The sequence below is a fragment of the Dipodomys merriami genome, unplaced genomic scaffold (genome assembly GCF_024711535.1).
Source record: "Dipodomys merriami isolate MVZ:Mamm:240054 unplaced genomic scaffold, mDipMer1.0.p SCAF_3, whole genome shotgun sequence".
NCBI lineage: Eukaryota > Metazoa > Chordata > Mammalia > Rodentia > Heteromyidae > Dipodomys > Dipodomys merriami.
Window position 1 is genome coordinate 85,911,859 of NW_027204492.1, and position 144,179 is coordinate 86,056,037.

Genomic DNA, 144,179 nt, shown 5'->3' on the forward strand with positions numbered 1-144,179 from the left:
CTCTGTTAATAAGCAAATTTTCTTTCTGCTTGAAAAAAAATACAAGACCTGAAAAATAACTGAAGCAAAAAGGGCTGGAGGTGTGGCTCAAGTGGTAGAACATCTGCTTAGCAAGCATGAGACTGAATTCAAACCCTAGTACTACCACAAAAAACCTAAAGTGATCAAGAATAGCTAAGTGTGTGTACGTCCTAGGGCTTGAACTCAGAGCCTGGGAGCTAGCCTTGAACCATAGCCCCACTTTCAGCTTTTTGCTGATTATTGGAGATGAGTCTCATTACTTTCCTGGACAGACTGGCTGCAAACCATGATCCCCTGAGACAGTGCCCAGGACCTGAGTTCAAGTCCCATGACTGACAGAAAATAAGTTTCATGAACTTTCCTGCTCAGGCTGGCTCTGAACCACATCCCCAGTTCTCAGCATCCTGAGTAGCTAGGATTAGAGGCATGAGCCACTGGCATCCAGCTATCAATAGAAATTTTGGAATATGAATAACTGATAAAAATTAAAAAGGCAGAATACCTAATCCTTAGAACTTGTGCATGTCATCTTATAGATTTTGCAGATGTGACTGAGTTAATGATCTTGGGATCGAGGAGTATCCTAGATGAGCTGGATAGACCAGAAGTATAATCACTAGAGTCCTTTTTTTTGCCAGTCCTAGGTCTTGAACTCAGGGCCTGAGCACTGTCCCTGAGCTTCTTTTGATCAAGGCTAGCATTCTATCACTTGAGCCACAGTGCCATTTCTGGCTTTTTCTGTTTATGTGGTACTGAGGAATCGAACCCAGGGCTTCATGCATGCTAGGCAAGCACTCTACCACTAAGCCCCATTCCCAGCCCACAAGAGTCCTTATAAGTGAAAGATAGAAGAGAAGAAAGTAATACAACCATGAGAACTAAGATTGTAGTGATGAGGTTAAAGAGTGTGTCAACAAGCACTAGGAGCTGGAAGATTCCAGAAATGGATTCTCCCCTAAAGCTTTTGAAGGGAGTATGGCACTGTAACATGTGATTTTAGCTTAGCAATACTGATTATAGCCTTCTGGCCTCCATAGGTGTGAGAAACAATTTTTTTTTTTTTTTTGGGTCCGGTCGTGGGGCCTGAACTCTGGGCCTGGGCGCTGTCCCTCAGCTCTTCAGCTCAAGGCTAGCACTCTACCACTTGAGCCACAGCACCACTTCTGGCTTTTTTCTTTTTGCTTATGTGGTGCTGAGGAATCGAACCCAGGGCCTGGAGCATGCAAGGCAAGCGCTCTACCACTGAGCCACCTTCCCAGCCCGAAACAATTTTTATATATGTTTTTATTGTAAAAATACTGTACAGAAGGGTCACAGTTACATGAGTAAGGTAATCAGTGCATTTCCCATCAAGCATTGCTACCTCCTCTTTTGTTTTTCCTCTACCACCCTCCCACACACACTGCCAAAGTTGCAAATTTCGTTTTCAACATAGTGTCTTGTATATCTCATTGTTACAATGGGTCAACCTGTATCCTTATTTCAGCATTTTATTATTTCCCTCCCCTCCCCAAATTAGAAAAATGTATATATAAGATGCAGGGCACTGGAATAAAATACAGTGAGAACAGGGATTATACCGTGGAGGAAGAACATACCAAAGAAACAAAAAAAAAATGACGTAGTACATTGTAAGTACATTAAAAACAACAGCAAGAAAGATAAAACCACTTGTGTCCCCATCTTGGGGTTCATTTCACTTAGCATCATCTTATATGGTCATATGCACATAGCTTTTGACCTTTTCTGCTTGTCCTAAACATATACTAGTTATTGCAAATAAGGGAAACCATGGGACCTATGTTTCTTTGGGTCTGGCTTGTTTCACTTAATATAATTTTTTCCAAGTCTTTCCATTTCCTAACAAATGGGCAATGGCATTCTTTCTGATGGAGGCATAGAATTCCATTATATACATATACATACATATATATATATGTGTGTATATATATATGTGTGTATATATATATGTGTGTGTATATATATATGTGTGTGTATATATATATGTGTGTGTATATATATATATATATATATATATATATATATATATATATATATATATATATATATATATATATATATACCGCATTTTCTTGATCCATTCATCTACTGAGGGGCATCTGGGTTGGTTCCATACCTTAGCTATGGTAAAAAAAATGCTGCAATAAACATAGTTGTGCTGGTATCTTTAGTAAATGCGCAAAAGTGGGATTGCTGGGTTATAGGGGAGCTCTATGTGGAGCCTTTTCAGGACTGCTTTCCAGAGTGATTGAACAAGTTTACACTCCCACCAACAATGCAGTAGGGTACCCTTCTGGCCACATCCCCTCCAGCATCTGTTGTTATTAGATTTCTTGATTATAGCCATTGTAACTGGGGTGAGGTGGTATCTCAATGTTGTTTTGATTTGCATTCCTTTTATGGTTAGAGAGGTTGAGCATTCTTCATGTGTCTATTGGCCATTCTTTTTTTTTTGTCGGTCATGGCCTGAACTCTGGGCCTGGGCGCTGTCCCTTGGCTCTTCAGCTCAAGGCTAGTGCTCTACCACTTGAGCCACAACGTCACTTCCGTTTTTTCTGCTTATGTGGTACTGAGGAATCGAACTCAGGGCCTCATGCATGCGAGGCAAGCACTTTACCACTGAACCACCTTTCCAGCCCCTATTTGGCCATTCTTATTTCCTCTTCAGAGGAGTTTCTCTTTAAGTCTTTAGTCCACTTATTTATTGGGCAGTTGTTTCTTTGAGGATTTGTTGTTGGGGGATTTAATTTTTTGAGTTCCAGGTATATTTTAGATATGAGACCCTTGTCCGTTGTATGGCTAGTGAAGATCTCCCAACCCGTGGGCTTTCTATTGATCTTGCTAGCTATGTCCTTTGCCATGCAGAAGCTCTGCAGTTTCATGTAATCCCATTTGTCCAACCTTTCTTTGATTTGTTGGAGAAACAATTTTTTGTGCCAGTCCTAAGGCTTGAATTCAGGACATGGGCACTGTCCCTGAGCTGTTTTGCTTAAGGCTAGAGCTCTACCACTTGAGGATGTTAGCTGTTTTGGGTAGTATGCTTGAAATAAGAGTCTCATGGACTTTCCTAGTTTTGAACTGTGATCCTTAGATGTCAGCCTCCTGAGTAGCTAGGATTTCAGGTACCATGCTACTTAATTTGTTTTTAAATTTAGAATCTAGTTTATGCCAATTTTTTGTAGGGAGTGCTGAGGATGGAACCCAGGGCTTCAAGCATACTAGGCAAGTACTGTAACACTGAGCTGTACTTTTAGCCCTGTTTTTTAGTATGTTGTATTCATTTTGTATGGCTGCTGTAAAAAACAAAAACAAAAACAAAAATCTAGAGAGTTAGCCAATGGTTCACATTTGTAATCCTAGCTCTTCAAGAGCTGAGATCTGAGGATCTTGACTCAAAGCCAGCCCAGGCAGAAGAATCTGTATGACAATTATCTTCAATCAACCAGCAACAAGCCAAAAGTGGAAGAGCACCAGCCTTGAGGGAAAAAGCTAAGCAAAATAGTGAGGCTCTGAGTTCAAGCTCCAGTTCCAGTGTGCATACACACATACACACAAACACCCTCTCCCCCCCACAAAAGAAAAAAGGAAAAAGAAAAGGAAAACATAAATACTGTTCAGGAAAATAGGTTCAGGAAAAATACAAAGCCTGGGATGGCATGCCAGCTCATACACTGCACTTCATCCTCCGGCCTGGGAGTGACCTCCTAGGTATAACCATGACTAAGACTCTGATTTAAGATGCAAAGAGTTGGGGGTGAGATCCATAACTAAATGAATGATAGAGCTGGAAGTCCTTCCTGTGGTCTGGCCAACCTGTGTTCAAGTGCTCACTGCCCTTGCTACTAGAATCATAGTCTTTTGACTTTAAAATTGATAGCAGATGGTTTTGATTGTCTTTTCTTGGAGGCAGTGAGACATGCACTGGTGACATTTCCTGAGCTGGCCTAGTCCTGTTGGTCAGGGAGCTGGGAAACTGTTTTGTATTAAGAATTTTTTTTTTCAGCCAGGCACTGGTGGCTCATTCCTGTAATCCTAGCTACTCAAGAGGCTGGGATCTGAGGATCATGGTTCAAAGCCAGCCTAGGCAGGAAAGTCCATGAGACTTTTATTCCTAATTAAGCACAAAGAAGGCAGGAACTGGAGCTGTGGCTCAAGTGATTGAGCACTAGCCTTGAGCAAGAAAGCTCAAGGACAGTGCCCAGGCTTTAAGTTCAAGCCCCAGGACCAGCACAAATTAAAAAAAATAATTCCTTTCCCTACAGAGACGCAGTGCAAAGTATTTTGATAGAATTCACCCTCCATTATTCTCTGTCCCCTTCCTTGCTCCTGATTCAGTCTCACAGTTACAATCACGTCCTATGTATATAAAGTATATGCATATATATGCATTTTTTAAAGTCTAGAGTCTGAAAATGAGTGAAAACATGAGTATCTGGCCTTTTTCAGCGTGGCTTAATAAGTTCGTTCAACATGATCTCCTGAGCTGGAGAATTGTTGCAGATGGCTCTCTGGGTGGCTCTCAGTCACTGCTTTGTGTCTGAAAGCTTTCTCTTTAATGACTGGAAACAAAAGGAGCCCAGTGTGGAGAATTGGAAGGCGGTGACAAGAAAGTTAGCTGACCCCCTCCCCCCAGTCTGTGGGGTGCTAGAAGATGACCTAATGCTGAGGGAGGGGGTGCCCTACTCATTGGAGAAGCTGAGATCAGAGATGTGCTTGGAGGGCATATTGATTGCTTTCAGGGAAGAGCTGACAGTAACTAGCATCAAGACCGAAGTGTCACATTCAGTACAGTAATCTCAAAAGCAGCTGGTGCGTGGGAAAGCAGCTTGGGTGACTCTGATAGCTAGAGAGTCTTGGGGTTTTGAAGCCAAGTGCAATTAGCATGGGTGTCATTCAGATCTTTGAACATGTTTTGCTGAAAAGTGCTTTGTGTCCAAGGGGAAGAAACTCCTGGATTTTCAGCATCTCTAACAGCAGGCTCCTATGTGCAGCTTCTTTGTTCTTTCCAGAGCTTTCATATCCTGGGGTGCAGGCTGCAGTAGTGAGGCAAAACATAGTAGGAGTGCAGCCTCCTCTGTGGTCACTAAGGGCTGGTGCTGGACAAACCCCTTTACTACATGGTCTGTCTTTGGAAGTAGAGGGGTGTGTGTGTGTGTGTGTGTGTGTGTGTGTGTGTGTGTGTGTGTGTGTGTGTGTGTGTATGTATGTGTTTGTGTGTGTGTGCATGTGTGTGTGTGTGTCTGTCTGTCTTTGGAAGTAGAGGGGTGTGTGTGTGTGTGTGTGTGTCTGTCTGTCTGTCTGTCTGTCTTTGGAAGTAGAGCGGTGTGTGTGTGTGTGTGTAGCCTGGGGCCACAACTGGTTATGGTCCTTGAGACTGGACTGTGATTTGCCTCAAGAAACCACAAGCGAGGGTGCTTTCTGAGCAGTTTGAACCATAGTCTTCCTCTGTCTATGGCTGTGATCTGCTGGCCAAACACAGATGAAAGGCTGGCAAAAAGTACTGCAAATTACTAAATGCCATGAAGCCACTTTGATTTTTTTTTTTTGTTGGTCGTGGGGCCTAAACTCTGGGCCTGGGCGCTGTCCCTCAGCTCTTCAGCTCAAGGCTAGTGCTCTTACCACCTGAGCTACAGCGCCACTTCCGGCTGTTTCTGCTTATGTGGTGCTGAGGAATTGAACCCAGGGCCTCATGCATGCAAGGCAAGTGATCTACCACTGAGCCACCTTCTCAGCCTGATGAAGCCACTTTGAAAGGATTCATTTTGACCTGTTGTAGTGACACATGTCTGTAATTCCAGCACTTGGAAGGCTGAGGCAGGGGGACTGTGGGTTCAAAGCTAGTGTGAAATACATAGCAAGACCCTATATTGAAAAAAAGATATTAATTTTATGCTATATAAATTTCACCTCAATGGGTATTTATTTATTTAGAAGGTCTAGAGTTTGAAGTCAAGGCCTTATACTTGCTTGGTTTGCTTGCTCAGCTGGCCCTCTATCACTTGGGCCACATCTCTAGCCTACCTTTCTGCTGGCTAAAATGTTGGAGATGGAATGCATAGGTTTTCTTCCTGCTTGGCATTTCCTCCTCATTCCTTTATTTTTTTATTTTTTGCTAGTCCTGGGGCTTAAACTCAGGGCACTGTCCCTGAACTTTTGCTCAAGGCTAGCACTCTACCACTTGACTCACAGTGCCACTTCCAGCTTTTTCTGTGACACTGAGGAATCAAACCCAGGGCTTCATGCATGCGAGGCGAGCACTCTACAACTAAGCCACATTCTCAGCCCCCTCCTCCTTCTTTTCTTTGCCTTCTTTTTCTCTTTTCTATGCTTAATATCCTCTTTCTGTTTTTTCTTTTTGTTTTTGTTTTTTTGCCAGTCCTGGGGCTTGAGTTAAGGGCCTGGGCTCTGTCCTTGAGCCTCTATATATTCAAAGCTAGCACTCTAGCACTTGAACCACAGTGCCACTTCCAGCCTTTTCTGTTTATGTGGTGCTGAGGAATCAAACCCAGGGTTTCATGCATGCTAGGCAAGCACTCTATCACTGAGCCACATTCCCAGCCACGGTCCTCTTTCTTAGAGGCTACATTTTGGCTCTATTTCTCCTTTTCGATTCTTATTCTTTTCTGTATTGACCTGTTCAGTTTCTGTTTCTGCTTTTCTTTTTTTTCTTTTTTTTTCTTTTTTGGTCAGTCATGGGGCCTGAACTCTGGGCCTGGGTGCTGTCCCTCAGCTCTTCAGCTCTAGGCTAGCGCTCTACCACTTGAGCCACAGCACCACTTCCGGCTTTTTCTGTTTATGTGTTGCTGAGGAATTGAGCCCAGGGCCTCATGCATGCGAGACAAGCACTCTACCACTGAGCCAACTCCCCAGCCTCTTCTTTTTTTTTTTAAACTGTACTTTTTTGTCTTTTCTTTTTTGATACTGGGGATTGAACCCAGGACATTGCACTTGCTAGGCAAGCACTTTGCCACTGAGCTACATCCCAGCCCTCTGCTTTTCTTTTCTTTCTTTTTGGATGCTCTTGTGTTTGTCTAAATCCATTTCCACAAAACTTTTTTTCTACTTATGCTTAGGCCTCTTGTCCTCTGGTTTTTCTCTGCCTTCCTCTGGGTGCCTTTTGCTGTTGTGATGCATCTGCTTATGATTGGATTGAGGGGCACTAGTACTGTGTCCTAAGGAGAGGTATTTGGGAACTCATGATTCTCTATTGTATAAACCATAATTATATTCTTTTTTTGCCAGTCCTGGGTCTTGAATTGGGCCTGGGCTCTGTCCCTAAGCTTCTTTTGCTCAATGCTAACACTCTACCACTTGAGCCACAGTGCCACTTCCGTTTTTTTGTGTTTATGTGGTACTGAGGAATTGAACCCAGGGCTTCTTACATGGAAAGCACTCTACCACAGAGCCACATTCCCAGTCCCTATAATTACATTTTAAGTTCCTGGGGTACTGGTTTTCTGAGAAACAGTCCCTGGTGAATTGACAGTAGTTCAGAGAATCTAGTCTCATACTGCTGTCATGAGCTGGTAATCACTGAGGTAACTGGTTTTCCACTCTTTTTGGGAAACATTACATGATCTTGGATAGGACTGCATAGTTTCAGATAGAAATCTTGGATCAAACATTCTATACCTGTACCTGGAATTGACCTCTTCTCCATAACCACAGGTTTCCAAATAGTCTTCTCTCATCTTTCTGAAACATGTCTTTGGCTCTAGGACTTTGGCTTTCTGTACTTTAATATAATCTTCCAGTTTATCTTGAAAAGGGTCAGAAGAAGGGTTAGGAATGTGGCTTAATGGTAGAGTGCTTGCCTAGCATGCATGAAACTCTGGGTTTGATTCCTTATTACCACATAAATAGAAAAAGCAGGAAGTGGCACTGTGGCTCAAATGGTAGAGTGCTAGCCTTGATCAAAAGAAGCTCAGGGACAGTGCCCAGGCCAAGTTCAAGCCCCAGGAGTGGCAAAAGAAAGAAAGAAAAAAGGAAAAAAGAAAGATATGAAATTAAAAGAGTAAGAATTTTTTTTAAAAAAAGTCAGAAGACTTTATTGAATGCTTCATTAGGTTGACAAAAAGAAATTCTCCTTATCAGTCCATGAACTTGGTTGAGAAATCTGTTCCTGTTCACTCATTAATTGCTTTGGTTTTTCTACATGAAATCTGTGGAAATAGTGAGCCTGTGCATTATGATACTGAGACTATGACATCTAACTTTTTTTTTTTGCGGTCCTGGGGCTTGAACTCAGGGCCTGGGTGCTGTCCCTGAGCTTCTTTTGTTCAAGGCTAGCCCTCTACCACTTAGCCACAGTGTCACTTCCAGCTTTTTCTGTTTATGTGGTATTGAAAAATCAAACCCAGGGCTTCATGCATGCTAGACAAGCACTCTACCACTAAGCCACATCCCCAGCCCTACATCTATTTTTGCCCAATCCTCAACTCATAATGTGATATCTTTATTATTCAAACTGTAGCATTATTCCACAGATGCCTTCAATACAAAGCTCAGTCTTTCTTTATTCAATATGGCATCCTGGCTGAGGCAAGAGTGGGAATTTACACACCCAGGAGGAGGTGGCCCTTCCACCCCAACTTCCTTAGGCCAGGGAAGTCTGTGGTAGAAGTGGTGGAGAGGAAGAGACTATCTATGCTGCTGTCTCCCTTGCTGCAGAGCAGGCATGGTGGAAGGAGGGGAGGAGACCCCTGCTCTTTTTCTAACTACACACTTAAAATGGTTAAGATGGTGGCCTGGGACCATGGTTCTTTGGGTAGAACTGCACCCACTATTGACTAGTAATTGTGAGGCTTTGAGTTTGAATCTAAATACTGCTAGAACAACATATGTTGTATGTATTTAATCACAATTAAAATATTTTGATGTTAGCCAGGCATCCGTGGCTCACGTCTGTAATCCTAGCTACTCAGGAGGCTGAGATCTGAGGACTGCGGTTCAAAGCCAGCCCAGGCAGGGCAGGAAAGTCCGTGAGACTCTTATTTCCAATAAACTGCTCAGAAATGGAAGTGGTACGAGGGCTCAAGTGGTAGAATGCTAGCCTTGAGCTGAAGAGCAGAGGGACAGTGCCCAGGCCAGAGTTTAAGCCCCATGACCGACAAAAAAAAATCTTTATGTTAATTCACTTTTTAAATATTTTTTATTGTAAAGATACTGTACAGAGGGATTACAGTTACATGAGTAAGATAATGAGTACATTTCCTATTGAGCATTGTTACCCCTCCTTTGCTTTTCCCCTACTATCCCTTTCCTCCCCACCTCCTCCCTCCCCCTCCAAGTTGTAAAGTTCGTTTTCAACATAGTGTCTTGTATGTCTCATTGTTACAATGGGTCAACCTGTATCCTTGTTTCAGCATTTTGTTATTTTCTTTCCCCTTCCCATTAGGAAAATGTATATACAAGATGCAGGGTACCAGAATCAAATACAGTGACAACAGGGGTTATACCATAGGGGTAAGTACACACAAAAGAAACAAAACAATCACATAGTACATTAAAAACAACAGCAACAAAGAAAAAAAACCTTTTGTGTCCCTATCTTGGGGTTCATTTGGCTTAGCATCATCTTATATGGTCTTATGCACATAGCTTTTGATTTTCTGCTTGTCTGGTAAGATTAACCTAGATATATACTAGTTATTGCAAATAAGGGAAAACATGGGACCTATGTTCCTTTGGGCCTGGCTTACTTCACTTAATAAAATTTTTTCCAAGTCTTTCCATTTCCTAACAAATGGGGCGGTGTCATTTTTTCTGATGGAGGCATAGAATTCCATTATATATATGTATATATATATATAGCACATTATATATATGTATATACACACTATATATGTATATATATATATATATATATATATATATATATATATATAAAATCACATTTTCTCGATCCATTCATCTACTGAGGGGCATCTGGGTTGGTTCCATATCTTAGCTATGGTGAATAATGTTGTGATATGATAAACATAGTTGTACTGATAGCTTTAGTATTTATCTTTTGTTTTGGTGTCTGGGCTTAAATTCAAAGCCTGGGCATTGACCCTTAAGTTTTCTTTTTGTCGGTTGAAGGGCTGGAACTCAGGGCCCAGGCACTGTCCCTGAGCTTTTTTCCTGAGCAAAATTCTTTCTTGACAATGTCACCCCTTCCTTTGCTATACACACACTTAATTTTTATTTCATTTTCCCATTCTTTGTAATTTTTTAATTATCTTTAGGCAGATATACAAGGGAGGTACCACTAAACAAAGCAGTTTATGAATACAATGCATTTTGATCAATGATACAATGTATTTCAACATTCTCACCCCCTTGATGCATATTTTCCCTTACTTTTCCAGAGGAGGGGTGAGGCCAAGGGGAGAGAGGAAGACAATGAAAGGAGGAGAATGAGCTGGGCACTGGTGGCTCACGCATGTAATCCTAGCTTCTCAGGAGGCTGAGATCTGAGGATTGCGGTTCAAAGCCAGACCGGGCAGGAACGTTCGTGAGACTCTTATCTCCAATAAGCTGCTAGAAAACTGGAAGTGGTACTGTGCTGTGGCTCAGGTGGTAGAGCGCTCACCTTGAGCTGAATTGCACAAAGACAGCACCCAAGCCAGAGTTCAAGCCCCACGACCGACAAAAAAAAGAAAAAAGAAAAAAAGAAAGGAGGAGAATGCAGTAAAAAAAAATTTTTTTTTGTTGGTTGTGGGGCTTGATCTCTGGGCCTGGGCATTGTCCCTCAGCTCTTCAGCTTAAGGTGAGTGCTCTACCACTTGAGCCACAGCACCACTTCCATTTTTCTGGTGGTTAATTGGAGATGAGTCTCATGGACTTTCGTGCCTGGGCTGGCTTTGAACAGCGATCTTCAGATCTCAGCCTGCTGAGCATCTAGGATTACAGGTGTAAGCCACTGATGCCTGGCAGTCAAGTTTTTTTTTGGTCGGTTATGGGACTTGAACTCTGGGCTTGGGGGGTTATCTCTGTGCTCTTCAGCTCAAGGTGAACACTCTACCACTTGTTTTCTAGTTGTTTATTGGAGATAAGAGTCTCATGGACTTTCCTGCCTGGGCCGGCTTTGAACTGAGATCCTCAGATCTCACCCTCCTGAGTAGCTAGGATTACAGGTGTGAGCCACTTGTGCCCGGCTTCAAATTTTCAAGATTTTTTTTTGTCAGTTGTGGGGCTTGAACTCTGGGCCTGAACGTTGTCCCTCAGCTCTTCAGCTCAAGGCTATCGCTCTACCACTTGAGCTACAGCACCACTTCCTCAAAATATTTTTAATGTTTAAAATTTTTAACTGGCAGCCAGGAACCAGTGGCTCATGCCTATAATTCTAGCTACTTAGGAGACAGATCTGAGAATCACGGTTTGAAGCCAACCTAAGCAGAAAGTCCATGAGACTTTTATTTCCAATTAAGCACCAAAAAATTCACAAATGGGGCTGTGGCTCAAGTGGTAGAGTGCTAGCTTGAGCAAAAATGTTCAAGGAAAGTTCCCAGGCCTTGAGTTCAAGCCCCAGAACCAGCACAAAAACATTTTTAATTTAACTGTGTGTGTGTTATTGTACTAGAACAATGGACTATATAACAATTCAGTAAGAATCAACTGTTGATCTCAGTCATGGTGAAATTCTGGAAATGTCCTGAAATTCTGAGTATAAAATTAGTGACATTTTCACTTCCAGTTCTCTTTTTTTTTTTTTTTTTCTTGTCGAATGGGATGTTGAACCCAAGGCTTGACACATGCTAAGCAAGCACTCTACTACTTCAGCAATGATCCCATTCCCCAGTTCCTTTTCAGCAGGAGAATATAATGAAGCTATATCCTTTTAACTTATTTTTTAAAGATTAAGTGTGAAAATCTTTTTTTTTTTTTTTTTGTCGATCGTGGGACTTGAACTCTGGGCCTGAACATTGTTCCTCAGCTATTCAGCGCAAGGCTAGCCCTCTACCACTTGAGCCACAGCACCACTTCCTCAAAATATTTTTAATGCTTAAAATTTTTAACTGGCAGCCAGGAACCAGTGGCTCATGCCTATAATTCTAGCTGCTTAGGAGACAGGTCTGAGAATCACGGTTTGAAGCCAACCCAAGAAGAAAGTCCATGAGACTTTTATTTCCAATTAAGCACCAAAAAATCCACAAATGGGGCTGTGGCTCAAGTGGTAGAGTGCTAGCCTTGAGCAAAAATGTTCAAGGAAAGTTCCCAGGCCCTGAGTTCAAGCTCCAGAACCAGCACAAAAACATTTTTAATTTAACTGTGTGTGTGTTATTGTACTATAACAATGGACTATATAACAATTCAGTAAGAATCAACTGTTGATCTCAGTCATGGTGAAATTCTGGAAATGTCCTGAAATTCTGAGTAAAATTAGTGACATTTTCACTTCCAGATCTCCTTTTTTTTTTCTTGCCAAATGGGATGTTGAACCCAAGGCTTGACACATGCTAAGCAAGCACTCTACTACTTGAGCAATGATCCCATTCCTCAGTTCCTTTTCAGGCAGGAGAATATAATGAAGCTATATCCTTTTAACTTATCTTTTAAAGATTAAGTGTAAAAATCCTTTTTTTTTTTTTTTTGTCGGTTGTGGGGCCTGAACTCTGGGCCTGGGCACTGTCCCTCAGCTCTTCAGCTCAAGGCTAGCGCTCTACCACCTGAGCCACAGAGCCACATCTGGCTTTTTCTGCTTATGTGGTGCTGAGGAATTGAACCCAGGGCCTCATGCATGCAAGGCAAGCGCTCTACCACTGAGCCACCTTCCCAGCCCCTAAAAATTCTTTTTTTTTGTCAATGCAAAGGAGGAGGAGGAGGAAGAGGAAAAGGAGGAGAGGAGGAAGAGGTTATTCCCAAGCAGGGTACTGGTGGTACACACTTGGAATCCTAGCTACTCAGGAGTCTGAGATCTGAGGATCTAGGTTCAAAGTCATCCTGGGCAAGGATAGTCCTTGAGATTCTTATCTCCAATTAAATATTAAAAAGGATCCAGGCACTGGTAGCTCACACCTGTTATCCTAGCTACTCAGGACGTTGAGATCTGAGGATGATAGCTCATAGGCAGCCTAGGCAGGAAAGTCCATGAAACTCTTAACTCCAATTTACTACCAGAAAAGTGGAAGTGGAGTTGTGGATCAAAGAGGTAGAGTGCTAGCCTTGAGCAAAAGAGCTCAGAGACAGCGTTCAGGACCTGAGTTTAAGCCCCATAACTGACCCCTGCCTCCCCAAAAGATGGAAATGATGCTGTGTATCAAAGTAGTAGAACACTAGCCTTGAGTAGAAAAGCTCAGGGACAGTACTCAGGCCCTGAGTTCAAACCCCAGGACTGGCACCAAAAAAACAAACCACACACACACACACACACACACACACACACACACACACACACACACACACACACACACACACACACACACACACACACACACACACACACACACACACACACACACACACACACACACACACACACACAAAGAAACAATTTAGCTGGGCGTTGGTGGCTCACACCTGTAATCCTAGCTACTCAGGAGTCTGAGATCTGAGGATCATGGTTCAAACCCAGCCCAGGCAGAAAAGTCTGTGAGACTCTTATCTCCAATAAACCAGTAGAAAACCGGAAGTGGCGCTGTGGCTCAATCAGTAGAGCGCTCTCCTTGAGCTGAAGAGCACAGGGACAGTGCCCAAGCCTAGAGTTCAAGCCCCAGGACCGACCAAAAAAAAAAAAAAAAAAAAAAGAAAGAAAGAATTTATTCCCAATGTTCCAAACTTGAGGCAACTATTCAGTTCTGTAATATTAGAACAGAATCTTAAAGGAGGAAAACATAATGAGCAATGGTTCTTGCAACATATGCATAAAATTTCAATATATATATATATGATGACTGGGCATTTAATTATTTTCTACCATAAGGGAAAAATAATAATAGCTCAGGGCTTTAATGTCTTTATTACACATATCTGGCATCTAGGTGCCAATGGCACATACTTGTAATCCTAGCTACTCAAGAAAACTGAGACCTAGCCAGGAGCCAGTGGCTCACACCTCTAATCCTAGCTACTCAGGAGGCTGAGACCTGAGGATTGTGGTTCAAAGCCAGCCCGGGCAGAAAAAGCTGTGTAACTCTTGTCTCCAATAAACCACCAGAAAACCAGAAGTGGTGCTGTGATTTAAGTGGTAGAGGGCTAGCCTTGAGCTGAAGAGCTGAGGGACAGTGCTCAGGCCCAGAGTTCAAGCCCCATGACTGACCAAAAAAAAAAAAAAAGAAAGAGAGAAAGAGAGAGAGAGAGAGAGAGAGAGAGAGAGAGAGAGAGAGAGAGAGAGAGAGAGAGAGAGAGAGAGAGAGAGAGAGAGAGAGAGAGAGAGAGAGAGAAAGAGAAGAAGAAGAAGAAAGAAATAAAACTGAGATCTGAGGATTATGGTTTGAAGCCAGCCCATGAGACTCATTTGCAGTTAACCATCAGAAAGCCAGAAATAGAGCTATGGCTCCAGGGGTAGAGTGCTAGCCTTAAGCAAAAAGCCAAGCAAGAGTTCAAGACCCTGAGTTCAAGCCCCAGTACTGACACACACAAAAAAGCTTATTATTTTTTGTCAGTTGTGGGGCCTAAACTCTGGGCCTGGGCACTGTCCCTCAGCTCTTCAGCTCAAGGCTAGTGCTCTACCACTTGAGCCACAGCACCACTTCTGGCTTTTTCTACTTATGTGGTACTGAGTAATCAAACCCAGGGACTCATGCATGCAAGGCAAGCACTCTACTACTGAGCCACCTTCCCAGCCAAGGTTATTTTTGTTTGTTTGTTTTTGTTTTTCTTTGTCAGTCGTGGGGCTTGAATTCTGAGCCTGGGCACTTTCCCTCAGCTCTTTAGCTCATGGTAAGGGCTCTACCACTTGAACCATAGTGCTACTTCTGGTTTTCTAGTGGTTTTATTGGAGATAAGAGTCTCAAGGACTTTCCTGCTGGGGCTGGCTTTGAACAGCAACCCTCAGATTCAGCCTCCTAAGTAGCTAGGATTACAGGCATGAGCCACCAGTGCCCAGCCTAGGATTATAGTTGTAAACTACCAACACTCAACTCTGATTACCTTCTTGAAATCTAAATTTTCTTCCAGCAGCCAGTGAAGGGACTCCAGGAATGGGCTTCCATGTCCTTTTAGCAATATCTTATCAGGCTTCACCACTTCCCTCTTTATCTGGTATTATAACAAGATTCCAGGATCAGCTTGTATATATCCAAATGCAGATCTGGAATTAGCTGTTATTTCAAGAAACACTGACTTCTTAGAAATAGAGGTTTGGCTCAAGTAGTAGAGCAAAAGCCTTGAGCAGAAAAAGCCAAGAGAATGTGAGGATAATCCTCAAGGCTGACTCTGCTTAGTGCTTATCATAATTCCAAGCTGATGGTCAGCATAAACCACTGTTAACAGAAAGCTTAACATACTGAACTACCCTTATCAGTTAAAGGATGCTCCCAACTACCAGCAAGCTTTCAAAAGACAGCAATCTTGAGAGCACTGTGTCCACCCTTTGGCTAAGGTATCTTTTGGGGGATGGTTTCTGGCTATGGTGGCCAGGCTAGTCCCAAACTCCAAACCCTTTGGCTCAAGAGATCCTCCTGCCTTGCTCAGTCTCCTGAGTAACTGTGACAATAGGACCACACATCACTATGTCCAGAAGCCACAGCATCTTTATCTCTCTGTCTCTGTCTCCCTCTCTTTCTCCCCCCACCTCCAATATTGGGGAATGAACTCAGGGCCTTGGACATTAAGCTAGACAAGCATTTTACCACTTCAGCCATACCTCTAGGGTCTGAAGATTTTGCCCAGGCCAGCTTTCCGCCACAATCTTCCTGCTTTTCCCTCCGAGTAGCCACCAGGCTCAGCTCCTCAAAGCATCTGTAACCATCATCCTCAGATCCTGAGAAAAAATGCTAGCAGCAACATTCAATTAACATGTAGTATTGATCTTGGTTATTACTTCATAGACTCCTGGATTTATCCAGTTTAAGCAAATCCCACTAACCACAGAAGTCTATCAGAGAAAGCCAGGTAGGGGGCTTCTTACACTTGGGTTTATGGGCTCAATACTGGTGACCTTGGCAGGGAATGTGGCTTAGTGTAGAGTGCTTGCCTAGCATGCATGAAGCTCTTGGTTTGATTCCTGAGCACCACACAAACAGAAAAAGCCAGAAGTGGTGCTGTACTCAAGCAGTAGAATGCTTGCCTTGAGCAGAAAAGAAGCTCAGGAACAGTGCCCAGACCCTGAGTTCAAGTCCTATGATTGGAAAAAAAAAAAGACTGGCAACATACCACTTGAGCTACACATCTACTTTCAGCTTTTTCCTGGTTAACTGGAGATTAGGCTGGTTTTTAACCTCATTCCTCAGTTCTCAGCCTCCTAAGTAGCTAGGATTGCAAGTGTGAGCCACTGCACCTAATTTACTAATCCCTTTTATGCCTGGCCAGCAGCATTTAATAGAGGCTCAGTAAACCTTAGCCAGTTAGGTGAAGATGACCTGAATGGTTTTCAGGGCTGGGGCAGGACCAGTAGAGACAGAAGAGCATGCAAGCACAATCTCAGAGTGTTCCCATGACACCCCTGGAAATGCATTTACAGTTGTCAGAGTACCTCTAGTACAAAATTATGGATTAATAGGAAGACCTAACAGAGCCTTCCATTCAGTCCAATCCAAATATTTCAATTCAGTGCTTGGTCCCAGAAAGACCTGAAGATGATCAAGTTCCATCAGGTGGCTTTTCCATGACCTCAGTTCATCCCTTCCATGGCTGTGAGTGGCATTGGGTGATGTCTGTGTGCCAACTAGAGCAGTGTGTGTCATAGTTTGCATTGGCAGGAGTGATGAGAGGCAAAGTACTCACAGCAGATTGGAAATGAAGCCTGGGTTATTCTTCTACCAGAAGAAGGAAGGGCTTCCAGAAGAAGTTCTGAAAGAATAGCTCATCACTAACCATTCCATTCTAGGCACCTCCCCGGGTTTTCCTTTTTTCTCCATTATTGCAAAAGCAGCATGTCTCATATAGGTCATCACAACCTCATGTTTCCCAATTATTTTACTTGTATCCACCTTGACCTAGAAGGGTTACAGGCAAGAAGGCAAGAATTCTTATGCAACTTAATACATCATATTCAGTAACTGGTCAATAAGAATCTCAAACTTCTGAATTTTTTCAAAATAAGTTTACATGACTACCCATTCCTTTGGTCTTGATCATTTATCCAGTAAACAGCCTAGGAGGAAAAAACCCAAAACATTCAAAACATGCAGTAGCGTGCCGGTGGCTCATGCATGTAATCCTAGCTACTTGGGAGCCTAAGATCTAAGAACTGAAGTTTGAAACTAGCCAAGACAGGAATGCCCATTAGACTCTTATCTCCAACAAACCTCCCCCAAAAATAGGAAGTGGAGCAGTGGCTTAGCTGATAAAGCACTAGCCTGGAGCAAAATGCTCAGGGATGGCACCCAGAACTTGACTTTAAGCCCCAGAACTATGCGCGTGCACACTCACATTTAGCCCTTTGTTGGGCATGATCAATTTGCCTTAGTAAGATTTATGCATAAGGGGGCTGGGAAGGTGGCTCAGTGGTAGAGCGAGCGCTTGCCTTGCATGCATGAGGCCCTGGGTTTGATTCCTCAGCACCACATAAGCAAAAACAAAAAAGGCGGAAGTGGCACTGTGGCTCAAGTGGTAGAGCGTTAGCCTTGAGCTGAAGAGCTGAGGGACAGCGCCCAGGCCCAGAGTTCAGGCCCCACGACCGGACCCCCCTCCAATAAAAAAGATTTATGCATAAGGAGGGAGATGAGAGGGTAATCAGACTAACAGCCCTTAGTACAAACTGCAAAGAATCAATCAGTAAACCTGTTAGCTAAAGGACATCTCCAACAGGGAAGCCCTGAGTCAGATATGTGGGGAGTATACAGAAGTGGGCACCCTCCTTGTGTCGTGGCCCCTTTCTCAACCCGCAGCTTTCCCAGGGTATCACAGATTTGGAATGCAATTCATCTCTGTAGCAGGAATATAGTCACTGAACTGCGCAATTTTCAGATGGTCTCTGGGGAACACGCCCTTCCTTTCCAGTTGGCATCTGTGACCCAGACAGTCCTGTCAGCATCCATATTTCGTCGTTTATGGCCCCATAGAGTCTGTCTAAGGCTGAGTGCTGTTCTTTGAGATGACCTTTCACTTCCCAGTCTACAGCTGGCAGGAAATCAGGCAGGAAACCAGGCAGCTCAGGTTGCAGCTGCAGGGCTGCAATTTTTTTTAAAGCTAGTGGCTTTTTTGGGGGGAGGGGGTCCGGTCGTGGGGCCTGAACTCTGGGCCTGCGTGCTGTCCCTCAGCTCTTCAGCTCAAGGCTAGCGCTCTACCACTTGAGCCACAGCCCCACTTCCAGCTTTTTTCTTTTTTGCTTATGTGGTGCTGAGGAATCAAACCCAGGGCCTCATCATGCAAGGCAAGCGCTGAGCCACCTTCCCAGCCCGCTAGTGGCTTCCCCCCCCCCCCATTTAGCAGGAAAGCAGAGAAAAAAAAAGCGCCAGACAGCTATGTTCCAAATCCAAGAGATAAACTAGGCTTTTCTCTGTGTGTGTGTGTTTGTGTGTGTGCGCGCACGTGCCACTGATGTGTATGCTGGTACTAGGGCTTGAACTCAGGGCCAGGGCACTGGCCTTTAGCTTTTTCATTCAAGGCTACCATTCTACCACTGAGCCATATCTCTACTTCCAGCTTTTTGCTGGTTAATTGGAAATAAGAGTCTCACAGACTTTCCAGCCCAAGAAGCCTTCAAACCTTGATCCTCAGATATCAGCTCCTTAGTAGCTAAGATTACAGGAGTGAGCCATTAGCACCCAGTTTAAACTAGGCTTTTCTAAAAGTCTTTTCTTTCCTTTTGCCAGTCCTGGGGCTTGAACTCAAGGCCTGGGCCCTGTTCTTGAGCTTCTTTTGCTCAAGGCTAATACTCTACCACTTGAGCCACAGTGCCACCTCCGGCTTTCTGTGTATGTGGTACTGAGGAATCAAACCCAGGGTTTCATGCATGCTACTAGGCAAGCACTCTATCACTAAGCCACCTTTCCAGCCCCAAAAAGTCTTTTCTTGTCATTTTGAAGGTCCAAACAGATCCACTCAAAATAGATGCACCACCAGGTTAGAAGCCCAAGCACCAGGTACTTAAAACTATTGGTGAAGATTCCAAAAGTATTATTTTGACCTGGAGATTGTCTCATCTTGCCATCCTTTTTCTAGATGCTTCCAGAGACAAAAAAAAATCATTAGTCAAAGAGACTTGGTGTGTTTTCTAATCTCAAAGAATTCATATTGCAATTCTCCCATGAATAGTAAAAAGCAAGGGTACTTTCTGACTTACTGATGTAGCTGTTTTTTCTTTATAGCTTTTCCTGAAAGAATGATCCATCTTATATTGATGAAATGATGCATATTATATCATACAATTTATTTTTTGCCAGTCTTGGGTATGAACTCTGGGCCTGGGCGCTGTCCCTCAGCTCTTCAGCTCAAGGCTAGCACTCTACCATTTGAGCCACAGTGCCACTTTTGGGTTTTTCTGTTTATGTGGTGCTGAGGAATCGAACCCAGGGCCTCATGCATGCAAGGTGAGCACTCTACCACTAAGCCACCTTCCCAGCCCCACAACAAATTTTTTAAGTGTATCTTGCCAGGTGCCAGTGGCTCACACCTGTAATCCTAGCTACTACAGAGGCTGAGATCTGAGGAATGAAATTTGAAGTCAACCAGGGCAGGGAAGTTTGTTAGACCCTTATCTCCAGACTCTGGAGTGGTAGAGTACTAGCCTTGAGCACAAAAAGCACTGACTGAGCTAGTGCCCAGGCCTTGAGTTCAAGCTACAGGATTGGTACTTAAACACACACACACACACACACAAATGTGGGCTGATCTGGAACTCATGATCTTCCTGTTTCACACTCTATTGCCTCATAGATTATCAACATGTACTACCCCACTATGGCTGGTTTTATGCCCATTTTTTGTGCTAGTGCTGGGGCTTGAATTCAGGGTCTGGGTGCTGTCCTTCAGTTGTTTTGCTGAAGGCTAACACTTTACCACTTGAGCCACAGCACCACTTTTGTCCTTTAAAAGTAGTTTATTAGCGATTAGAGTCTCCTGGACTTTCCTGCCTGGACTGGCTTTGAACTATGATCCTCAGATCTCAGTCTCCTGAGCAGCTAGGATTACAGGTATGAGTCACCAGCACCCAGCTTTATTTATTTATTTTTAATTAAGTAGTATAAATGGGTTACAATTCTATAAGTTGGGATATGAGTATATTATTTCATGGTCAATGTCACCATGCCATCAATCTTCCTTAGGACATATTTATATTCACAGCTAAGACTTATGGTAGCTAAAAGGTACATAACAGTATTAGCAAAAACGAAGGCACAGGCCAACTCTGGAGGAATCCCTCTGCAACTTCCTTATCCTGTCAGTCACACAGAGAATCCCTTCCTGTCCCAACAAAATGAAGCTACATGGTGTTTTCATTTTGCCAATAGAAGCCTACTAGATGTCCAAGGTTTGACAGTTAGTTGCTAAACAGCCTCTGCCTAGTACAAATCAATAATCTACACCTCACTTACTGCCAGTGGTTCAAGTCTGTAATCCTAGCTAATCAGGTGGCTGAAATCTGAGGATTAAGGTTTAAAGCCAGTTGGGGCAGTCAAATCCAAGAGACTTTTCTCTTCAATTAACCAGCAAAAAGCCAGAAGTAGAGGTGTGGTTCAAATGGTAAAGCTCTAGAGTTAAAGAGAATAAGCTAGGGCTGGGAAGGTGGCTCAGTGGTAGAGTGCTTGCCTTACATGCATGAGGCCCTGGGTTCTATTCCTCAGTATCACATAAACAGAAAAGGGTGAAAGTGGCACTGTGGCTCAAATGGTAGAGCGCTAGCCTTGAGCTCAAGAGCTGAGGGACAGTGCCCAGGCCCAGAGTTCAGGCCCCACGACCGCACCCCCCCCCCCCAAAAAAAGAATCTCACGCTCTTTCCTGTCCAGGCTGGCTTTGAACCAGGATCCTCAGATCTCAGCCTCCTGAGTAACTAAGATTACAGGTGTGAGCCATCAGCGCCCGGCCAGGTCTCTCTTTGAACAGGTATTATTGTAGCTCAGTGCCCACCACCAAGTCCTGATGTCATTAACTCTCCAGTTATATATATGTGTGTGTGTGTGTGTGTGTGTGTGTGTGTGTGTGTGTGTGTGTGTGTGTGTGTGTGTGTGTGTGTGTGTGTGTGTGTGTGTGTGTGTGTGTGTGTGTGTGTGTGTGTGTGTGTGTGTGTGTGTGTGTGTGTGTATGTATATATATATTGGTCCAGTTGTGGGGCCTGAACTTGGCCTGGGCGCTGTCCCTCAGTTCTTCAGCTCAAGGCTAGCACTCTACCACTTGAGCCACAGCGCCACTTTCGGCTTTTTTTCTTTGTGCTTATGTGGTGCTGAGGAATCGAACCCAGGGCCTTAGGCATGCAAGGCAAGCACTCTACCACTGAGCCACCTTTCCAGCCCTCCAGTTATATTTATTAACTGAATTTTTTTCTTTAATAGATTCCTCAAGGGGTGTTTATAAGGACAACAGTCTTTGAGTTTTTACATGTTGAGAACAGTTGTTCCAGTCCTTTAAATATGAAAGGCAGTTTCATCTGATATAAATTCTTTGGCTCAATTTTATTTCCTGGAATATCCTATTACTCCACTTTTTTCTAGCTACTATTTATTCTAGGATTACTATCAAATCTGATGATGCTCTATTTTTTTTTTCTAATAACTGGTGAGAAAGCTGGGCCCCAGTGGTTCATGCCTATAATCCCAGCTGCTCAGGAGGTTAAGATCTGAGAATCTCAGTTCAAAGCCAGACTTGGCAGATGAATTCAAGAGCCTCTTATCTCCAATTAACCAGCAAAAAGCCAAAAGTGGAGATGTGGCTCAAGTGGCAGAGGAACAGTCTTAAGTAAAAAAGTAAACCAGCCATGTGCTGGTGGCTCATGCCTGTAATCCTAGCTACTCAGGAGGCTGAGATCTGAGAATCACAGTTCAAAGCCAGCCATGGCAGGAAAGTCTGTGAGTCTCTTATCTCCAATAAACCACTAGAAAACCAGAAGTGGTGCTGTGGCTCAAGCGGTAGAGTGCTTGCCTTGAACTGAATAGCACAAGGACGGAACCCAAGCCCAGAGTTCAAGCCCCGCGACCGACCAAAAAAAAAAAAAAAAAAAAAAGTAAATCAGAGTGCCAGGGTGTTAAGCTACCACATTGGCACCCACACCTTAAAATTGATGAGAATATAAATTCTTTTTTTTTGTTTTGTTTTAAATACGTTTTTATTGTAAAAATACTGTACAGAGGGGTTACAGTTACACGAGCAAAATAATGTGTACATTTCCTATCAAGCATTGTTGCCTCCTCCTTTGCTTTTCCCCTACCATCCCTTCTCTCCCACCTCCACAACTACACTACCCACCTCTCCCCCATCTAAACGTAAAGTTTGTTTTCAACACAGTGTCTTGTGCATCCCATTGTTGCAATGGGTCAACCTGCATCCCTGTTTAAACATTTTGTTTTTCCCTTCCCCTCCTCAAATTAGAGAAGTGTATATACAAAATTCTTGTGGTTGCACTTGGTGGATATTCTCAGATACAAAGTATACTCTAATGCATTTTCTTGTATGATAAAGGGGTATGAATTCAAAGCCTTGTACTTGCTAGGCAAGCTCTCTATAGTTTGCACCACATACTTACTTTTGTTATTTCTCAAATAGGGCCTTGTTATTGGGGTCTGGTTGGCGTGGACCATGATTGTCCTATTTATACTTCCTTATTAGCTGAGATAACGGACAAGCATGAACCACTGTGATCAACTTTTTAATTAGTTGAGATAGGGGTTTGAGAACTGTGCCCAGGTTTACCTCAAACCACGATCCTCCCTATCTCAGCCTCCTAAGTAACATAAACCACTGTGACCAACTTTTTAATTAGTTGAGATAGAGGTTTGAGAACTGTGCCAGGTTTACCTCAAACCATGATCCTCCTTTTCTCAGCCTCCTAAGTAACTAGGATCATAGGCATGAGCCACCATGTGAGCTTTCACATATTTTAAACTTCTTCCCAGAGATATCAACAACACATATGTTTCCAAGTTCACTAATCTTTTCATTTGCAATATCTAATCTGTTTTTTCATCTCTACAAAAGTTCCATTCGAGCCTTTTTTGTTTGTTTGGTGCCAGTATTTGGACTTGTACTACTCAGGGCTTTGCACTCTCACCAGACATTTTCACACAAGGCTGGCACTCTACCTATTGAACCATACTTGCATATTGGGCTTTGTGCTGATCAAGTAGAGATGAGTCTCATGAATTTTCCTGCCTCAGGTGGCCTGGAACTTCAATCTTCAGAACTCAGCCTCTTTATTAGGTAGTATTATAGGAGTGAGCCACTGGCGCTTGGCATATTACTAATATTTATTTTATTTTTTTGGTCAGTTGTGGGGGCTGAACTCTGGGCCTGGGCGCTGTTCCTCAGCTCTTCAGCTGAAGGCTAGTGCCCTACCACTTGAGCCACAGTGCTACTTCTGGCTTTTTTCTGCTTATGTGGAGCCGAGGAATTGAACCCAGGGCCTCATGCATGTGAAGCAAGCACTCTATCACTGAGCCAACTTCCCAGCCCATTACTAATATTTTTAACATTCAGTCCTTACATGTTTTCTTAGTTATGTCTTAAGGAAAGATTCCCAGAAGTTAGGATGTTCCTTTTGGCTCAGGTCTGAGAATTTTGGTGAGTACTGAATGTGTACAGATCCCTGGGATGGGTTTAGAAACAGATATGATTCATTGTTCTCTCACAGTTGCACTCAAAAGGCCTTCTGTGGCTGTTATGACAAGTGACCACAAACATAGTAAATTAAAACAGCAGAGATCTATCAGAGGGCAGAAATTCAGAACTAATGGATTGGCAGAACCACCCTCTTGCTGAGGGCAGTAATGGGGACTCTGTCCCTTCTGTTTTTCATCTCCTGATGTTACCAGGCATTCCTTGGCTTGTGGTTTATATCACTTTAGGCTCTACCTCTGTTTTTACATGGCTTCCTCATTTTCCTTTATGAAAACATTGTCTTGGATTTAGGCTCCCTGGGTAATCCAGAATGATCTCAGCTCAATATCTTTAACTCAATTAAATTTGTAAAGACTTTTTCCAAATAAGGTCACATCACTAGTTCTAGGGGGTAAGGCAAAGGCATAATTTGTTCCAGGGATTCAGCAGCCATTGACATTACTCAGAAAGGCTCGGAGTATCAATGTTCAAGACTGTTTCTAAAAGGGTGGCTGAAAAAGGCCAAAAGATATCAATACGTTTATCTAGCCAGGGTTCTTTTTTTTTTCTTTTTTTTTTTGGTCATAGGGATTGAATTCATGGCCTAGGCACTGTCTCTGAGTTTTTGTGCTCAAGGCTAGTGCTCTACCACTTGAGCCACAGCTCCACTTCTGACTTACACTGTTTAATTGAAGATAATAGTCTCACAGAGTTTCCTGTCCAGGTTGGCTTTGAACTGTGATCCCACGATCTCAGCTTTCTGAGTAGCTAGGTTTACATACGTGAGCCACCAGCACCCCATTTCTAACAGTTTTGGGAGGTGGGTCTACCTTTACCACTGCCAGCTGACCCATGAATGGGAAGGGATCCTAGTATATTAGTTATATTAGTTACTGGGGGCTGCTGTTACACAGTACACCAACTGAGTGGCTTCAAACAACAAGACTGTCTTCTCATCATTCTGGAGGCTGAAGTCCAAAGTCAAAGTGTCAGCAGGCTTTTGCTCTCTCTTCAGGTCAGCAATTCATGGCATTCCTTGGCTGGCAGCTGCATAACTCTGGTCTCTACCACCAACAGAGGCTACATAGCTACTTCCCTTGGTACCTTCATAACTTCACATAGACCTCTTCTGGTTATTTATTTTTGGCAGTACTAGGTATTGAACTTAGGGTCTCATACTTGCAAGGGTCTATCACCTGAGCCACACTGCCAGTCGCCTTTATTTGTATGTGTTTTCTGGTCCTAGATTTGAATTCAGGGCCTGGATGCTGACACTTTTTTCTCTAGGATAGTGCTCTACTACATGAGCCACAACTCCACTTATTGCTTTTTTGGTGGTTAGTTGGTAATAAGAGTCTCACAGACTCACATTGTACCCAGCCATTGTGCTTCCATTAAAACTGGGAGCCATCGCACCGATGCACTGGCTGAGATGGAGTCTCAGAAACTTCTTTTTGCCTAGGCTGGCCTCTAACCTTAATACACCAATCACTACCTCCTAAGTAGTTGGGGGCTTGGAATATGACTTAGTGGTAGAGTGCTTGCCTATCATGCACAAAGCCCTGGGTTCGATTTCTCAGTACCACATACACAGAAAAAGCCAGAAGTTGTGCTGTAGCTCAATTGGTAGAGTACTAGCCTTGAGCAAAAGAAACTCAGGGGCAGTGTTTAGGCCCTGAGTTCAAGCCCCAGGACTGGCAAAAAAAAAAAAAAACCCACAAAAATAACTAAGTAGTTGGGATTGTAGGCTTAGCTACCATGTCTGGTGTCTCCTAAGTTTTTTTTTTTTTTTTTTTTTTTTTTTAAACTTTGGATACTCTAGAGAACTCAAAGCCTTGTGCATACTTGGCAAGCACTCTACCACTGAGTTACATCTCCAGCCCTATATATGCTTATTTTCAATTGGATGTGAGCCATTGTGAATTTTACCCTACTTGGGGCTGGATGTTTATGTGCTGCTATAAATGTTCTGTTGTATTCCGAGACAAAGTTAATTTATCTGAAAGCAGTTTGATCCTTTCAGATATTGCTTTTAAATCTAATTAGGCAGAGCCAGAGTAGCTTTTAGTCTGGAACTAAGTTTAGCCGTCCTGTTCAGGTAAATAACCTTTTAAGTACTCATTTCAATTCCTTGTCAGTTATGAGGCTTTGCATTCTAGCTGTTAGAAACAGAAACTATTTTCAACCTTCTAAACTCTAAGGATTATTCAGTTCACTCTGGTGGTTCTTTGTGTAGCTTTGTGTCCTTACTTGCATGAGCTGAGCTAGGACTCAGCTAAAGGCTCAAGCTGAATATTGCATAGCTCTGAGCTTTTTCCCTTCCCATGTAGCTTTCTTCTCTGGCACCTACCACTATAGTCTCCAGCTCCCTTGGTCTCCTGGGATCCTAGAGATCTCTCCTTGACCTTGACCTCCTACCTATGGCCTCCCACATAGCTGGGATCACAGACTTATACCACTATGCTCAGCTTATTGATTGAGATTAGGGCCTCACTAACTTTTTGCCCAGGTTGGCCTTGAATCATGATCCTCCCAGTCTCACCTAAGTAGCTGGGATTACAGGAATGAACCTCTGACAGTGGTGCTCTGTTGTGTTTCTTGAAAATTACTCTTCTATTTTAAAATGGTTTTCTCTTGGGGCTGGGAAGATGGCTCAGTGGTAGAGTGCTTGCTTTGCATGCATATGGCCTTGGGTTTCATTCCTTGGCACCACATAAACGGAAAAAGCCAGAAGTCACTGTGGCTCAAGTGATAGAGTGCTAGCCTTGAGCTGAAGAGCTGAGGGACAGCGGCCAGGCCCAGAGTTCAGGCCCCAGGACTGACAAAAAATAATGGTTTTCTCTTACTGCTATTTCTTGTTATCTATCATCATTTCTGAGTTTTTCCAGCAGTTTCTCTGTTATTCTTTCATTGTCTTATGTCATTTTCTTTTCCTTCCTTCCTTTCTTTCTTTTTCTTTCTTTCCTTTCTTTCCTTCTTTCTTTCTTTCTTTCTTTCCTTTCTTTCTTTCTTTCTTTCTTTCTTTCTTTCTTTCTTTCTTTCTTTCTTTCTTTCTTTCCTTTCTTTCTTTCTTTCTTTCTTTCTTTCTTTCCTTTCTTTCTTTCTTTCTTTCTTTCTTTCTTTCTTTCTTTCTTTCTTTCTTTCTTTCTTCCTTTCTTTTTCTTTTCTTGTGGGTCGTGGGGCTTGAACTCTGGGCCAGGGTGCTGTCCCTGAGCTCTTCAGCTCAAGGCTACAGCTCTACCACTTGAGCCATAGTGCTACTTCCAGTTTTATGGTGGTTAACTGGAGATAAGAGTCTCAGCCTTTCCTGCCTGGGCTGGCTTTGAACCATGATCCTCAGATCTCAGCTTCCTGAGTAGCTAGGATTACAGGTGTGAGCCACCAGTGCCTGGTTCATTTTCTTTTCTTTTTTGTTTGTTTGTTTCTTTTGTTGGCTGTGGCACTTGAACTCTGGGCCCAGGCACTGTCCCTTAACTGTTCAGCTCAAGGTTAGTGCTCTACCACTTGAGCCACAGCACCAATTCCGGCTTTTTCTGTTTATGTGGTGCTAATTGAACCCAGAGCCTCATGAATATGAGGCAAGAAGCATTCTACCACTGAGCCACCTTCCCAGCCCCTTATTGCCATTGTCATAATGTCTTTCAGCTGCTCAAATAAGCTGGCTCTAGTTTTTATTTGTTCTGTGAACATGTCCTTCTGGCATACTTTTATTATCTCTAACAATGGTGTTCTACCCCATATTCTTCCATTCTTAGAGCAATAGTGTATAGGATTTGCCTTCTGTACATTTTTTTATTGCTCTTCTTTATATCAAATTAGATTTCTAAACTTTTCGAGGGAGGTAGGTAGTTCAGGGTAACTTCTCAAATGTCAGAGCTCCCTCTTCTGTTATATTTGCATAGTGCTAAAATTAAGGAAGTTTATTTCTGCGTTTTCTTGGCCATGTTCCCTCACTTTGATATGAACATTCCCTCCTTTTTTTTTTTTTTGCTAGTCATGGTACCTGAACTCTGGGCCTGGGCGCTGTCCCTCACTCTTCAGCTCAAGGCTAGCACTCTACCACTTGAGCCACAGCGCCACTTCTGGCTTTATTTTCTGCTTATGTGGTGCTGAGGAATCGAACCCAGGGCCTTATGCATGCGAGGCAAGCACTCTACCACTGAACCACCTTCCCAGCCCCATTCTCTCCTTTTTTTTAGGTAAACTGAAAGCCACCCCTTCTCCTACCCCCCCCCAAAAATCTGTGCCCTAACCCAATGTTGCCATATGGCCAAAAGGGGACTTTTCAATGATAATAAAGATTTTGAGATAGAGAGACAGCACATAGGGCCCTCCTGGAAATAGGAAATGGCACAAATGTGAAGAGTGAGGCAGATTCAAATGATGTGTCACAAGCCAAGGCAAGCCATCACCCATCAGAAACTGAAGCATCAAGGAATGGGTTCTCCTTTAAAGCTTCTGGAAGGAGCACGGCCCTTCCAACACCTTGATCTTAGATCATTGATATTGATATTGGATTTATTCATCTATTCCTAGTGTAAAAAATACACTTCTGTTATTTTAAGCCACCAATGTGGTACGTCACAGTAGCAATAGGAAACTAATGCAGAGTTCGGTACTAGAAGTGAGATGTTACCGGAACATATACCTCAAAGTGCAGAAATGGTTTTGAAACAGGCTGAAGAGATAATAGTTGGAGGCTAGAAGCATGCTAAGGAAGATGGGGTTCCTGTTTGATTGCCTAGAACATTCTGTTGGTGGAAATATGGGTATTGAAGGCACTGGTTGGTGAGGAGAGATAAGTGAAAAATGTCGGAGAGAAAGTTTGTCATATTAGAATGTCATATGTCATGATCATAAGCAGAAAGTTGATGTAAATATGACCAATAAGAGTGATCAGCACAAAACCCAGGGGAGAAGATACGGAAAGAGCCCCATACTATGAAAACCATACTCCTTGCAAAAGTTCTCCATTGGACTCCTCTTGGATGCTCCACTTGGAATGGAGAGCTCCTTTCTTTCCCAGCTTTCCTTTCACTTTCAAATAAACTTCCTCTGTTTACCTTAGAAAAAGATATTGCTGGTGAGTGCTCAGTAGGAAATATGGAATAGTTACTAGAAACTGGAAAAGTCTGGTGTTGGTGACTCATGCTTCTAATCCTAGCTACTCAGGAGGTTGAGATCTGAGGATCAGGATTCAAGGTTAGAAAAATCCTTGAGACGGGGCTGGGAAGGTGGTTCAGTGGTAGAGTGCTTGCCTTGCATGCATGAGGCCCTGGGTTCAATTCCTCAGCACCACATAAGCAATAAAGAAAAAAAGCCGGAAGTGGTGCTGTGGCTCCAGTGGTAGAGCACTAGTCTTGAGCTGAAGAGCTAAAGGACAGTGCCCAGGCCCAGAGTTCAGGCCCCACGACCAGACCCCCCCCCCCCCAAAAAAAGAAAAATCCTTGAGACACTTTTGTTTGCCTTTATTGGGACTTGAACTCAGGGCTTAGGTGCTATCCTTTAGCACCTAAGAATCTCAAGTCTACACCTAGTCCTTTTAATTTCTCTTTTTCTTTGCTTTTGTGTGCCATTACTAGAGTACTGGGGCTTGAATGCAGAGCCTTGTACTCTGCCTTGACTTTTCTTTTTTTTTTTTTTGTTGGTCTTGGGGCTTGAACTCTGGGCTTGGGCGCTGTCCCTGCATTCTTCACCTCAAGGCGAGTGCTCTACTGCTCGAGCTACAGTGCCACTTCTGGTTTTCTAGTGGTCTAATGGAGATGAGAGTCTCATGGACTTTCCTGCCCGGGCTGGGTTTGAACCACAATCCTCAGATCTCAGCCTCTTCAGTAACTAGGATTACAGGTGTGAGCCACCAACGCCCAGCTTGTCTTGACTTTTTCACTCAAAGCTGGCACTCTCCCACTTGAGCCATAATCCCATTTCCAGCTTTTTGCTAGTAAGTTGAAGAGAGTCTCATGGATTTTTCTGTCCAGGCTAGCTTTGATCCTTACATCTTAGCCTCCCAAGTAGCTAGATTTACAGGCATGAGCCAGCCTCTCTAGTTTCATATGGAAGCTTAAGGTCAAGACAATGCTTCTAGAAATCATCGGCCATTGATGACCAACTTTAAGCCACCCTCTCCATCTTAGAAACTGAAGGGTAGGCTGATGACCTCAGCCCTTTCATCTTGCTTTAGTCTTTCTGGTGACTAGCTGCAACCTAAAGCTATGGAGGGTTTCAACAGCCACTGGTCATTTCATTAGCATAAAAGAAACTTGTATCTAAGAATTGCAATTTGCAGTCAGCCCATGTAGACAAAATCTGAAACATTCTTTTTTTGGTCAGTCCTGGGGCTTGAACTCAGGGCCTGGGCATAGTCCCTGAGCTTCTTTTTACTCAAGGCTAGCACTCTAGCACTTGAACCACAGTGCCACTTCCAGCCTTTTCTGTTTATGTGGTACTGAGGAATCAAACCCAGGGCTTCATGCATGCTAGGCAAGCACTCTACCACTAAGCCACTTTCCCAGTCCTACATGAGATTCTTGAGGCCCCTAGAGGGTGTTTTCCCAGGAGAGATCATGGAAGCCCTGCACTTGTCCCTCACACCTGTCCATCTACATCTCTTCTCTCCAGCTGTTCATTTGTATCCTTTGTTACATCCTTTCTAATAAATAGGATAACCTAAATAGAATTTCCTTGAGTTCTATGAGCCACTCTAGCAAAACAATTGAACCCAAAGAGGAGGCCACAGGAATCCCAATTTATAGACAGTTAGAAGTATAGAGCACAACTGGGAACACATGACTAGTATATGAAATGGGGCAGCCTTATGGGATTGAGCCCTCAAACTTTAAATCTGAACTATGAATCTGATGGTATCTGCAGATAGATGGTGTCAAAAATCCCAGCTCATGTTTAATGGAGAATATTTTCAACAATATCATATACGTTGTGTTAGAGTAGGAAAAATACTTTTGTTTTATCCTCCCCACCTCTACGAGTCTATAAATATATACAATTTTTATTTGATAATTATAAATAATTTTAAAGACAGGTACTAGAGTCTCACACACCTGTAAGATAATGGTTTGGGGCCAGCCTGGGCAGAAAGATCATGAGACCCCTTCTTAATCCATAGCTGGATATAATAGTATGTATGTGTCATCCCAAGCTATGTGGGAAGCTGAGATTGGGAGAATCATGATTCCAGGCCAGCTAGGGGAGAAAAGTCTGAGATTTTTCTCCATGGAAGGAAGCAGGACAGATGTTGCACACCTGTCATCCCAGGGAAATCTAAGGTAGACAAATTGTGGCTCAGGTGTGTACCAAGGTATAAGTGAAACCCTCTCTCAACAATAACCAGTAAGGTCAAATGCCTGTGGCTCATACCTGTAATCCTAGCTACTCAGGAGGCTGAGATCTGAGGACTGTGGTTCAAAGCCAGCCCTGGCAGGAAAGTTCACGAGACTCTTATTTTCAACTAATGATCAAGAAGCTGTAAGTGAAGCTGTGACCCAAGTGGGTAGAGCACCAGCCTTGCAAGAAAAAGAGGGACTGGGAATATGGTTTAATGGTAGAGTGCTTACCTGGCATACATGACCCAGGGTTTGACTCCTCAGTACCACATAAACAGTAAAGGCTGGAAGTGGCACTGTGACTTAAGTGGAAGAGTGCTAGCCTTGCACAAAAGAAGCTCAGGGACAGTGCCCAGGCCCTGAGTTCAAGCCCCAGGACTGGCAAAAACAAGAAAGAAAAAGATAGGGGGTAGCACCCAGGTCTTGAGTTCAACATCCAGTACAAAATAACAAACTACATTGAGGATATTGTTGCTGCTAGTTTCCTTGTAAATGTTGTCCTTGGGTTTTGATTTTGCACTCTGGTTGCTGTCTGTACATTAACATAAGATTTTATTTATTTATTTGTCAGTCATGCGGCCTGAAATCTGGGTCTGGGTGCTGTCCCTGAGCTCTTCAGTTCAAGGCTAGCACTCTACCACTTGAGCCACAGCGCCACTCTGGCCTTTTCTGCTTATGTGAGGCTGAGGAATTGAACCCAGGGCCTCATGCATTCAAGGCAAACACTCTAGCACTGGGCTACCTTCCCAGCCCTTAATTAATTAATTATTTATTTTTGAGTCCGGTCATGGGGCCTGGACTCTGGGCCTGGGTGCTGTCCCTCAGCTCTTCAGCTCAAGGCTAGCGCTCTACCACTTGAGCCACAGCACCACTTCTGGCTTTTTTTCTTTTTTCTTATGTGGTGCTGAGGAATCGAACCCAGGGCCTCAAGCATGCAAGGCAAGTGCTCTACCACTGAGCCACCTTCCCACCCCCCCAGCCCTTTATTTTTATTTTTTAGTGCTGGGGATAAACTTAGGACCTTGCAGAATGAAGAGATTCTTAGAACTATTCTGGTTACCACTATGGTCCCAGATTCCTTTGTTTTTGCATTTGAAGCAGAGTTTTCCTATGTAGCCCTAATTGGCTTCAAACTCGTGATCTTCCCTCAGTCTTCCAAAAACTGGAATTCCAAGTGTAAACCATAATAGACATCTTTAAACATATCTTCTAAGATATACCTATCATCAGGTAGCTACTTAGGAGGTTGGGATCTGAGGATTATATTTTGAAGCCAGCCTGGGCAGGAAAGTTCAAGAGAATCTTATCTCCAATTAACCAGTAAAAAGCCAGAGGTGGAGTTGTGGCTCAAGTGGTAAAGCACCAACCTTGAGTGAAAAATATAACCAGTGCTAAGATAAGCTTGTTTCACTTTTTTTTTTTTGGTCGGTCGTGGGGCTTGATCTCTGGGCTTGGGCGCTATCCCTGCACTCTTCAGCTCAAGGCGAGTGCTCTACCGCTTGAGACACTGCCGCTTCCAGTTCTCTAGTGGTTTATTGGAGATAAGAGACTCACAGACTTTTCTGCCTGGCTGTTTCACTTTTATTAGTGCTTTCAAATGACTCATTTTTGCAACAACCCTCTCTCATCATGGAAATAAACACCGCAACCCCTTTTTCTTTCTATCAAATCATATAATGAATACTGTTTTTAAAAGATTAATTTTTAGCCAGGCGCTGATGGCTCATATTGGTAATTCTAGCTTTCAGTAAGCTGAGATCTGAGGATTGAGATTCAAAGCCAGCCCAGGCAGCACAATCTGTGAAACTTATCTCTAATTCATTACCAAAAAGCAGGAAGTGGTGTTTTGGCTCAAGTGGGAGCAATAAAGCTCAGGAGCAGTGCCCAGGACCTGAGTTCAAGCTCCAGGAACAGCACACAAATACAAAAATAATTTTTGCCAAGTGCCAGTGGCTCATGCTTGTAGTCCTATCTACTCAGTAGGCTTTGATCTGAAGAGTAAGATTTAGAGGCCATCCCAGGTAGGAAAGTCCAAGAGATGCTTATGTTCAATTAACCACCAAAAAGCTATGGCTCAAGTGGTAATGTGCTAGTCTTGAGTAAAAGAAGCTCAGAGAAGCTGGGCACCAGTGGCTCACGCCTGTAATCCTAGCTTCTCAGGAGACTGAGATCTGAGAATCACAGTTCAAAGCCAGCCCGGGCAGGAAAGTCCGTGAGACTCTTATCTCCAATAAACCACTAGAAAACCAGAAGTGGCACTGTGGCTCAAGCAGTAGAGCGCTCACCTTGAGCTAAAGAGCACAGGGACAGCACCCAAGCCCTGAGTTCAAGCCCCACGGCCAACAACAACAACAAAAAAAGCTCTGAGACAGCACCCAGTACTTGAGTTTAAGCCCCAGTACTGGCATACAAACAAAAAAATATGTTTTAAACTAGAGCATGAGAAGAAAGAAAGATTTCCAGGTGCTGGTGACTCATATCTGTAATTCTAGCTACTCAGGAGGCTGAGATCTGAAGATCATGGTTTGAAGCCAGCTTAGGCAAGGAAGTCTGTGAGACTCTTATCTCCAAATAACTACCAAAAAGCAGGAAGTGGAGCTGTGGCTCAAGTGGTAGAGGATTAGCCTTAAGGAAAAGAAGCTAAGCAACAGTGCCTAGGCGCCAAGTTCAAGCCCCAGTACACACACACACACACACACACACACACACACACACACCCTCTCTCTCTCTCTTTCTCATGAGTGCACACATGTGCATGCAAATGCGCACACACATGTGATACACACACACACACACACACACAAACAAGGAAAAAACTATTGCAGATCCAAGAGCCCTGTAATCCTACATACTCAGGAGGTTAGGATCTGAGGATTCAGTTAGAAGCCAGCCTGGACAGAAAAATCTGAGTCTCTCTCTTTTTTTTGGGGGGGGGGGTCCGGTCCTGGCCTTGAACTCTGGGGGCCTGGGCACTGTCTCTCAGCTCTTCAGCTCAAGGTTAGAGTTCTACCACTTGAGCCACAGCGCCACTTCTGGCTTTTTTCTTTTTGCTTATGTGGTGCTGAGGAATCGAACCCAGGGCCTCAGGCATGCAAGGCAAGCGCTCTACCACTGAGCCACCTTCCCAGCCCCCTGTGAGTCTCTTCTGTCCAATTAAGCAGTAAAAAGCCAGAAGTGAAGGTGTGACTTAAGTGGTAGAGCACCAGCTTTGAGTGAAAAAGACAAGCCAGAAAGTGAGGCTCTGAATTTAGGTCCCATACTATGTATGTATGTACACACACAAACTATCTTAGAATAGAAGCTTTGGGTGAACTTTTTTTTTGTTGGTCTTGGGGCTTGAACTCTGGGCCTGGGCACTATCCCTGAGCTCTACAGCTCAAAGCTACTGCTCTACTACTTGAGCCACAGTGCCACTCTTGGTTTCCTGGAGGTTAATTAGAGGTAAGAGTCTCAGGGACTTTCCTGCCTGGGCTGGCTTTGAACCTTGACCCTCAGATCTCAGCCTCCTGAGTAGCTAGGATTATAGGCATGAGCTACCAGTGTCCGGCTGGGTGAAATTATTATTATTATTATTTTGGGTCTGGTCGTGGGGCCTGAACTCTGGGCCTGGGTGCTGTCCCTCAGGTCTTCAGCTCAAGGCCAACGCTCTACCACTTGGGCCACAGTGCCACTTCCGGCTTTTTTCTTTATGTGGTGCTGAGGAATCGAACCCAGTGCCTCAGGCATGCAAGGCAAGCGCTCTATCACTGAGCCACCTTCCCAGCCCTGGGTGAAAGTATTAGTGTGGTTAATGTAGCAATAGAAAAAAAAAAATATGTTTCAGTGCTGGGAACGGAACTTAGAATCTTACATTCTAAGCAAACATTCTGCTACTGAGTTATATCCCCAGTCCTCAATAGAGAAGAACTGAATCATGCTTATAAGGAATGGAACAATCAGAAAAACTCATAAGCAGAGATGATCTTCCAACTCACTACAGGATGGGGAAGGGGAAGGAAAAGAAAGTTGATAGAGCCATCCAGGATCAGGAAAATTGGTTAGGAAAGAACAACAAAGCTGAAAAAACAAGGATTAAACAAGGAGACAAAGTTGAAACAAGGAAACTAAATCCAAAGGAAGACACAAAAACAGGCATATAATTGATAAATTGGATTAAAATATCAAAATCTATGAGCCGTGTAGTAAAACACACTGAAAATAAAGAGGTAAAACTAAATATTGTGTCAGAATGTATCAGAAAATGCAAGTGGAGGGCTAGGAAGGTGGCTTAGTGGTAGAGCGCTTGCTTTGCATGCCTGAGGCCCTGGGTTCAATTCCTCAGCACCACATAAGCAAAAAGAAAAAAGCTGGAAGTGGCGCTGTGGCTCAAGTGGTAGAGTGCTAGCCTTGAGCTGAAGAGCTGAGGGACAGTGCCCAAGCCCAGAGTTCAGGCCCCACGTCCGGACCCCCCCCCCAAAAAAAAACAAAGAAAATGCAAGTGGAATGAAAGTAGATCTGATGATACAATTATCAAGTCAAGATCCAAAGCCCAAAGCATTGAAAAGATATAAAAGACAATGCATAATAACGAAGTGCACATTAGGTGAATTAGATAAAATATGTTTTTGTTTTGTTTTTGGGTCCGGTCGTGGGGCCTGAACTCTGGGCCTGGGCGCTGTCCCTCAGCTCTTCAGCTCAAGGCTAGCACTCTACCACTTGAGCCACAGCACCACTTCCGGCTTTTTTCTTTTTGCTTATGTGGTGCTAAGGAATCGAACCCAGGGCCTCATGCATGCAAGGCAAGTGTTCTACCACTGAGCCACCTTCCCAGCCCTAGATAAAATATGTATAAATCATTGCACAAATAACTACAGCAAAAATTTATAGAAATATAATGAAACCTCAAAATGAAGTCAGGCACTGGTAGCTCATGCCTGAAATCCTAGCTACTCAGAAGACTGAGATCTGAAGATAAAAGTTCAAAGCTAGCTCAAGAAGAAAAGTCTGTGAGACTCTTATCTCCAATTAACCAGCAAAAATTCAGAGGTGAAGCTGTGGCTCAAATGGTAGAACACCAGCCTTGAGCAAAATTGCCAAGTCTAAGCTGGGTGCTGGTGACTCACACCTGTAATCCTAACTACTCAGGAAACTGAGATCTGAGGACGGTGGTTCAAAGCCAGCCTAGGCAGTAAAGTCCATGAGACTCTTATCTCTAACCACAAAAAACTGGAAGTGAAGCTGTGACTCAAAATAGTAGAGCACTATTCTTTAGCAAAAATGCTCAGGGACATGCCCAGGCCTTGAGATCAAACCCTAGGACAAAACCCAAAAACCAAAAACCAAAACCAAAACCAAACAAAAACAAAACAAAGAAAAGGAAAAAAAGCCAAGTGAGAACATAAGACCCTGAGTTCAGGTCCTAAATACCTCCCCACCCCCACCCCCAAAAGCCTCAAATCAAAATTTATTCTGAGAATTTTATATCTTTCTTATAATATGATATACCATATTAACAAAAACAATTAAAGTTTAAAAAGAAACTCTAGCTACTTGAGGCAGAGACCTGGGGATCAAGGTTTGAGGCCAGCCCTGGGCATAAAAGTTGGCAAGACTCCATTTCAACCAATGACTGGTTGCATTGCCACAGCCTGACATTGAGAAGCACAAATCAAAAGGATTTCAGCTCAGGCTAGCCCAGGCATAAAGTAAGATCCTTCGTCAAAAATACCAACTTCTTTTTAGGGGGGGGAGGTGTGATTCAAATAGTAGAGTGTCTACCTTGCCAGAGGGAAATTCTGACTTCAACCTCCAGTATCACAGAAAGTGGAGGGAGAACCACATGATTATCTCCATTGATGCAGAAAAGGCTTTTGACAAATACAATACCCATTCTTGTTAAAAGCTCTGGAGAAAATAGGAATAGAAGGAACATTCTTTTTTTGGAAGTTATTTTTGCATATTTATTCATTTATGTGCATTTTGTGAATTTTTTATTGTGAAAATAACATACAGAGGGGTTACAATTACATGAGCAAGGTAATGAGTATATTTCTTATCAAGCATTGTTGCCTCCTCCTTTGGTTCCCCTTCCCTTCCTACCCCCCGCCAAAGTTGTAAAGTTCGTTTTTTGACTTAATGTCTTTTACATACTAACATTCCTTAAAACAATAAAAGCCATATACAATAGACCAACAGCCAATATCATACTAAACGGGGGAAAAAATTAAAACCAATTCCCCTAAAATCAGGAATAAGGCAAGGATGCCTACTCTCTCCATTCCTCTTCAATATAGTCCTGGGATCCTTAACTAGAGCAATAAGGCAAGTAAAGGACAGTAAAGGGATCAGGAAGGAAGAAATTAAACTACCCCTATTTGCAGATGACGTGACCTTATACCTAAACAACCCCCAAAACTACACTCCTAAACTCCTAGAACTTATAAACCACTTCAGCAAAGTAGCAGGATACAAAATTAACCCACAAAAATCAGTTGCCTTTCTGTACACCAACAATGTACAAGCAAAAAGGGAAATTGGGAAAACAATCCCATTAGCAATAACCTCAAAAAAAAAAACCTAGAAATTAACCTAACCAAAGATGTAAAGGACCTATTTAGTGAAAACTACAAAAGTCTAAAGAAAGAAATCAGAGGATACCAGGAAATGGAAGGACCTTCCATGTTCATGGATGGGTAGAATCAGTGTCATGAAAATGGCCATACTGCCTAAATTGATATACAAAATCAATGAAATTCTCATCAAAATCCCAATGATGTCCTTCACCGAAATAGAGAACAACAAAAGACTTAGAATTGCCAAAGCAATTCTAGTCAAAAGAAACAACACAGAAGATATCACAATATGGGGCTGGGAAGGTGGCTCAGTGGTAGAGCACTTGCTTTGCATGCTCGAGGCCCTGGGTTCGATTCCTCAGCACCACATAAGAAAAAAGCCGGAAGTGGCGCTATGGCTCAAGTGGTAGAGCACTAGCCTTAAGCTGAAGAGCTGAGGGACAGCGCCCAGGCCAGGAGTTCAGGCCCCACGACCAGACCCCCCCCCAAAAAAAAAGAAAAAAAAAAGAAGATATCACAATACCAGATTTTAAGCTCTACTATAGAGCCATAATAACAAAAACAGCTTGGTGGGCTGGGAAGATGGCTCAGTGGTAGAGCGCTTGCCTTGCATGCATGAGGCCCTGGGTTGGATTCCCCAGCACCACATAAGCAAAAAGAAAAAAGCCGGAAGTGGTGCTGTGGCTCAAGTGGTAGAGCGCTAGCCTTGAGCTGAAGAGCTGAGGGACAGCGCCCAGGCCCAGAGTTCAGGCCCTACGACCGGACCGCTCCCCCCCCCCCACCAAAACCAAGAAAACAAAAACAGCTTGGTATTGGCATAAAAATAGACCCGAAGACTAATGGAATAGATTAGAAGATCCAGAAATAAAATCACATACTTAAAGTCAGCTCATATTTGACAAAGGAGCCAAAGACATACAGTGGAAGAAATATTGGTTCTGAGAAAAAAGGGTAGCCACATGCAGAAAACTAAAGATGGACCCCAGCCTGTCACCATGCACCAAGATCAACTCAAAATGGATTAAAGACCTCAGCATCAAACCTGAAACTTTGAAATTACTGCAGGACAAATTAGGAGACACACTAGAATTTATAGGCACAGGCAGGAACTTCTTTTTTTTTTTTTTTTTTTTAGGCAGGAACTTCTTGAACAAAGTCCCAGGGTCCAAAAAATTTGGAGAGAGATTTGACAAATGGGACTACCTTAAAAAGTTTCTGCACAGCTAAAGACATATATACCAAACTAGAAAGACTGACAACCAATTGGGAAAAGATATTTACCAGCAATATATCAGACAAAGGCCTAATATCCATTATATATAGGGAACTCAAGAAACTAATCCCTCCCAAACCTAACAAACCAATCATTAGATGGGCAAGGAATATAAAGAGAGACTCCTCAGAAGAAGAGATAAAAATGGCAAAGAAACACATGAGGAAATGTTCATCATCCCTGGCCATAAAGGAAATGCAAATAAAAACAACCCTGAGATACCACCTTACCCCAGTTAGAATGGCACATATCCTAAACTCAGCCAAGACACATGCTGGCAGGGATGAGAAGAAAGAGGAATCCTACTGCACTGCTGGCGGGAATGTAAACTAATGCAACCACTCTGGAAAGCAGTCTGGAGGTTCCTAGAAAGCTAAATATAGACCTTCCCTATGACCCAGCCATACCACTTCTAGGCATCAACCCTGACCAAAAGGAACCAGGATACAGGACAGTTTCACCTCCATATTCATTGCTGCACTGTTCTCAATAGCCAAGATATGGAAACAACCCAGATGCCCCGCTACAAATTAATGGATCAAAAACTTTGGTACCTATATACAATGGAATATTATGCAGCCATTAGAAAGGACAAAATAAGGGCTGGGAAGGTGGCTCAGTGGTAGAGTGCTTGCCTTGCATGCCTGAGGCCTTGGGTTCGATTCCTCAGCACCACACAAGCAAAAAGAAAAAAAGCCAGAAGTGGTGCTGTGGCTCAAGTGGTAGAGCGCTAGCCTTGAGCTGAAGAGCTGAGGGACAGCACCCAGGCCCAGAGTTCAGGCCCCATGACTGGACCCCAAAAAAAAAAAAAAAGAAAGGACAAAATAATGGTATTTGTAGGGAAATGGATGGAATTAGAATAAATCATGTTGAGCAAGGTAAACAAAGATCAGTGAGACAAACAGCACATGGTCTCCCTGATATGCAGATGTTAAATTCAAACTGTGAGGAGATATAACAAAGTAAACAGGGCTCAAGAAACAAAGGATCTCTTGTGTTTGTTTTTTTTTTGGGGGGGGGGTCCGGTCATGGGGCCTGAACTCTGGGCCTGGGTGCTGTCCCTCAGCTCTTCAGCTCAAGGCTAGCGCTCTACCACTTGAGCCACAGCGCCACTTCCAGCTTTCTTCTTTTTGCTTATGTGGTGCTGAGGAATCGAACCCAGGGCCTCAGGCATGCAAGGCAAGCGCTCTACCACTGAGCCACCTTCCCAACCCCAAAGGACCTCTTCTTAATTTGTTGTATCATTTTTAGATGGCTCCATACTCTTGACCTCATATACATGGTATATTATGTACACATCTGAGGGAAGCTAGGAGGGTACAGAATCAGAGGGAAATGGAAACAAGGGGGAAAATACAACAGAAGGGTCCATTAGGAGGGTGAACATTGATGAAAATGAACTGAGCAACTCAAGGGAAGCTATGGAAAGAGAAAAAAGAGGAACAGCTTATTCTAAGCAGAAGGAAAGAAATGTACATATCACCTGATTTGGAAAAAATAGCTGTAGTGTCAAAGTTTGTAAAGTCCACAAGCTTTCTAGACCATGATAATGACAGTGCACCTCGTGAAGGTTAAAATGTGTTTGTGAGTTTAACTAAGTATCACTATCCCACAATATTGCGCATTTTGTGAAATTTATGCAATCACTTAATCTCAATAAAGAAAAAAAAGTGTGGGGCTGGGAAGGTGGCTCAGTGGTAGAATGCTTGCCTTGCATGCATGAGGCCCTGGGTTCGATTCCTCAGCACCAGATAAACAGAAAAAAAAAAGCCAGGGGCTGGGAAGGAGGCTCAGTGGTAGAGCACTTGCCTTGCACGCTCGAGGCCCTGGGTTTGATTCCTCAGCACCACATTAGAAAAAAGCCAGAAGTGGTGCTGTGGCTCAAGTGGTAGAGTGCTAGCCTTGAGCTGAAGAGCTGAGGGACAGCACTCAGGCCCAGAGTTCAGGCCCCACGACCGGACCAAAAAAAAAAAAAAGCCAGAAGTGGCACTGTGGCTCAAGTGGTAGAGCGCTAGCCTTGAGCTGAAGAGCTGAGGGACAGCAGCCAGGCCCAGAGTTCAGACCCCTCGACTGACAAAAAAAGCAAAGAAAAGAAAGAAAGAAAAGAAAAAAAAGTGGAGTGGCTGGAAGGAGCAAAGCATGGTAGCACACATTTACAATCCTAGTGCTAGGGAGATTGGGTTAAGAAGATTGTGATTTTGAGGCTAACCTGGGATACAGAGTGTTAGATTATTTGGACTTTGCAAGAAAACCACGCAGATATACAGGTACAGAGAACAAAGAAAGATTTATTGCCAGGAGAAGGGGCCGGCAAGACCCCTTCTCACAAGGGAGAAGTGAGAAGCACCAGCTATTGTCTGAGGGGACCTATATAAGCTAGGAGGTCTAGGAGGGGCTAGAGGGGCTAGCAGACAGAGACCCTGGTGTGGACGTGTGGGCGGGGGGGGGGGGGGGTCATCATGGCAGACTAGGATTTATGGCTGCTGTCCAAATAGTAGATAAGGGATCCTGCAGCTACCCAGACCTGAAGGTTACTCTAAGGGGCTCTTGTTGCCTTATATGGTGGTAGCTGCCCCACAGAAGTGCCATCTCAAGCTAAAGGGGGCTGGAGGCTGATTATTTACTGCCTTTACTAAATGGGCCTAGTGTTGCCTAGGAAGTATGCTAAGCTGTGGAGAGGGGAAGGAGCATACTAAGCTATGGGAAGGGAGCTCTCTGGGCTAACACAGAGAGAGTTGAAGGTCAGCATGGTCTATATGGCAAGACCCTGCTTTAAAAAGAGTTTAAAAAAAGCTAAAAAAGATGAAAATCATAATGTGCCATACCCGGCATAAAATTTTTTATCTTAAAGGAAACAATATAGTTTCAATCTTTCATTAATTTTGAAGCCAATGGACTCGTTCTTAGCAAGTCTGTTTTTCAACTTTTTTGTTTTACTCTACTCCTCAAATAACTACTATGGTCAGCCTTGCTGGCTTGGGGTAGAACTCCCAGGTAGAGTACTTGCCTAATGCACAGGAGATCCTGGGTTTCACCCTCAGCACCTTAAAAAATTAGCCTTGCCTGAAAAGAATAAGAGAAAACATCAAAGAACAACAGTCATGTGATCTCTTTCATTACCTGGTGAACTATGGACATTGAAACTACATCAAAAGTTTGATTACATTAAGAGTGCTTGCTTTGAGTTGAACAGCTAAGGACAGTGTCCAGGCTCAGAGTTCAAGCCCCACGACTGACAAAAAAAAAAGAACAACAACAGAAGTTTGATTACTTAAAAATTAATGACCAGCAGGCATCTGTAGCTCACACTTAGAATTCTAGCTACTCAGGAGACTGTGATCCAAAGGATCATAGTTTGATGCCAGCCTGGGCAGAAAAGTTAATGAGACACCATCTCCAAAATAACCAGAAGAAAGCAAGACTAGAAGTGTGGCTCAAGTGGTTGGGCACCAGCTGAGTGAGGGAAAAAGCCAAGTTCAAACTTCAGTACAAAAAAGAAAGAAAGAAAGAAAAAGAAAGAAAGAAAGAAAAAAAGAAAGAAAGAAAGAAAGAAAGAAAGAAAGAAAGAGGAGAGAAAGAGAGAAAGAGAGAAAGAGGGAGGGAGGGAGGGAGAGAGGGAGGGAGGGAGGGAGGGAGGGAGGGAGGAAGGAAGGAAGGAAGGAAGGAAGGAAGGAAGGAAGGAAGGAAGGAAGGAAGGAGGAAGGAAGGAAGGAAGGGAGGGAGGGAGGAAGGGAGGAGGGGCGAGCAGGGGGGAGGTAGGGAAGGAGAGAGGGAGGGGGAAGAGAGGGGCTGGGAAGGTGGCTCAGTGGTAGAGTGTTTGCCTTGCATGCATGAAGCCCTGTGTTCGATTCCTCAGCACCATATAAACAGAAAAAGCTGGAAGTGTTGCTATGGCTCAAGTAGTAGAGTACTAGCCTTGAACTGAAGAGCTGAGGGACAGTGCCCAGAATTCAAGCCCCATGACTGACAAAAAATAAAAAGAAAGGAAAGAAGGATGGAAAGAAGGAAGGAAGGAAGGAAGGAAGGAAGGAAGGAAGGAAGGAAGGAAGGAAGGAAGGAAGGAAAGGAGGAAACCATATACTGTGACACTTGGGAGGCAGAGATCAGAAGGACAGTGTGTTCCTGTAATCTCATCTACTCAGGAGGTGGAACTTGAGAAAACTGCAGTTCAAGATCTTAGCAAAAATTATCAAGACCTCCAACTCAATCAATAAGCTGGCATGATGCTGTGTACCTGTGGTCCTAGCCATGTGAGAGCTTACACTGTACATAGGAGGATAACCTGGTCTGAGAAGACCCCAGATAAAAACTTAAGCCCAGTGCTAGTGGCTGACGCCCATAATCCTTAGGAGGCTGAGATCTGAGGATCACAATTCAAAGCCAGCCCAAGCAGAAGTCCCCTTAAAACTCTTATCTCCAGTAAACTACTCAAATAAGCCAGAAGTGGCACTGTGGCTCAAGTGATAGAGCTCTAGCCTTGAGCACAAATAGAACCAGGCCCTGAGTTCAAGCTCTAGGACTGGCAAAAAACAAAATCAAATACAAAAAACCTTGCGACTCTCCTGAAAAATAACTAAAGCAGTTAGACATCAGTGGCTCACTTCTGTAATCCTAGCTACTCAGGAGGCTGATATCTGAGGATCATGGTTCAAAGTCATCCTGGAAAGGAAATTCCTGGAGACTCATCTCTAATTAATTGCCAAAATCTAGAAGTAGAGCTGTAGCTCAAGTGGTAGAGTGCTAGCCTTGAACAACAACGAAAATAAAATAAAACCTCAGGAATAGCACTCAGGTCCACAGCTCAGGCCCCACAACACCACCACACAAATAATAATAATAATAATAATAATAATAATAATAATAATAATAACTGAAGTAAAAGGGGTAGGGATGTAGCTTAAGTAGCAGAACTCTTGCCTAGAAAGCATGAGACCCTAAGTTCAAACCCCAGTACACACACACACACACACACACACACACACACACACACACACAGCATATACCACACAAGAACTAATGCCTGATCAATGGAACTTGATTTTCTACAGGAGGAATGAATAATTCTTTAAAACAAAACCATCATGTAGCTGGTTAAGGGAGGCACACACCTCCTAGCTACCCAGGAGGCTGAGATCTGAAGTCACAGTTTGAAGCCAGTCAGAACAGGAAAGTCCATGAGACTCATTTCTCCAATAAACTACTCAGAAAAAGCCAGAAGTGGGAAGAATCTCAGGGATGGTGCCTGGGACCTGAGTTGAAGCCCCAGAACTGGCACATAAAAATGGTCAAGCAAGCCAGGCACTGGTAGTTCACACCTGTAATCCTAGCTACACCAGAGAATGACCAGCTTGGTAAGGAAAGTCTATGAGACTATCGCCAATGAAACCCCCTAAAGCAGGAAGTGGTGTTGTGGTTCAAGTGGTAGAGTGCTAGCCTTGAGTGATAACATTAAGGGACAGTAAGCCCCCAGGCCTTGGGTTCAATCTCTAGTACCTGCCAAAAAGAAAAGAAACCAGCAAGATCCATATTATGAATACATAGCAGGGGAAATGTACCATAAACACTGAAATGACACCAGAAATGCTAGTATGATTTAATATTTATAAGTCAATATAACTTATTACAGATATATTTCAGAAAAATTGAACCACAGCTCCATTTCCAGCTTTTTGGTGGTTAATTGAAGATTAGAGTCTCACAGACTTTCTGCCTGGACTGGCTTCGAACCTTGATCCTCAGATCTCAACCTCCTGAGTAGCTAGGATTACTAGCATGGCCTCTATTCCATGTTTTACTTTACATTATTTTGAATGTGTTTTCTCAATATCTTCCAATTTTCTTCAATGGTAGCAATGTCTCATATTTAGCAACATCCAATTCAGCAGCCAGTAGCCAAATGTGGCTTCTGAGCTCTTGAAATAGAGCTAAGTGAGTAATAACAAATTTTTATAGTACTGGAAATGGAACCCAGGGGTAACATTGGAACCCACTCTAACACTGGGCTAAATTCCCATCGCTGAATTTTAAATGCTCTTTACCTTAAGTTTATTTTTTGTTTGTTTGTTTGTTTTTGGGTCCAGTCGTGGGGCCTGAACTCTGGGCCTGGGCACTATCCCTCAGCTCTTCAGCTCAAGGTTAGAGCTCTACCACCTGAGCCACAGTGCCACTTCCGGCTTTTTTTCTTTTTGCTTATGTGGTGCTGAGGAATCGAACCCAGGGCCTCAGGCATACAAGGCAAGCACTCTACCACTGAGCCACCTTCCCAGCCCTTACCTTAAGTTTAAATAGCACATAAGCATTGAGTCACATGTGACACCCGGAACTATTACTCAACTGAGCAGCAGCCCACCAAAGATCCATGTGACAGATCCATAGGCTTAGAGCCTGGCCCTGTCCTAGAGTTACGTAGGTTGGGCACTGCTGCCACCCCCACTCTTGCCTCAGAGCCATCACTGCCAATACTCCCAAACTGAATCATAGCTATTCCTGCCCCTGTCAATGAACTGGCACATCCTTCCCCTTAGATGTCATGTGTCTCCAGGGCCATGTGGAAGTATATACAGATTCTGGTCCTTGACTATTTCAGTAATGCTCTAGCCCTTTGAGTATGATTTGAAAAATAATCAAACACAAGTTTATGGTACAGACAATTTTTGCCCATTTTTTGTCAGTCGTGGGGCTTGAACTCTGGGCCTGGATGATTTCCCTCAGCTCTTCAACTCAAGGTGAGTGCTCTACCACTTGAGCCACAGCACCACTGCCAGTTTTTTGGTAGTTTATTGGAGATAAGAGTCTCACAGACTTTCCTGCCCAGGCTGGCTTTGAACCTTGATCCTCAGATAACGGTCTCCTGAGTAGCCATCAGTGCCTAGCCAATTTTTGCTTTTTACAGATATGGAAAGTGTGGAAAGAGGCCAAACCTAGGAAGTTAATAGGTTCTAAATTGAAATGGGTATGTGAAACACCAATGGAAATGATAAACTAGGTTAACTCCAATAAGGGCAGATCCCTACTGACACTTCAATGAGCAGCATTAACAACAACCCAGTTGCAACACCTGTTAGTTATCTATTATCACAATAAGAATAACCTCAAGGGATTCAATCAATGTGTTCAAACAGGACAAGCTAGGGAATGACATGGAACCTAGCAAAGCTGTTTCATTAAATATAGCTAAGCAAGTTGAAGCCATGTCAAAACTGTATATGCTTCATGCAGTGATACTAAAATGAGGAAGAGGATGGAAGAATAACAATGATTTCAGGGAGAAATAATGAAGCTATCAGAAGTAAAAAGACATCTGAAAGATGAAGTCCTAAGGCTCAGGTAGGGACTTAGATTTCGATAAACCTGGATCAACCTCAACTATGACCTTCAGATACAACATCCTCTTCCTTCTCTTCTGTTATTACAATAATTTTCATTGGCTTCTTTCATCTGAGTCCTCCTCTCCTTCCTTCCCTTTCTTCTTTTCTTTCTCTCTTTTTTTTCTTCTGATTCTGGGGCTCCAACTCACAGCCTCACGCTCTCATTTGGCTGTTTCAATCAAGGTTGGCACTCTACTGCGTGAGTAACACCTTCACTTTCAGCTTTTTGGTAGTTAATTAGACATAAGAGTCACAGACTTTTCTGCCCAGGCTGGATCTGAATTCTCAGGTCTTAGCTTCCTAAGTAGATAGATAGGATTACAGGTGTAAGCCACCACCAGCCCCAAGCAGCTCCAGCTTCCCTGCTCAAGAATCTTACTGCTTAAGTCATATTGTCAGTCTTGCTTTTTGGCTGTGAGATGGGAATGTCAGGGGCTTTTTCCCTGGAGCTGGCTTCAAATTATGATCAAGTAGGTCTCAAGTCTCCTGAGTAGCTAGGATTACAGTCATGAGCCACAGGTACCCTGCTTAATAGATAGATACAAGATGTAATTATCAAAATAATTACTTTTCTTGGTATGACCATAGGCTGGCTTGGAAATTGCTATGTAACATGCTCAGGCTGGCCCTGAGCTAGGACTCTCCAACTTCAATGTCTCCAATGCAAGAATTACAGCTGCGTGCCACTGTATTTCACTATAAAATAGGTACTGTCTTCCTTTACTAGCACTAAGCAAATGGAATCAGCTTTGAACTGCGATCCTCAGATCTCAGCCTGAATAGCTAGGATTACAGGCTCTTGCCACTCACAACCAACTTTCTGTTAGTTTTGTGATGCCTAAAGATTTCTGTGATGGGAGCAGTCTCACAATTGCAATCAAAGTTCTTTCCTAATAGATTTGTTTTTAATTTGATACAACAAAATCAAAACATCTTGTATCACATACCAAACATGATAAAATTTCAACTAAAGGTTTAACTAGAAAAATTTAAAAACACTGAAATAAGTGTTAATTTTATGGTGTATTTTGCCAGGCCTGGGACTTGAACTCAGGGCCTAGGTGCTATCTATCCCTGAGCCTCTCTGTGCTCAAGGTTGGTGCTTTACAACTTGACCCACAATGCCATTTTTGGCTTCTTTTGAGTAGTTTATTGGAGATAAGAGTCTCATGGACTTTCCTGTCCCAGCTGGCTTCGAACGGTGATCCTCAGATCTCAGCCTCCTGAGTAGCTAGGATTACAGGTGTGTACCACGGACGCCCAGCTAATTTTATCTTTTCAGTATAGAATAAAATCCTGTTCTTTCCCTAATTTACTGGAGACACAGCACAACATTCGAAATTAAAAGTTCCCATTTCTTTTGCCAGTTCTACAATAAGCCTTGTAAATAATCCAGGGGCCATAGGCGGTGTTTGGGGGATGGGGGTGGAGGTGGGGTAGGTTACAAAGTAGTCCTTGAAGCCTTGTGCCAGTGGCTCACACCTGTAATCCTAGCTACTCAGGAGGCTGAGATCTTAAGATTGTGGTTCAAAGCCAGCCCAGACAGGAAAGCCTGTGAGGCTCTTATCTCCAATTAACCACCAGAAAACGCAAAGTGGCGCTGTGGCTCAAGTGGTAGAGTGCCTGGCCTTAAGCACAAAGAGGCACGGGCATAGGGCCCAGGCCCAGAGTTCAAGCCCCAGGACCAGCAAAAAGAAAAAAAAAAGTCCTTGAAACCCGACCTTAATGCACGTCAAACAAGTCCCAACAAATACAGTCAATCCCAACTTAGATTTTGAGACCTTTTTTCCTGCACTGCCCCTGAGCTCTTCAGCTCAAGGCTAGTGATCTACCACTTGAACCAGAGCACCACTTCCACCTTTTTCTGCTTATGTGGTGCTGAGGAATCGAACCCAGGGCCTCAAGCATGCAACGCAAGCGCTCTACCACTGAGCCACCTTCCCAGCCAGGCTGCCAACAGCATGAGAAAAGCACAAAGTGGAGTTACAAAGTGAGCAGAGGCTCTCCACCACTTGGTTTATCTAGCCACAATACCGCGCACTGACTCTCACTTTCAGTAACGACATCACAACTCTAGGCGTCGAATCACAACTCTCCGAACCGAACTCTCCCAAGCCCGCAGTCTAATTTCCCGCGGCTGGTGACTTCCGCTTCCTGTCCCGTAATCCTTATAATCCTCCCGCCCGCCCCTCCTCCCCTACCCGGGCAAAGGCGCTGGTTCCAGGTCCATCGAGACGCTTGGCGTTTTCGGCGGCCTGCCATCCCTTCCCGTGGGCTGAGTCGGAGGTTCCAATAGAGACGTTGCCAGGTGGGCTCATTAAGAGTCCCCTCGGGAGCGGCGGCCATGGAAGGGACTGAGGGAGAGTCGCGGCTTCTCGCGAAGGCGCGCCGCTGGGAGGGGGCGGGCTGGAACCGAGGATGGTGGGAAAGCTGCCGTGTCCCGCGGAGAAGCGCGGCCATTAGAGAACTAAGGGAACGGAAGGGTTTGAGGGAGGGTAGCCGCGTTCTGTGGAGGAGCGCGGCTGACAATGGCTCCAGAGAAGCAGGTCCGGTCGTAGACATTTGGGGGCACAGGGGTTATTTGACCCTGAAGCCTTGAGCCCCGGTCACCGGCGCTTCAGAGGTCACTTCCCGCGGCAGCGGCGGACGGAGGCCAGCCTTGTGGTGAGGTCGGTGGGCGGCCTTGGCGCCTCAGGAAGACCACTGGGGATGGGGGGAGGGGCGGGGACAGCGGGGTCCGTGGTCGAAAGACTCAGGCACCCAAGATGGCGGCTCCAGTAGAGTCTGCCTAGGGACCAGCCATGTTCCTTGCCTGGCAAAGTAATGGAAGAAAATTGGAAAGCCCGCCTTTCCTCTGACCCGCACACGTACACGCGCTCGCAGTGTGAGTGCACTTGGTGTCTTGGGCAAGCGTCTGCTTCTGCGCTGGCACTGTCACTGAGCGTGCGCAGCTCTAGTCCAAAACCACGAAGCTCCCTCCAAGCAGTTTCCCAACTTGAAGCTCATAGTGTGTGTGGATTTGTTTGTTTGTTTGTTTGGAGTGGGGCTTGAATTAAAGGCCTCGAGCTCTCATGTCTCCTTTTCCGTTCATTGCTGGTGCTCTTCCATTTGAATCACACCTGCACTTCCTGTTTCTTACTGGTTAATTGGAGATGAGTCTTAACTGTTTCTTCAGCTGCCTTCGAATTGTGATCCCCAGATCCCAGCCACCTGAGTCGCTGGGATTGCAGGCCTGAGCCACCGGTGCCAGGCTCAGTACTTGTTTTTTAGTCAGTCGTGGGACTTGAACTCTGGGCTTGTGCGTTGCCCCCCAGCTCTTTAGCTCAAAGCAAGCACTCTACCACAGCGCCACTTCCTGTTTTCTGGTGGGTTATTGGAGATACGAATCTCACGAAATTTCTTGCCAGGGCTGGCTTTGAACCACAGATCTCAACCTCCTGAATAGCTAGGATTACGGGAGTGAGCCACCAGTGCCCTGCTAGGCCCAGTATTTTTAAAAGGCAAATTTGGGACCAGTTAAGCATTGAAAAGGGATTATTATGGAGCTGTTTGGAGCATGCTTTGCTCTGTATGGTGAAGAGCTTCTCCAAGGTCGCTTGGGGGAGATGTACAGTGAAGTTTGTGGGATGGAGTGATAGGAACCCTGCCACCCTAGGGTTACTGATATAGGCTCTTCAAGGAAAATGATGGAGTGTGTATAAAGTGATAAGAACATGGCTATCAATGTATGAATGGCCTGTGAGGTATGAAATTGAGTTTATTGTGTGAGTAGTGATGGAGGTATATTAAGTAAGATCTTGAGGTCCATGTTAGGAGGGCTGCTTCTTTTTGCTGTTACTGGAGTTTGAAGTCAGCCTTTTCCTGGGTGCAACTGGTGATCTACCACTTGAGTCACGCTTCCATTGTGGCAGATTGCTAATTAATTGGAAGTGAAATGCTATACACTTTACTACCTGTCTTGGACTGGCTTACAACTTTTATCCCCCAGGTGCCAGCTTCCTGAGTAGGTAATGAGCCAAAGATGCACTGCTACTGGTCCTTCCTTCCTTCCTTTTTCTTTCTTTCTCTTTCTTTTTCTTTCTTTTTGCTTGAATTCTGGGCCTGGGTGATATCCCTGAGCTCTTCAGCACTCTACCACTTGAGCCACAGTGCCGCTTCCAGTTTTCTGGTGGTTACTGGGAGATATTAGTGTCATGGGCTTTGCTTCCTGGGCTGGCTTTGAACCGCAATCCTCAGATCTCAGCCTCCTGAGTAGCTAGGGTTACAGGTGTGAGCCACTGATGCCTGGCTTTACTTCTGATATGAGTTTATTTCAAAACATACTTTTAAATGGGGCACAGGTGGCTTACCCCTGTAATCTTAGCTACTCAGGTGTATGAGATCTGAGGATTGAAGTTCAAAGCCATTCTAGACAGGAATGTCTTTGAGACATCAATTCCAATTAACCAGCAAAAAAGCCAGAAATGGAGCTGTTGCTCATTGGGAGAGCACTAGCCTTGAGCAAGAAAGCTTAGGGACAGCACTATGCCCTGAGTTCAAGCACAGGACCAACACACACCCTATTTTTAAAGCTGGGGATGTGGCCCCAGTTATAGAGTGCTTGCCTGGGGAGTACCAGGACCTAAATTTCAAATTCCAGTATTTCCCTGCCCCCCCCAAAAAACAACTACCTTTTGACTTAAACTTACTGTGTTTTTGCTTTGCCATTAGTATATGCCCTTCATTATCTTTTGTTGTTGTTGGTCATGGGGCTTGAACTCTCGATCTGAGCTCTTCAGCTCAAGGTGAGTGCTCTACCACTTGAGCCATAGCCCTACTTTTGGTTTTCAGGTGGTCCATTGGAGATGTGTCTCATGGACTTTCCTGCTCTGGCTGGCTTTGAACTGTGGTTCTCAGATCTCAGCTTCCTGAGTAGCTAGGATTAGAGGCACGAGCCACTGGTGCCTGTCTAAAAATCATACATTTCTGTAAATGGTAAAGCTGGAATTTGAACCCAGATGGTCAGGTTTTGGACCCCAAGACTTATATCTATATTATTCAAGTAGTAACAAGGACTGCTATCCACTACCCAATACCTTTCCTCTAGATCCAGGTTGGCAGAAGTCATGACTTATGCCACTTTTTAAATTTTTTGTTAGTGTGGGGCTTGAACTCGGGGCTTGGGTGCTGTCTCTGAGTTCTTTTTGCTCTCTCCAGACTTTTGCTAGACCTGGATCAAGCCATGATTCTCCAGATCTCAGCCTCCAGAGTAGCTAGGATGATAGGTGTGAGCCACTGGCAACTATCTGTCTGTCTGTTTCCCTCTCCCTCTCCCTCTCCATATATATATATATATATATATATATATATATATATATATGTATATATATATAATTTTTATTAAATATTAGTACAAAGAGGTTACAATTGCATAAGTCAGGTCAGGAGTATAATGCTGCTTGGTTAATGTCACTTCTTCCATCCTCCCCATTTTCCCTCTCCTATTCTTACCCTCAAGTTACATAGTCCAGTTTTTACATAATGTGCATTGAATATAATGACTGTATTTGCTTACGCTTCATCCCTCCATGTGCCCCTCCCCAATTTAACTTTTCCCCAAAGCATATTTTTCACTTCCTGGTATTCCTTTTGATAAACAGTACACTACTTGTTCAGAGGCATTAATTTTGGATGTCTTTCCTATGTATACCATCAGTTTGTGCATTAAACTTGGTATATCTTATCACACATACTCATATTTTAGATCTAGTATCCACATGTGAGAGAAACACTCTCTCTCTGAGACTAACTTACTTCATTTAACCTGATTTTTTCTATGTCTTAACATTTCCCTGCAAATGGCATAATAATCTCTCTGATGAATGAATAAAATTCCATTGTATATGTGCCACATTTCTTGATCCACTTATCCAATGTAGGGCATCTGGGCTATTTCTATAACTTAGCTTTTGTGGATAGTGCAGTAGCAAACACAGATGTGTAAGTATCTTTACTATATCCTGGCTTGTAATGCTTTGGGTAGATGCCTGAGAGTGGTATGGATAGATCATACTGTAGTGCTATGTTTAGTTTTCTGAAGAATCTTCAAACCTCCTTCCAGAGTCGTAGTACTAGTTTCCATTCCCACCAAAAGTGTAATAGGGTTCCTTTTACCCCACATCCCCACCAGTATTCTCAGTGTTGGCCAGTCTTACTGAGGTGAGGTGGAATCTCAATATTGTTTTAATTTATTTCCTTCATGACCAGGGGTGTTGAACATTTTCTCAAGTATTTATTGGCTGCTCTTACTTCTGAGAAGTCTAACTCCTTTGCCTATTTATTGACTGGGTTATTAATTTTTGGGGGGGGTTTAGTTTCCTGAGTTCCTTGTGTATATTAGGCTCCAATAGGATTTATAGCTGGTGAAGATCTTCTCCCAGTCTATTGGCTATCTTTTTAGTTTATTAACTACATCCTTTGCTAAGAAGAAACTTTAGTTTGATGTAATCCCATTTGTCAAATGTCTTATTTGCTGAGTCCCTGTAATTCCCAATATTTTTTCCATTGTAATTTACTCTATTTAAGAGAAAAACTAGAAAAATTGACCATCTACATGTACATGACTACACAAATGGCAGCATATCTGAACAACAGAATACCATTCAGAGAGAAAACTGATCTGTTGATAATATATATAATATATATATCACCACTGCATAGATGACATACAGGATGAACCTGAAAAATTACATTGCTTATAAAAAGGAAAATATTGCTATACTGTCATTTTTAACATTCTGAGTAAGTATAAATTATATATTTAAATCATCTCTAGATAACTTATAATGCTTAATTCAATGTAAATAAATACTACCTAAGTAGTTATTGTACTATATTGTTTTGAAACTAATGACAAAATCCTGTATTGGCTCAAATTTTTTTGAATATTTTCAGTGCACAATTGGCTGAATCTGTGGATAGAGGACCTATAGTTATAGAAGGACAATGTACGTCATTCCCTTATATAATAAGATGCATACTACATTCTATTTATCTATTAATTAGTAAAAGGACATTTGAAGTTTGTCCACTATTACCTATTCTGAGTAATGCTGCTTTCAACATTCCTCTATTAGTCTATTTACTTTATTGTTATTATATAGGTGGTATACAGAGGGGTTACATTCACATGCATTAGGTAATAAGTACATTTCCTTTTATACAGTGTTGGTTCCTTCATTCTATCCCATTCCCCCCTTCCCATCTCCACTCACAAATTGTATGGTTCACTTTCATCAATGTCTAGTGCGCTCCACTGATTCACTTTTGACACTTCTGTATTAATTTTGTATAAATTTACATTTTCTCTTGGGTGGATACTCAAATGAAATTGTTGGTGTAGGGTGTGAGAGAATTTTACTTCTTAAGTTTCTATTTTTTTGGAGTGGGTGGAGCTAGTAATGACAAATTGTCAACACAGATTAACAGGAGAAAAGATTAAAAATTTAATGAGTTTAAGAGGATGCAGCACCAGGCACTGGTGGATCATGCCTGTACTCCTAGCTACTCGGGAGACTGAGATCTGAGGATTATGGTTAAAAGTCAGCCCTAGCAAGAAAGTACTTGAGACTCATGTCTAACCACAAAAAGCCTGAAATAGAGCTATGGCTCAAGTGGTAGAACTCTAGCCTTGAGCAAAAAAGCTCAGGCATTCACCCAGGCCCTGAATTCAAACCCCAGGACCAACACACAAATAAGATACAGGGGCTAGGCATGACCTGAAAACCAGGCATGGTGGTGTATGCCTGTAATCCCAGCAATTAGGAGACTGAGGAGGAACATGGCTTTATGAGCAGCCTGGGCTACATTGCAAAACCCTTTCTCAAATTTAAAGAAATGAAGACCTGCATTGGGAATGTGGCTTTGTGGTAGAGTACTTGGCTAGTATGCATGAGGCACTGGGTTCTATCCCCAGTGTGGAAGAAAGGGGGTAGGGAGAGGAGAAGAAGGGGAAGAAGTGGAGAGAGAAACCAAAGAAGTAGTCAAATCTTCTTGAGATTTTTTTCCCCTCTTTTTCTCCTTCTACATACCAGACTGGAAAATAATATTTGTGAAAAAGCACTAAATTATGTAGATAGACTTGGAAGATAAAAATTATGTTATAATATAGTTGATAAGAATGCTGCTTTCCTTTTGATATTGAAAAGATGCCAGCAATTTATGTTGATTCCAATTTGTTACACCCTCACTTAACATTTGTTCTCTTTATTTTATTCTTGTCATCCCAATAGGCAGGAAATGATGCTTACTAGTTTTTTGTTTTGTTTTACAGTTCTGTGGATGGAATCCAGGGCCTCATATATGGTAAGCAAGTGCTCTAATTGTAGGCTACAACCCCAACTTTCATTATAGTTTTTATTTGCATTACTCTAATACTGATGTTTGAGCATCTTTTCATGTATTTAATGGCCATTTGTATATGGTCTTCAGAGAAATACATATTCTAATTAATTAATTTTTCTGTCGGTTGCAGGGCCTGAACTCTGGGCCTGAGCACTGTCCCTTAGCTCTTCTGCTAGTACTCTACCACTTGAGCCACAGTGCCACTTCCAGCTTTTTCTGCTTATGTGGTGCTGAGGAATCGAACCCAGGGCCTCATGCATGCAAGGCAAGCACTCTACCACTGAGCCACCTTCCCAACCCCTATTAATTTAGTTTTGTTTTGGGGGGGGGGGCTCTGGTCGTGGGGCCTGAACTCTGGGCCTGGGCGCTGTCCCTCAGGTCTTTAGCTCAAGGCTAGCACTCTACCACTTGAGCCACAGTGCCACTTTCCGGCTTTTTTCTTTTTGCTTATGTGGTGCTGAGGAATTGAACCCAGGGCCTCATGTGTGCAAGGCAAGTGCTCTACCACTGAGCCACCTTCCCAGCCCTTAATTTAGTTTTTGTTTCAGTCCTGGGCCTTGAACTCAGGGGCTAGATGCTGTCCCTGAGCTTTTTTTTTCTCTCAAAGCTAGTGAGAGCCACAACCCCAACTGCTGATTTTTGATGGTTAATTGGTCTTTCATGCTCAGCACCAGTGGCTCCCACCTGTAATCCTAACTACTCAGGAGGCTGAGATCTGAGGCTCACAGTTCAAAGCCAACCCAGGCAGGAAACTCCATGAGACTTATCTCCAATAAACTACTCAGAAAAGTTGCAAGTGGCACTGTGGATCATCAAGTGGTAGAGCGTTCATCTGAGCAAAAGAAACTCAGGGACAATGCCCAGGCCCAGAATTCTAGCCCCAGGACTGGCAGAAAAAGAAGTCTTTCAGGCTTTCCTGGCAGAGCTGGCTTTGAACTGTGATCCTCAGATCTCAGCCTCTGGAGTAGCTAGGATTATAGGTGTGAGCCACCAGTACCTGTCTACATATTTATTTCCTTATTTATTAAACTGATAACAAAGCTTGAACTCAGAGCCTTCGGCTCTTGTTTAGCTTTTTCTATCACAACTGATACTCTACTAGTTGAGCCACACTTCCGGTCCAGTGTTTGCTGTTTAATTGGAAATGATGTCTCTTGGAATTTTCTGCCCAGTTTGCCTTCAAATGGATCCTTCAGATCTCAGTCTCCTGAATAGCTAGGATTGCATATATAAGCCACTGGCATTAAGCCATTTTTGTGTGTATGTGCCAGTCTTGTGGCTTGAACTCAGGGCCTAGGTGTTGTCTTTTTCTTTTTTCTGAAGAATAGTGCTACAGCTCCACTTCTGGCTTTTTTAGTACTTTATTAGAGATAGATCTCATGGACTTTTCTACCCAGCTGGCTTTAAACTGTGATCCTCAAATCTCAACCTCCAGAATAGCTAGGATTACAGATGTGAGCCATGGGTGCCTGGCTATTTTAGTTTTTGAGACATGGTCTCATTTTATAGCCTTAGGCTGGCCTGGAACTTGCTCTGTAGATTAACCTGGATGTAAGTCCCTTATCAGATATAAGATTTGCATACAATTTTTCTCATTCTGTATATTTTTCATCTTTTAATTATATATATATATTTATATTTCAGTATGTTCCTATAGTTTGTGATTTTTTTTTTTTTTGGCCTGTCCTGGGGCTTGAATTCAGGGCCTGGATGCTGTCCCTGAGCTTCTTTTGCTCAAGGCTATCGCTCTACCACTTGAGCCACAGCTCTACTTCTGGCTTCTTCTGAGTAGTTTATTTATTTATCATTTTTTGTCAGTCATGGGGCTTGAACTCTGGCCCTGGGCACTATCCTGAGCTCTTCAGCTCAAGGCGAGTGCTCTACCACTTGAGCCATAGTGTACTTCCTGCCTTTTCTGTTTATGTGGTACTTAGGAATTGAACCCAGGGCTTCACACACACTAGGCAAGCACTCTACCACTAAGCCACATTCCAAGCCCCCTGAGTATTTTGATTGGAAATAAGAATCTCATAGCGTTTCCTGCCTGGGCTGGCTTGAAACCATGGTCCTCAGATCTCAGCCTACTGAGTAGCTAGGATTACAAGTGTGAACTACTGGCACCCAACTTAGTTTGTTATGTTTAAAATAATTTTATTGTTACTATTAATATGGTGTACAGAGGAGCTACCATTTCATAAGTCAGGTAATTTGTGTTTTTTATTGTAAATTATTCCTAAATTGACACAGAGAGGCCTTTTCGATGTCAGTAGCTTGATGGCTTTTCTCCTACCTATGCCTCCCAGTTGAGATTACAGATCAATACAAGCATTCTCAGATTGTTGGTTCAGATACATCTCACTTGGTTTTTGCTCTGGCTAGCCTTAACTTCTGTCCTGCCAATTTCTACCTCCCAAGTAGCTGAGATCACAAATATGGACCTGCACTTGTCTTTTAGTAAACGTTATTTACATTTCTTTTAGATATATGCCTAGGAGTGGAAAAGCTGGTAGGTTATTCAATAGGCTATTGAATGTATTCAGCATTAATAGATAATACCGGTTTTCAAAGTTTATGTTATTTCATACTTCTAAGAAGCAATCTGCAAGTTTCAGTTACTCCACATACTTTCTAGCTCCTGCTTTTTTTTTGTCAGTTGTGGGGCTTGAACTCTGGGCCTGGCCACTGTTCTTCAGCTCTTCTGCTCAAGGCTAGTGCTTTACCACTTGAGCCACAGTGCAACTTCTGGTTTTTTAGTGGTTTATTGGAGATAAGAGTCTCAGAGACTTTCCTGCCTGGGCTGGCTTTGAACAGTGATCCTCAGATCTCAGCCTCCTGAGAAGCTAGGACTACAGGCATGAGCCACTGGCATCAGACTTGCTTTTTTTTTTTTTTTGTCAGTTGTGGGGCTTGAACTCTGGGCCTGGGCACTGCCCCTGAGCTCTTCAGCTCAAGGCTAGCACTCTACCACTTAAGCCACAGCGCCACTTCTGATTTTCTGGTGGTTTATTGGAGATAAGAGTCTCAAGGACTCTTGAGAGTGTGAGCCACTAGCACCCATCTTTTTTTTTTAAAAGCCATTTCTGACATGTATGAAGGATTAGCTTGTTTAATTTGGATTTTCTTTTGAGGACAGTTGAGGGTCTTCAGTTGCTTATTTACTTTCAAGGTCATGTTTGTAAAGTGTATCCTTGTTCTCTCTGTTCTTTTCACTTCATTTATTAATTAGCATATATAAGTTGTACAGTGTGGAATTTCATTATATTTCCATACATGTTTTGTTGCTCTCACTGATTTCTAGAAACTCATCATATTAATCATTTTTTTAGATACCCATAGTACAGTTACTTTTAACACTATTAGGATTTTCCTTCTTAATTTTATCTGCTGATGAATAGAAACATTTCATTTTGATGGTATAAGGGCTTGAACTCTCAGTTCAAGTGGTTATTTGCTAGGCACACATTTTGCCATTGCCCCAACTCCAGAAGTCCTTAATTTTAATGTAATGTTGTAGTCTAATCTTAAGAACATTTTTGATTGTTTTATTTTTAAACTTGCAATTAATCTATTTTGACAGTGTTCACCTTCATCCTCATTATCCCACTAGTACCCCCCTACAGAGGCTATTTCTTTTTTCTTGACCCCCCCATTCCCCTAGTGATCAATAGCTTTCATTGAATTTTGCTATTTTCATATATACTTGCAATGTATTAAAATTTTTCACCTTCTATTTTTTACCTTTTTCCCTTCTAAGTACTCCACTAGTTTGATTCATGTTCTTGATTTATACATATAAATTACATATATGGATATATACATAGTACATGTCCATGAATATATGTATTTTGTTGGGCCAGATCTGGGGCTTGAATTCAGGGCCCAGGTACTGTACCTGAGCTTTTTTGTGTTCAAGGTTAGCACTCTACCACTAGAGCCACAGTTCCTCTTCTGGCTTCTTGATGGTTAATTGGAGATAAGAGTCTTATAGACTTTCCTGTCTGGGCTTGCTTTGAACCATGATCCTCAGATCTCAGCCTTTTGGGTTGCAGGATTACAGGCATGAGTCATCAGCTCCCAGCTTATATGTCTTTTAGATCAAGTTTCCACATATGTTTTGGTATATGTATCCATGCATACCTATAATGAAATTATTATTGAATATCAGCAGTTTAACATAATTCACCTCTATGGTACTTTTGTGTTACCTTCCATGGTTGTACTTAATTTACTTATTAAAGTTTGAATATATAATACATTTTTTTTCCGCCCGTGGGGCTTGAACTCTGGGCCTAGGTGCTGTCCCTCAGCTCTTCAGTTCAAGGCTAGTGCTCTGCCACTTAAGCCACAGCGCCGCTTCTGTTTTTTCTGGTGGTTTATTGGAGATAGGAGTCTCATGCACTTTCTTGCCCTGGCTGGCTTTGACCATGATCCTCAGATCTCAGCCTCCTAAGTAGCTAGGATTACAGGTGTGAGCCACAGACACCCGGCTATAATACAATTATTAACCATAGTGTTCCTGCACATTAGTTCTTTAGACTTATCTCAGTAGCAAAATCTTTAAATGACCTGATTTAAAAATGAACAAAGGGATTTGATTACAGAAACTAATAAAGTATTCTCTAAATAAAAAAAAAATCAACAAAGTACCTAAATAGATCTTTTTCCTAAGAACATATGAAAAGGGTCAGTAGGAGGTATATGTGAAGTTGCTCGGCATCAGTATTCATTTGAGAAATGTGTATCAAAACTTAAGGGATAGATCATATTATAAAGATGGCTATTATAAAAAGACAAAAGTGCACATAAGGGTGTGGAGAAAAAGGAATTCTTGTATATGTGGATGGGAATATAATTTGCTATAGCCATTATGTAGTGTGGTGATAACAAATTAAATGGAACTACTTATATGATCCACCAATTCCTCTTCTGGGTATATTTGCAAAGGAAATGGATCAGTAACATGAAGAGATCAACAGATAAGTCAACAGGCAGATAAATAATGGGATGTGTGTATGTATGTATACATGTTAGTTAAATGGTGTATTATTCAGCCTGAAAAAAGTTATTTGCAATAGCGTAAGTTAACATTATGCTCCTCCAGAACATTGTGCTAAATGAAATATCCTAGCGTATTTAAATTTAACTTAGTAATTATTTTATTTACTCTAAATGCCCAATTATCTTTCTTTACTCCAATACAGTTATAGACAATTGCAAGAGTCATTTTTCAGACTGCTTTCCTGAGAGTGTCAAGGACCAGAGCAGAGCAGGAGGCAGGATGCAAGAGCCTAATGACTTTGTGAACTTCCCAAAGTCCCTGGGTCCCTATGCCAAGATCTACAAAAGGGATCAGCATCGTGAGCTGGAAAATTATTTCCAGGTGGACGGGTACCCTGACTATAAGGCTCGGGTAGCCCTGGCTTCCAGGCTCAATCTGAAGGAGCACGATGTGCGGGTGTGGTTGCGAGTGCGCAGGGCCACAAATGCTAAGTCAGAGAACCAGCGACAAAAGCAGGGGAGAAAGTTGGGATGGTTCACCCATACTAGTGTTGGATTGAATGCCTCCACACCCAACAACTCAAATAGTGATGGCTTGGGAATGGGCAATCTCCTCCAACCCAACCCCTGTTGGGCCTTGCCCAAAAGGGAGCCCAGCTTCTCCTTCTGTGACCAGAAGCATAATAACCAAAAGCGCCTCTCAGATTTTTCATTCAAACCCTTGTCTTATCAACCCAATGTCTTATCAGACACAGCATCATCCCTGGGTTCCACTGAGCTCCTCTCAACCATGCAGGCCTTCCAGAGACTGAAAGTCTCTGTATCAACATCTGAGTCTCAAAGGGGAGATGGGCATTGTGGACGTGGGTGAATTGGGCCCAAAACCTTTCTGAATTTTTGCCACATCTGTCTGCAGGTCCCTTGAGCTCAGATCCCAGTAGATACTCTCCCTCAGGAATATACTATGCCCCCCCCCTTTTTTTGCTATTTTCAGTGCTAGGAGTGTCCCAATGCCCTCAGGTTGCACAAGAACATTTCTTAGGGTTTTTTTCTTTTGCCTTGTTAAGGATGGAACCCAGGAAGCCCTTTCACTTGGCAAGCAAGTAGTCTACCAGTGAGCTTCACCCTCAGCACATTTGGGAACATTTCTGTGGGTTTCTAGTATAGGAATGGGCTGCACTAGTGTGCTTTTTCTTCAGTGAGTACTGTTCATGAGAAATTCTTTCCATTCTCAGCAACACTGTGAATTATTTGAAGTTTGTGGTCTGTTTTGTGCCTTTTGTGGTTTTAATATTTCTTTGATGGGCAGGTTGGACATTCTTACATGTTATTTGGCTATTATAAGTCCTCGTGTTTTTTTAAAAAATCAAATTTCCACACTTATATAAAATTCTATCCTGACAAATGTGCCTCTTGTTTTTCTTATTTGTATTTATTAGTAGCATCTTGTGATGGTGTGTGTGTACGTGTGTGCTTGCATGCCTGGCCTGGGGCTTGAACTAAGGGCCTGTGTGGTGTCCCAGGGCTCTCTTGCTGAAGGCTAGTGCTCTATACACTCCTTGAGCCACAGCTCCACTTTTTTTTGTTTTGTTTTTTGTTTTTGCTTTTTGTTTCTTCGCTGATTAAGTGGAGATAAAGAGTTTCATGGACTTTCCTGCCTGGGCTGGCTCAAACCATGTTTCTGCCTGGAAGTGTTTTTAAGTCCTTCTCAAATTGCTTGTTAGGGACCTGTTTTTCATTCTATCAACTGAAGACTGGTACAATAAAGTTATTGCTAAAAGTTGGTGGGGAAAACTGCTTTTCTTCTATTCTGAGATACAAACATTAGAATGTTGAATTATAAATACTTTAAAAATTGTTTCTTTTGTTCTGACAGAAGAATGAAATCAAGCCAATAAGCATTTGAAATTAGTTCCAGTTCTTTTCTCTCAATTTGTAGATATTTTCTTCTAATATGGCTCCTGTTATTGCAAATAAAAGTCTGGTTCCACTATAATCTCTTGTTTTAAATAACATTATTTCTGCTTGGAAGTGTTTTTACATGATCTTGTAGTCCTTTAAATTCAGGGCCAAATCAAAGTTAAAATTGTTTGGGTTCCTCTGAGAGTCAAGGATTTGGGGAATTTCTGTGGGAAGATGAGTGAGTTAGATCTAATAGTATTAGATAACCCAGGGCCTGTATCTGTCATTCTTATGACAATTGTTGGTGAATTAGTTTTGGTGAGTCCTTGAAATATTTGGAGATGTATAGGGAAGTGACTGAAGTCTGTAGAAATTCTTGGTTTTATAAAAGTTGGAAATGTAACAATAAAACCTGTTGATGAACAGGGAATTAGGGGCTCAGAGGAAGAGAAAGCAAGAAAATGTTATTTTGTGCAGTACATACTATATTTGAAGTACCATAGTAAAGCCCTTTGATATAACTAAGATATACAAAATATGAATGATAAAAGGTAAAGCAGGGCTGGGAAGGTGGCTCAGTGGTAGAGCGCTTGCCTTGCATGCCTGAGGCCCTGGATTCGATTCCTCAGCACCACATAAGCAAAAAGAAAAAAGCCGGAAGTGGCACTGTGGCTCAAGTGGTAGAGTGCTAGCCTTGAGCTGCAGAGCTGAGGGACAGCGCCCAGGCCCAGAGTTCAGGCCCCACGACCGGACCAAAAAAAAGGTAAAGCAGACTCAGATGCGGGGGGAGCAAGGGAAGGCTAAGAGGATGAGACTGAATAATGGTCCCCAGATAGTTTATTTGAATTTATATAAATGGAACAATGAAACCAGTTGGGGTTGTGTTTTTGTTTTCTTTTTACCAGTCTTAGAGCTTGAACTCAGGGCCTGGACACTGTCCTTGAACAACTTTTGCTCAAGGCTAGCACTCTACCACTTTGCCACAGTGCCACTTTCAGCTTTTTCTGTTAATGATGTACTGAGGAATCAAACCCAGGGCTCATGCATGTTAGGCAAACACTCTACCACTAAGCCACATTCCCAGCCCATGATGGAGTTGTTTTAAGGGAAAATAGGATGAGGGAGAATGGTGGATGAGGTTAATTGGGATACATTATTTACATATGTAGGAATGTCAACAAATCTCCTTTGTACAACTAACATATGCTAATACAAAAAGAGTTGGAGGCCAGGGCGCCGGTGGCTCACGCCTATAATCCTAGCTACTCAGAAGGCTGAGATCTGAGGATCTTGGTTCAAAGCCAACCCGGGCATGAAAGACTATGAGACTCCTATCACCAATAAACCACTAGAAAACCGGAAGTGGCACTGTAGCTCAAGTGGTAGAGTGCTCTCCTTGAGCTGAAGAGCACAAGGACAGTGCCCAAGTCCAGAGATCAAGCCCCCCACGATCAACAACAAAAAAAGGAGCTCACCTTGAGCTGAAGAGTACAGGGACAGCGCCCAAGTCCAGAGATCAAGCCCCACGACCGACAAAAAAAAAGATTTATTGATTAGGGTGCTAAGAAACTTGGGATCACTGAGAATTATAAGTCTTTGGAAGCTGTAGGTGACTTATTGAAGCCATAGGTTGGAATGGTGAACATTACTGCAAGATATTTGGTATGTGGTGGAGTGGAATGTTTGTGACTGGTCGGGGGATCTGTATATGGACTGTTATGGAGCCTTGTAAAAACTCAGTATTTTGACTCCTAGAGCAGATTAATGGTAATATCCTGTTGAGAGTTCATTGTTTACGTTGGTGATTATTTGAAGAACCTATAGAAATAAGCACCATTTTTGAAAATTTTGTCAGTCTGACTAATGATATAGAAGCTTGTGTTGACATGCTGCTCACTTTCAGGACCCAAATAGAAATGGCAAAAGGTTAAGCTTAAGTTTTCCTCTTTGACAAAAGAAGAGTGAGCTGTATGAGTTGCTTAGAATGCACACTGAATTTTGTAACTGTACATTGACATTGTCATCCCTCAGCCAGAGCACTTTGTAGGCAGCAGGGAACAAAAATGTTTATTTTAACTATCAAGTATACAATACCATGTGATTGAGAAAAGGCACAGGCATACCTGGGTTTGAGTCCCTTCTTCCCTCAATCTGAGTGATATTTGAGTGGATTTTATGAATAGTTCTGTTTGGTAGATGGGATGACTGGAAATTGAGGTATCTGGTAAAATACACTTTGCATTTTGTAATAATAGCAACATTTAATACCAGTCATGTTCCAGGGGCTAGATAGGTCTAAGTGCTTCATGTACATCATTTCATTTAACTCTTTTTTTTTTTTTTTTTTGTCGGTCGTGGGGCTTGAACTCTGGGCTTGGGCGCTGTCCCTCAGCTCTTCAGCTCAAGGCGAGCGCTCTACCACTTGAGCTACAGCGCCACTTCCGGTTTTCTGGTGGTATATTGGAGATAGGAGTCTCATGGTCTCTCCTGCCTGGGCTGGCTTTGAACCGCGATCCTCAGATCTCAGCTTCCTGAGTAGCTAGGATTACAGGCGTGAGCCACCAGCGCCCAGCTTCATTTAACTCTTAAGAGATAGGTATTTTCATCTTGCTAGAAGGTCGAAGGAACACCGCCTAGAATGACTTGCTCAGATCTCAGCTACAGCCAGAAACCAGCCCCTATTCATTTTACACCAAATGGTGTGATGTTTTCACTGCATCCATGCTAATACTTGGTGTTAGTTTTGCTGGCCTTTTCCATAACATCCAGCAAATAAGCTTTCCTTTGGTGTTCCCAGAACATGTTTGAAGGTGACCAGGAAGTGGAAAACCATATGTACACTGTCTTTCCAGCTTTCTGAGCTTCTTGGTAACAGTTGGGGGCAGGTGGAGTTGGATCACACACAGCTCAACTGCACCAGCCTCCCTGGTTGAGTCTTCAGATGCCAGCCCACCTTTAAGCTTCTAAGAAGGGACTGAAACATAAGCAGAAAAGCACATGGCTGGGGCTGAGGCCCAGTGTATACCAGCTAGAAAATGGGAGCTCTTCCCAGTCATCTCTGTACATATCTGCAGAGGGACATGGAGGTTCATGTGGGGAAGGAAAAAACTCCAGGGACAGACATTCATTTGGTGAAGAGACACTTCTGACCTGCCCCCAGGGCCTCAAGGCAGATGAGTGATTGGAAGCTGTAGATTTGGGCCTTGTTGCTCCAGAGATATATTGTAATCTCCTCCTTGTGAGTTAATGCCACATGACTGAACTCAAAACACCTAGAGTCCTGTAGGTCTGGGTGGAAAAGGCCAGGTCACTGATGGAGAGGGAGATATGAAGAGGGCCCAGCCTTGTGGCCTAAGGAAGCTGAGCATAGCTACGGGCCATGGAGATACAACCCCTGACCCCAGCACAGCCCTGTCCTCTCCGTGAGTTCTTCACAGATGTTTATCTGATGACTACCTAAGTCCCTTTTCTTCCTCTTCTCTGGTGAGTTGCTGATTTCTCCCTTATCCTACTTAAGGTGCAGAAATCCTTTTGCTTAAAACTTAGAGACTGGCAAAGTGGAAGAGTGACCAAAGATCAGGAGGGCTAGACTCTCCTTCCTCCATTCAAACATGAACAGAATAGCTTGAGTGGGTATGTGACTAGCCTAGGTTATCAGGTTGGCAGCAATGGTGCGGGCCTGAAGACTGATCCCTTGACTGTGTACTGCTGTCTCACAACAAAGCAGCAGAGCACCAAGTTTTCCTACCACAAGAGAGCCAGACCCTGCTCACAGCTCCTTCCTTTCAAACCATCCACTGGATGCTGTCACTTGGGAGAAGGTCATGCTGCCACAGGAGCTTAGAGTTCTGTGGTCATTGGATAAATATTAAATTTTAAAATAATTATTTTGGGGGCTGGGAAGGTGGCTTAGTGGTAGAGTGTTTGCCTTGCATGCATGAGGCCCTGGGTTGTATTCTTCAGCACCACATAAGCAAAAAGAAAAAAGCCGGAAGTGGCGCTGTGGCTCAAGTGGTAGAGCACTAGCCTTGAGCTGAAGACCTGAGGGACAGCGCCCAGGCCCAGAGTTCAGGCCCCACGACTGAAACCACCCCCCCAAAAAAAGTAATAAAATAATTATTTTGATTTTTGTCATTAAATATTTTCTTAAAGTCTTAGGAAACAGGTTAGCAAATAGAGAATAGAAAATTACTTGTAACTCCAGCATTACCCAAAGCTAATCATTAACATTGAGTATATTTTCTTTTAGTCATTTTTTTCTTTGTGTGTGTGTGTGTGTGTGTGTGTGTGTGTGTGTGTGTGTGTGTGTGTGTACTTATGGGGCTGTGAGTATGCATATATACCATATACACATAAAGCTAAGGTTTAAAAATGGAATCATATTATTTGGTTGCCTTTTTGTGTGGCGCTGTCAATTAAACTTGGGCCCTTACACATATTAAGCAAACACTGCACCACTGAGCTGCTCCCTCAGTAGGTTAGTGTTACTGGGTTAAACTCAAGGCCACAAGTTCTACTCACTACTTGAACTATGTTTTTAGCCCTAGTTATCTCTTTTTCTTTTGTGCCAGTCCTGGGGTGTTAACTCAGGGCTTGGACACTGTCCCTGAGCTTACAAGAGCAAAAGCTCAAGTTTAGTACTCTACCACTTGAGCCACAGCTCCATTTCTGGTTTTTGGTAGTTAATTGGAGATAAGAGTCTCACAGGCTTTCCTGCTTGGGCTGGCTTTGAACCTCAATCCTCAGATCTTAGCCTCCTTAGTAGCTAGGATTATGGGTATGAGCCACCCTCACCTGGCTTTGTTATCTCCTTTTCAACTCAGTAGTTTAGCATAGTGTTCTAGATAAGTCAATATTTTTCTTCATACATTTATCATGTCAGCTAGCCTTCTATTTGTAAAATGTTATTTTTAATTGGTAATTATATATACTTATACAGTATTTTGAGATACTACATTATACAATGAGTAAACCAAGTTAATATAGCCATCACTTCGCATACTTAACCTTTTTGTGGTCTGAACATTTAAAATTGACTCTCAGCAATTTTGAAATCAAGGGGACCCATTCCAAATCTTGACATGTCAGATAGTACCAAACTATTTTTTTTGGGGGGGGGGTCCAGTCATGGGGCCTGAACTCTGGGCCTGGGCGCTGTCCCTCAGCTCTTCAGCTCAAGGCTAGCGCTCTACCACTTGAGCCACAGTGCCACTTCCGGCTTTTTTCTTTTTTGCTTATGTGGTACTGAGGAATCGAACCCAGGGCCTCATGCATGCAAGGCAAGCGCTCTACCACTGAGCCACCTTCCCAGCCCAGTACCAAACTTTATATATAGTCAAATGCCTCTTAGAGAAAATTCAGTTGAGAACAGACTGCATAGACCATAGGGATCTTCTAAGATTATGTTGCCTAGTGATGTAGATGTCTTTGGAGAAGCACACATTATGATGTTTATGCAGTGGTACAATTGTCTAAGGGCACATGTCTCATAGTGTGTCTCTTTCATTAACATAACTATAGTTATATCTTTACCTGTACATACATATCTATGCTGTTTTACTTTTGAGATAGTATTACTTTGTATCACAAGCTGGCCAGGACATAGCACAGGCTGATCTCAAACTCTACAACCTTCAGCCTCCTGAGTAGTACAATCAGAGGTGTGCCATCACTCCTGGTTTATGATAGTTATAGATTAGATACAGTGAGTTAGTGAGAGGTTAACAGTGAGAGGTTAATAACAGAACTGGTAATATAATAGAGCAATTCTTTTTTAAAAATTAAAGGTTGGGCACTGGTGGTTGACACCTGTAATCTTAGCTACTCAGGTAGCTCAGATTTGAGGCTCATGATTCAAAACCAGCCCAGGCAAGAAAGTTTATGAGACTCTTATCTCCAATTAACCAGTAAAACCTGCTAGTGGAGCTGTGATTCAAGTAATAGAGCACAAAAGCTCAGGGACAGTGCCTACACCTGAGTTTAAGCTCTAAGACCAGCACATACACACACATACCACCACCACCACCAACAACAAAACAACTGGATAGGGAGCAGCCCATGGAAATGGTGAAAGCCACAGAAAGAAAGGGAGGACTAGTGGAGGCAGGGAACAGCCAGAGGTAGCAGCTAAAACAAACAGGATGACATTCAGTCTACCAGCTTGACAGAGCTAAATGCAGCAGAGTGTCCTGGCACACATATTACACAGAACAGGTTTATTTTCAGCAGGAACCTGGGGCCTGGTGCAAGCTGGTCCTTCAAGGCTCAAGGCTCCAGAAACCTGCCTGGGGTGAATGGAATCTAATCATCATATGCCCAGACTGGTCTAACCACTCTGTCCCTATTTCAGGATGTTGAATTCCAAGCACAGTTTATATTGTTCTTGAGAACTATAAATGAGACTGGAAAAGAAAGCTGGATCAGTGCAAGGCCACCCAAAGACCTAGCATGCAAAATACCAATGCATCTGCAGCCAAAGGGGAACCTGCAAGCATCTGGATAGCTGCCTCTGGTTAAGGGCAACTTGAGACAGCCCCTCCGTTCATTTTCTTACTAGGCTTCAAACTGTAGTGGAAGCCTCTCTGCTAGCCTAGGGTGAGGTGGAAGGGCAGGGTAATAACTGCACATTCTGTTTTTTTTTTTTTGGGGTCCGGTCGTGGGACCTGAACTCTGGGCCTGGGCGCTGTCCCTCAGCTCTTCAGCTCAAGGCTAGCGTTCTACCACTTGAGCCACAGCACCACTTCCGGCTTTTTTTCTTTTTGCTTATGTGGTGCTGAGGAGTCGAACCCAGGGCCTCAAGCATGCAAGGCAAGTGCTCTACCACTGAGCCACCTTCCCAGCCCTAACTGCACATTCTGTAAGAACAGTGTAGAAGCCACACACTGATGGCTCTTGCCTATGATATTCAGAAGGCTGAAATCTGACAATTACAGATCAAAGCCAACCTGGGCAGGAAAGTCCAGGATACTCTTACCTCCAATTAAGCACCCCAAAAAAAAAGCCAGAAGGAGAACTGTGGCTCAAGTGATAGAGCACTAGACTTGAACAACAACAACAAGAAGAAGAAAGCTGAGTGACAGCACTCACACCATGAGTTAAGGCCCAGGATTGGACACGTACACAAAAAAAGAATATAGAGGAACTGGGAACGTGGCTTGGTGGTAGAGTGTTTGCCTTGCATGCATGAGGCCCTGGGTTCGATTGCTCAGCACTACATAAGCAGAAAAAGCCAGATGTGACACTGTGGTTCAAGAGGTAGAGTGCTAGCCTTGAGCTGAAGAGCTGAGGGACAGCGCCCAGGCCCAGCATTCAGGCACCACGACCAACAGAAAGAGAGAGGGAGGGAGGGAGGGAGAAAGAAAGAGAAAGAAAGGAAGGAGAGAAAGAAAGAGAAAGAAAGGAAGAAAGGAAGGAGAGAAAGAGAAAGAAAGAAAGGAAAGAAAGAGAGAAAGGAAGGAAAGAAAGAGAAAGAAAGAAAGAAAGAAAGAGATGAAGGAAAGAAAGAATAGAGAATGTGCTGGGAGCACTAGTGAGTAGAAGTGTCCTGAGGCAAAAGGCCTGAAATCTCCAGCCAACTCCAAGGTGAGCCAGAACGACTTGTCCAGGAATCAAAGACAGAATGAACAGTAGATAGTCTTCACAGCCCAGTATACCTCCAGGGGTAAGGTGCAGAGTGTGCTGGGATTGAGAAGGCTCAGAAAGAAGACATTGCTGTGTGATTGACTGAGAGCAGTGAGAAGCTGGATTTTGGGGGCTATGTGAGAGTAGGGATCCAGTGCCATTCTCTGAGGTAGAAACTGCCCAGACAAATGAAACTTTTCCAAATGTAGCAAATGAGGCTACAATCTGAGTATCAGTGCTATAAATCCCTCTTCTACTACCCAATATCTGCCTTCTTACCTATGATGAGTGTCAAACTTTCTGTCTTGGTAAGTGAAAAGATCAAAAAAGGTGCGCATGGCAGTATACCTTGCCAATATTTCTCTTGTGTCTGCCAGTGCTCATATTGTGTCACCTGTTATGTGGACATATTCTCTGTAGTTGTGACTTTCAGGGAAGGAGGGAGAGGTGAAGGTCTTTCCTCCACCAGCTCAGGATATTCAGTCAACATGAAGGCAGCAACAATTGTTAAAATATTTAACAGAGTCTGGGCATCTGTGGCTGACGCCTGTAACCCTAGCTACTCAGGAGGCTGAGATCTGAAGATCGTGGTTCAAAGCTAGCCCAAGCAGGAAAGTCTGTAAGACTCCTTTCTCCAATTAATCACACTTTTAAAAAAGTATTTTTATTCACTTTATAAAGGAGGTGCCAAGATAATGAGTACATTTATTGTGAAAATACTGTACAGAGGGGTTACAATTACATGGGCAAGATAGTGAATACATTTCTTATCAAGCATTGCAGCCTCCTCCTTTGTTTACCCTTCACATCCCTTCCCAGCCTACCCCCGCCCCCCCACCAAATACTCCCCCCCCACCAAAGTTGTAAAGTTCGTTTTCGACATGACAACTTGTACTTCTCATTGTTGTAACGGGTCCTTCTGTATCCTTATTTAAACGACTTGTCTTGTTTTTTCCCTGCCCCTCCACAAATTATACTAACATCAAATACAGTGAAAGCAGGGGTTATACTGTGGGGGAGAGACATACAAAGCAACCCCTCTGTACAGTATGTTCACAATAAAAAAATGTAGAATGAAAATTGACAATAAAGTATAACTATTTACTGTAAAAATAAAAAGGAGGTGCCATTCACCAAAGCAGTATATGAATTCAGTGCATCTTGACCACTGTCACCCCTTTCAACATTCTCACCCACCCACTCCTAACCCTGCCTTTCCCTTACGCATCTTTTTTTTTTTTAAGTCAGTCATGGAGCTTGAACTCTGAGCCTAGGTGCTGTGCCTCAGCTCTTTAGCTCAAAGTGAGCACTCTACCAACTGAGCCAAAGCGCCACTTCCAGCTTTTTCTGTTTATATGGTGCTGAGGAATTGAACCCAGAGTTTCATGCATGCGAGGCAAGCATTCTAACACTGAGCCACCTTTCCAGCCCTCCCTTACACATCTTAATTGTAGGTTATGTATTTCATTTTTTGCCTTTGATTCAGATTATTATACCCAACCCATTTCTAGTTAAAGTTCAAAACTAGAGACACATAAAGTTACCAAAAATTCTAACACAAAGCTGAGATGTGTTCAGCTATCAAAAGACTAGGACCAGTGTATCTATGAAGTAAGGATGTACTTATGAAAAGATGATTGGGTAATATGTGATCTGGTAAATTTTCATAAGGACAACAAAAATCAGGAGAACTTCATGATTGCAAGGTGCAGCTGCAGTCTAACAGGACTGAAGTTATGGAGTGTAGGGCTGGCAGTAAGTATAATCACATTTTTTTAAAAGCTGGAAATGGTACTGTGGTAGAGTGCTAGCCTTGAGCAAAGGAGCCCAGGGACAGAGCACAGGCCCAGAATTCAAGCCCCAAGCTCAGCTAAAATAAATAAATAAATAAATAAATAATATATTTAACAGTACAGTTAATGTTACTCAAAATTAAAAAGGTAAAAGAATTTAACACTAACATTAAACTACACTAATATAGCTGGGCCCTGGTGGCTTATGCCTATCATCCTAGCTACTCAGAAGGCTGGGGTCTGAGGATTGTGGTTCAAACCAGACTGGGTAGAAAAGTCTGTGAGACTCTTTATCTCCAAATAACCAGAAAAAAAGCTGGAGGTAGGGCTGTGGCTCAAGTAGTAGAGCACTAGCCTTGAGCTAAAAAAGCCAAGAGAGAATATAAGACCCCGAGTTTAAGTCCTAGTACTAGCACATGTGCAGGTGTGTGTAGCCAGATGCCTGTGGCTTGCACCTGTAATCCTGACTACTCAGGTGGCTAAGATATGAGGATCACAGTTCAAAGCCAGCCCAGACAGGAAAGTCCATCAAACTCTTATTTACAATTAATCACAAAAAAGAAGCCAGAAGTATGACTGTTTCTCAAGTGATAAGAGTGCTAGCCTTGAACACAAAAGCTCAGTGACAGCATGCAGTGTCAGCTGAGTTCAAGCCCCAGAGTGCATACAGTTAATTAGCTTTGTAACTTAGCCTAGACTACCTCAGATGTGCTCAGAACACTTAGTCTACAGTTAGGAAAAGACATCTACAAGCCTTATTTTATAATAAAGTGTTGAATTTCTCATGTAACTTATTGAATATTGGACTGGAAGTGAAAACAAGACTAGTTATATGGGTATTGTGTTTGTACCATTGAAAGTTTGAATAATCCTAAAGCATAAGTTGAGGGTTTTCCCTATATAGTTTCTCCAGTTGTTCTAGTAATGTCACTTATAAGTCCCAACCCCATTTCAGGATCCAATGCAGGTTCATGTGTTGCTTTTTGTTTTTTTGTTTTTTTGTTTTTTTTTTTTGTCCGTTGTGGAGCTTGAACTCTGAGCCTGGGCGCTATCCCTCAGCTCTTCAGTTCAAGGCTAGCACTTTACTACTTGAGCCACAGTGCCACTTCTGGTTTTCTGGTGGTTTATTGGAGCTAAGGGTCTCATGGACTTTCCTGCCCAGGATGGTTTTGAACTATGATCCTCAGATCTCAGCCTCCTGAGTAACACCTTGATTTTTAAATACCATTCACTAATAGGAACTAGGGTTCATGGAGAAGTTGCTGAAGCTGATGGCAGGGCTAGTACAAAGTGCAAAATGATCCTGGAAGAGCTGCCAGAAAGTAAGGAATTGCTGAGAAAGTGAGAGACTTTCAGAGGGCAAGAGCCAGTTTGACAGTTCTCTGTGGCCAAATCTGGGACAGTTTGAATAGCAAAATCCCATTTTGTTTTGTTATTACAATACTGGAGTTTGAACTCAGGGCCTTACACTTGCTAGGCAGGTACTCTAAACTTGAACCATAGCTCCACTGCCCAATCTATTTTTTTTAAAGAGACAGGGTGTTACTATGTTATCCAGGTTGACCTTGAACTCTTAGGCTCAAGTGAGAATCCTGAATAGAAAGGATAGGTATGTACCACTGCACCAGTTTGGCAGAATCTATTTTACAGCATTTTTTCTCACTTTGAAAAGAAGACCCCAGCTGGGCACTGGTGGCTCATGCCTGAAATCCAGAGCTACTCAGGAGACAGAGATCTGAGGATATGGTTCAAAGCCAGCCTGGGCAGAAAAGTTCATGAGACACTTATCTCCAACAAACCACTCAGAAAAGGCCAGAAGTGGTTCTGTAGCTCATGTGGTAGAACACTAACCTTGAGTACAAAGAGGCTCAGGGACATTGCCCAGGCCCTGAGTTCAAGCCCCAGGACTGTGGGGAAAAAGACTTCCCGAGCCAGGCACTGGTGTCTCAAGGCTATAATCCTAGCTACTAAGGAGGAAGAGATCTGAGGATATTGTTTCAAAGTCAGACAGGACAGGAAAGTCTAAGATTCTTATCTCTAATTAAGCAGCAAAAAACTGGAAGCGGAGCTGTGTTTCAAGAGTTAGAATACCAGCCTTGTCCAAAAAAGCTGAGGAACAGTACTCAGGTCCTGAGTTTAAGTCACCAGTACTGGCACACAAAGAAAAGAACCCCCATACATGTACATGCCCTTGTAACCATCATCTTCCTTTCCCACTCCTTCCTGTCTCCCCCATCCCTAAGTGATCACTAATCTGTCTCAGCAGTCTTCTTTTTTTTGGGTGTGGGGGGGGTCCGGTTGTGGGCCTGAACTCTGGGCCTGGATGCAGTCCCACAGCTCTTCAGCTCAAGGCTAGCGCTCTACCACTTGAGCCACAGCGCCACTTCCAGCTTTTTTCTTTTTGCTTATATGGTGCTGAGGAATCAAACCCAGGGCCTCAGGCATGCAAGGCAAGTGCTCTACCACTGAGCCACCTTCCCAGCCCATCAGCAATCTTTATTCTAGCCACTTCATCTGACTGAAATCAAATAATATGTGGCTTTTATATATGGCTTCTTTTACATAACATTCTGTTATTTATGTTTTAGTACCACATTTTATGTCTGAACATTTCATTGTACATTATACTGCATTTTTTGGGGGTCCGGTCGTGGGCCTGAACTCTGGGCCTGGGCACTGTCCCTCAGCTCTTCAGCTCAAGGCTAGCACTCTACCACTTGAGCCACAGTACCACTTCCGGCTTTCTTTTCCTGCTTATGTGGTGCTGAGGAATTGAACCCAGGGCCTCATGCATGCAAGGCAAGCGCTCTACCACTGAGCCACCTTCGCAGCCCTATACTGCATTTTTTATGTGTTATTGTTGGGGCTAGCCTGGGTGCTGCCCCTGAGTCACAGGCTCCACTTTGGCTTTTCAGTAGATAGAGATAAGAGTCACACAACTTTCCTTCCCAGGCTGGCTTTAAACTGTGATCCTCAAATCTCAGCCTTTTGAGTAGCTAGGGTTATAGTTGTTTAATAATAAATTTTTCTTAGCTATGGTAAATAATGCTGCGATAGCTAAGCTATGGAACCAACCCAGGTGCCCCTCAGTAGATGAATGGATCAAGAAAATGCGGTATATATATATATATATATATATATCCAATGGAATTTTGTGCCTCTACCAGAAAGAATGACATTGCCCCATTTGCTAGGAAATGGAAAGACTTAGAAAAAATTATATTAAGTGAAGTAAGCCAGGCCCAAAGAAACATAGGTCCCATGGTTTCCCTTATTTGCAATACCTAGCATATGTCTAGGACAAGCAGAAAAGGTCAAAAGCTATGTATGTATGACCATATAAGATGATGTTAAGTGAAATGAAACCTGACAGAGACACAAGTGGTTTTTTTCTTCCTTGCTATTGTTTGTTGTTTGTTTGTTTGTTTTTTCAGTCGTGGGCCTGAACACTGGGCCTGGGCGCTGTTCCTCAGCTCCTTAGATCAAGGCTAGAGTTCTACCACTTGAGCCACAGCGCCACTCCCGGCTTTTTCTGCTTATGTGGTACTGAGGAATTGAACCCAGGGCTTCATGCATGCAAGGCAAGCACTCTACCACTGAGCCACCTTCCCAGCCTTGTTGTTTTTTTTTTTGTTTGTCATGGGGCTTGAACTCTGGGCTTGGGTGCTGTCCCTCAGCTCTTTAGCTCAAGGCGAGAGTTCTACCACTTGAGCCACAGTGCCAGTTCCGGTTTTCGAGTGGTTTATTGGAGATAAGAGTCTCAGGGACTTTCTTGCCCAGGCTGGCTTTGAACTGTGATCCTCAGATCTCAGCCTCCTGAGTAGCTAGGATTACAGGCATGAGCCACCGGCGCCCAGCCCTTGCTATTGTTTTTGGCATACTTATAATGTACTATGTGATTTTTTTGTTTCTTTGGTTTGCTCCTCCCCCCATGGTATAACCCCTGTTTTCACTGTATTTGATTCCGGTGCCCTGCATCTTGTATAAATACTTTTCTAATTTAGGGAGGGGAAGAGAACAAAAACAAAATGCTTAAATAGGGATACAGGTTGACCCATTGTAACAATGAGATGTACAAGACACTATGTTGAAAATGAACTTTACAACTTCAGCTCTGGGGTAGGGGGCAGTATTTGGGGAGGTGGAAAGGAAGGGATGGTAGGGGAAAAACAAAGGAGGAGGCAATAATGCTTGAGAGGAAATATACCCATTACCTTACTCATGTAACTGTAGCCTCTCTACACAGTATTTTTACAATACAAAACTATTGAAAAAATAAGTTTTTCTCACAATAAATATAAAACTAGTTATTTGATGAAAACTACATGTTACATCATAGTAAAGAGCATTGAAAACAGCTTCCTATCTATCTTCTCCCATGCTTATCCCCTATGCTGACCACATAACCTTGAATAGGGTTGTGTTGTTACAGTTCTCAGTGTCATTTGAGGATGTGACAGTGGATTTCAGCAAGGAGGAGTGGCAAAGCTTGGACCATGGTCAGAGGCGCCTGTACTGGGATGTGACACTGGAGAACTACTGCCACCTTCTCTCAGTGGGTAAGTGCAGGTGACCTGTGTGTCTACAGAAGCCTCAGAGGGACATTTCCATTCCAGCTGCCATGTGCTCTGGGACATTGGAAGAGTGTGATAGTGTTGGTAGGATTTTCCTTCTCCCCTGTGATCCCTACTATGTTCCCAGTGAAACAAAAGCACTTTGATATAACTCAGTCTTGTATCATGTCTGGTTAATAGGGTACCACATTGCCAAAACAGAGACTGTCTTCAAGTTGGAGCAAGAAGAGGGGCCATGGACGCCAGAGGAGGAAGCCCTACAGGAGAGCTGTTTGGGTGAGTGAGTGATCCAGGAAGGCAAGTGTGACCAAAAGAAGGAAATTCACTTCTCCTAGAAAAGGGCCACATCTTTTTTTCTTTTTTTTTTTTTTTTTGGTCCGGTTGTGGGGCCTGAACTCTGGGCCTGGGCGCTGTCCCTCAGCTCTTCAGCTCAAGGCTAGCACTATACCTCTTGAGCCACAGCGTCACTTCCGGGTTTTTTCTTTTTGCTTATGGGGTGCTGAGGAATCGAACTCAGGGGCCTCATGCATGCAAGGCAAGCACTCTACCACTGAGCCACCTTCCCAGCCCCCCACATCTTTTTTAATAGCATTTTTTATTGTGATTAAGTGATCACATAAATTTCACAAATTTCAGTATTGTGAGACAGTGATACTTAGTTAAAGTCACAAACACATTCTAACCTTCATGGGGCAAATTGTCTTTATCATGGTCTATAAAGTTTATGAGTTCTATGAGCTTTGATAATACAGTTATTTCTTCCACATTGGGTGAGACATTTCTTTCCTTTTGCATAGTGTCAGCTGTTCCCTCTTTCCCGCTTATTCCCTCCTTCCCATTGCTGCCATTGAGTTGCTTAGTGCAGCTGATGGGTCCTGCTGTTGTATGTTTTCCCGTTTCCCTCTGTTTCTGTGTCCTCCTCCTAGTTTCCCTCAGATATAAACATATATACCATATATGTGGTCAGCAGCATGAGGTCATTTAGTAATGATTTGACCAGATGAGTGGAGGTCCTTTGTTTCTCGAGTATTGTTTACTTTGTTGTATCTCCTTATGTTTTGGGTTTAACATCCATTTATCAGGGAGATCATGTGCCCTTTGTCTCTTTTCTCTTGGCTTACCTCACTCAATATGATTTTTTCTAGTTCTATTCATTGACCTGCGGATGCCATTATTTTGTCCTTTCTAATGGCTGCATAATATTCCATTGTATATAGGTACCACAAATTTTGGATTCATTCATCTGTGGTGGGACATCTGGGTTGTTTCCATATCCTGGCTATTATAAACAGTGCTGCAATGGACATGGAGGTGCACGTGTCCTTGTATCCTGGCTCCTGTTGTTCAGGATGGATGCCTAGAAGTGGTATGGCAGGGTCATAGGGAAGGTCTATATTTAGCTTTCTGAGGACCCTCCGGACTGCTTTCCAAAGTGGTTATATTAGTGTACATTCCCACCAGCAGTGTAATAGGGTTCCTCTTTATCCACATCGCTGCCAGCATTTGTTGTTGGCTGAATTTAGGATGTGGGCCATTCTGACTGGGGTAAGGTGGTATCTCAGGGTTGTTTTACTTTGCATTTCCTTTACAACAAGGGATAGTGAACATTTCTTCATGTGTTTCTTTGCCATTTTTATCTCTTCTTCTGAGAAGTCTCTCTTTAGTTCCCTTACCCATTTAGTAATTGGTTTGTTAGGTTTGGGAAGAATTAGTTTCTTGAGTTCTCTGTATATACAGGATATTAGCCCCTTGTCTTGTGTATTGCTGATAAATATTTTTTTCCCAGTTAGTTGGCTGTCTTTCTAGTTTGGTTGCTATGTCTTTAGCTATGCAGAAACTTTTTAAGGTAGTCTGATTTGTCTAGTCTCTCTCCAATTTTTTGTGACCCTGGGACTTTGTTCAGGAAGTTTCTGCTTGTACCTATAAGTTCAAGTGTTTCTCCTACTCTGTCCTGCAGTAGTTTCAGAGTTTCAGGTCTGATTAAGGTCTTTAATCCATTTTGAGTTGATGTTAGTGCATGGTGACAGTCTGGGGTACACTTTTAGTTTTCTGCATGTGGCCACCCAGTTTTCCCAGCACCAGTAGTTGAAGACGCTGTGTTTCTTCCACTGTATGTCTTTGGCTCCTTTGTCAAATATCAGCTGACTGTAAGCGCGTGGTTTTATTTCTGGATCTTCTATTCCATTGGTCTTCGGGTCTGTTTTTGTGCCAGTACCAAGCTGTCTTTGTTATTATGGCTCTATAGTAGAGTTTGAAGTCTGGCATTGAGATCCCTCACGTGTTGTCTTTTATGCCTAGAATTGTGTTGGCTATGCTAGGTCTTTTGTTGTTCCATATGAATTTTTGGACGGTTTTCTGTATTTCAGTAATGAACATCATTGGGATTTTAATAGGAATTGCATATCAATTTTGGCAGTATGGCCATTTTCACTATATTGTCTGCCTGCCTATCCAAGAACATGGAAGGTCTTTCCATTTCCTAGTGTCCTCTATAATTTCTTGCTTTAAATTTTTATTTTTATTTTTTTTGTGCTGAATCATTTTTAAAAACTTTATTTGAGGCATTTTTTGCCTTTTTTTGCCTTTTTTGCCTTTTTTTTATTTGAGGCATTTTATTATAAAAAGTTGGTACTCATAAACTTATATGAACTTAAAATTCATCATACATTTACTTCATTTTTTAGCTTGACCTTCTAGTAAATCTTTAGCTTCATTGATTTTGGCTGCTATGTAAGGCGATCCTCCTTTGTCTGGGTGATTTAAGAGCATAATTCGTCGATGAGCATCTCTTATCTTTCCTTTATTGGCAGTAGGGCTTACACCTAGTATTAATGCTGCTTCCCGTTTTGTCATTTTGGGTTCAAATCCACCTCTGTAATAGTCATGGCTGAAGGCAGATTTTGGTAGGCTTTGAAAAACTTGTTTTACTTGAGGCTCCATATGCTTCGTGGCTTGTAAAACATAACAGCCTGCAAATCCTGCAACAGCAATGGTCAGCCCAACTGCTACCACTGTACTGGCCATGGCTCCGCGCGGCTCCCCTGCCTCCACTGGGAGCGTGTTTCATCCCCGCCCAGAGTCCTCGGCCTTCTCCCCAAGCACAACCAGGTGGCCTCTAGGTCTCTGTCCCAGGAGCCCAGCAGAATACCTCTTGCTTTAAATTTTTATAGTTTTCATTAAAGAGTTGTTTTACATCTTTGGTTAGGTTAATTCCTATATATTCTAATTTTTTTGAGGTTATTGTGAATGGGGTTGTTTCCTTGATTTTCCTTTCTGATTGAACATTGTTGGTGTACAGAAAGGCAACTGATTTTTGTGGGTTAATTTTGTATCCTGCTACTTTGCCGAAGTGGTTTATAAGTTCTAAGAGTTTGGGGGTGGAATTTTTGGAATCATGGAGGTATAATATGTCATCTGCAAAAAGGGATAGTTCAACTTCTTCCTTCCCTATGCAGATTCCTTTAATGTCTTTTTCTTGCCTTATTGCTCTGGCTAAGTAAGGATTCCAGAACTATATTGAAGAAGAGTGGTGAGAGTGGGCATTCTTGCCTTGTTCCTGATTTTAGAATTGATTGTAGTTTTTCCCCATTAAGTATAATATTGGCTATTGGTCTGTTGTATACGGATTTTATTGTTTTTTTTTTTTGTCGGTCGTGGGGCTTGAACTCTGGGCCTGGGCGCTGTCCCTCAGCTCTTCAGCTCAAGGCGAGCGCTCTACCACTTGAGCTACAGCGCCACTTCCGGTTTTCTGGTGGTTTATTGGAGATAGGAGTCTCACGGTCTTTTCCTGCCCGGGCTGGCTTTGAACCGTGATCCTCAGATCTCAGCCTCCTGAGTAGCTAGGATTACAGGCGTGAGCCACCAGCGCCCGGCTTTTTATTGTTTTGTTTTGTTTTTTTGGGTCCGGTCGTGGGGTCTGAACTCTGGGCCTGGGTGCTGTCCCTCAGCTCTTCAGCTCAAGGCTAGCACTTGAGCCACAATGCCACTTAATGACTTTTTTCTTTTTGCTTATGTGGTGCTGAGGAATCGAACCCAGGGCCTCAGGCAAGTGCTCTACCACTGAGCCACCTTCCTAGCCTGGATTTTATTGTTTTAAGGAATGTTCCTTCTATTCCTATTTTCTCCAGAGCTTTTAGCATGAATGAATGTTGTATCTTATCAAAAGCTTTTGTCCAAGTCAATGGAGATAATCATGGTTCTTGACCTTTGATCTGTTGATGTGATGGATTACATTTATTGATTTACTTATGTTAAAATATCCCTGCATCTCTGGAATGAAGCCTACTTGGTTCTACCACTGAGCCATCTTCCCAGCCCGTTGCATCAGTGTTCATCAAGGAGATTGGTCTGTACTTCTCTTTTTTGTTGGATTTTTGCTTGGTTTGGGGATGAGTGTAATATTGGCTTCATAGAATGAGTTTGGGATTGTTCCCTCTGTTTCTATTTCTTGGAAGAGTCTGAGAAGTATAGGTATTATTTACTCTTTAAAGGTCTTATAGAATTCCATAGTGAATCCATCTGGTCCTGGGTTTTCCTTGTTGGAAGACTTCTGATTGCTTCCTCTATCTCATTGTAAGATATTGGCTTATTTAATTGATTTATTTCTTCTTGGTTCAGTTTGGGAAATTGGTATTTCTCTAAGAATTCATCCATTAGTAGAAATGGTTTTCTTTCCTTATTGAGTATGGATTCTGAAAATAAATGTTTATAATTGTTTGGGTATCTTGGGTATTTGTTGTAATTTTTCCCATGGCATACCTGATCTTATTGATTTGGGTTTCCTCTCTTCTTTTTTTAGTTAATCTTACCAAAGGTCCATCAATTTTATTTTTTCAAAAAACCGGCTTTTTGTTTTAGTAATTTTATTTATAGTTTTCTTAGTTTCTATCTCGTTAATTTTAGCTCTTATTTTGGTTATCTCCATCTAGTAATTTTAGGTACAATTTTTTCATGCTTTTCTAGCAGTTTTAGTTGCAACGTGAAATTATTTACTTGATTTGTCACTATTTTCTTGATGTGTGCACTGAGAGTGATATATTTGCCCCTCAGGACTGCTTTTGCTGTGTCCCACAGGTTTCTTTGTGATGTATATTCATTTTCTTTGAATTGTAAGAACTTTTTAAAATTTCTTCAATTTCTTCTGTGACCCAGGTGTTGCTCAGAAGTGTGCTGTCCAATTTCCATGTATTTGAGTAATTTCTACGGCATACTTTGTTATTGAGAACTAGCTTAATTGGATAGGATACACGGAATTATGTCAATCCCCTTGTATTTGCTTAAATTCCTTGTACGAACTATGATATGGTCTATTTTGGAGAACATTCCATGAGCTGCTGAGAAGAATGTGTACTGTCGTTTTAGGATGGAAAACTCGGTAGATCTCAACTAGTTCCACTTGAAATATGGCATCACTTAATTCAGAGGCTTCTTTGCCAATCCTCTGGTTGGTAGACCTGTCCTTTGGTGTGAGTATTATTGTATTTGGAGCTATTTTATTCTGTAAGTTTGAGAATATTTGCTTAACATATTTGGGTGCACCAATGTCTGGAGAGTATAAGTTGATAATGGTAATATCCTGTTCTTGGATTGTTCCCTGTATTAATATGTAGTGTTCTTCTTTGTCTTTTTGTATTGATGTTAATTAAAAGTTTATTTTGTCAGATATTAGGATGGTAACTCCTGCTTTCCTACTTGGAGAATTTATATGGTAGATCTTTCTCCATCCCTTTACTCAGAGTTTGTTTTTGTTTGGCTGTGAGGTGTGTCTCTTGAAGACACACCTGATGCAATCTGCAGTTCTTTTTCTTTTGATTGGTGAATTGAGCCTGTTAATATTTATGATTATTATAGAGAGATGCATTGTGTTTCCTGTCAATTTCCTGCTTTCTTAAGTTTTTCTTCTTTCCTTTTCTCCTGTGCTTACTAAATTGGACTTCGAGTGATATCTGTCTGATGAAGAGTCCTTGGTCTTGATTGTTTTCTTCAGGTTGTGTTCCTCCTCTCAATATTCTTTGTAGTACTGGTGTATTGTTTATGAACTCATTTAGTTTTTCTTTACTATTAAAAATTTTAGTTTCGGGGCTGGGAAGATGGCTCAGTGGTAGAGCGCTTGCCTTGCAATGCATGAGGCCCTGGGTTCAATTCCTTAGCACCACATAAGCAAAAAGAAAAAAGCCGGAAGTGGCGCTGTGGCTCAAGTGGTAGAGAGCTAGCCTTGAGCTAAAGAGCTGAGGGACAGCGCCCAGGCCCAGAGTTCAGGCCCCACAACCGGACCCCCCCAAAAAACATTTAGTTTCTCCACTGAATATGAATGCTAGCCTTGCTGGATATATCAGTCTGGGCTGGCAGTTATTGGTTCTCAGGGCTCAGATGGTACTTTCCCAGGCTTTCCTTGCATTCAGTGTCTGTGTGGAGAGATCTGCAGTGATTCTGATTTTTTTCCCATTATAGTATAGCTCCTTCTTTGTTTTTGCTGCATGTAAGATTGTTTCTTTATTATTCAGATCTATCATTTTTACTATAATGTGCCTAGAAGTGTTTCTCCTGGGACCTTGATTGTTAGGTATTCTATATGCTTCTGTTATGTAGGTAAGATGTTTTCTTTTAAGCTGGGGGAAATTTTCATTGATAATCTTACTGAATAGGTGTTGCATTCCCTTGCTCTGATATTCCTCACCTTCGTCCACTACAATTACACAAAGGTTAAATTTCTTGTCACTGTCTGCTTGTTCTTGGATTTCCCTTTGGCATAATTTTTCCTTATCTGTGACTTTTTCCAGTTGCTACATTTTGTCTTCCTTAGCTGATATTCTAATTTCCATTTCATTCACTCTGTTAACTATGGCTTCCATTGTGGTTGGCATGGAAGAAATTGAGCCATTTATGGCTTCTATGTTAGTTCTCAGTATTAATCTCATCTCTTAGCGAGGTGAGTACTGCATCTATTTTTGCATGCATCCCCTGTTTGAAATCCTGAATCTTTTTTGATATTTTGTTTCTGTGTTCTTTAAATTTCTGATCTATTTCTCACTTTAATTCTTGAGTAATTGCCTCCAGTATCTCTTGGATGTAGCATTTGTCTTCCATTCCTGCTTTGCTTCCACTGGGGCTCTCCTCTGGGTGGCTGCTGGCTTTGGGAGGTAGCTTGCTATCCTAGGTATTGATAAATCTTGTGATTTTCACATGGGGATTCAGGGATTATTGGAGACTAATCTGAAACTCTGACTGTTTTGATTAATAGGTGGCTGTCTTTGCTTGGTTCTGGATTGGCTCCTGGATCAATTGATGAAGCACACTCTTGGTCCTGGGTTGGCTGAGAGTCTGGGTTAGGGGAGAGCCCAACATCTAGCTGCAGAGTCTGGGTTAGGGGAGAGCCCAATGTCCAGCTGCTAGTCTGATCCATGTAGGGCTCTCAGCTGTCTGCTGGAGATCACAGGCAGTTCCTACCTTCAGCCAAGGACTAAGCAGCCTAGACTGCTCATGCTTCCTCCTATGGGTGCTCTTGGCAAGACTGGGTGTGCTGGATGTGCTCTCCCAGTTGCTAGAGTCTGCTATGAGTTCCTGACTATAATCAGGTGCTGGCGGCCTGAGCTGTCCAATCTCTGGCCCAGGATATACAGGTCAGGCTATGGTGGGATTTTAGCATCTGGTTCTCCTGCCCTGGACACACAAGTCTTTTGCCATCTTTGGATGCAATTCCCAGGGGATGCAGTTCCCTGCTTTCACCCCCTCTGCTGAGGTGTGTGCTCAGCTTCTGACTTCAATTGGGACAGGTGGGTTGTGCAGCTCAGACACCCAATATCCAGGCCTGGCCCTGGTTCCTGGTCCCCTGCCTGGGGCACACCGGTTGGACCTGTGCTGCTGTGTATCCCACCCGGGGATCCCAGCCTGGAGTATGCAGTTCGAGTTTCTCCTGCTGCTAGCTGTTGTGGCCTGCAGGCACTGTTCCTGTCTTGGGCATTTAAGCTCCCTCCCAGGGGTGCTCTTGATCAAGCTTGGTGGGCTGGATGTGCTCCACAGGCTGGTGGGGCACTTGCACAGTTCCAAGTTTTAGTGGAGCCTGTAGTCCAGGTGGTGGGGAGGGTCCAAGTCAAGCTCTGGGGGTTACTGCTAGCACTGGTCTCCTTTGGGGGGGAGAATGCTGTCCCCTGAGGGTACTCACCCTGGATCTAGTTGGGAATTCTCCAGCAGTGCTGTGGCAGATTGCTGTTTCTATATGATGTAGGTCACCACTGTGCTCTGCATTTGGTTGAGATACTTGTGGGCTGTGCTGGGTGGTGGCCACTCTGGGTCTGTGTTTCTCCCTGTCACTGCCTCTGTTGATAATGTCTGGGTCAGTGCCACGAGTGGTTTTTGTGCTGGCCACTGGTGGAGAGGTGGGCAAGGGGTCTTTGCACAGGTTCTGAACTCTGAGGTTTCTGCTTCTGTTTGATCTCTCCAGGTCATCACTGGAACCTTGGGAGTCTTCTGCACTGGCATTCTTTGGACAGAGCCCTGTAGTTCTGGGGTTCCCCCCTTGGCTCTGAGACTGAGTGGTTTTGGCGGGATGTGGTAGTGCTGCTCTGATGAGGGGTGGGGGAAGGGTCTTTGTGCAGGTTCCGAGCTCTGAGGTTTCTCTGTTTGCAATCAGCAGCTCTGTCACCAGCACCTTGGACGTCTTCTGCACTGGCATTCTGCAGATGACCAACTGTGGCTCTGGGGTCTCCGGCAGCCTGGCTGGGCTGGCCGCAGTTTGGTGCAGATCTGCGCAGCTAGCAAGGATTGGGGGAAGGGTCTTGGCACTTTTCCATTTTGATATTCTTCCTTTTCTTTCTTTTTTTTCACCTCCTGTTTTTCTCTGGGTATTCATCTTTTTGCTGTTGTCAGTTTCTTGGGGAAATTAAGCATTGGAACTCGAACTCTCTATTTGGTTGGAGAGCTGTGGTGTTTCCCTATTGTCCCATCACCATCTTGGCATCCCTCCAGGCCACATCTTTTTTGTGTGTGGGAGTCCTGAGGTTTGAACTCGGGGCATGAACAATGTCCCTGAGCTTTTTTTTTATTTGCTCAAGGCTAGCACACTACCACTTGTGCCACAGCTCCACTTCTGGTTTTTGGGTGGCTAATTGGGCATAAGACTCTCACAGTGGGGGCTGAGAAGGTGGCTCAGTGGTAGAGCACTTGCCTTGCATGCATGAGGCCCTGGGTTCAATTCCTCAGCACCACATAAGCAAAAAGAAAAAAGCCAGAAGTGGTGCTGTGGCTCAAGTGGTAGAGTGCTAGCCTTGAGCTGAAGAGCTGAGGGACAGAGCCCAGGCCCAGAGTTCAGGTCCCACGACCAGACCCCCCCACCCCCCAAAAAAAAGAGTCTCACAATGTTCTGAATCTTGGTTGTTTCTGTGGTGATCTTTCTGGCCCAGGCTGTGATCCTCAGATCTCAGCCTCTAAAACAGCTAAGAATCCAGCCATACCTTTTGAGCACTCAGAGAAAAGAGCCCACCTTGAAGTTGCTGGATTTCTGGAATTGTTTGGAGATGGTTAGCATTAGCCTCTCAGATTCTTTTTTTTGGCCAGTCCTGGGGCTTGAACTTAGGGCCTGAGCACTCTCTCTGAGCTTCTTTTGCCCAAGGCTAGCACTCATACCACTTGAGCCATAGTGCCACTTCCAGCTTTTTCTGTTTATGTGGTACTGAGGAATAGAACCCAGGGCTTCATGCTTGGCAAGCACTCTACCACTAAGCCACATTCTCAGCCCTGAGCCCCTCAGATTCTTTTTTTGTCAGTCATGGGGCTTGAACTCTGGGCCTCAGCACTGTCCCTGTGCTCTTCAGCTCAAGGCATGCGCTCTACCAATTGAGCCACAGCACCACTTCCAGTCTTCTGGTGATTAATTGGAAATAAGAGTTTCAAGGACTATCCCTGCCAGGGCTGGCTTTGAACTGCAATCCTCAGATCCAAGGCTCCTGAGTAGCTAGGATTACAGGCATGAGTCACCAGTGCCCAGCTGCCCCTCAGATTCTTAAATGCCATTTCCATGGAGGAGCGTGGTCCCAGGGTCAGTCTTCTTTTTTTGCTTTGCTGTCTCTTTATTCCTTAGGTGACGTACCCCTTTATCCTTTCTGGGGCCTTTTATTCTTCTTACTCCACTCCTACCCATCCTTAGATACTTGCCTTGTATATTCAAGTGTTTTAATGTCCTTCTTGTTTATTCTAATCCTCCATATACAGTCCTTATTCCTTACGCTTCCTACCATGGCAACTAAAAGTATTTGTGTTATATTCTTTTGTTGTTGTTGTTGGTCATGGGGCTTGAACTCTGGACCTGGATGCTGTCCCTGAACTCTTCAGCTCAAGGCGAGCACTCTACCACTTGAGCCACAGCGCCACTTCCAGTTTTCTGAGTGGTTTATTGGAGACAAGAGTCTTATGGACTGTCTTGCTGGGCTGGCTTTGAACCATGATCCTCAGCTCTCAGCCTCCTGAGTAGCTAAGATTATAGGCATGAGCCACTGGCACCCGGCTTGTGTTATATTCTTTTAAAACCCATCCACTGACATGTGTGATGCTGGGGGCTGAACTTATGGTATCATGCATGCCAAGCACATACTCTACCCCCTAAAGCCCACCCTCATACAATGCAGTGGCATTAATTACTCCTGCATATGTGGCTCCTTCTCATTCTCCATCTCACAAAGAAAAGCATACAAGTTTAAATGTAAGGTACCTGAGGCTTTTACTTATATAGTTTTAGAAAGACCCCAGAATTAAAAACCTATTTTTAAAAAATAGTTAACTTTTAAATTGAAAATATATATATATATATATACATACATACACACATATGTAGTAGATAGATACTACAACATGATATTTGAAATCTGTATACATTAAGGACCCATTTCTTATTGTGTGACTATTGAGTGCTTACTTGATTAGAAGAGAGAAACTATATACTGATTTGAATGGAGAAAGTTTAGCTTAAATATCTTTAGCTATAGTAGGATTGGGAGTGACAAAGAATTAATGAGTAAAGAGAAGCCTAGACAATAAAGGAATAGCAGATACAGGCATAGCCAATTCTAGGGATTTGTGTCAGTCCATTTTTGGTTACCATGACAAAATACTGAACACTCAACTTTCAAACATGAATCCTTTGGGAAGGTGTACTTAAATGATATCCAAACCGTAGTAGGCTACAACTGAGTATGGAATAGTCAGGGAAGAGGCTCACCTAGATCCCAAGGATGAGATCCAGACTTTGTAGGAAGGGCACAGCCATTGTTCATGGCATGGCACAAGAGTTGCTCTTATGCCACACTGCCAGAACTTGCTGGAAAACTGCCCTCTCAGCTTCCAGAGAAAGCTTTTCATGTAGAAGGTGTCACTGGAGACATTCTACAACAAATCTTCTAAAAGGTTTATCACAGAAAGGTGTTAAGTTCTGGGCACTGCTATCTACAATGCACTATAGGGGCTTAAAGCTGGAGTAGCTACCAGCACTGTCCATGTTGAGTGGTCAGGAAGCCACAGGAGCTATAGGGTCTGGATGCTGAAGAAGTCATTCATGCACACTGCAGGAGCTGAGCTCAGAGAAGCCACCCACGCTACAAACCTGACTGCCAGGGATGCTGTGTGTGCATCAGGAACCAGATGGTAAAAGCCACTTGTGTTGTAGGAGCCTAGTGCGAGACCAGCTGTCCTGGCTAGAGGAGCTTGATGAGTGAGCCCCCCACCCCACACTCCAGAACCAAGAAGCAAAGCAATCTTCTCCTACAGTGTCTCTCCAGCACCCTCCACTGACAAAGCTTAACAGTGGGCACGCTGGCAATAAAAAAATTACTTAAGAAGATCCCAGATCTGTTTTTGTGGAGCAGATAAGAAAAGGTGAATTTGGAGTTGAGATGTAATGAATTGATAACATCTATGCCTCAGTTTTCTAAAGTCAAATATAGAAACTATATAGTAAATGTAAATTTATTGAATTTAGGGAGATAGAGGTAGGTATTTTATTCCTACCTCTATTCAGAAGGATTTTCAAGCATCTGTTTAGTAGAATTAAAAGGATTATATGTTATATTTGGAAAGGAAAGACAACTACATTAAATATTAGCACTCTCAGTCTTTGAGTTTTAGTTCTTCTGGGTATAACATTAAATTGTGCCAAATAAAGTGTGAATATGAGCCAGAAGTGTGGCTCAGTGATAGATCTCTTGTGTAGCAAGTACAAGGCTCTGAGTTCAAACCCCACTACTACCAAAAATAATTTTTCATTCCCTACTGAATGTCAGTATGAGTGGTATAATGTCAGCATTATAAATTCATAACAAGTATAACCTCTATGAAGGTATACTGGAATTGGAACTAATATTGAGGATAACTGACTTTGATTATGCACAGAGAAACAAAACAAGAAGATAAATATAGATGTGAATCTTCTCTTACATAAGAATTCTGAGTGCTGGCTTTAGTAGCACATACACTAAAATTAGGACAATACAGAGAAGACTAATTAGCTTGGTCACTGTGAAAGGATAACATGCAGATTCATGAAAGGTTCCATATTTTGTGAAGTAAAGTCAAGTTCAGGAGGACAAAGGTCATATATTTTCTCTCATAGGTGAATGCTAGACCGAAAAAATAAACATATACATAAACATAAACAGGATTGTATGTATATGTCTGTGCAACGTGATTGCAGCATATGCATGTTCACTTGACTATGATGAAGACCTTTTAAACAGTAACTATGCACTTTATCAAAACTGGATGTTAGGAGAATGAAACAGGTAATGTCCAAAATGTAGGTACTACTAGGAAGGGGTGGGCAAATAAAGATTTAAAGGAAGGTGAATCTGGTCAAAATACCTTATTTGTGAGGATAGAACAATGAAGCTTTTTTTTTTTTTTTTTTTTTTGTCAGTCGTGGGTCTTGAACTCTGGGCCTGGGCACTGTCCCTGAGTTCTTCAGCTCAGTGCTAGCTAGGATTACAGGTGTGGGCCACTGGCACCTGGCCAATGAAGCTTTTTGAGACTGGTTCAGGAAGGAAAGGGAGAAGAGAAAGAGTGACAGAAGGGGTGAGTCTGAATAAGGTACATCATATTCATATATAGACTAGTCAAAATGAAACCTTTTTTTGGGGGGGGGTCCAGTCATGGGGCCTGAACTCAGGGCCTGGGCGCTGTCCCTCAGCTCTTCAGCTCAAGGCTAGCACTCTACCACTTGAGCCACAGTGCCACTTCCGGCTTTTTTTTTCTGCTTATGTGGTGCTGAGGAATCGAACCCAGGGCCTTAAGCGTACAAGGCGAGCACTCTACCACTGAGCCACCTTCCTAGCCCCATGAAACCTTCTTGTATAAACTAATTGATGCCAAAGAGAAGAAAAAGAAGCCAGGACCAGGCACTGGTGGCTCATGCCTGTAATCCTAGCTACTCAGGAGGCTGAGTTCTGAGGATCATGGTTCAAAGCCAGCCTGGGCAGGAAAGTCCATGAGATTCTTATCTCCAGTTAACCACCAGAAAACCAGAAGTGGTACTGTGGCTCAAATGGTAGAGTGCTCACCTTGAGCTGAAGAGCTCAAGTACAGTGCCCAGGCCTAGAGTTCAATCCCCATGACCAACTGCCCCCCCCCAAAAAAAGAAGAAGCCACATGCTGTTGGCTTATGTCTATAATCCTAGCTACTTAGGAAGCTGAGATCTGAGGATTATGGTTCAAAGGCAGCCTGAGCAGGAAAGTCTGTGAGACTCTTACAGATTTTTATTAACCACCAAAAAGCCAGAAGTAGAGGAATGGCTAAAGTAGTAGAGCGCTTACCTTAAGCAAAAAAGCTCAGAGACAGTGACTAGGCCCTGAGTTCAAGCCCTAGAACCGGTACAAATTAAAAAAAAGAAAAGAAAAAATCTGTGGTGAAGAGGTTAACTCTGTGGTGAACAAATTTAACTCTGATGCTGGTGGATCTTTCGGGGACAATGTTTCAAGTCACTGTTCTACACTCCTCTAGGATGTTATGAGCAGCACCATTATTTTGGGGTCACTGTGGAGTTCAATGGGAAGGGGAAAGAGGGAAAAGTTGGCTATTTGTTCACAGTTGTAAAGTTTACCCAGAACGTCACATGTCCCTTCTGCTTTTACCCCAGTCATAATTTTGCTTTGTGTCATTTTCACTTTTGCTTTTCTTTTTAGGTGAAGCTATTTGGAAAAGTAAACAGCAGGAAATTTCTGGAGAGGTTCCATTTCACTGTGAGACATTTGATCTACCCACAGAAAATTCCTTATGTTCCATTTTAGAACTGTGGCAAGAGAATGACCAGAGAGAGCAATGTCAGGAAAACCCACGAAACCCTTTAAGCCATGTCAAAGTATTGATTAAGGACAAGGCTTATGACTGTCAAAACATGGGAAAAATAATTCACAGAACTACCAAGTTTATTCCCCTAATTAAAGGACTCCATTACTGTGGCACATCTGGAACAAGATTGAAGCATGTTTTAAACTTATATAGTCAGAGTAGAATCACTCCAGAAAAGAACCCTGACAAAATTTTTGGAAGTTCACATAGCTCTTACTCAACTAAGAATGACCAGGCTAACATGGGAGCGACTTCCTATGAATATAATCAATATGAAAGTTACCTCAGCCAAAAACAAGCTTTCAAACTCCATCAAGAAATATATCCTGGGGTGAAGCTTCATGTATATAATGAATATGTAAAGATCTTCCCTCAGAAGCTGATTGAGCATCAGGACATTCATGCTATAGAAAAATCCTATGAGGGCAACCAAGATGAGAAAGTATTCACTCCAAAACCCCACACTGACATACACCAGGGTGTTTCTAGAGGAAAGAAACCCCATCTATGTACTCAGTGTGGGAAGTCTTTTACCCTCAAGTCAAACCTCACTACACATCAGAAAATCCACACTGGGCACAAACCCTTTAAGTGCAATGAATGTGGAAAAGCCTTTTTGCAGAAATCTGATCTCTTTAGACATCTGAAAATACATACAGGAGAAAAACCTTATGAGTGCAGTGAATGTGGAAAAGCCTTTTTCCAGAAATCAGATCTCTTTAGACATCTGAGAATTCACACAGGAGAAAAACCTTTTGAATGCAACGAATGTGGAAGAGGCTTCTCGCAGAATTCCGACCTCAGTGTCCATCTCAGGACCCATACTGGGGAGAAGCACTATGAATGCAGAGAGTGCGGCAAAGCTTTCACAAGAAAATCAACCCTTAAGATGCACCAGAGAATTCACACTGGAGAGAAGCCTTATGTGTGCATGGAATGTGGCCAGGCCTTCATCCAGAAATCACATTTCAACATGCACTGGAGGATTCACACTGGAGAGAAGCCTTATGAGTGCAGTGACTGTGGGAAGTCCTTCACTAAGAAGTCCCAGCTCCATGTGCATCGAAGAGTCCACACAGGAGAGAAGCCCTATGTTTGTACTGAATGTGGAAAGGTCTTTACTCATAGGACAAATCTCACCACACATCAGAAAACTCACACTGGAGAGAAACCTTATATATGTGCCGAATGTGGCAAGGCCTTTTCAGATCATTCTAATCTCATCAAACACCAGAAGACTCATAGTAGAGAGAAACCCTATGAATGTAACGGCTGTGGAAAAGCATTTGTATGGAAGTCACGTCTTAAAATCCATCAGAAATCTCATATGGGAGAGAGACACTATACATGCAAGGAATGTGGGAAAGCCTTTATCCAGAAATCAACACTAAATGTGCATCAGAGAATCCATACAGGAGAGAAGCCCTACATTTGTCCTGAGTGTGGGAAGGGCTTCATACAAAAATCCCATTTCATTGTACACCATAGAATTCATACTGGAGAGAAGCCTTATGAGTGCAGTGATTGTGGGAAATGCTTCACTAAGAAGTCACAGCTTCGGGTGCATCAGAAAATCCACACAGGCGAGAAACCCTATGTATGTGCTGAGTGTGGAAAGGCCTTCACTGATCGGTCTAATCTCATAGCACATCAGAAAATTCATACCAGGGAGAAACCCTATAAGTGCAGTGACTGTGGGAAATCTTTCACCTGGAAGTCACGCCTCAGTGTACATCAAAGATCGCATACTGGAGAGAGGCATTATGGGTGCAGCAAGTGTGGGAAAGTCTTTATGCAGAAAGCAACACTAAGTATGCACCAACTAATTCATACAGGGAAGAAGCCCTACTCATGTACTGAGTGTCAGAAGGCCTTCAATGACAGATCAAACCTCATTAAACACCAGAAAACCCACAGTGGAGAAAAACTGTAAAGCCATTGAATGAGAGAGCCTTTGACTAGAAATCACAATGTGCCTAGCCTACATTGGCTCAGCCTAGCAGCAACATTTCATGCTTCAGTCACAGTACAGAGTAAGCAGAGGTGGTGACTTGAGTGAACAGAGGCATCGATGCCAAAAATGTCCTCTTGTCTGAAAATACAAGTTCTATAGAAATCACAATGTGCCTGCATCAGTTTGGCTTAGTGGGGAAGAACATTTCATGCTGCAATCATGGTACAGGGGAAGTAGAGGTGGTGACTTCAATGAACAGAGGTAAATGGTGTTAAAACATCCTTCTGTTGACTAGAAATACAAGTTCCAGCTTTGTTCCAGTTGACACAGTTATTTGCATAGGGAGCTCTTTTATGTATTTTATTATGTCGGTCATGGGGCTTGAACTCTTGGTCTGGGTGCTGTCCCTCAGCTCTTCTGCTCAAGGCTAGTGCTCTACCACTTGAGCCACAGAGCCACTTCCGGTTTTCTAGTGGTTTATTGGAGATGAGTCTCATGGACATTCCTGCTCAGGCTGGCTTTGAACCAGGATCCTCAGATCCCAGCCTCCTGAGTAGCAAGGATTACAGGCATGAGCCAATGGCACCCGGGCTGCTGCTGCTTTTTTTTTTTTTTTTGGTCTATCGTGGGGCCTGAACTCTGGGCTTAGGTGTTGTCCCTCAGCTCTACAGCTCAAGGCTAGTGCTCTACCACTTGAGCCATAGCACCACTTCTGGCTTTTTCTGCTTATGTGGTGCTAAGGAATTGAACCCATGCCCTCATGCATGCAACGCAAGCACTCTACTACTGAGCCACCTTCCCAGCCCAATGCCCGGCTTCTTTTATGTATTTTGGTGGTGCTGGGAATCAAACACAGGTCCCAATGCGTCTGCTAGGCAAGCATTCTACCATTGAACCAAATATGGGAAGGCCTTGATGAACCCCTTTACATAGATCCATCTGAGTGGTAGGTATGTTTGGTTCCATGATTGATACAGGGGCTCTCAAACTCCTCAAAATGATGAAATAAAGACCTGAGATGACTTGTCATCTACTCTTTTTATTTTTGCTGGTCCTTGGGCTTGAATTCAGGGCCTGGACACTATCTCTGAGCTTTTGTGCTCAAGGCTAGTGCTCTACCACTTGAGCAGTTTCCAGCTTTATGGTTAATTGGAGATAAAAGTCTCACTGAGGCCAGGCACTGGTGTCTCACACCTGTAATACTAGCTCCTCTGAGATCTAAGGATCATGATTCAAAGCCAGCCTGAGCAAGAAAGTCCATGAGACTCTTATCTCCAAATAACCAACAGGAAACTGGAAGTATAGCTATGACTTAAAGTGGTAGAGTGCTAGCCTTGAGCAAAAGAACTCAGGGACAGTGCCCAGACTGAGTTTAAGCCCTATGGCCTGTTTAAAAATAGTCTCACTGACTTTCCTTCCTGGGCTGGCTTCGCACTTCAATCCTCAGAATCTCAGCTTTCTGAGTAGCTAGGATTACAGGTGTGAACTACCAGCACCTGGCCATGCTATATAGTTTTTTAAAGCAAAACAAATTTTTAAGTTTGGTTTTATGGATAGGGAAATACAGACATGTTCTAGCTTGTATTACAAAACTATATTCATTAAAGGCTACAGCTTGGTTAATGTCCAGGGCATGCCTCACAGGCCCTATGCCCTCTAATCTGTGTCCCCCAAGGTATCATTTACATGCACCCCAGCATAAGCTCTCTGCCTCTTAGTAATTGTCCCTATGGCAGTGGAACTGGGTCATAGCAGGGTGGGTACAATCTGATCCATTGACAGTTGTTTTTCCTGGAGATGCTTGTGTGAAAAAACAAATCATGGAGAAACTGGATTTTGATATATAAAAATTTGTTTTTCTTTCAGTTTGGTTAAGATGTATTCATTTTCTTCATGCACAATAAATGTGGTTTATGTAAATTGCTATGAATTGGGCTGCTGCATTGCACTTGTAGGTTTTTTTTTCTTTTTTTTGTCTTAATACTCCAAGACATCAATTTTAGTTAGGTCCTAATATACACATTTGCTACTGATGGTTACAATAACACATCAGTATCTCCTTTTAAGCTGGGTACTTGTGGCTCATGCTTGTAATCCTAGCTACTAAGGAGGCTGAGATATGAAGATCACAGTTCAAAGCCAGTCTGGGCAGAAAAGTCTATGTGACTCTCATCTCATCTCCACTATGTTTCAAGTGATAGAGCACAAGGAGACTCAGGGACAGTGCCTGGGCCCTCAGTTCAAGCCCCAGGATTGACCAAAAAAATCTTTTATTACAACTCAAAAACTTGAAAACCAGAATACAGTTATCTCTCCTAATTATTACCCAATATCTTAACTACCCAATATTGTTTTATATGCCTTCAAATTGCTATATTATATCACACAGACTTGTTTTATATGCCTTCAAATTGCTATATTACATCACACAGACTGTAAGTTTGTAAAATAGAAGACAAGAGACAGTGCTGAGAATGTGGCTTAGGGGTGGAGTACTTGCCTAGCATGCACAAAGCCCTGGGTTCAATTCCTCAGTACCACAAAAACAGAAAAAGCCAGAAGTGGCACTGTGGCTCAAGTGATAAGAGTGCTAGCCTTGAGCAAAAGCTCAAGACAGTGCCCAGGCCCTGTGTTCAGGCTCCAAGACAGGCAAAAAAAAGGAAAAGGAAAGAAAGAAAAAAAACCTCATTTCCATTTCCTGGAGCTCATTTCAATAAATATAATCAGATTCAATAAATATAATCAGATGCATGTAGGTATTTTGCATTTGTGTTCCTCTCCTAAGGGTAGCCTCCTTTGGTCTCACTGTATGTGAATACCTAGAGTCCTGTTTAAATTTTCATTTCCTGCTGCATTTTGGAACTAGCTTCTGCATATGAACGAAAACATGCATCATTTGTTTCTCTGAGCTCGGCTTACCTAAACATGATTTGTTCTAGATCTATCAATTTCCCTGCAAATGACTAATGGCTATGCATACTTCTATATTTTTCTGGATCCACTCATCTATTTTTACTACTTCTTTTTTTTTTTTTTTTGGTCTGGTTGTGGGGCCTGAACTCTGGGCCTGGGCGCTGTCCCTCAGCTCTTCAGCTCAAGGCTAGCGCTCTACCACTTGAGCCACAGTGCCACTTCCAGTTTTTTTTCTTTTTTGCTTATGTGGTGCTGAGTAATTGAACCCAGGGCCTCATGCATGCAAGGCAAGCACTCTACCACTGAGCCACCTTCCCAGCCCTCTTCCTACTTCTTGTGAGTTCATACACTTATGAGTTAAGGCCACTGCTGTTCTGATTTCTGCCACTATAGAGTTCTTTTGTTGGGCTGAGTACCCAGGATGTAGAGCAAGTGCTTGACAAGGCCTGAATTCAAACCCCAGGGTTGCTCCCCACCAGGAAAAGGAAACAATGGATTCCTTTTATATAGGTTTGACATTTTCCATAATAAACTCTAGAATATCAAATCTGATTTTTAAATGGGTGATAAATTGTTGAGATGCCATTTTGGGTATAATGTACAGGAAATACAGTAAGTATGTATAATATGTATATTCAAGTATATGCTGTACTATAGAATATTTGATGATCAACTCATATCCTGGGTCATCATAAATGAGAAAGTCAGGAAAAAAAAGTAAAAAAGCAATTTGTCATTAATTTACTGTGGTATAGAGCTACTGAATGCTGAAAATATTCATTCTGACTTATCAAAAAAAGTTAAGTTGCACCATTATAGGGGTACACCTATAATTACAGCTAATTGGGAGGCAGAGGTAGATCATGAGGCCATTCTAGGCAAAAACTTGAGACCCTATTTGAAAAACAAAGTAAAAGCAAAAAGGACTGGGGGCATGCCTCAAGCGGTATAGTACTTGTTTGGGTAGTATGAGATCCTAAGTGTCTACTCTCATGAGGGTGGTCAATAAGAAATATTTGCATTTTCAGTCAAATAGGAAAATGATCCTGAATGGAATATGGTGCACACAGCCTAGTGATCATCTGGACAAGAAAAAAGAATATTGCAACTGAGTACCAGTAGCTCATGCTTGTAATCCTACCTACTGAGACTGAGATCTGAGGATCCCAGTTCAAAGCCAGCTCTGGCAGGAAAGTCCAGGAGACCCATTTCCAATTAAACATAAAAAGAGCTAGAAGTGGAGCTGTGGCTCTAGTAGTAGAGTGCTAGCCTTGAGTGAGTGAGTGAGAGAGAGTGAGAGAGAGAGAGTGAGAGAGAGAGAGAGAGAGAGAGAGAGAGAGAGAGAGAGAGAGAGAGAGAGAGAGAGAGAGAGAGAGAGAGGAAAAACAAGTTCAGGAACAGCATTAAGGCCCTGAGGTCAAACCCAAGGACCAGCACCAAAAAAAAAAGTATTGCTCACATAAGACAAAAATATTTTGTGAGATATGACACATGTGCATACACATAATGCACATAACTCAAAGCACACCATTATAGGTTTAAACATAAGTTACATTTGTATGCATGTGAATATATAAGCAAAGCTTCTATTAAAGACTTAGAAGGGCTGGTGATTCGGGAAATGGAAAGTCTCAATTTGCCCCTAGAGCAAAGATTAATAATTAGGAGTATAATAGAATTTGGAGACAGGACACAAAAACCACCGAGTTATTTTAACATACAGAACTTATTTTTAATAATTTTAAGTAGTTATAGCACTGTTAACAGTGTAACTGAAAAGACAATAACAATATTTATCATGAAGGTAGTAACTGCAGGAAGCAGTCAGGCTCAGAGCAAAGTCAGAATTATAAAATTTAGCTGGGCTTGATGGTGCATAGCTGCAATCCCAACACTCAGTTGGTGGGGGGGCGGGGGGTAAAAGGATCAAGAGAGTTCAAGACTAGTCTGGTCTTCATAATGAAACCCTGTCTCAAAAAATAAAATAGGAAAGAGAGAGTATAGAAGAGTTAAAGTTGTGCACCAGTGGCTCACACCTGAATTGCTAGCTACTCAAGAGGCTGAGATCTGAAGGTCACAGTTTTCAAACTTTTGCTTCAGCAAAAAAATAAAGTCTTCATGACCCTTATCTACAATTAACCAGCAAAATGCTGGAAGTGGATGTGTGACTCAAGTGTAGAATGCCTGGTATGAGTAGAAAACCAAGTGTGAGTGTAAAGCCCTGAGTTGAAGCTCCAATACCAGCTTTAAAAAAGGGAGGGATCCCATGTACCTAGGATTCCAGTTGTAAGGAAACAGCACCAACCTGATGCTTGTCTCAGAGAAAGAGAGAGGTGGGGTCCCATACTGGCTGTGAGAGCTGGGCTACTGCAAATTGCATGAGGCTTCTAGAGCAATGACCTCTGTTTCCCAGTGGACACTGAGATGAAGAGGGGGCTCACAGGAAGGGGAAAGGAGCAAGAACCTCATCTCCAGCCATGAAGTTTACATTTATTTTCTCTTACTGGTCAAGCCCAGCAGGGAATACCTGGTAAGAGAGAAATGTGTGAGTCCTCCAGGAGAGTCTAGAAGTTGAATTTTTTTACCAGTCCTGGGGCTTGAACTCAGGGCCTGGGCATTGTTCCTGAGCTTCTTTTGGCCAAAGCTAGCACTCTACCATTTGAGCCACAGCGCCACTTCTGGCTTTTTCTGTTTATGTGGTGCTGAGGAATTGAACCCAGGGCTTCATACATGCTAGGCAAGCACTCTACCACTAAGCCACATTCCCAGCCCCTAGAAGTTGAATCTGGATCTGGAAAAAAACAGCTTAATAACTGGCACATGGCTATACCCTATGGCCCCCACAGTACCACTTCTAGGTTTAGACCTGAAACAAAATGATATGATATTCAGTGGAAAGTGGAGAGAGGAATAAACAGACCCAATCTTATTTATCAATATGGATAGGTCTTGGGACAATAACACCACATAAGAAAACCCAGATGTCAAACTTTAGTGCAATGCTGTTTGTGCATGTTTAACATGACAGTATAGTATTCGTTATATATTGCACACCCCATACTACACAAGTCCCAAAGTTGACTTATGTAGCCCTTCTGTAATCACCTTTATAATAACAATAAAATAATTTTTAAATGTTCTCAAAGTACATTAAAATTCTAGAAGTTGAAAAAACCCTCAACTCTTGAGGAAAGTCAAAGTATTATCACCTTTGGATGGTAATTAATACAGCACACCAGCAAAAGAAAGAGTTAACTAAATTTAAAAAAGAATAGTTCAGGAGAAGACATTGCAACACCCATGAATAAAGAAAGGAGTCTTCTGGTGTTCTGTGAGTTGCACTTGGTGGTAGAAAGCCTTACCACACACCTGACACCCAAAGGGCCTCTCTCCAGTGTGAATCCTCTGATGCTCTACTAGGTGCATTCTCACATGGAAAGCGTTTCTGCACTTGCTGCAGAAGCCCTTTGGCTTCTCTCCTGTGTGAGTTCTCCAGTGTTGGCAAAGGGATCTTTTTATGGTAAAGACTTTCCCACATTCCTTACATTCATAGTGTTTCTCTCCTGAATGTATTCGCTGGTGCTCAGTGAGACAGGTTTTCACAGAGAAAGGCTTCCCACAGGTATGACATGCTTAAGGCTTCTCTCTGGTGTGAATTCTCTGGTGGATGCCCAGAGATGAGTATGCCCTGAAAGATTTCCCACACTGGTTACATTGATAGGGTTTTTCACCGGTGTGGATTCTCTGATGACTAATGAGGGCACTTCTCATCAGAAGAATTTCCCACAGTCTCCACACGCATATGAGTACTTGAAGGATTTCTTTGCACCAAAGCTTTTCCCACAGTAACTACATTCATAGGGCTTCTCCCCTGTGTGTGTTCTTTGGTGATGAGTGAGAGAGATCTTGACTCAGAATTTTTTCCCACATTCACTGCACTCATAAGGTTTCTCCCATGTGTATTCTCTGGTGACTGGTGAGAGTCGAATTTTCCGTGAAGCTTTTCCTACATTCTGTGCATTTAAAGAGCCACTCTGCTGCGTGTGTTCTCCCCAACAGAACTGTTGCCATGCTGCAGTAACTGTGAGCCTGCGTGCACACACCCCTGCATGTGCATGCCAGTACTGGGGCTTGAACTCAGGGTCTTTCAGTCTTGCTTGGCCTTTTGCTTAAGGCAGGTATGCTAACACATGACCCCCACCTCCACTTCTGGCTTTTTATTGAATAACTGAAGATGTGTCCCTTGGATTTGTCTGTCTGGGCTGTCTTCAAACCAGGATCCTTAGATCTTAGCCTCCTGAGTACCTAGTATTACAGACATGAGCCACTGGTACACAAAGTTCTGATAGTATTTTTTATGCCAGGTCTTGGGCTTTAAACTCAGGGCCTGGGCTCTGTACCTGAACTTTTGAGTTAAATACTTAATGCTCTACCACTTGAGCCACAGCAAAACTTCTATCTTTTTGGTGGATAATTTGAGATAAGAGCCTCAGAGACTTTCCTGCCCACACTTGCTTCAAAACATAATCCTCAGATCTCAGCCTCTTGAGTATGTAGAATTACAGGAGTGAGCCACAGCACTCACCCTGATAGCATCTCTTAACATGCTCTCCATTCTATTCTGGCCTGCCTCTTTGCTTCTCCAAGGATATGTCACTCAGCTGAGACTCAGCACTCAAGTCTCTCTGCTCTAAATATGTCCTATCTTCAAGGCTCTGTCTCTCTAACTCACCTATCTGTATACTAAATCATCTTCCCTAGCCACATTCCTCCAAGTTCACAGAAGTGGCCATATTTCTCATTTTGCACTGATTTTCTTTTCACTCCCAAACATCATGCATTGGCTTGTGAACATCTTCTCGCACAATGTCCAAGAGAGTAGAGATTTTATTTTCTTCATTGCTGGATCCCCACATCTGAAATGTGACAGCATATATTTTGTACTCATTTAAGGTTTGATAATTGAATGACTGTATCTGACATACATACATGAATGATGTATGTGACATTAGAAGGAAACCAAGGCAGCCAGGCACCAAAGAATGGTTCAAAACTAGAATCCTAGCCAAGCACCAGTGGCTCATGCCTGTAATTCTAGCTATACAGGAAGCTGAGATTTGATGATTGTGGTTCAAAGCCACCCTGGGCAAGGAAAGTCTGTGGGACTCTTATCTCCAAACTATCAGAAAACCAGAAGTGGCGGTCTGGCTCAAGTGGTAGAGCTCTAGCCTCCAGCTGAAGAGCTCAGGGACAGCACCCAGGCCCAAAGTTCAAGCCCCATGACTGGTGAGAAAGAAAAAAAGAGTAGAATCCTAGCTACTCAGGAAGGTGAAGTCTGAGGATTGTGGTTCAAAGCCAGTCCAAGCAGAAAAGTCTCCAGTTATCTCCAACAAAAAAGCCACAAATGGAGGTGTAGCTCAAGTGGTAGAGTGCCAGCCTTAAATGAAAAAAGCCAACTTGGGCACTGGTGACTTTGAGATCTGAGGACTACAGTTCTAAGCCAGCCAGGGCAGGAAAGTCTTTAAGACTGATCTCCACTTAACCATCAGAAAAAAGGAAGTAGTGCTGTGGCTTTAAGTGGTAGAGCATTAGCCTTGACTGAAAAAGCTTAGGGACAGCATGCAGGCCCCGAGTTCAAGGCCTACAACTGACAAAAATAAGCCCAGTACTGGCTTGTGTGCATGTGTGTATGTGTACACACACACACACAAAGAAGACACCCAAAGCAATGGAAAGAAGGAAGAATAATTGCCACTAAGAGCAGTGGATAACTACAAAAGTCAGGATGGTACAGAAGGGTAAGCATGATATTGGGATGTGTAGTGTAGGTATCTGAAAGCTTATTTTCAAAGAGCTCAGATCTCTAAAAAGAGATTCCTGGAAAATACGGCACAGGAGCCAGATGTCAGTGGCTCACACCCATAATCCAAGCTACTTAGAAGGCTGAGATCTGAGGATCATTGTCGCCAACCCAGGCAGGAAAATCCATGAAACTATTATCTCCAATTATGTACCAAAAAAAAAACCAAGCCAAAAGTGGACAAGGGGCTCAAGAAGAAGAGCACTAGCTTCTAGCAAAACAAAACAAAACAAAAAAAAAGCTCAAGGATAGTGCCCAGGCCCTGAGTTCAAGCCCCAGGGCTTGCGCGCGCGTGCACACACGCACACACGCGCACACACACACACACACACACACACACACACACACACACACACACACACACACACACAGCACAGATCTGTTCCTAGGATCTTGCTTCCTGTATGTTCCAGGTGAATTCATGCTCATTTACCTGAGCAACCAAAGGAGGCCTCCACCAATGCCCATAGCTGTCCTCGCTCCAACTTGAGGATCATCTCTGGTTTGGCCATGTAGAGGCCTGTGAATGGAAATGGCACAAGATGTGAACCAAGATGTCTAAGTTTTAGAGCCTATGATGGAGGAGGCAGGGGCCCATCGAAATCTTTCACTGGGGAGGTAAGAACACACACATTTGTCTTAGTGCCCCCAACTAGCCCTTGAAGCTATCAGTTAACACTATACTCTACAGCAGTGCCATGCTTCCAAGAAGTCACACAGACAGTGGTCCTCACCTATAGATATCAGGTTGTTGTAGGTCTCTAGCATCATGTCCTTGTGCATGGTCCTCTGAGCAGGGTTTAGTCTACACCAATCCCTTCTGGTGAAATCCACAGCCACATCCTCAAAAGACACAGATCTTTAGGTCTCAGCAACACAATAATCTTCCATGATCAGAAATGGAATGTGTGGAGGAAGGAATGTGTGTGAAAGCCAGATGTCAGCCAGTCACTCACATCTGTAATTGTAAATACTCAGAAGGCTAAGAGCTGAGGATTGTGGTTTGAAGCAAGACTGAGTGGCAAAGTACATGAGGCTCATATCTTCAAATAAGCAGTTAAAAAAAACACACACAAAAAAAACAGAAGTGGAAATGGGACTCAAATGGTAAAGCATCAATCAACCTTGTCTGGAAAAAGTCTTAAGATGGTGCCCAAGTCCTGTGTTCAAGCCACAGTACTGGCACACACAAAAACATCTGTGGTCTTTCAATTGAAAGCTGATTGGAAAGAGCACACTGGATGCAAATTTTGTGTCTTAATATACTTTAGTTGGAAGAACCTTGAAAAACCTGCTAGTGCTTAATTTTTTAATTCATGAAGAAAAGATTAGCCAGGCACTAGTGGCTCACACCTGTAATCCTAGCTACCCAGGAAGCTGAGATCTGAGGATCATGGTTCAAAGCTAGCTAGGACATGGAAGTCCATGAGACTCTTACCTCCAATTAACTACCAAAAAGTCAGAAGTGGAGCTGTGGCTCAAGTGGTAGAGCACTAGCACTAGCTTTGAGCAAAAAAAGCTCTGGACAGTTTCCAGGCCCTGAGTTGAAAGCCCTACAACTGTTACCAAAAAAAGGTGGCTGAGAGGCTGGGAAGGTGGTTCAGTGGTAGAGTACTAGCCTCGCATGCATGAGGCCCTGGGTTCGATTCCTTAGCACCACATAAGAAGATAAAAACTGGAAGTGGCGCTGTGGCTCAAGTGGGAGAGCGCTAGCCTTGAGCTGAAGAGTTGAGGGACAGCGCCCAGGCCCAGAGTTCAGGCCCCACAACCAACAAAAACAAAACAAAAATGTGGCTGAACCTATGGGAGTTTGAAGGGAAATCAAAAAGAAGCAGCCAGCCAACAGCCAGTGGCTCGATCTCAGGAGATTGAGATCTGAGGATTAAGGCTCAGAGCCATCCCAGACAGGGAAGTCTGTAAGACTCTCATTCCCAATTAACAAGTAAAATGCTAGAAATGGAGGTGAGGCTACAGTGGTAGAGCATCAGCCTTGAGTGAAAAATCCTGTTCCATCCTGCCAATGGCTGCACTGAAGAAAACCTAGTTGGGCAACCATGAGCAAGTGCCAGAGTATAGAAATCAAATCTCTAGCTGCCTACCTGGCCCCTGGTGGCTGATATAGGGGTTGGGGAGCTCCCAGGGCTGAACCGGTAGAAGAGACTTCTGGTGGCTGAGATGGGGGAAAACTGCACTTAATAACAATGCTTCAAAATATGTGAAGAACAGTTGGGTGCCCATGGCTCATGCCTATAATCCTAGCCACTCAGGAGGCTGAGAGATGAGGATCACGGTTTGAATCCAGCCAAGGCAAGAAATTCCATGAAACTCTTATCTCTAATTAACCACCAAAAAGCCAGAAATGGGGCTGTGGCTCAAATGGTAGACCACCATCCTTGAGGAAAAAATTCAGGGATAGCACCCAGGCCCTAAATTCAAATCCTAGCACCAGCACAAAACAATATGTGAAGAACCAGAAGACATGGACAAATCCGCAACAATAACTGGTGAGTGCAACAGTTCTCTCAGGAATAACAAGCAGACACAGAAAAGATATAAGATAATGCAATACAAAGAAAAGAGATCTTTCAAATACACATGGATTATTCATCATTACACCAGCTCTGGGCTGGGAAGGTGGCTCAGTGGTAGAGTGCTTGCCTTGCATGCATGAGGCCCTGGGTTTGATTCCTTAGCACCACATAAGCAGAAAAAGCCGGAAGTGGCGCTGTGGCTCCAGTGGTAGAGCACTAGCCTTGAGCTGAAGAGCTGAGGGACAGCGCCCAGGCCCAGAGTTCAGGCCCCATAACTGGCAAAAACAAACAAACAAACATCATTACACCAGCTCCAAAAAAGAGCTAGCAAAAAACTGGAGTGGAGGTGTGACTAAAGTGCTAGAAACCAGCTGAGCAAGCAAGCAAGCTGAGCAAGTGAGAGGATCTGAATTCAAATCCTGATATCAAAAAAAATTACAATATGACCAATCACTGGTGTCTCATACCTGTAATCCAAGCTACTCAGGAGGCTGGGGTGAGGATTAAAGTTCAAAGCCAGCTTGGGCAGAAAAATCTGTGAGACTCTTTTCTCCTATTAACTAACAAAAAAAAAATGGAAGTGGAGTTGTAGTAACTCAAGTGATGAGAATGCCAGCTTGAATGACAATTAAGAGAGTGAGGCAGCTGGGCATCAGTGGCTCACTCCTGTAAGCCTAGCTACTCAGGAGGTTGTGATCTGAGGATCATGGTTCAAAGCCAGCTCAGGCAGGAAAGTCTATGAGATTCTTATCTCCAATAAAGCACCAGAAAACTGGAAGTGGTGCTGTGGCTCAAGTGGTAGAGTGCTAGCTTGAGCTGAAGAGCTGAGGGACAGCGCCCAGGCCCAGCGTTCAAGCCCCACGACCGACAATAAAAGAAAAAACAAAGAGTGCAAGGCCCTGAGTGCAAGCCACAGTACCAGCATAAAAACAAAGCAAAACTTTTTTTTTTTTGGTCAGTTGTGGGGCCTGAACTCTGGGCTGGGCGCTGTCCTCAGCTCTTCAGCTCAAGGCTAGCATTCTACCACTTGAGCCACAGAACCACTTCCAGGAAGAGAATCTTGGCTTTCAGGCCAGCCTGAGCTACATAGTAAGAATCTATTTGAAAAAGAAAGAAAAAAGCTGGATGCTGGTGACTCGTGCCTTAAACCTAGCTACTCAGGAGGCTGAGATTAAAGGATAGTGGTTCGAAGCCAGCCTGGACAGAAATGTCTGTGAGACTCAGATCTTCCATAAACTACCAGAAAAAGCAGAAGTGGGGCTGTGGCTCAAGTGGTAGAGCACTAGCCCCAAGCAAAAGGAGCTCAGGAACAATGCCTAGCCCCTGAGATCAAGCCACAGGAATGAAGAATAAAGAAGGAAGAAAAGAAGGAGAAGGAGGACGAGGAGGAGAAAGAGGAGGAGGAGGAGAAAGGAGGGGGGATGAGGGAGGAGGGAAGAGGGAGGAGGGAAGAGGAGAAAGGAAGGGGGAGGAGGAAGGAGGGAGGGGGAGGAGGAAGGAGGGAGGAGGGGGAGGAGGAGGGAGGAGGGGGAGGAGAAGGAGGAGAAGGGGAAGGAGAAAGAGAAGGGGAAGGAGAAGAAGGAAGAAGAGGAGGAGGAGGAGAAAAAGAAGAGAAAAAATAACCTGGAAGTGGCACTGTGGCTAAAGTGGTAGTGTGCTAGCCTTGAGCTGAAAAGCTGAGAACAGCGCCCAGGCCGAGTTCAATCCCCACGACCAACAGAAAAAAAAAAAACCTGAACCTATGAAATTTGCATAAGAATCCTGGATCTACACAATCCAAGGGCCCAGTGTATACCAAGGAAAATTTACTTGAGACAATCAACTCTGAGATATAGTCTAAGGTTAAGGATGTACACAGTGCTACACACCTGTAATCCCAGCACTCAGGAGGTAGAAGGAGGAGCATCATGATTCCAAGCCTGGGCCACATGCTAAGATCCTGTCTCCAAATAATAAGGGTTAGTGATGTATGTCAGTGGTAGAGTATTTGCATATGGCCCTGAGTTTGATCCTCATCACAAAAGGGAGACGAGAAGGGAAAGAGGAAGGGACAATCCTAGAAAGTATAAGGACTGAAGTTCAAACCCTAATATCACCAAACAAAAACCACCTGGAACCCTATGTCTGGGTGTGTACTGGTCTTTTCATTGATTTGCTTTACTAATAAATTTCCCTGGTCTCTACCTCAATGTTCCGTAAAATTCTTTCTGTGACAATGTCTTAAAACCCTGGCACCTAGGTTCACAAGAGCTCAGGACATCTTCCTTTGGGGGTCACCTTGGCACTCCTTAGTCCCATGTACTATGTGTTGAAGGCTTTAGCACCAATGCAATAATATTTGGAGCTAGGGTGCTTGATCTCACCAGGGCCCTGATGTCATCAATGAACAATCCATTGATAGGTTCATAATTTGATGGGTTATTGGCAGGTGACAGAAACTTAGGAGTAGATCTTCTGTGGCATGTTCTTTGGGGCTATATCATGTCTCTGGTGGGTCTCTGTTTCTGTCTCTGCTTCCTATCTACCATGAGAGAAGTCTCCATCACACACTGTCTCAGCTGCAATGTTCTGCTCACCTTAGACCAAAGCAATGGAGCCAGGTGACCATGGATTGAAACTTCTGAAGCTGTGAGCAAAAAAAAAAATCTTTCCTCTTGCTGGGTGCAAGTGGCTCAGGCCTATAATCCTAGCTACTCAGGAGGCTGAGATCTGAGGATCCAGGTTCAAAGCCAGCCTGGGCAGGAAAGTCTGTGATAATCTTATCTCCAATTAACCACCAGAAAACTGGAAGTGACACTGTGGCTCAAAGTGGTAGAGCACAAGCCTTGAGCAAAAGAGCTCAGGGACAGTGTGCAGGCCCTGAGTTCAAATCCCATAACTGACCATCAATCAATCAATCTTTTCTCCTTAAGTTGATTTTCTCAGGTGTTTTGTCACAGCAACACAAACACCATTCCTGAAAACATCTACAGAAAACTATAATAGGCCAGTTCAGGCAGAACTAACAGTAGCCCAGACAGCAGGAATGAAGGATTGGGTCATCTTTCTTGGTAAAAGCCATGATCAGCTGAGGTATTGCTGAGGGCAGAGGAAGTATGGACTAACAGAAGAAGGTAGTTACAAATATCCAACTACCATCACATGACTTCTGTAAAAACTAGAATTCATTTTTGTGTGTGTCTGTTTGTATGAGTATTGCAACTTCAATGGACTCAAGGTCTTGACATTTTCACTCACAGCTGACACCCTGCAGCTTGAGCTTTTTGCTGGTTAATTGGAGAAAAGAGTCTGGTGAACGTATCTGCCCTGGTTTGATTACAATCTCAGTCTTCAAATCTCAGCCTCCTGTGTAGCAAGAATTATAAATGTGGCCACTAGTATCCAGCTAGAATCAATCCTTAGAAGTATTCTTCCTTGGGCTGGCAATGTGGCTTAGTGGTAGAGTGCTTGCCTAGCATGCATGAAGCCCTGGGTTTGATTCCTCAGTACCACATAAACAGAAAAAGACAGAAGTGGTGCTATGGTTCAAGTGGTAGAGCACTAGCCTTGAGCAAAAGAAGTTCAGGGATAGTTCCCAGGCCCTGAGTTCAAGCCCTAGGTACTGGCAAAAAAGAAGTATTCTACCTTATTAACTATTATTCTATTTATATATGGCATATATTAATAGTTTTTCTCTCTCTTATCCTATTTATCATGCAACATAAAGTATATTGAGAATCATAAACTTTACACGACAGCATTTACTTAAGCTTCAGGATATCCTGGAGAACTGGCAGTATCATCCAATGACATGAAACCTCTTCTGAAAAGAGAGTAAAAGCCAGGAACTAGTGGCTCTCACCCAAATCCCTAGCTACTCAGGAGGTTGAGATTTGAAAATCCTGGTTGGAAGCCATCCCTGGCAGCAAAGCCCATGAGACTCTTACCTCCAATTAAGACCAAAAAAGCTGGAAGTAGAGCTGTGACTAAAGTGGCAGAATACTAGCCTTGAGCAAAATGGCTCAGAGAGGTGCCCAGGCCCTGAGCTCAAGCCCCACAGGCACAAAACAGAAATAGCCTGGGTTCTGTTGTACACATGCTGATTTTAAGCAGAAGCACAACTTTTTCATTATCTTTATTTGGAGATTAAGTAGGATTTAAGGAGATACACATGGGTTAAGATTTGGCAAGGGATAGACGACAGTGGTCAGTTTTATGTAAACATCAACTGTATTTGTTGGGCTGGGAATGTAGCTTAGTGGTAGAGTGCTTGCCTAGCATGCATGAAGCCCTGGGTTTGATTCCTTAGTACCACATAAACGGAAAAAAAGCTGGAAGTGGCACTGTGGCTCAAGTGGTAGAGTGCTAGCCTTGAGCAAAAGAAGCTCAGGGACAGTGCCGAGGTCCTGATTTCAAGCCCCAATACTGGCAAAAAATAGTACTTGTTGCTGTTGAAGGTATTTTTTAGACAAGATTAATATCCAAATTAGTTGAATTTAGTAAATCAGATTATCCTTGACAATACAGGTGGGCCTTGTCTAATTTATTCAAAGGTATTAAGAGATGGAAGGTAATGGATTGCTGGCATGCTCCACTTTGCCGTCTCCAGAGGGGGGTGGTGGGAGGAAAAAAACAAGAACAACAACAACAAAAACCCCTAGCCAGGTGTGGGTGGCTCACGCCTATAAGTCCTAGCCACTCCGAAGGCTGAGATCTGAGGATTGCAGTTCAAAGCCAGGCCAGGCAGGAAAGTCTGTGAGACTCTTTTCTCCAATTAACCACCAGAAAATCAGAAGTGGCACTGGGGCTCAAAGTGGTAGAGTGGGGCTGGGAATGTGATTTAGTGGTAGAGTTCTTTCCTAGCATTCATGAAGCCCTGGGTTCCATTCCTCAGTACCACATAAACAGAAAAGGCTGGAAGTGGTGCTGTGGCTCAGGTTGGTAGAGTGCTAGCCTTGAGCCAAAGAAGCTAAGGGACAGTGCCCAGGGCCTGAGTACAAGCCCCATGACTGACAATGAAAGAAAACACCCAGGTACATGAGGGTTCAAAGAAAGGTCAGCCAACTAGTATGCCAGGGGAGGGAGGGCATAAGAAAAACAAGGTGAGAGCTAGAGATAAATTTTAAATTACCAAACTTTAGCCAGTTGCCAGATGGCAATTCAAAGCAAGCCCACGTAGCAAAGCCCATGAGACTCTTATCTCCAACTGACCACCAAAAAGCCAGAAGTGGAGCTGTAGTTCGAGTGGTAGAGCAGTAGCCTTGAGCACAAAACTTAAGGACAGTACCTAGGCATTTAGTTCAAGCCCAAAGACCAGAACAAAAAGAAGAGCAAATTTTAAATCTTGAAACATGGTCAGGTCAACACCTTGGTTTCAGATTTCTGCCCTCCCAAACTGTTAGAAAATGTTTCTTCTTTCTCATTTTTTTTGTCAGTTGAACTCAGGGCCTGTGCACTGTCCTTGAACCTATTTGTGCTCAAGGCTAGCACTCTACCATTTGAGCCACAATGCCACTTCCAGTTTTTGAGTGGTTAATTGGAGATGAGTCTCATGGACGTTCCTGCCTGGGCTGGCTTCAAACTGCAGTCCTCAGATCTCAGCTTCCTGAGTAGTTAGGATTACAGGTGTGAACCACCAGAGCCTGGCAATTTTTTTTTTTTTTTAAATTGTATTTTATTTTATTTGAGAACATACTGTACAGAGGGGCTACAATTACATGGGCAGAATAATGCATACATTTCTTACCAAGCATTGCAGCCTCCTCCTTTGTTTACCCTTCACTTCCCTTCCCTGCCTCCCCCCTCCCCCCACCCAATTTTACCCCCCTCCCCCCACCCAATTATACCCCCCTCCCCCCCCCACACCGAAATTGTAAAGCTGGTTTTGACATGACATTTTGTACTTCTCATTGTTGCAACAGGTCCACCTGAATCCTTAAACGATTTGTTTGTCCCCATCTCCTCCACATGATATACTGATATCAAATATAGTGAAAGCGGGGGTTACACTGTGGGGGGTTAGGAAAATGAACCCTTAAATATGTATTTTAATGTTTTCGAGCCTGGCAATTTTTAAATTGTTATTATAAAGGTGTTATACAAAGGGGTTAAAATCACATAGGTCAGGTAATGGGTATATTTCTTTTTGGACAATGTCTCCCCTTCCCTAGCTCTCTTGAAAATAAATCTTTTAAGTGGCGCTGAGATTTGAACTGAGCACCTTGTGCTTGCTCGGAAGGCATTCTATCACTTGAGCCACTTGAGACACACACTACAAACTGTCATTGCTGGGAACAGAGATACTTGGGTAACAACAGCCTGAAGTGCAGACACAGCTTTGGGAAGGGATAATGTGTGAAAGTTGGAAGTATTTTGAGAGGGATAAGAGAAGAAGCCTGGATTTGACTTGAAGAGATAAGAGACTTAGAAGAAGTATGTTACACCATGGTGTGGAAAGTAAAATTGTAAACAAAGATCTTGGGTATTTAGTTGAGAGATTTCCAAGCAATGTGTTGATGGTGTGACTGGGTATGTCTTACTGTTTAAAGTGTGAGACAAAATGAGACATATTAAATAAGGAACTCTTAAACAAACATGAAACAGCACCTAGGAAACAGTGCTTTGGGAGATGCTCAGACTTTCTAGGTTCATGCCTATAATCCTAGCTACTCAGGAGGTTGAGATCTGAGGATCAAGGTTCAAAGCCAAGCTTGACAAATCTAAGAGTTTCTTATATCCAATTACCCAGCAAAATGTCAGAAGTGGAGGTGTGGCTCAAGTAGTACAGCACTCATTATCCTTGAGTGGAAAAAGCCAAGCAAGAGTTATAGGCTCTGAGTTCAAACACTAGTAAGGGCATAAAGAAAAAAAAAAGAGTTTCTTCCCTTCCTTGCCTACTGATTTTTTTTTTTGGTCACAGGGCCTGAACTCTGGGCCTGGGAGCTGTCCCTCAGCTCTTCAGCTGTAGACTAGCACTTTACCACTTGAGCCTCAGCCCCACTCCTGGATTTTTCTGCTTATGTGGTGCTGAGGAATCGAACCAAGGGCCTCATGTATGCAAGGCAAGCACTCTACCACTGAACCGCCTTCCCAGCCCCTGCCTACTGATTTAGAGGTAGGAGAGCCTCCAGTGGCCAGCTGGTAGTCATAGGTTCCAAGTCAATGCAATCCTGTTGTGTTATCTGGTAGAAATGTTCTTTCCTTTGCAACTAAGACCTCGACACCAGCAGAGCAGAAGGTCACAGGGACAGGAAGCTGTTCTTTTTTTTTCTTGTTGGTCATGGGGCCTAAACTCAGGGCCTGGCTGTCCCTGAGCTATTTGGCTCAAGGCTAATGCTCTATTACTTTTGAGCTACAGCACCACTTCCACTTTTCTGGTGGTTAATTGAAATAAGAGTCTCATGGCCTTTCCTGCCTGGGCTGGTTTTGAATTGCCATCCTCAGATCTCAGCCTTCTGAGCCGGGATTACAGGTGTGAGCCCCTGGCGCCTGGCTAGATCTTCTTTTCTTGAGCAGGTATTGGGTATGTGACTCATGGAGCTACTGAATGTCTTATGCAGAAGCCAGGAAATGAAATGTGAATATGCGAAAAAGATCTGGGAAAAACCCTTTTATCCAATGGGGATATATGCAGGAAAGCCACAAGGCTTTTGAGAATGTTATATTAGTAGCAATACTCTCAGTTTAAACTTACAGGGACAAAGATGGGATGCAGGAAGAGGGAGTAGAGGGGGTACTCACACCTGTAATCTTAGCTACTCACAAAACTGAGATCTGAGGATTGTGGTTCGAAGCCAGCCCAGGCAGGAAAATCCACGAGACTCTTATCTCCAATTAACTACCAAAAAGCTAGAAGTGGAGCAAGTAGCAGAATGCTAGTCTTGAACACAAAAGCTCAGTGACAACACCCAGACTCTGAGTTTAAGCCTCATTACTTGCACAAAAAAAGGAAAATGAAATCGGGAAAGAAAAGCAAGAAAGTAACAGGAAACAAAAAGAGGTGGTGGAGAAAAAAGATAGAATCACCAATATATATTCTGGTCAGTCATGGAGCTTGAACTCTGGGTCTGGATGCTGTCCCTGAGCTCTTCAGCTCAAGGCAAAAGCTCTACCACTTGAGCCAGTGCCACTTCCAGTATTCTGGTGGTTAATTGGAGATAAGAATCTCACGGACTTTCCTGCCTGGCCTAGCTTTGAACTGTGATCCTCAGATCTCAGCCTACTGAGTAGCTAGGATTATAGCTGTGAGCCACCAGCGCCTGGCTAAAAAATAAATTTAAAAAGAGGTGGTGGAGTAGCTCATGTTTAGTAAGCATGAGGCCCAGGAAAGTCATCAGTATCAAAAAAATTTTAAGTAAAAAGAGCTAATGAGGGGCTGGGAAGGTGGCTCAGCTGTAGAGTGCTTGCCTCACATGCATGAGGCCCTGGGTTCAATTCCTCAGCACCATATAAACAGAAAAGGCCAGAAGTGATACTGTGGCTCAAGTGGTAGGGTGCTAGCTTGAGCTGAAGAGCTCAGAGACAGCGCCCAGGCCCAGAAGTTCAATCCCCACAACTGACAAAGAAAAAAGAGCTAATGAAAACAATTTAAGACCAAAGAAAAGTACAAAACAGGGCAGCTCTATAATGTTTAGATAAGTAGATTGCACTGGATCATGCAGAGAATGCTGTTCATATGACAAAGACAAAAGTAGAAGGGCAGGGCAGGCAGAGAAGTCAGAAGAGGGAAAGGAAGAAAAGAGAAGATGAGAGGCTAAGGAACTTGAGAGAAGGAAAAGGGACACAAGGGATAACAGGATATGGGATGGGAAAGCTAAGGAAGACTGGGAAGAGAAAGGAAAATAAGCCAGATGTCAGTGACTCACACCTGTAATCCTAGCTACTTGTGAGACTAAGTTCCGAGGATCACAATTTGAAGCCCTCCAGGCAGGAAAGTCTGTAAGACTGTTATCTCCAATTAACCACCAAAGGAGCTGGAAGTGGAGCTGTGGTTCAAGTGATAGAGTGCTATCCTTGAGCAAAAAAAGCCCAGGGACAACAAACAGGCCCTCAGTTCAAGCCCCAGAAAAATATATATACACACACAAATGCAGAGACAGTGCTGGAGTATAGCTTAAGTGGTAGAGCCTCTACCTAGCAAGTATGAGGTCCCAAAAGCAAATAAATTAAATTAAAATACATACATGGGGCTGGGAAGGTGGCTCAGTGGTTAAGTGCTTGCCTCGCATGCATGAGGCCCTGGGTTCAATTTCTCAGCACCACATAAGCAGAAAAAGCCGGAAATGTCACTGTGGCTCAAGTGGTAGAGCGCTAGCCTTGAGCTGAAGAGCTGAGGGACAGCGGCCAGGCCCCACGACCGACAAAAAATTGAAATGAAATATATATACTGCTTTCTTTGCTTTTAAATTTCACAATCTCTCATTAAGCTGCAACATGTAGTTTTTGTTTTTTAAAGCAACTTCTTCCCTCTGACTTTTCCCATGTATCCAAATATTTTATGTGCTCTGGGAACTGAGCAAGGAGACTTTTTTGTGCTGGCTGTAGGGCATGAATTCAGGACCCTATGGTCTCACTTGGCTTTTTTTTCCTGCTTATGTGGTGCTCAGGAATAGAACACAGGGCCTCATGCATGCAAGACAAGCACTCTACCACTGAGCCACCTTCCCAGCCCCTATCACTTAGCTTTTTTGATCAAGGCTGGTGCTCTACCTTTGAGCTACTTCTCCACTTTCAGCTCTTTGCTGGTTAATTGGAAATAAGAATCTCTTAGATTTATCTGACTGGGCTGGTGTTGAACCTTGATCTTCACATCTCGACCTCCAGAATACAGGTGTGAGCCACCAGTACCCTGCTAAGCAAGGCAATCTTAAAGGCACTTATCCTAGTGAGAAACACACACACAAAGACATACTTGGGGAAATACTCCTCTGGGCACAAAAAGTGCTTGAAATGAAAAATAGAAGTGTGGGCTGGGAATATGGCTCAGTAATAGAGTGCTTGCCCAGCATGCATGAAGCCCTGGGTTTGATTCCTCAGTACCACATAAACAAAAAAAGCCAGAAGTGGCCCTGTGGCTCAAGTGGTAGAGTGCTAGCCTTGAGCAAAAGAAGCTCAGGGACAGCGCCAGGCCCTGAGATCAAGCCCCAGGATTGGCAAAAAAAGAAAGAAAGGTAAATAGAAGGAGGGCTGGGAAGGTTGCTCAGTGGTAGAGTGCTTGCCTTGCATGAATGACGCCCTGGGTTTGATTCCTCAGCATCACATAAGCAGAAAAAGCCAGAAGTGGCACTGTGGCTCAAGTGGTAGAGCACTAGCCTTGAGCTGAAGAGCTGAGGGACAGTGCCCAGGCCCAGAGTTCAGGCCCCACAACCACCAAAAATAAAAATAATAAAAAAGGGCTGTCTGACATTTCAAGAAAAATCTTGAACTTCACTTTGATGGGCAGTGAAGGAATCACAACATGTGAAAATGATTAAATAAAATTTATTGACTTCAAATAAAAGAAAACCCCTTCATTTAAAAAAAAAGGGGGGTATGATTGGGTGGGGGGGAGGGGGGAGGCTGGGGAGGGAGGTGAAGGGTAAACAAAGGAGGAGGCTGCAATGCTTGGTAAGAAATGTATGCATTATCCTGCCCATGTAATTGTAACCCCTCTGTACAGTATGTTCTCAAATAAAATAAAATTAAATTAAAAAAAAAAAGGCTACCTTTGCTGGATACTAGTGGCTTACAACTGTAATCCCAGCTATTCAGAAGACTGGAAGCTAGCCCTGCAGGAAAGTGCATGAGACTCTGCTCTCCAATAATCTATATAAAAAGCCAGAAGTGGAGCTATGGCTCCAGTGGTCGAGCACTAGCTTTTAGCAAAACAAGCTGAGACAGTACTCAGTCCCTGAGTTCAAGTCCTAGGACTGGCACACACACACACAAAGCTAATTCTCTGACTTCCTGGGAAGCATATTCTTGTCCAAACCCTTTCCTTTATATTCTGAAACTTCTCTTGGCACTGGTCTCCAGTTAGATCATTTATCCATTAGCTTCGCTTCGTGAGTATTTTATATCCCAGGGGCAGTTTCGATTAATAGCAAGATAGGAATTGCCCTTAAATGGAAATTCTCTAAGCCAATTTCTGAGTAGTTACCACTGGGAGGCGCTCATGGTTTTTAACATGAGCCTTAGTTTCCACTCACTCCACCTAAGGAATTGGTCTGTACCCACACTCTATCTTCAGTTCCAAATGGTGGGGATCAGGACGGTCTTAATGGCTCCCATTTAGCAGATATAGTCATCTTGATTGCTTGAAGGATAGATTTACAGGGCAAGGAATCATTCCACAGTCACAGTCCATCTCCAGAGCACATTTAGTTAAGGAGACACAACTACTTCTCAAAGCTGTTCCAATCTACCAGTTATACCTCAAACTTTCCCCCTGAATCCCATCAACCTTGTGATTCCTAGGTGTAACCTTCTTTTAAACAAATAATAATTTTATTTTATTGTTAAGATGATTACAGAGGGGTTATAGTTACATAAAGTAATGAGTACATTTCTTGTCAAATATTGTTACCCCCTCCCTCGTTTTTCTCCTACAGGTATAGCCTTCTTTAGGGCTTCTTCCACAGGTTTGAGTTTTAGAATACTAGGTAGAGAAAGTGTTCTGAGGTCAGAAATAACATCCTTGTCTAAAGAACATCCAGATAAAAGGTATTTAAAATGTCATTTGGGGGCTGGGCAGGTGGCTCAGTGGTAGAGTGCTTGCCTTGCATACATGAGGCCCTGGGTTCCATTCCTCAGCACCACATAAGCAAAAAGAAAAAAGCTGGAAGTGGTGCTGTGGTTCAAGTGGTAGAGCGCTAGCCTTGAGCTGAAGAGCTGAGGGACAGCGCCCAGGCCCAGAGTTCAGGCCCCACGACTGGACCCCCCAAAAAAAGTTTTTCTGTAGTAGATGAGCCCTTCAAACAGTTTTGTTTTAAACTTAAGGAAATTCTTTAGTTATATAAAATCTACCAAATAACTATCACTCATCAACTTTAATAATATATTGAGTAAAATATTACTTATAATTGTGATGAGGTTTTACTCATTTAACTACCCCTAAGACTAAGTTATTAAACATTTCCCACACTGAAAAAAAAAAACTTGGGTGTGTAAGGGCATGATTTAAATGGTAGAATACCTGCCTACTAAGTTTTGTTTTTTTGTTTTTTTGTTTTTTTGGGGGGGTCCGGTCGTGGGGCCTGAACTCTGGACCTGGGCGCTGTCCCTCAGCTCTTCAGCTCAAAGCTAGCGCTCTACCACTTGAGCCACAGCACCACTTCCGGCTTTTTTCTTTTTGCTTATGTGGTGCTGAGGAATCGAACCCAGGGCCTCAAGCATGCAAGGCAAGCGCTCTACCACTGAGCCACCTTCCCAGCCCCTGCCTACTAAGTTTGAAACCCTGAGTTCAATTCCCAGTGCTGCAAAAAGATAAATACCTAAAATACAAATTTTCATCCCAACTTCCTACCTACCCTAACTTTCTATCAACCTTTCACTCTCTACCCATTTCACTCAATTAAGAATAAAGGCAGCTGGATGTTGGTGGCTCACACCTGGAAACCTAGCTACTCAGGAAGCTGAGATTTGAGTTTGAAGCCAGCTGGGGCAGAAAAGTCTGTGAGATTTTGACCTCCAATTAACCAGCAAAAAGCCAAAAGTGGAGCTGTGATTCAAGTGATAGAGAGCCAGCCTAGAGCAGAAAAGCCAAGTAAGAATGTGAGGCTGTCTAAGCTTCAATATCAGTATAAAAACAAAAGAAAAGAAACCAAAAAAATGATGGTGATAGGGTAAATTAGACTTTACCAGAGAACCACGCAGACATCCATGTAGAGAACAAAGAATGGATTATTGCCAGGAACCGGCAAGGGAGAAGTAAGAAGCAGCACCAGCTATTGTCTGAGGTGCCCTATATAACCTAGGAGGTCTAGGAGGGGCTAGAAGGGGCTAGGAGTCAGAGACACTGGTGTGGACTTGTGGGCCAGGGGCTTCATCGTGGCAGACTAGGATTTATGGCTGCTGTCCAAATAGTAGATAAGGGGTCCTGCAGCTACCCAGACCTGAAGGTCACTCTAAGGGGCTCTTGTTGCCTTATATGGTGGTAGCTGCCCCACAGAAGTGCCATCCCAAGGTAAAGGGGGTTGGAGGCTGATTATTTACTGCCTTTACTAAACGGGCCTAATGTTGCCTAGGAAGTATGCTAAGCTGTGGAGAGGGGAAGGAGCATACTAAGCTATGGGAAGGGAGCTCATTTCGCTAACAGATGGTGGGGTTAAAATAAACACACTAGTATCTATTGTTTTTATTCCATTGTACGTGTGTGCATGTGTGTATGTTTGTATGTGTGTGCACCAATATTGTATTTGAACTCAGGATCTCAAGCTCACAACTGACTGGCACTCTACCATTTGAGCCACACCTCCAGTACAGCAGTTTTGCTAGTTAATTGAAGAAAAAAGACTCGGGGCTGGGAAGGTGGCTCAGTGGTAGAGCGCTTGCCTTGCATGCTCGAGGCCCTGGGTTCGATTCCTCAGCACCACGTAAGCAAAAAGAAAAAAATCCGGAAGTGGCGCTGTGGCTCAAGTGGTAGAGTGCTAGCCTTGAGCTGAAGAGCTGAGGGACAGCGCCCAGACCCAGAGTTCAGGCCCCATGACCGGAAAAAAAAAAAAAAGAAAAAAAAGAAAAAGAAAAAAGACTCATGGATGTGTCTCTTTAGGATCATCTAGATCTCTAGATCCTTGAAACTTCAATCCTTAGATTGCAGTGATGGAAAATAAACAGAAAGCACTCACCTTCCCATATCTTAGAACTGTCCGTGCTGCCAACTCCACTGAATCATCTCCCTACTTCTTCCCCCTGAACAAACACACACAGCAGTCTTGGAAGAGAGCCTGAGACCAAGGCCACATCTGGTGCTGATGACTCTGGAGGACACAGATGCTGTTGAAACCTTGAAACCCTCCACGCAAGACAAGTGGGGCTGGGAAGTGGCTCAGTGGTAGAGCGCTTGCCTTGCATGCATGAGGTCCTGGGTTCAAGTCCTCAGCACCACATAAGCAAAAAGAAAAAAGCCGGAAGTGGCGCTGTGCCTCAAGTGGTAGAGCGCTAGCCTTGAGCTGAAGAGCTGAGGGACAGCGCCCAGGCCCAGAGTTCGGGCCCCACAACCGGACCCCCCCCCCAAAAAAAAAGACAAGATTGCTCTCCCGCCCTGCCTCCATCTCACCCTACTTCTATATGTCCTGCCTGACTTTACTTTTTCTTCCTAATATTTAAAGATACCTTAGTTGCAAGGGGAGGGGGTACACCATTTCCCTTTCAGCTGGGCTGAAGTACAGTTGGTAGCTCTTGTCAGGATTTATTCCCAAATAAAACCTGTTGGACTGTTGAGTTTGCCTTTCTGCTCTTTGTCTTTTCTTATACACAGCCTCCTGAGTAGCTAGGATTACAGGCATGAGCTGTAAGCCTATACCCTGGCTCATTCCATTTCTTAATTATCTAAAGATTTCTGCTCAGCAGGTGGACTAGACACTTCCCTCCTCCTCGATCCATTTTCTTATTACTTAGCTTAATGTTTTACTACCATGTAGAGCCAGGAAGGTAAATTGAGACATCAAACTCAAAAAGACTTTTCTGGCTCAATAATGCAGAAGTAAAGTGATTATTTAGTGTTCCTAAGTTAAAAAGGGCTCCCTTAATCAGAACATTTATGAGGACCTGGGTAATGGATACAGTGGCTTGGTGACTATCTTGATTATTATAAATCTTGTCCTTCATGTCTTGCAAACAGAGCTTATCAAATGCTTATCCAAAGAGGTCCTCCTGGATTTTATTTCTTATATTGTCCAGACTGGACTCAAGCTCTCCATCCTCCTGACTCAACCTCCTGTATGCTGAGATCACAGATGTACGCCACCACTCTCTACTAAGCAATGCATTTACAATGAGTTCTCGAATATAATACAAAAATTAAAAGAAAAATTGTTGAATTGGACTTTATTTAAAACAATAACAAACACTTCTAAGCTAGGTGACAGTGATTCAAGCCTATAATTTTAGCTACTGAAGAGGCTAAGGATCTGAGGATCAAAGTTTGAAGTTTGAAGCCAGCCCAGGCAGGACAGTCCATGAGATGCTTACCTCCCTATGAAAGCCAGAAATAGAGGTGTGGTTCCAGTGGTAGAGCACTAGGCTTGAGCAAAAATCTCAGGGACAGTGCCCAGGCCCTCAGTTCAAGTCCTAGGACTGGCACACAAAAAAAAGAAAAATAAACCTGCTCTTTGAAAGATGCTATTAATAAATGAAGAGCTACAAGTTGTGCAATGGCTCAAGGTGGTAGAGCACTAGCCTTGAGCAAAAGAAGCTCAAGGACAGTGCCTAGGCCCTGAGTTCAAGCTCCAGGACTAGCAATAAACAAACAGGGAGTTAATGATGGGGCTGGTGGCTCATGCCTATAACCCAACTACCCCAAAGCCTGAGACACTTATCTCTATTTACTCAGAAAAAAGCTAATGGTAGAGATATGGCTCAAGTGGTAGAATATTTGCTTTTAGGGAAAATAAAACTTCAAGAGATCCAACTCCAGAGTTCAAGCCCCAGTCATGGCACAAAAGAGAAAGAGAAAGAAAGAAAGAAAGAAAGAAAGAAAGAAAGAAAGAAAGAAAGAAAGAAAGAAAGAAAGAAAGAAAGAAAGAAAGAAAGAAAGAAAGAAAGAAAGAAAGAAAGAAAGAAAGAAAGAAAGAAAGAAAGAAGAAAGAAAGAGAAAGGAAGGAAGGAAGAAAAAGAAAGAAAGAAAGAAAGGAAGGAAGGAAGGAAGGAAGGAAGGAAGGAAGGAAGGAAGGAAGGAAGGAAGGAAGGAAGGAAGGAAAGAAAGATGAGCTGTGGAGTTGGTGTACAGTGGTAGATGGAATATTTTCCTAGCATGTCATCAGCATTATGGCTTACACTCTCACTCAACCATATTGTTCATGGTTGGTGATCTATTACTTGAACCATGTCTCTAGCCCAACACTGTTCTGGTTAAATGGAAATGTAGTCTCAGAGATTTTCTGCTTGAGCTGGTTTCAAACTTAATGTAATATTCCAGGTCTCTGCCTTCTGCTTAGCTAGAATTACAAGCAATAGCCACCAGAGCCACTTGACTAGTGTGAGAATAATGTCTTTTCTATCAACGTAGTTTGCTTTCTTTCTGTTAATTTTTTTTTGTCAGTCGTGGGGCTTGAACTCTGGGCCTGGGCACTGTCCCCAGCTCTTCAGCTCAAGGTGAGCACTCTACCACTTGAGCCACAGTGCCACTTCTGGATCTCTGAATGGTTTATTGGAGATAAGAGTCTCATGGACTTTGCTGCCCCTGTTGGCTTAGAACCAGGAGCCTCAGATTTCAGCCTGCTGAATAGCTAGGATTACAGGCTTGATCCACTGGCTCCTGGCCTTACTGTTAATCTTGCGAAATCTGTTTTTCTGAAAAGTTCTGGCTTTGGCCAGGTGGCTTAGCCCTTGTTGATTACATTTTAGTTACATCCTTTCCCTAATGAACTTTTAAGACATCTTGTTAGAAGCTCCTTGGATTTTCCTTACATCCTATAATTAAGCCACTGCCTTTTGCAGATTGTGAACCTGCACTCAGCCAATTTGAGTAGAGGGGCAGGGCCTGTTGTATTCATATACAAAAGGAGCAAACTTCCTGCTCTGTGTACTTGCTTTCCAGCTTTTTGGCTGATGGCCCACCCTTTTATAGAAGTAAACTTTGCTAGTTCCTCCTGAGTTAGTGCCCTTATTCCTATGTGATACCCCAACATCCCAAACTACTTCTAACACTTGTAAACTTTAATTAATGGTTCATTAATTGTAACAAAAGTACCACAATAATGCTATATGTTAATAATAAGGGAAGAAAGCTGGGTGCCAGTGGCTCACACCTGTAATACTAGCTACTCAGGAGGCTGAGAACTGAGGATCAAGGTTCAAAGCCAGCCTGGGCAGGAAAGTCTGTGAGACTCTTTTTTTTTTTTTTTTTTGCTAGTCGTGGGGCCTGAACTGCTCTTCAGGTCAAGGCTAGTGCCACAGCACCACTTCCAGCTTTTTCTGCTTATGTGGTGCTGAGGAATTGAACCTAGGGCCTCATGCATGCAAGGCAAGCACTTTACCACTGAGCCACCTTCCCAACTCCTGTGAGAGTCTTATTTTCAATTAACTACCAGAAAATGAGAAGTGGAGCTGTGGCTCAAGTGGTAAAGCACTAGCTTTTATTTGTTTGTTGGTTGGTTGGTTGTGGGGCCTGAACTCTGGGCCTGGGTGCTGTCCCTCAGCTCTTCAGCTCAAGGCTAGAGCTCTATCACGTGAGCCATAACACCACTTCTGGCCTTTTCTGCTTATGTGGTGCTGAAGAATTGAACTCAGGGCCTCGTGCATGCAAGGCAAGCACTCTACCACTGAGCCATCTTTCCAGCCCGAGTGCTAGCTTTGAGCTGAAGAGCACAGGGATAGCAACCAGGCCCAGAGTTCAAGCCCCAGGACCAACAAAAAAAAATAGGAGAAAATGCTCACACTTGTAATCCTAGCTATTCAGGAGGCTTAGATCTGAGGATTGCAGTTTGAAACCAGCAGAGAAGAAAAGTCCCTGTGAGACTCTTATCTCCAATTAACCACTCAAAAGCCAGAAGTGGCACTGTGGTTCAAAGTGGTAGAACACAGGAACAATGGGTGACAATGCTGTCAGACACCTTGTATCCATATACTGTTTTGTAAAATGGGAACTTCTTTGTACAACTAAAGATAATAATTTTAAAAATGTTTTACAAAAGTGGTAGGACACTATCCCTGAGCAAAAGAGCTTAGGGACAGTGCCCAGACTCTGAGTTCAAGCCCCAAGAGTAGTTCTAGAGGTGGGGAAAGTATATAGAACTAGAATATGCATTACCTTCTCATTTTTTTCTGTAAATCTAAAACTGTACTAAATAAAATTCAGGGTAAGCCAAGCTCAGAGAGAAAAACAATTCATGTGTTCTCCCATATGTGGAAGCTTGAATTGAATGGGGCATGGTAAATGATTCAGGACTCTAGACATTCACACACACTGAGACTAAAGGAGAATACTCTTTGGGGAGGAACACAAAGGTGCAATGCCCTGGTGCCTGTGATCATATAGTATTTTATAGAAATGAAAAAAAAAGAATCCAGGCATCAGTGATTTATGCCTGTAATCCTAGCTACTCAGGAAGCTGAGATATGAGGATCAAAGTTTAAAGCCAGCCTCCCAGCAGACAAATCCAAGAAACTCTCTAATTAACCAGAAAAAGGCTGGGAGAGTAGGGGTGGCTCAAGTGGTAGAGTGCCAGCCTTGAGTGAAAAAATGTGAAGCCCTGAGTTCAAACCCCACTACTAGCACAAAAGAGAGATGGTACGGGTGCTAGAGCAAGGAGAGAGAGAGAGAGAGAGAGAGAGAGAGAGAGAGAGAGAGAGAGAGAGAGAGAGAGAGAGAGAGAGAGAGAGAGAGAGAGAGAGAGAGAGAGAAAGGGAGGGAGGGAGGGAGAGAGAGAGATGCTCTTCTTACCTCAAGTGGTCTGTCAGGTTCTGCTGAATAAGTGCAGAGCAGCTCTGGAGTGATTTCCTAATAGCTTTCATGGTCACCCTGGTCTCAGCCCCCCTTCCAAAGCTGGAGGAGTGTCTGCATATAGAAGATCTGTCATCTGGAGATCCTTCACCCTCTGGTAAATTGTAAAGTTCAATGGCTCCACAGAGGTACCAAGAAATCCTAAAAGTATAATATGCATTTGACCAATCTCACTAACATTCACCCTACAAAGTCTGACAATCCCTATTCATAGTATTATTCAGGGTAGATTATGGAAGCAATCCATTTGGAATCAAATTCATAATCTTGGCTGGGGACTAGTGATTCACACCTGTAATCCCATCTACTCAGGAATCTGAGATCAGAGAATCCAGGTTCCAAGTCAGCCCAGGCAGGAATATTAGTGAGACTCCATTAGCCAACAAAAAATAGCCAGAAGTGGAGCTGTGGCTTAAGTGGTCAAGTATCAGCCTTAAGTGAAAAAGCTTAAACACCCAGGCTCTGAGTTCATGTCCCAATATTGGAATTAAAAAATCATGAGCTTGTAGTCCCTTTTATTTAGGGGCCTCCATGAGGCATTGAGGCATTTAACATCTACCCAGCCAAACTACCCCTCAATTTTACATCTGGGCTAGGATGGAGGGTACAACTGGGATAAACCAATCAACGGTGAAGCTCTATGGGTAGGCAGGGGGTAGTTTTGACCCTGGGGCCTTGACAGGTGATTGTATAGACAGAAAACATGGCAATCTGAGCAGGGTACCAGTGGCTTATGCCTATGATTCTAGCTACTCAGGAAGCTGAGATCTAAGGATAACAGTTCAAAGCTAACTCAGGCAGGAACATTCCCATGAGACTCTCCAAATAAACCACTCAAAAACAACTATTGTTCTATAGGCAAAATTTTTGCCCAGGTCCAGCATGTGCATGCGCACACACACAAAAAAATAGAAAACAAAGGCACAAAGGCATATCAGGGTATCCAAAAGACCAAAAGTTGGTTCATCGAACCACTAATAAAATTAGCACACTTCTGGGGAGACTAAACAAGGAAAAATTCAAACACCAAGACTTGCCATTAAACTGCAAGGAACCTAAACCTAACTATATCATCGGTCCCTATCTCTGACCCCTCAAAGTCTTGTTAATTTTTATTTATTTGTTTATTTATTTATTGTCAATCATGGGCCTTGAACTCTGGGCCTGGGCGCTGTCCCTCAGCCCTTCAGCTCAAGAAGCCCTCTACCACTTGAGCCACAGAATCACTTCTGGCTTTCTGGTGGTTAATTGGAGATAAGTCTCCCGGACTTTCCTGAGAATGGTGATCCTCAGATCTCAGCCTCCTGAGTAGCTAGGATTACAGGCATGAGCCACCGGTGCCCAGCTCGTTAGATTTCTTTTTTTGTTTTGTTTTGTCAGTCATTAGGCTTGAACTCTAGGCCTGGGTGCTGTCCCTGAGCTCTTCAGCTCAAGGCTAGCACTCTTCCACTTGAGCAATAGTGCCACTTCCGGTGTGTTCTGGTGGGTAATTGGAGATGAGTCTCACGGGCTTTCCTGCTCAGGCTGGCTTTGAACCGTGATCCTCAGATCTCAGCCTCCTGAGTTGATAAGACTACAGGTGTGAGCCACCAGTGCCTGGCTCATTATATTCTTTAATTCACCACAACTAACACCAAAAAAAAATGTCAGTTTATGATCCCTGAAATGCAACAAAGCCATTACTTGATAAAAGCACAGAGCACAGGTCACACACTATACCCTCCTGCACATGCATTAGCTCTCAAGGCCCACAAAACGTAAGCAAACTCTGAGGGCCATTTCTGTTTCCCGTCCTCACTCCTAACATTGCCTCATTTCAGGCTTCTGATTTCTCACACAATCATAAACTCTGATAGGTTTCAGTCTAGTTACACTGAACAAGTTGCCTCTACCAATTGCCAGCAACTATGGCAGTCAAGTGGTTGAAAGGCGTGGTGAGGTTACCAACATGGCTGCGCCAATCATTGCCTCTGTAAGGGCCATCATCTTGACCCACATTCTGTACAGTGGGCAGTTCCACAGGGGCGGGGGCAGGAGCAAGAAAAATGGGGAAGGAGTGTTCAGGGGTAGAAGCCTTCTGAAGACAAGCTTCCAGAGAAAGCTGGACTTTGGAACTCAATTCTGTAGTCGGTGAATGTGTAGAATTTAGTGGAGCAAATTTTTTGGGGGTGAGGGTTGGGGAGGGGGAAGACATCACAAAGGATCAGAGTGATGCAATGCCCTCCTCGGGGATACCACTGAGACGAGGGGGCAATGCAGGTCAATGCTGGATGATACCATTGGGGAAGAGAGGGGAAGGTATATCAATAATAAGGAATATTAATAATATGACCAAATTACTATGAAGGAACCTTGAACACACACCTCCCATCGCCATAATCACAATCAAAGGATAGCTGCTAGAAATGATAATAACAATAGCCTCTGATATGGACAACTAATCAGCATATTGTTGATAGAAAAGTATTTAGAAAATATTAGGATCCCCAGGTGCTAGTGGCTCATACTTCTAATCCTAGCTATACAGGAGGCTGAGACCTGAAGATAGTGGTTTGAAGCCAACCTGAGCAGGAAAGTTCGTGAGATTCTTATCTCCAGTAAACTACTCAAAAAAAAAAAAAAAAAAAAAAAAGCCAGGAGTTGAGCTGTGACTCAAGCTATAGAGCAGTATACTTGAGCAAAAGAAACAGGGATAGCACCCAACCCGAGTTCAAGCACCAGTACCAGCACAAACGTTCATGCATGTGCATGCACGCGTGCACACACACACACACACACACACACACACACACACACACACACACAACATTATGATTCAAGTATATATCTTCGGGGGTGGGGGAAGGAGAGTTTAGAACTTGATGGGAAAAGGGTGAAAAAGTGCAGCAGTGGAGCTCACTGGCACTAATGAAAGTGCACTATACGATTGACTCGTGGGTGGAAACAGGAGGAAAAGACTGGAAGAGATTGTGGGAACAGAACACACCAAAGAAATATACTAATTGTCTGACCAATGTAATTGTAATCTCTCTGTACATCACTTTTATAACAAAAAAAAGTAAAATAATTTTTTAAATTATGGGGGCTGGGAATGTGGCTTAGTGGTAGAATTCTTACCTAGCATATGTGCATGAAGCCCTGGCTTTGATTCCTCAGTGCCACATAAGCAGAAAAAGCCAGAAGTGGTGCTATGGCTCAAGTGGTAGAGTACTAAGTCTTGAGCAAAAAGAAGCTCAGGGACATTATCTAGGCCCTGAGTTCAAGCCCCCGCACTGGCCAAAAAACCCCCACAAAATCATGAACATATGAACATATTTTTTTGGTATGAAAATGAATCTCAAAGCTGGGTGTTGGTGGCTCATGCCTGTAATCCTAGCTACTCAGGAGGCTGAGAGCTGAGGATCACCGTTCAAAGCCAGCCCAGGCAAGAATGTCCGTGAGACTCTGATCTCCAATTAACCACTCAGAAAACTGGAAGGGGTGCTGTGGCTCAAGTGGTAGAGCATTCACCTTGAGCTGAAGAGCTGAGGGACAGCGCCCAGGCCCAGAGTTCAAGCCCCATGGCTGAACAAAAAAAAAAAAAAAAGAACGGGGCTGGGAAGGTGGCTCAGTGGTAGAGCACTTGCCTTGCATGCATGAGGCCCTGGGTTTGATTCCTCAGCACCACATAAGCAAAAAGAAAAAAGCCGGAAGTTGTGCTGTAGCTCAAGTGGTAGAGCACTAGCCTTGAGCTGAAGAGCTGAGGGATAGTGCCCAGGCCCAGAGTTCAGGCCCCATGGCCAGACCCCCCTTCCCCCCCCCCCCAAAGAAGAAGAATCTCAAAAATATGTCCCTTGTTTGTAACCATGCAGGTTACAGATGAAATCCAGAAGCTGCTAGAGTCTTGGGAGAGAAGGAAGAATTAGGTACATTCTATTTTTCTTAGCTTTTTTTGTGTGTATGTGCCAATCCTGGGACTTGAACTCAGGGCCTGGGTGCTATCAGTGAGCTTTTTTGCTCAAGATTACTAGGTATATTCTTTTTTCTTTTCAGTCGTTGGGCTTGAACTCGGAGCCTGGCTGCTATCCCTGAGTTCTACCATTCGGAGCCACAGGGCCACTTCTGGTTTTCTGGTAGTTAATTGGAAATAAGAGTCTTACGGTCTTTCCTGCTGGGGCTGGCTTTGAACCACAATCCTCAAATCTCAGCCTCTTGAGTAGCTAGGATTGCAGGTGTGACCCACCAACACTCAGCTAGGTACGTTCTTTTTTTTTAGTCATGGGGCTTGAACTCTGAGCCTGGGCACTGTCCCTGAGTTCTTCAGTTCAAGCTAGCACTCTGCCACTTGAACCACAGTGTCACTTCCTGGTTTTCTAGTGGTTAATTGGAGATAAGAGTCTCATGGACTTTCCTGCAGAGGCTGGCTTTGAACTGCAATCCTCAGATCTCAGCCTCCTTAGTAGCTAGGATTACAGGAGTGAGCCTCCATCGCCCAGTAGGTACATTCTTTTTTTTTTTTTTCTTTTTATTGTGAAAATACTGTACAGAGGGGTTACAATTACATGGGCAAGATAATGAGTACATTTCTTATCAAGCATTGTGGCCTCCTCCTTTGTTTCCCCTTCCCATCCCTTCCCATCCGCCCCCCCACCCGGTACACTCTTTATATATGAACTCCTCTGTTCAAAAAGTAGTCCTGGCCGGGCACTATATATATATCAGGATCACACACACACACACACACACACACACACACACACACACACACACACACACACACACACACACACACACATTTTTTTTTTCTTGAAGCCTTCCTCTAACCACAGGTAGAGGGCTCTTTTCCCTACCCAAGTGCTTGCAGACTTCACAAGCAGATGCCCTTAGTGTGGGTGTGGATAGCTAGGTACCATATAGACATATGAATCATCTCTCTGCATCTCAGCAGTCCCTCTATGTTGTTTAACATTCTCCCCTGCAGTATTTTTGAATTGAATAGAAAACAAAATGGCATGGAAATTCCCAAAACTTATTATTATGATTTTTTTTTTTTTTTTGGTCAGCCGTGGGGCTTGAACTCTGAGCCTGGGTGCTGTCCCTCAGCTCTTTAGCTTAATGCTAGACTTGGACCACAGTACCACTTCTGGCTTTTTCTGTTTATGTGGTGCTGAGGAATCGAACGCAGGGCCTCATGCATGCAAAGCAAGCACTCTACCACTGAGTCACCTTCTCAGCCCTATTATTACTTTCTTTAACCATGTCAAATGCTGATTTCTGATAACTCTTCCTGCATCAATAACTCTGTGGACCAATCTCCCCTCACATACCATCATCATTTTTTTTGTGTGCTGGTACTCAGGGCTTAGGGTTCTAAGATCTATCCCTCAAGGCAATACCACTTAACCCACACCTCTACTTCCAGCTTTTTTCTGGTTATGTGGAGATAAGAGTCTCTGGGAATTTTCTGTCCTGTGGCTTTGAATTGCTATCTCCAGATCTCAGCCTCCTGAATATCTAGGATTATTGGTATGGGCCACCAAAGCCCAGCTTGTTTTGTTTTTCTGTGTGTATACGGGTACTTGGGCTTGAATTCAGTGCCTGGAGCTCTCACTCAACTTTCTTGCTCTTCGACTTGAGCCATGCCTCCAGCTTGCCTTTTTCCTGGTTAATTGGAGATGGAATCTCAAGAACTTTTCTGCCTGGGCTGGCTTATCAACTACAATCCTCAGATCTTAGCCTCCTGATAGCTAAGATTCCAGGGTGAACCACTGGCATCTTGCTCATTTTGAAGTCCAAACAGACCTCTTTTAGCAGACACTTGGGTTCAGGTTTGAACCAGATCTATTTCAGTCGCTGTGGGTTCTTATGCTATCTACCTGAAAAATCAAAGGCACAGTTCACAGGGAGAAAAAAGAGACTTTATTCCTGTGCTCTAACACAAGGGAGAAAGCATATTGGGAGAATGTCCTAAAGCTGTCTCAAATGGAAGAAAAAGGAATAAAGGATGAGAGGGAAATACTGGGAAAGAGCAAAGGAAGAAGTGACATTATCCAAAAAGAAATGTACTTATTACCTAATGTATGAAATGGTAACCCCTCTGTACAGCACCTTTATAATAACAAGTTTTAAAACTAAAAAATAAAGGAATAAAGGTTTTGTGCTGTTACGAGGTAGACAGGGACCCTGTTCCTCCATGTTATCACATGTACATGTAGAGTTCCATTTGTATTTATGATGTTCCTTGTCATGTTTCTTCATGCATCCCAAGTCTCATTATTATGTTAAACTTCTAGCATCAGTGTCATTTTTACTGTTATGATGAAGTGCCAGACATGGTGGTACATGCCTGTAATCCCAGTACTCAAGTGGCTGAAAAATGACAAACTCCAGTTCAAAGCCAGTCTGGACTATATATGGAGACTGTCTCCAAAAGAAGAATAGGGGTGGCTGGATATAGCTTAGTGGTAGAGCACCTATTTTATACATTCCAAGGCACTGAATTCAATCCTTACCACTGGAAAATAAATGATTTTTTTTTTGGTCCGGTCGTGGGGCCTGAACTCTAGGCCTGGGCACTGTCCCTCAGCTCTTCAGCTCAAGGCTAGCGCTCTACCACTTGAGCCACAGCACCACTTCCGGCTTTTTTCTTTTTGCTTATGTGGTGCTGAGGAATTGAACCCAGGGCCTTACGCATGCAAGGCAAGCGCTCTACCACTGATCCACCTTCCCAGCCCCAAATAAATGATTTTTTAAAAAATAGAAAATAATAAAGTACCTCAGTATATTAGTCTATGTACATTTCTTCTCTTTAGCACCTGGAGAAAGCCCCTAATATTGTTTTAGAACAGACTAGGTTAATTAAATGCTAGCATATTTGATTAACAACTAACTCTATTGTGTTCCAGGGATTGATAACTTGCCTAAGAACTTGTTTTTTAAGTTATCTTTGTACTGTTGGTTTTTGAACCTTGGGCCTTGATTGCAGAGTCTGGTATAAGTATTCTACCAGTGGATTTACTCTTACAGTCCTTCACTTTCATTTCTTTTCCAGGACCAGGGTTTGAACTCAGGGATCTTGTGCTCTCACTTTATCTACTTGCTGACACTTCATCATCTGAGCCACTCCTCCAATCATACTTTTTGCTGGGTCTGCTTTACAGTCTAGATGTGATGTTGGTCTTTTTACATAGTAACTTGTTTTGCTTTGAGCTCATAAAAAATACTACAAGATGGACATCAGTGGCTCACAGCTGTAATCCTAGCTAATTCAGAAGGCTGAGATCTGAGGATTGTGGTTCAAAGCCAGCCCAGCTAGAAAGTCCAATAGACACTTATCTCCAGTAAACTACTCTGTTATATATATATATATATATATATATATATATATATATATATATATATATATATATACACCAGAAGAGTCTATCTCAAAAAACAAGTTTCCAGGGGCTGGAAGTTGGCTCAGTGGTAGAGCGCTTGCCTTACATGCCTGAGGCCTTGGGTTCGATTCTTCAGCACCACATAAGCAAAAAGAAAAAAGCCGGAAGTAGCGCTGCAGCTCAAGTGGTAGAGCACTAGCCTTGAGCTGAAGAGCTGAGGGACAGTGCCCAGGCCCAGAATTCAGGCCCCACAACCGGACCCAAAAAAAAAAAAAAACAAGCACGTTTCCATTAAACTTTACTAAACTCTATAGCTATATGGTCTTATAATCTACTTCTAAATCCTTTAGTAATGACACCTCTTCCTTTGGTGACATTAGGATGATGTTTAACTATGACTGAGAGGTTTATTGAGACAAGGACATTCAGTGCCAAAACTAGGAAAGTTCTGTGAATACTGAAATAATTAGTCACTGTGAGCCATCCTTGCAGTTCCTATGAGATATGCTCTCCCTTGCTACAGCAAGTAGTAAATCCATTTCAGTGTTTGGGGGGGGGTTGTGTATGTGGGTGGTGTGTATGTGTCTGTGAGTGTGTGCGTATGTGCACTGGTACTGGGGCTTGAGCTCAGGGCCTGAGCACTGTCCCTTAGCTTTTTTGCTCAAAACTCTACCACTTGAACCACAGCTTCACTTCCCACTTTCTGCTGGTTAATTGGAGATAAGAGTTTCATATCAGCCAGGCGTCAGTGGCTCATGCCTATAATCCTAGCTACTCAGGAGGCTGAGTTCTGAGGATTGAGGTTCAAAGCCAGCCCAGACAGGAAAGTTCATGAGACTTATCTCCAATAAACCACTCAGAAAACCAGAAGTGGCGCTGTGGTTCAAGTGGTAGAGCCCTAACCTTGGGCTGAAGGACTGAGGGACAGTGCCCAGGCTCAGAGTTCAAGCCCCATGACCACAAAAAACAAAAAGAGTATCATATCCTTTTCTGCCTAGGCTGGTTTTGAACTGTGATCCTCAGATCTCAGCCTCCTTAGTAGCTAGGATTACAGGGTAAGCCACCAGCACCCAGCTAGTAAATCAATTTCTATCAAACAGTGTGTCAGAACCTAGTGACAATAAGACCATTACTTCGGAAGAATTCAGAGGTCAAATCTGAGGTCAGTCTTGGTATGATTGAGTGTGAAAAAATGAACATATCTGGCTCAGACTCTAGATAAAAGCAGTATTGCTGGGGTGCTTACTACTCAAATGAAAGCTGAAGGCTAAGCCATACCAGAAAAGGATTGATAGTGGAGAAGTTTCCAGAGCTCTAGATTTGAGATCAGACTAGAGACATATAGATATAGTTGAAAGCTGTTCCAAAGGTGGTAGGATGGTGGAAACCTGAACTTTAGATTTTGTTTTTATTTTTTGGGGTGGGGGCGGGGGTACGGTCGTGGGGCCTGAACTCTGGGCCTGGGCGCTGTCCCTCAGCTCTTCAGCTCAAGGGTAGCGCTCTACCACTTGAGCCACAGCGCCACTTCCAGCTTTTTTTCTTTTTGCTTATGTGGTGCTGAGGAATGGAACCGAGGGCCTCATGCATGCAAGGCAAGCACTCTACCACTGAGCCACCTTCCCAGCCCTGAATTTTAGATTTTGACAAGGGAGTTGTTGATAGTGAGTTAGATCATCAAATTAAGGGTCAACGAAGTGACCAGGTATGATGAAGAGTTAAGAGAAATAAGCAATTTGAAATCTCTTCTGTAGACCCTAAGGAGTTGTAGCTAAATGATGCAATTGGCCAATAGGTATGGTGTGTATGAGAGGTGGGATCTGGTTTCTGGTAGCCAATGAGGTGGAGCAGCAGCCTGTTACTAGGGAAAAGCTTCTGTTGCTATGTGCGAAGTGGAGAGCCCTGAATGGCTACAAATAGCCAATGACGGCAGAAGTTGTGCTCTAGCCTCTTCATCCTATGGTAGGTAATGGGAGCTGTTACTAGGTAGTTACCCTGTTGCCATGTAAGAGAAGCAGCCCAAACATAGAGCCCCAGAAGCTGCAGAATGAAGGCTGCCAATGGCTAAATGTAGGAACCAGGCTCTGGTCTTTTCAATAAATACAAAATTGTCCGTTCTATAAATCATCAGAGGTCCCCATGGTTACATGGAGGGGGAAGGGAGAGGGAATAGCCTGAAGGAACACTGGTATCTCCTGGGCTTAGCCTGGTGTAAAGGAAGTAGACACAAGTTGGGGCACAGCCTCGGGTTGTATTAGACTAATGGTATTCCTAGCCTATGATTTTATGTAAGAGGCAGATTTTGGTCTCTATAACCAATGAAATGCAAACATCTTGTTGAAGTAGGCCCTGAGAGGAGACTCGAACTGGTAGAGCTCCATTCCAGTCTTTGCCTTTGTTTTAGGCAGACTGCATTTTTGACTGACCTTTATGGATGCTAAGAACATTTAAACAAGGTTCAAACTAGAAAAACAACCTTAATCACAGGGCCACAACTAGACTCCAATGAGCCCAGTTCCTGGAATGAAAAAAAAATGCATCTGGTCCCCCTCTCCTTAACAACCTAACCTACCCTTGATTGTTCAATTAAAGACTGACCAAAAAAAAACAGGTTGTAATCTGGCTCAAACTGGCCATACAACATGCTTATGGTAAACCACACCTTCTGCCCACCAAAAGGTAAACCTTGCTTTTTGCCTGCTAAATTTGCGAGCCATTTTAAACCAAAGTGATAGGCTGGTTTAAACAGCCGTTATGAGACAAACTAACCTCATTGGCCACCTGCATGTGGTCTGGTATGACTGTACAATCCTTTGCGAGTGTTACAATCCCATTGGTTATCTGCGTGTGACCTGACTTGACCGCATGGATTTTACCTTTAAAAACCCTAGCTTGTGGGCAGTTCAGGGTCACAGTATCAGCTCCCGAGCCTGCGTTGTGGCCCTGACTGGTCAGTGTAAGAGCTCTCTCAATAAAGTTGCTTTTTGTTAAACAACTTTGTTGCGGTGGGCTCTGTCACTCTGGATGACTGCCTGAGTAGGGGTCTTCCTACTGCACTGTCACTAGGTGAAACTAACTTTTCTGTTTGGTTCCTTGAGTTCTACATCTATGGGTTCAATTAACAGGTTAAAATACTCTTTTAAGGTAATAAAGTAGCCAATGAAGAGACTACCATGCAGAATTCAGGCAGGAAGAGAAGTTTTATTATTACCAAACTGCTGCCCCAACATGCATGGCGGAGGTGCACAGGCCAAAAGGGGCGAATCCTGCCTGGGTGTAGGGAAGGGCTGGGGGGGGGAGTGTGTGTGGAGGGAAGGTGTGGCCACACTGGATGCAGATGTGACATCAGGGCCAGTGATACTCTCCTGGTCCATTGGGAGGCATGACAGGGGCAGTCCAGGATGTGACCTTGGAGGAGGGGGGTGACTGCTTCCAGGTGTGCCAGTTACTTAAGTGATACAGGTACTGGGCGGAGACTTATGCAGGAGGTGGGAAGGCCAGGGCCTGCATGGCTTGGGGTAGACCTTACAATTCTAAAATAAATTACATCTGTACTTTACTCTTATTTGTACTGTCGTATTTCTCATCATTATTACCTAAATAACAAAATCACAAGTATTTACATTGTATTACATGTTATAAGTAACCTAGAGATGATTTAAAATATTTGGAAGAGATGAGTGCTGGTGGTTCCCACTGTAATCCTAGCTACTCAAGAAGCTGAGATGTCAGGATCATGGTTCAAACCTAGCCCAAGCAGGAAAGTCTATGAAACACTTCTCCAATTAATTAACAAAAACCTGGAAGTAGAGATATGGCTCAAGTGATAGAGCAATGGCCCTGAGAGAAAAGGCTAAGCAAGAGTGCAAGGCCTTGCTGCCACAGACAGGTCATAAAGCTGAGGATCAGAGTTCAAAGCCACCCTGGGAAGAGCAACAAAGCAGAAGTGGCACTGTGGCTCAAGGCTAGTGACAGTTTTGGTGCTTAAACTCAGGGCCTGGGCGCTGGTGGCTCATCCTGTAATCCTAGCTACGTAAGGAGGCTGAGATCTGAGGATCTATATCATGGGGCTTGAACGTATAGCCTGAGCAATGTCTCATAGCTAAACAGGCACTGGTGGTTCATGCCACTAAGCCTTGCTGCTCAGGAGGGTGAAATCTGAGGATTGTGGTTCAGAAAAAGCCAATGAGGGCAGGAAAGTCTAGGAGACTCCTATTTCTAAATAACCACCAAAAACAAACAAAAAAAGCTGGATATAGAGCTGTGTCTCAAGTGGTAGAGTGCTGGCCTTGAGCAAAAAAAAGCTCAGAAATAGCACCTAAGCTCTGAGTTCAAGCTCCAAATCTGGCACCAAAAAAGATGTCAGGGGAAACTGAAGAAAGCCTTGTAGCTATTAACAAGCTGGCATAAACCCCTAACCCAGACACTTGACTCAGAAGGCCCTTTTATGCCATAAGAGCTGCTATCCACCTATTTTCCAATCAAGGAAGAGTAGGATGGAAAGATTACAGAACTCTCAGTATAAGAGAGCTAGAAGTGGGGCCCCGAATTAGTAAGCCCCCCTATCGGCTCGTGTTCTGACAATTTTCGGCTACTCAAGGCTCACCTCACTCCAAGGGGAGAGGGTGCCTGTCCCCTGAGCCAGTTTGCTCCAGACTCATCAAGGCATTTGCTTTCCCAGAACCATTATCTCAAATTTCCTAGAAGAAGGGGTATTGCATACCTCCACCCTGCTTCTCCCCTTCTCCCCTCTCCCCCTCTCTGCTTTCCCAAGGTCTTCAAGAGGAGGAGGTGCAGGCTCTATAGGCTATCTCAGCTGTCTGCAAGGTCTCCAGGAAGAGGAGGAGTTGTTACCTCCACACTACCTCTCCCTATGCTATCTCCCCCAGGAGAGCCTTGTTGCACTGAGTTCTCAGGTGATGGGATCTTATGTTACCTCTAGGTAGATGACATCAGAATGAATTCAATTTGCAGCCTCCCAGCAGGTGCACCTGCTGAAGAGCCACTTGGTGGGAGGAAGAACACAGCGGCCCATATGTGGTGTCAGAAGTGGTGAGGGCATGTGTGAGAGCAGAGAATAAAGAAGGAACAGTCAGCATATCAGTGTGAAAGGGGCTTGGTGTTGGGTGACACATAGCAGAAGAGTTAGTAGAGATACAGGAGATGAGCACTCCTGGTGAATTGCTGACAAGAGGCCCATATTCAAGGGCAGACCAGAACAGCACTGAGAGTAGGAGAGTTAGCAGAATTTTGGGTTCCAGATCAGACCTTAGTGGTACTAAGGGGTTTCTTAGAAAGTAGAGAGCCAGGGCTGGGAATGTGGCTTAGTAGTAGAGTGCTTGATGCCCTGGGTTCCATTCCTCACTACCATATAAACAGAAAAGGCTGGAAGTGACACTGTGGCTCAAGTGGTAGAGTGCTAGCCTTGAGCAAAAGAAGATCAGGGACAGTGTTCAGGCCTTGAGTTCATTCTCCAGCACTAGCAAAAAAAGTAGAGAACCAATGTGGTGAGGTACACCTATAATCCCAGTGCTCACACTGGGTGGCTGAAGCAGGAAGATGGTGGATTCCAGACCAGCCTGAAATACATAATGAGACCTGGTAGGTAGGGAGATAGGTGGGATGACTGGTTGGTTTCCAGTCCAAATGAGGTAAAATAGACCCAGGCTGGGATAGAGCACTTCCTTAGCATGTACAAGGCCTGGGGTTCCATCCTCAACACTGCAAGAAGACAATAAAAGGAGGGGGATGGAGGGGGAGAGAAAGAGAGGGAGAGGGAGGAAGATGAAGGGAGAGGGAAAGAGGAAATGAATGGAATGAGAGAGGGGGAGGGAGGGAGAGAAAAGGAAGGAAGGATGGACAGGGAAGGGAGGGGGATGGGAAGGGGAAGGGAGAAAGGGAGGAAAGAGGGAGGGAGGGAAAAGAAAGGAAGAAGGTAATTGTAGCCCCTCTGTACAGTATGTTCTCAAATAAAATAAAATTAAATTAAAAAAAAACACATTCATAGAATGAGATTCTCACCAAAAAAAAAAAAAAAAGAAAGAAAGGAAGAAGGGAGAGAAGGAAGAGGAAGGCAGGCAAGTAAGCACAGGCTCATTTCTCCCTGTTCCTTCCTATGAAGCCCAACTATCTATCAACTCTGACAATAACAGGAGAGACAACCAGAGGAACACTCTCAGTGGGGGAGCTGGGGCGCTCATTTAGGATCCTAGGACCAGTGGACACAGCACAACTACAGAGCATCTTTTTCTTTTTTTTGGTTGGCCTTGGGGTTTGAACTCAGGGCCTGGGAGCTGTCCCTAAACTTTTCTGCTCAAGGCTAGTGTTCTACCACTCTGAGTTACAACTCCACTTCCAATTTTCTGATGGTTAATTGGAGATAAAAGTCTCATGGACTTTCCTGCCTGGGACTGGCTTTGAAATGCAATCCTCAGATCTCAGCCTCTCAAGTAGCTAGGATTACAGGCATCAACTGCCAGCACTCCACTAGGCCAGCTCTTTTGACTAAGCAAGACTCCACCAACAGCTGGGAGAAAAGAATGGATCATAATGCCTCAAAAAGCAAGTGGCCTTCAGAAGTGTAGTGTTCCACTTTCCTACTAGGTCCAAGACTCTCCTCCCCTGGCAAGGACTCCCAGACAGGCGTCCAGAAATGTGAGAGGGACACAGCCACTGGAATTAGTTAGGCCTGAAAAGATCTCTTTTGCCTTAAAGGCCTCAAAGATCTGAGACTTGTGAAAGAATCTCCCTCCACCCAGGGAGGAATGGGATTAGGGGTGAATAGACAAATAACCTGGTCACAGCAGAGGCCTGGCTCAGGAAATCCCTCTCTTGCTGTGAGGCACTAGAACAGCCAAGACAAGCTATTGGAAACTGAGCCACAACAGATATCCTGGCTCATGAAGCCTCTTTGACCTTGACGACTTAAAACCTGCCACACACACACACACACACACACACACACACACACACACACACACACACACACACACACACACACACACACACACACACACACACACACACACACACACACACACACACACACACCCCAGGGTGTTTACACACACCCCAGGACCTTCAGGCTGCTGGGTATTTTTACAGTGTGTGTGTGTGTGTGTGTGTGTGTGTGTGTGTGTGTGTGTGTGTGTGTGTGCAGGATTGCATCCCATTCTTCCACCACTAATAGAAGACACTTTGAAGTCTGGCCTAAAGAATTCCCTCTTTGGGGCTGGGAAGGTGGCTCAGTGGTAGATCGCTTGCTTTGCATGCCTGAGGCCCTGGGTTCGATTCCTCAGCACCACATAAGCAAAAAGAAAAAAAGCTGGAAGTGGTGCTGTGGCTCAAGTGGTAGAGCGCTAGCCTTGAGCTGAAGAGCTGAGGGACAGCGCCCAGGCCCAGAGTTCAGGCCCCATGACTGGACCCCCCCCCAAAAAAAAAAGAATTCCCTCCTGAGGTAGGTTCTGGTGGCTCGTGTCTATAAGCCTAGCCACTTGGGAGGCTGAGATGTGAGGATCAGGGTTCTAAGCCAGATCAGGTAAACAAACCCCAGACTTTTTTTTTTAAATTTTTTATTGTAAAGATACTATGCAGAGGGTTACAGTTACATGAGTGAGGTAATGAGTACACTTCCTCTTGAACATTGTTACCCCCTCCATTGTTTTCCCCCTACCATCCCCTCCCTCCCTCCCTTCCCCAGGTTCTTTTTATTTTTTTTTTGATTGTGATTAAGTGATTACTCAATTTCAGGAAATTCACAGTATTGTGGAATAATGATGCTCATTTAAAGTCACAAGTTCATTCTAACTTTCCTGGAGCAAATTGTCTATCACAGTCTGTAATATATAACGGTGCTCACATGTTATATACCATATATGTGATCAGCAGCATGGGGATATTTGGTAGTGGTTCAACCAGATGAGTGGGAGTTCTTTGTTTCTTAAGTCCTGTTAGTTTTGTCATATCACCTAACATTTTAGATTTAGCATCCACTTATCAGGGAGACCATGTACTGTTTGTCTCTTCGTTCTTGGCTTACCTCGCTCAACATGATTCCTTCTAGCTCCATCCATTTCCCTGCAAATGCCATTATTTTGTCATTTCTAATGGCTGCATAATATTCCATTGTGTATAGATACCACAATTTTTGGATCCATTCATCTGTGGTGGGGCATCTAGGTTGTTTCCATATCCTAGCTATTGCGAACAGTGCTGCAATAAACATGGAGGTGCACATGTCCTTGTATATTGGTTCCTGTTGTTCAGGGCAGATGCCTAGCAAACCCCAGACTTTTATCTCCAAAGAAACAGCAAAAAGCCAGAAGCGGAGGTGTACTTTGAGTGGTAGATCTCCAGCTGTGAGGGGGAAAAAAATAAAGCCTAGGAAGAACTCAAGGCCAGGAGTTCAGGAGTTCAAGCTTTAGTATCAGCACCACACAGACAGACAGACAGACAGACAGACAGACAGACAGACAGACAGACAGACAGACAGACAGACAGACAGAAACAGAGATGCCTTCTGAAAATAGAGTTAAGGCGCAGGCCCAATGTTAGCCTGATGAGCTCCCTTCCCATAGCTTAGTATACTCCTTCCCCTCTCCACAGCTTAGCCTGCTCCCTTCCCAGGCAACACTAGGCCCATTTAGTAAAGGCAGTAAATAATCAGCCTCCAGCCCCCTTTACCTTGGGTTGGCACTTCTCTGGGGCAGCTACCACCACATAAAGCAACAAGAGTCCCTTAGAGTAACCTTCAGGTCTGGGCAGCTGCAGGACCCCTTATCTACTATTTGGACAGCAGCCATAAATCCTAGTCTGCCACGATGAAGCCCCTGGTCCTCACACCCACACCAGTGTCACTCCTACCCCCTTCTAGCCCCTCCTAGACCTCCCAGGTTATATAGGTCACCTCAGACAGTAGCCAGGGTTTCTTCTCACTTCTCCCTTGTAAGAAGGGGTCTTGCAAGCTCCTTTCCCAGCAATAAACCTTTCTTTGTTTTCTGTATCTGGATGTCTGCATGCTTGTCTGGCAAAGTCTAACATAATCTAATACCCAAAATCCAGGGTTATCTACATGTCAGGTCCAGCTGTTGCTTTTGGATCATGTTCTTATATATGGACCCGTATATGTCATATAAAGACACTTGGTAGGGCTGGGAATGTGGCTTAGTGGTAGAGTGCTTGCCTAGCATGCATGAAGCCCTGGGTTCCATTCCTCAGTACCACATACACAGAAAAAGCCAGAAGTAGTACTGTGGCTCAAGTGGTAGAGTGCTAGCAAAAGAAGCTCAGGGACAGTGCCCATACCCTGAGTTCAAGCCCCAGAACTGACAATAAAAAAAGACACATGCTAAAGGGCAAAGAAATGAGAGGATGTGATATAGGTAGCCATTAGGGAGAGGTTAGCACTTCAATTCATCTTAAGCCATCTTTTTTTTATGTTCCAGTTCTAGGGCTTGAACTCAGAGCCTGAGCACTATCCCTGAGCTTTAGTGCTCAAGGCTAGTGCTTTGAACATCTATTCTCTACCTCTTGAGCTACGGCTCCACTTCTGACTTTTTGGTAGTTAATTGGAGATAAGATTCTCACAGACTTTCTTGCCTAGACTGGTTTTTAACTGTGACCCTCAGATCTCAACCTCCTGAGTAGCTAGGATTACAGGCATGAACCACCAGGGTCCAGCTATTTTCATCCATCTTTAGGATACTGACATGAGCTATCATTTTAAATAGACAAACAATTGGGGACAAGGAGAGAGCTGCATAATTATTGAACAATCCTGGTCATAAAGCATGTTCTATGTATCATTATTTGGATTATTTCCAGAGAAGTTGTTACACTGTCATCACTGTTCATGATAAACAAATGATGGGCGGCCTGTCCTGCGGAAGCTCTATTGTTCCTTAGTGGTAGTTTCAGCCCAAGATGCTAGCCATTATTCCTGTTTTTCCCAGATCCCAAGGTGATTACAAAGGGGGCTACACAGAGCATGGCTTAGAGCAAAGATGCATACAAAATGGAGACAGCAATGCCAAGCTTTTCTCCTGTTTTTAGTTAATTTGTGGGCCCCAGAAAGTAGTCAGTTCTTTTCAGCAAAAGCAGCTCTTAAGCACCTGTTACAATCCCGCCCACTCAGACAGCAAGTGGAAGCCCGAGAGGCCCCAAAATAGAGCAAGTAGACAAAAATACCACCACAAAGGCTCTGGAAATTAAACTGGAACACAGCAGGAAAAACTAGGCCAAAACCTGCATGCCAAACTAAACAGGGTAACTGCCTGCTCATTTTTTTAAAGATGTAAATAGGATCAAGAACGTCTGAGAAAGAACCTCAGTGGTAGATGTTTGCCTAGCAATTATAAGGCTCTCAATTCAGTCTCAGGCACATTAGATTAAATAAGTAATCCCCACCCAGAATTCCAGAACTCAAGAGGGAGGCCAAGGCAGGAGAATTATGATATCAGGCCAGCCTAGACTACACAGCATGATTCAATCTCAAAAGATAAACGGCCAGGCGCAGGTGGCTTGTGCCTAGAGTCCTAGCTACTCAGAATGCTGAGATCTGAGAATCGAGGATCGAAGCCAGCCTGGGCAGGAAAGTCTGTGAGACTCTTATCTCTAATTAACTAACCCCCTCCAAAAAAAAAAAGCCAGAAGTAGAGCTGTGGCTTAAGTAGGAGAGCACCAGACTCAGGTAAAAAAAAAACTCAGGGCTGGGAATGTGGCTTAGCGGCAGAGTGTTTGCCTAGCATGCATGAAGTCCTGGGTTCACTTCCTCAGCCAGAAGTGGCACTGTGGCTCAAGTGGTAAAGTGCTACCCCTGAGCAAAAAGAAGCTCAGGCACATTGCACTGGCCCTAAGTTCAAGCCCCAGGACTGGCAAAAAAAAAAAAAAAACGAAACAAAAACCTCAAGGACAACATCTAGACCCTGAGTTTAAGCCTCAGGACCAGCACAAAGAAACAAACAAATCCCACATAAACAAATAAATGTAACCCAGAGTCTTCTACTAAACTGAAACCAGAGTTTTAGGCTCTAGGCCCAAACTACTGAGATTCTATATGTCAGGTAGGGCCACTTGTCCGACATACAAATAATGAAATGATAATGAAATGTAGAGAAAGAAGATATATTACACAGCACAGGCTTCTTCAGCCATCTTTAGGGTGCAGAGGTGAAGTTTAGGTTAAACTAGAGGAGGAATCATTAGAAAGGTATGCAGAGTTAAACAGACCCAGTCACAGGCATGATCTGATTAGTCATTATGTTACTCTCTTTGCTTCCAGGGTTTCAGACAAGCTGTTATCTCTATTCTAAGGAGATTCTAATTCTGTTTCCATTCGTAGCCATTGAGGAGGCTGAGTTCTACCAGTAAGTACTGAGGTTTGAACTCAGGGCCTGAGTGCTGTCCCCTTAGCTTTTTTGCTCAAGGCTGACACTTTACCACTTGAGCCACACCTCTATTTCAGGCTTTTGCTGGTTATTTGAGGTAAGAGTCTCATAGATTTGTCTGTTTGGGCTTTGAACTGTGATACTCAGATCTCAGCCTCCTGAGTAGTGAGGATTACAGGTGTGAGCCATTGGAACCTTTTTGTGCTGGAGATAGAACCTGGGAACATGTGCATCATTAAGCCACTCTACCAAAATCTATACTCTAATACCATATTTTTATCTTATTGTTCTATAAACAAGTATGACATTTGTTTGTCTACCATTCACATTGTGTGTGTGTGTGTGTGTGTGTGTGTGTGTGTGTGTGTGTGTGTGTGTGTCAGTCTGGGGCTTGAACTCAGGGCCAGGGCACTACCCCTAAGCTTCATTGCTCAAGAAGGCTATTGCTCTACCACTTGAGCCACAGCTCCACTTCCAGCTTTTTCAATGGTTAATTAGAGATAAGAGTCTCATGGACTTTCCTGCCCAGGCTGGCTTCAAACTGCAGTCATGAGATCTCTGTCTGGCACCTGTTGTTGTTGGTTTTTCGGGGGGAGGGTGCTGCCAGTCCTGGGGCTTGAATTCAGAATGTGGGCACTGTCCCTGAGCTTCTTTTTTTTTGGCCAGTCGTGTGGTCTGAACTCTGGGCCTGGGCGCTGTCCCTCAGCTCTTCAGCTCAAGGCTAGCACTCTACCACTTGAGCCACAGTGCCACTTGCGGCTTTTTTTAAATTTTTGCTTATGTGGTGCTGAGGAATCGAACCCAGGGCCTCAGGCATGCAAGGCAAGCGCTCTACCACTGAGCCACCTTCCCAGCCCCAGTCCCTGAGCTTCTTTTGCTAGCACTCTACCAGTTGAGCCACAGTGCCACTTCTGGCTTTTTCTGTTCATGTTACTGAAGAATGGAACCCAGGGCTTCATGCATGCTAAGCAAGCACTCTATCACTAAGCCAGATTTCCAGCTTTGTTTTTTTTTAATATTAATTTATTTAAACAGAAAACTGTACATATCAAGGCATTACACCATGACCTGGCCATTTCCTTACTCCTATTTAGAAAAACAAGAACTTCCTCATGTTCCTTCCAGGCCTAATCTACTGCACTACTCCACCCAGATTCTTGTAGATGAGTCCACAGGAAACATGTCCCCCAAGGTGCCCACAAATCTTCGGATCACATTTTTAAAATTCAACTGGAAAGCTTGACTTTCCCATCAACACTGAAACCATGGGATGTGGGTCTCCTAATTTAGGTTGCACCTATATATGAGGTTGCCTTTCCCATTGCCCAGAAGAAAGCCTGAGATAGACCCACCCAATTAGGCAGGGAGAAGAGAATGGCACATTCCTCTGTGAATACCCAGTTATAGAATTGGCATTTTTGTAGGAATACGTACAGATCTGGATCTTCTGGGATGGCCCTGTGCCACTCAGTGCCTGCACCACCTTTGCACAAATCTGGAAAAATCTCTCATGGTTGGGGATGATAGCTCTGCAGAAGAGCAGGATACAGCTCTCAGCTTAACTAGCTCAGACTTACAGTAGGTTCAGTAGGTTCTACATGGTGGCCATGGAGATCTGGTTACCATAGAAACTGTATAAGTTGAGCTGGGAAGCTCTAGCTCAGGGTGGACAGGATTGTAGAGAGCTGGCATCAATAACTTCTCCAGGGTGCCAGCCACTTTCATTTTTTATTTTGGTCAGTCATGGGGCTTGAACTCAGAGCCGTGGCACTGTCCCTGAGTTTTTGTGCTCAAGGTAGTACTTTAATACTTTGAACCACAGTGCCACTTTTGGTTTTCTGTGGTTAATTGGAGATAAGAGTCTCATGGCCTTTTCTGCCTGGGCTGGCTTCGAACTACCATCCTCAGATCTCAGCCCCCTGAGAAGCTAGGATTACAGGTGTGTGTAAGCTAGGATTACTGGTGCCTGGCCTGCCAGCCACTTTGTCTATTAGAACTCACTGGCGCTCAGGACTGAAGTTACCCATGATGAAGCACTTCTTAGACACAGCTATTTGAGCTGCCTGGTGCAGGTGCTTCCTTCAGTGGATTTGAACTCAAAGACAGTATTTACAAGGGTGTCAGGCTCCTAAGAATCTTAGGCAGCTTTCCATAAAGGAAGACATTATCCTGTATATAAAGCTCCTGAAGATTATGCAGCTGCTCCAGATGGACTGATTATTTGTAGAAATACCAGAAATTGGGCTGGGAATGTGGCTTAGCAATAGAGTGCTTGCCTAGCATGCATGAAGCCCTGCATTCAATTCCCCAGGACCACATAAACAGAAAAAACTGGAAGTGGTGCTGTGACTCAAGTGATAGAGTGTTAGCCTTGAGCAAAAGAAGCTCAGGGGCAGTACCCAGGCCCTGAGTTCAAGCTCCAGGACTGGCAAAAAAAAAAAAAAAACAGAAAACAAAAAACAAAACCCAGAATTCTTAGAGTGGGAACTATAAAATTTTGCACTTATCTTGGAGAAGTTAGGGATACAAAGGTTCATCATCTGGCCCATGTAATTGTAATTCCTCTGTACGGTATTTTCACAGTAAAATAAATAAATAAATAAAATGGAAAAAAAGAAACTTTTTTTTTTGCCAATCCTGGTGCTTGAACTCAAGGCCTGGGAACTGTCCCTGAGTCTCTGTGCTCAAGGCTGGCACTCTACCACTTGAGCCACAGTACCACAGCACCACTTCTGGTTTTTTCTGTTCATGTGGTACTGAGGATTCAAACCCAGGCTTCATGCATGCTAAGCAAGTACTATACCACTAAGCCATATTCCTAGCCCTAAATTTTTTTTAATGTATTTTATTATTTTGCTGCTGCTGCTGCTGCTGCTGCTACTACTACTACTACTATGAAGGTGATGTACAGAGAGGTTACAGTTTCATAAGTCTGGTAATGAGTACATTTCTTTTTGGACAATATTACCCTCTTGCCTATCTCCCTCTCCCACTTTTTCCCTCCCAGCCCATCCACAAGTTGTATAGTTCATTTTCAACATAGTGTCTGGTGATTACCACTGATGCATTTGTTCACGTTTTGTTCCTCTATTTCTGTGTCCCCCACTTACCTCCTCCTAAAGACAAAATAAACAAATAAGACAAACAAAAAATGATGGCACTGGTGGCTCACACCTGTAATCCTAGCTACTCGGGAGGCTAAGATCTGAGAATTGTGGTTCAAAGCCAGCCTTAGTAGGAAAGTCCATAAGACTCTGATCTCCAATTACCTAACAGAAAACTGGAAGTGGAGCTGTGGCTCAAAGTGGTAGAATGCTAGCCTTGAGCAAAAAAGCTTAAGGACAGTGACCAAGTCCTGAGTTCAAGCCCTGACTGACAAAAAAAATCTTGTTTCCAAAGAAATTTTATCATGGTTTCTTGGTGCCAGAAATCATCCACAATCAGCTCCTGAATTGAGTCCAGCCCCACTGAGTGCAGAGTCCTGTATATTTTGAAGATGGAGCATGACAGAATCTGCAGCTTCAAGCACAGCTGGACTGTCTTTTTCTCTGCCTGGCCCA

General features: G+C 43.4%; 1 protein-coding gene, 1 non-coding gene and 3 pseudogenes across 3 annotated transcripts; 3 read left to right on the forward strand and 2 right to left on the reverse strand.

The window, feature by feature from the left end:
• Positions 1-6,307: 6,307 nt before the first annotated feature.
• On the reverse strand, positions 6,308-31,459 carry LOC138839889 (lysine-rich coiled-coil protein 1-like; annotated as a pseudogene).
• Positions 31,460-44,380: 12,921 nt separating this feature from the next.
• LOC138839890 (vesicle-associated membrane protein-associated protein A-like) lies at positions 44,381-51,517 on the forward strand (annotated as a pseudogene).
• On the forward strand, positions 48,623-93,887 carry Znf41 (zinc finger protein 41). 2 transcript variants are annotated; one of them, XM_070040545.1, is made up of 5 exons: positions 48,623-48,716; positions 54,720-54,751; positions 75,536-75,662; positions 75,858-75,953; positions 89,838-93,887. In XM_070040545.1, exons 2-5 carry the CDS (start codon positions 54,728-54,730, stop codon positions 91,934-91,936), a joined length of 2,346 nt encoding a protein of 781 aa, XP_069896646.1. In that variant the 5' UTR covers positions 48,623-48,716; positions 54,720-54,727; the 3' UTR covers positions 91,937-93,887. The 2 variants fall into 2 exon arrangements, with proteins under 2 accessions (XP_069896646.1, XP_069896647.1); XM_070040546.1 differs by lacking the exon at positions 48,623-48,716 and adding an exon at positions 48,893-49,077.
• On the reverse strand, positions 78,281-78,754 carry LOC138840381 (mitochondrial import inner membrane translocase subunit TIM14 pseudogene; annotated as a pseudogene).
• Positions 88,111-88,221, forward strand: LOC138840527 (U6 spliceosomal RNA). Its single transcript, XR_011376101.1, has one exon. It is a non-coding gene; the product is annotated as a U6 spliceosomal RNA (small nuclear RNA).
• Positions 93,888-144,179: the final 50,292 nt, after the last annotated feature.

Coding starts and splice junctions, on each gene's coding strand:
- Znf41 (XM_070040545.1), top strand. CDS start 54,728: ATGGAATCCAGGGCCTCATATATG. Junction 54,752..75,535: donor AATCCAGGGCCTCATATATG/GTAAGCAAGTGC, acceptor GTGTTGTTACAG/TTCTCAGTGTCATTTGAGGA. Junction 75,954..89,837: donor CCTACAGGAGAGCTGTTTGG/GTGAGTGAGTGA, acceptor TTTTCTTTTTAG/GTGAAGCTATTTGGAAAAGT.